General features: G+C 38.9%; 3 protein-coding genes and 1 long non-coding RNA gene across 5 annotated transcripts; 1 reads left to right on the top strand and 3 right to left on the bottom strand.

Moving 5' to 3' along the window:
- Positions 1 to 37,077: 37,077 nt before the first annotated feature.
- Slamf6 (SLAM family member 6) lies at positions 37,078 to 77,947 on the bottom strand. Its single transcript, XM_087190842.1, has 9 exons — positions 77,827 to 77,947; positions 48,821 to 49,135; positions 42,586 to 42,849; positions 41,870 to 42,116; positions 41,649 to 41,664; positions 40,958 to 41,242; positions 40,682 to 40,756; positions 38,784 to 38,858; positions 37,078 to 38,449 (listed from the first exon to the last, which is right to left on the bottom strand). Exons 1-9 carry the CDS (start codon positions 77,921 to 77,923, stop codon positions 38,390 to 38,392), a joined length of 1,434 nt encoding a protein of 477 aa, XP_087046968.1. The 5' UTR covers positions 77,924 to 77,947; the 3' UTR covers positions 37,078 to 38,389.
- Positions 47,395 to 48,443, bottom strand: LOC101714576 (phosphoglycerate mutase 1-like). Its single transcript, XM_013077573.3, has one exon. It carries the CDS (start codon positions 48,180 to 48,182, stop codon positions 47,418 to 47,420), a length of 765 nt encoding a protein of 254 aa, XP_012933027.2. The 5' UTR covers positions 48,183 to 48,443; the 3' UTR covers positions 47,395 to 47,417.
- A 10,767-nt stretch (positions 77,948 to 88,714) lies between the features above and the next one.
- Positions 88,715 to 123,333, bottom strand: Cd84 (CD84 molecule). 2 transcript variants are annotated; one of them, XM_004858706.4, is made up of 7 exons: positions 123,204 to 123,333; positions 105,886 to 106,221; positions 96,155 to 96,406; positions 95,661 to 95,780; positions 93,456 to 93,553; positions 92,395 to 92,457; positions 88,715 to 91,660 (listed from the first exon to the last, which is right to left on the bottom strand). In XM_004858706.4, the coding sequence occupies exons 1-7, from the start codon at positions 123,265 to 123,267 to the stop codon at positions 91,595 to 91,597; spliced, it is 999 nt and encodes a 332-aa protein (XP_004858763.1). In that variant the 5' UTR covers positions 123,268 to 123,333; the 3' UTR covers positions 88,715 to 91,594. The 2 variants fall into 2 exon arrangements, with proteins under 2 accessions (XP_004858763.1, XP_004858764.1); XM_004858707.4 differs by lacking the exon at positions 95,661 to 95,780.
- LOC147823970 (uncharacterized) lies at positions 94,615 to 95,482 on the top strand. The gene is made up of 3 exons (XR_015443019.1): positions 94,615 to 94,767; positions 94,883 to 94,988; positions 95,445 to 95,482. It is a non-coding gene; the product is annotated as an uncharacterized LOC147823970 (long non-coding RNA).
- Positions 123,334 to 137,887: the final 14,554 nt, after the last annotated feature.

Raw genomic sequence — 137,887 nt, 5'->3', positions numbered from 1 at the left:
TACCACCTTTAACTTAAAAAATGCATCATAACACTTTTTTTCATTTAGAAATACAATATGGTCAAGTATAAAAAATAGCATAGGGGCCGGGGATTTAGCTCAGTGTTTCCGCCACTTTCCTCGAAAGCGCAAGGTCCTGAGTTTGATCTCCGGTACCAAAAAAAAAAAGTGGAGAATTATAAACACTGAATTCAGGGTGGTGATTACAGCTGGCTGAAGGGAAAGCACTTGAAGAGTGGTCACATGGCCATCACCTGTATTTTGTTGAACTTGAAGAGTACATTCTAACATTTTTAAGGAAAGGTAATTTAATTGGTAGTATATCTTGTTTATTAACAAAGGTACTGACCACATAGGTCTCTGTTGTTATCCTTTAAACTTTTCATTCATCTGAAATATTTAAAAATAAACTACATGGTTTCTGGGTAGTGGTGTTACCCCTTGTAGGAGATTCTGACTATGTTATTCAAATTCTCAAGTGAATTGAATATTAAATTTAGACCTGGGGTAGGTTTTTGTGAGTAACAATGGAACTAGACCAAGGTGGGTTTGGGCCAGTGCAACTGAGCAGCAACTGCCTTTTTTGTACAAGGTCTAGGATGGAAAAGAATCCACTCACCATTCCTTATCAGTCACCTTTGCAGGTGATTCCCACAAGGTAGCACTACAGTGACAAAATTTTTTCACTGCTAGACCAATTTTCTGGGGTTTACCAGCATTACTGCCTGAAGTAAATCATTCATGATTTCTCTAGCCACTATAAATACAGTCACATATACTCATGCAAATACCCTCTTGAAAAAGACATCCTGAGGAAAGATAATGTAAGTTAATTGGAGGAAGAGCAATAAATATGCTCAGGCTTAGCATTTGTTTTCATTTTTATTTTTAAATTAGTATTTAGGTTTTTTTTCCTTTTTTTGGTACCAGGGATTGAACTCAGACCTTGTGCTTGCGAGGCAGGCAGTGGAACCACTGAGCTAAATCCCTGGCTCTGCCAAGGATAATTTTTACACCGACAAGGGTTTAACCCAACCAAATAGTGAGCCAGAGATTAGATCCAAATATCTATGGGATTTGGGCTAAGGGAATCTTAGGATTTTCTTTGAATTTTAGGAATGATGTATTTTCTTTGAGTTTTAGGAAGCCTGTTACAGTCTTTTTGTTTACCCAACAGTACCAGACAAACTGTGATGTAAACTTGAGGTTCTCATTTGAACATTACATTTTTTTATATAACTTGCCTTCTTTCCACATGCCTGGGTTTTTTTGCTTTGCTCTTAAACTAAGCTTATTGAGACTGAATATTAGGTCAGCTGGGGATTTTGAGCTTTTGTCTTGTCCTAGATTTAAACTGAGCTTCCAGTCTTTGGTGCATCTTGCTAATGGTTGTTGGAGTGGAAAGACATAGGGGTGGGTGAGGACTACTGACACTGTTCATCCTGTTTCCACTTTGTATTTATTTCTTAATGTTCTGTCTATATGTAAATAGACTGCACAACCTTGAGTTATTTTATTTTATTTTTGAGACAGGGTCCCGCTATGCATTCAGGCTGGGCTTGAACTCACTATGTACCCCAGACTGGCCTCAAACTCATAGTAATCCTCCTGCCTCAGCCTCCCAAGTGCTGGGATTACAGGTGTCCACCACGATGCCCAGTAAGTTTTTCTTTTAAAGAGTTTCAAGGTAGAAAAACCAAGCGATCTGCAAGCCCCAGGGAGGCAGAAATCTACTCTAGTCTGAGCAGCCTTCCAGCTGTCAGAAAAGGGCTCTCTCCTACTCCTGGGGCAGTTAGGGACCACCATGGTGGGACAGAAAGCTGAGATGGCAAAATAAACCCCTGGGAGTAGTAAACCATCACTCTTTCTTGCATGATGTATTTTTCTGCCCTTGTGCTCTTTTTTAACATACTCATCATGAAGCCCTGACCAAACCGCAGAAGCAGAATGTTTGCATGAAATGAGAAATTGTTACCAAGGAAAAATCTAAGTAAGCCCTTTAGCTCATTATAGCCTTAAAATTCACTAATTTTGAAGGTCATGCAGCTGGCTTACACATTACTAGCTTCCCACCAGTCTTGCTGTAGATAACACCTCCTATGCGTGGGTTATGATAACGGTTGGTTGGTTTCTTCCTAAGGACCTGAAAACTACTTTTGTTAAAATACCGACTCCTGACTTTTGCCTGTGGATGTCTGATGGGTGACTAAAATAAGACAAATGGCTTGGGATTTCTGTCTTCATATTGTGTCTGTCCTACCTGCTGTCTTAAACCTTGGGTCGGATTCTATCACTTCTGTACATAGATGTGTTGATCATTTAGAAATGTTTTGTCTAAGACTATAATGCAAGGCTAATTAATTAATTTTTTTTTGTTGTTTCATTTTTTTTTTGGTACCGGTGATCAAACTCGGGACCTTATGCTTGCAAAAGCAGGCAGTGGAACCACTGAGCTAGATCCCTGGCCCAATACAAGATTGATTTAACCAATTGCCCATTGGAGTTATTACATGTTTTCCTTCCTTTCTCCCCTCTTTCCTACCCTGGTTTGTGTGCTCCTTCAGCAGAGGGAGCAACTCAAGCCTCTGAGGTCCTTTGGCCCTGTCAAAGTGCCCAAACCCACAAAGCTGGGATGTTTTATGAAGCATAATGGTGGCAGCAACATAAAAATTCCAAAATGCCAGAGCCTCTAGGACAAGTTGACTATGACCACCTGGTAGGCCAAGTCTATCACAAGAGGAAACATCTTTTGGAACCATGGACCTGGCTGATGGGAATTCCTGGACTTTAACTCACACTAGAAAATTAATAAAGACCTGCTGCTCACTTTGTTCTGAGAACAACTTAGTCCCTCTCTTGACCATTCATTGCTGACTCCCTTCAGCTGAAGCCCCAAATTAGCTGAACCCCCCAAAAGCTTTTCCCATATGCAAGTGTGTGTGAGTGTGTGTGTGTGTGTGTGTGTGTGTGTGTGTGTTTGCCTGGTGTTGTTTCTACCACCTCTGGGGCAAAAGATCCTGTAGTCTGGTATCACTTTGAACTCCTGCTTCTGGTACCCTGAAAATCTCATCTGACCATGGCTTATCCTTTATCTGTGATCAAGGGAGTTAGGTCGATTCCGTTAGGAGGTTGGAGTTAGGAAGAGCGAGGTGTTTAATTCTCTTTAAGAAACTCAGGCATTCCATTCACAACTGAGATTCTATGCAAAGTGGAAGTGGTTTTGTCTTAACTTCTAAGAGTTATCTTAACTTCTAAGATTGTTTAGTCACCAGTGTCATCAAGGTGATAGCGTTGCTTTTGTGATGAATGAATGATTCTATATGGGCTGAGGTAGATGTGTAAAAGGATAGGGATTATGATAATTATAGGTCTTACATGGGATCTTGTGCTTTTTGAAAACATTTGCATAATTCTTCATTTGTACCCTCTGAAGAAATGTGACAGAAGAGAATGAGACCTAGTAACATGATTATCATTGGTCAGTTATTTACAAAGTGTCAGGCATTATACTACACTATCAGTACACATGGTTATATTTTATTTGCATTTATATGTGCATTTGCATACATTTTATAACAACTCTACAAGATTGGTGTTGTTATTACCCTGCTTTACAAATGAGGAAATGAATGCTGCAATAAATTAAGTAATTGAGTTAAGGATGCAATTTATAAGTGGCAAGGCTGGGATTCAAACCTAAGCTTGCCATCTGCAGAGCCCAGTATTTAAGCACCAGTCTACGTTATTTCTCTATGGAAATAAGAGTAGCCAAGTTTGGTGGCACAGATTGGTAATCCCAGCACTCTGGGAGGCTCTGAGGCAGGAAAATTGTAAATTCAAGCCTAGTCCCTGGTAGACTTAGCAAGACCTTGGCTAAAAAAAGGGGGGGGTTAAAGGGCTACCCAGATCAGAGCCAGTGAGTTCTGATCTCTTGCAAATGCTTGTTTCTTTTTACATTTTTGTTGTGAAATATATCATCACATATACAGATAATGCATCGACTCACATGTAGTTTTTGTTGAGTCATCTGAAATGGTCAGTATTTGCTCCGATTTTGACATATACCAATGGTAACTTCATGTTTTAACACAAGATGTCTTATTTTGATGAAATGTATTCATTCGTACTTAATGAACCTATTTAATAAATCATTATATCCTACTTTAATGAGCTACTTTAAAGTTAAAGCAAACCCTGATATAACCACCACTCAGCTTAAAGGATAGAACATTTCTATGTGTGTCTTCCCATCTCATGTTCCTTCTTCCCCTCTCCTGATAACCCTATGCTGACTTTCGTGTTAATTATTTCTTTTCTTTGTAGTTTAACAACCGTGTGGGCAACTCTAAAGAATATAGCTAATTTTTCTTGTTTATGTCTTTATATAAGTGGACCATGTGGGATATGTTCTTTATGACTTGTTTTCTTCATTTGAGATTGTGAGATTGATCCAGATTGATGTATATGGCCATAGTTTGTGTTGTGTAAGATTCCACTATATGGATAAAGCACATTGTACTGTTGAAGAGCATTCCAGTTGTTTTCAGTTTTAGCTAATTAGCACAACACAACACTTCTGTGGACATCCTTGCATATGTCTCTTGAAGCACACAGCAGGAATCCTTCCAAATTTAGTGTATATACTTATGGATAGAGTTACTATTGAGTGAAAAAAAGGCTACACTATACCAAATTACTTGTACCATGAAGGTAGAACTTATATTTAGTTTTCTTTGCTCCATGTCCTCCCTTGTACTTCGTATTATCAGAATTTAATGCTTTTGTCATGTGGGGTGTATAATGGTATTTGTGTTTTAATTTGTATTTCTCAGATTATTAAAGAGATTGAGCATTTTTTTCGTGTCTTGATTAATCAGTTGGATTTCTCTTTTGCCCTTTGGGAAATGCTTGCTCATGTGTTTGCCTGTTTTACCCACATATTCCCCCTCCAGGAATTCATTATATGTTTCTGGACATTAGTACTTTGTCAGTTATATGTGTTGTAAACATCTGCTCCCAGTTTGTGGACTGGCTTTTCACTTTTTTTATAGCTCATTAGGTGAACAGATTTTGAAAAACTTTTTAAAGCTTTTTTTCTCTTTTTAAATTTATTTATTTTAAAGCAAAACATTTATTGGTACATTTTAGATATACATAATAACATTCATCATAGGGAATTTGTACCTGTCCATGATATCTCTTGCTTCCTCTTTATTTTCTATCCCTTCTCTTCGACCCTGAAAAACTTGATATGTGAGAATGGCTAGTGTTTTTTATGTCTTATTTAAGAATACTTTTGCTAAGTCAAGATCATGAATATTTTCTTCTATATTGTCTTGTAAAATCATTGTATTTTTGCCTTTCATATTTATATCTTTAATAGTTCTGGAACTGAGTTTTGTGTATGGTGTCAGGTAGCAGGAAAAGAAGTGTCCAGTTCTAATGTGATTTATCATTATTTTTTAAAATCCATCTTTTCCCTGCTGATATGCACTGCCACCCTGTTATATGTTAGTTTTCCATTGATTTTTCCAGGATGAGTCCCTTGTTCAAATGTGAGAACAGTGGAATTAGCAACTTTGTTTACCTATTCTCTCTTCTTCTCCATTTATTGTTTCCATATGGTTATTTACAGGTGTAATGTTATAAAAACACTCCAGTATAATCAGCACCAAGCATTTCTTAACTTCCTTGAGTTGGTTTGCGGCAGACTGCCTCATTCATAATTACTTGTAAGTTCCCCTGGATACCATGTCCTATCTACTTACCACCTTGCCCCAAATCGTGCAAGTCCGAGCTGAGTGCTTGGTAACGGTTATAAATAGCAGACTCTTAAGCTTTGATACTTTGGGGATAAAAAGGGGGTAATTCAAATCACCAAGCAAAGAATTTGAGCAGCAAAGCAGAGGAGAAGTGCCTGGACACTGTATACTGGATCTGGGAACAAGAAAATCCAGGTCTTTTCTTTGTTACTTGCTGTATGACTCTGGATGGACCTTAGTTTTCTTATATTTTGGACTACGTGAACGCCAATGTCTCTTTCACTTCCAAAATCCAAATGAGACTGTTGCCTTTGTTCTGTGTCACTATAGGTATTTAAAGATCTTCTTTCTGTCTCCCCCCTATCCCCCATAGCTCGAGTTTCTCTTACAGCATCTGTTCCAGGTGATTGTTTAGTAAACATCTGAACTCTTCCTGTTTTGGGTAGCACAACACTGATGTACCTAGGGAGGAGTTGGAAAGGAGCCCGCTGCCCTGGTGAGAGTGGGTGGGAAGTTTGTGAGAAAGCGTGAAGGCCCATGCCTCTGCCTTCTGAGTCACTGTGGAGCCCTGACTAAACATGCACCTCTTTGACTGTGTTCCTCTCATTTGCAAATGAAGGTACCAATTGCCACCTCACTTACTTTATTAACTTGTGGGGAAGATCAAATGAAATATTGTATGTAGAAATACTAAAGTATTTTAAAAATAGAGCAATTATACAGGCATGCACTGGGTATCTACGCTGATCCTGCCAAAGAGTGATACAAGCTGCCAGCCTCAGGGACCTCAGGTGCAGAACTTCAACAGAGACATTGCAGGACTGTCCACAAGAGCCTGGAGCAGAGCGAAGGAGACTCGTTCCCAGTATCATCCTTGGACAAATCTTTTAACTTTCATGAACAGGAGCTTTTTTATTTGTAAAATGAGGCATGGCTAATGTAAACCAGACAATTGATACTTCTAAAAATCCTCTGATTCTGTACCATTGGGCAAACCACAACTATTCCTCTTTTTCCCTCCTGAGTAGACTGACTGTAAGGGTCTACTGAGACATGCATAACAGGACCTTGAAAACTTCAGGAGTTGTACAGATGTGGTGTGTGGTCATTACCATTGCCTCTGCCTCCCACCTCCACATTTGAATGAGTTTCACAACAGGCTACATAATTTGTGGCGTTTATTACAAGATGAAAACGGGGCTCCTTGTTATAAAGAATTTCAAAGCAGGTATGGTTATACCTGTATCCCAGCTATGGAAGAATCTTGGGCAGGAGGGCAGCTTGAGTCCAGGAGTTATGAGACCTGCCTGGGCAACACAGCCAGAGTCTGGTCCCTCATTTAAAAAGTGCCCCCCCCCCCCGCCAGTAGGCTAACAGAAGAGCATTAAATCAAATGAGAGACCTTGGGTGATCACAGGAGTTATATAAGCCTGTGATTCTAGCCCTGGTGATTTTGCTCCCAGACTGTAATTTCTCAGGCATCCAGTGCTCTCTGGTGGTTTACAGGATTATGAACTCTCCAGTTTTTTTGCTCATCCAGTGCAATACATAAGAACCAACCATGCATTTGTTGGGTTGATATTCAAGATGTAAGTAATCTTAATTTTCATTTCCATTTTAATTACCCAGTAGTTGCTTTGGTGTACGTAACTGATATGTCCCCTTTTCTTGATTGATGTCAAAATTTTGCTCAGATGGTTTTAAGCAGTCTCTGGACACAAGTGGGAATCGGCATCACCTAACTTTTTACTCTGTTGGCCCTCATCTTCTACCTAGAAGTGTTCCTAGCCAACCTCCACTCCAGCCCATCTTTGAAGGCTATGCTCCATCCATTTGACTTCTCTTCCACTTTAAACTCACAGACTTATTTTATTTACTCAGCTTTCTGTTTGAACCTCTAGGGCTTAAGAATAATTTCTTTTAAACCTTTGTAGCTGCTTTCCTTGGATACGAATGTAATTCTCAGTTCCAGAGATTGGCACTTTTTCCTCCCTAGAGCAGAATTACTCTTAATTGTTTTACAAAGTTTTAAGAATGATGGAGTTGGGCTTTTTGAAGTATTGAGCTGAGAGTTAGGGCATGTGTGGAGTCACCCATGTAAAGCTTCAGCACTTCAGAGTGAGAAGTAACTGTGATAAATATACTTGACTGAGGAAGAAATGAGTTGTTAAATAAGACGGTCATGTCCTCATCACTGAATGTTGTATAACTAGGCTGTTTAATTATCCATCAGATCTGTTGTAGAAGCATGTGAACACTGGGTGGAAGTTTGACCTACATGGTCTTAAGAACTTTCCAACACTGAAAATTGGTGATTCTGTATTAGCAAATCAATCATCAGGTTAAACTTTTGTCTCTTACTTTTCTGAAAGTCTCTCAAAATGAAAATGAGCATAAGGGATATTTTTGAGGAGATGGAGTGATTGAAAATTAGATTGTGGTGATGGTTATATGACTATAAATTTGCTAAAAATCATTGAAATGTATACTTAAAATGGATGCATTTTATGGTATTACATTATATCTCAGTGGATCTGTTTTTTGAATGTCTCTTAAGACCAACCATAACTGTCATATTTTAAAAATAATGTATTTAATGTTTATGTTTAAAGTAATTGAGTCTTTCAAGAGATTAAATATTCAAGTAAGAAATTAAATTAATACCTGAAAAATTATTTAGAACATATTCAAATGATGCAAACCTGAAAAAGGGATGTGAATCACCACTGATGCTGCTGCCTTATTCTTTTAAAACATTTATTTATTTATTTATTTTGAAGCTTACACACGGTATAATTCATGCTTTATGGTATATAGTTTTATGGGTTTTCACAAATGCATATAGTCGTATGACTTCCCTCAAAATCAAGATTCAGAACAGTCTCACCACCCTGAACAGTTCCCTTGTGCTGTTGATTTGTAGTCAACCCTTTTTCCTACCCACAATCTCCAGCAATCACTGGTCAATTCTTTGTCCCCATAATTTTGCCTTTTCAAGGATATTATATGATACATACATTTTGAAAAGATTTTCAAACTTAACATATAGCTTTTTAATTTTTGAATTATAAAAGTAATGGCTATTTGGGGTTGTGGGGATTTCTCTGCTGGCAGCTAGTCAGATTGAGATGAGTAATGTGGTCAGAGAAAGGATGAATTTGGTTTGATTTCAGTCACACACATAGAGTCACAGGCAATTAGTACTGGAAGGGTATTCAGAGTCATTTAGCAAACATCCCAACTATAAATATGAAGAGATCAAGATTCAGAAGAGAAGAGTGAGTTCCAAAGGTGCATAACTAGTGGTTGAGCTATTCCAGCACTGAATTTCCCAAGTGTCAAATTCAGTATGCTCATGACTACTATAGATCATGAGTTTTTACTATCCATTCTGAGTTCTAGCACAAATTCTGCCTCTGTGTGTTTCCTCTGCCATGTCCCTGATTGCTGATGATTCTAATAACACTTGGTATGTATCAGTGGCACTGGCAAAGAATGAACTTGGATTATCATCTCATTAAGTTATTATTCTTGACTCTTTGCACCATGAAACCACAACTCTTTCATTTTCATTCATTTGATGAGAGTTCATTCTACTTAGAATAAAGTGCCCAAAGAAAATATACAATCCAGAACTGCTCATTGAGTTGAGGATTCTTTTGCCTAATTCAGATAGAAATCATGAATTGGCAAAGTGCAACTTTTCTAGCAGCCCTGAGGTCACTGGTCAACATCAGTTAATGCTGGTTGCTGCTGGTTGACTCTGCTGGGTGCTGGTTTCTGCCACTGCCGGCTGCCACCATTCAACGCCAGTTTGTGTTGGATGCCCTCAGCTGACTGCTGGTCACTGCTCTCTCTCCCTGATCTTCATTGGCTGCTGGTCTCTGGAGTTCTTCAGGGCTAACAGTCCCTAGTGTTTATTTCTCTCTTTCATTTAAAGCAACTCCTCTGTCCACACTACTCAGGATAGGCTGAGTAGATTTACAGGACATTCTGAGCCCGCACTACCTGAGAAATGAATTCTGAGCAGATTTACAGGACCAGTGGAGCAAGGCTTTATTTTAACAGGATCTGTGTGGCAGAAGGGGGTGTGGGGGGGGTCACTACACCAGAGAGAGCCTTCCTAAACTAACCCAAGAAGTGTGAGGGGAGGGCTGCATATAGTGGCAGTTGTAGGCCTGTGATTGATACAAATTTGGGCCTGCTGATTGGTCCAAGTACAGGCCTATGGTTGGTTCAAATTGGTCCAAGTGCAGGCCTGTATTTAGTCCAAACTGGTGCAGGGCTTCCAGCACAGCCCCAATTGTCATGGTAGCATTCAAGAAAACCTCTGGGAAACTGAAGCTGTTTGATTGACAGTTATTGCATCTCTATGAAAAATGGCAGCCGAAAACTGGGGAATCTTCAGGAGGGCTAGCTGTATTTATCACAGTATACTGGGGTGAGAGGGGAGGTTGGAAATATTAATAATGGTCCCAGATCCCTTCCTGATCTCTCCCATGTTAGAGGTGGTTTTCCCCACCCCTTCTTCTGGGGTGGACATGGGGGAGGGGTGTCATGGCTGATGGCTGAGCTGCACTTGCTGTAAAAGCAGCCCAGAGAGTGGTCAGTAAGTAACCCAGAAGATATGGAGGCAAGATGTCCCACTCCATCTTTGGAGTGGACCAAGTGAGAGTGAAGGAAAGTGAAGTGAAACCCTTAGCCAAATTATATGCCCCTTTTCCTCCCTACTCTCCCGCTGCTGCTCTCCATTGCTCCATCCCTTCTCAAAAGAGCTATCTCACTATTTCCTATTATCTATGTTTTATTTTGCTCTTTATTTATATTTTGGGTTTCTCATATAAGAATAACCATGCAATATTTAAGCTTGGATGTCTGATTTATTTTACTTAACATTATGTTCTAAAGGTGCATCTAATTTTCTCTGAATGATTCAAGATTATCCTTCTTTATGGCAGAATGGTCCAATACTGTGTATAAATTCCATCTTTATTAAAGTCCATTCATCTATTGATGGACATATAGGATGCTTCCAAGATTTAGCTATTGTGATTTGTGCTGCTATAAGCATGAGTATGCATGTGTCACTGTAATATGATGTCTTTAACTCTTTCAGGAAGATACCTAAGGGAGGAATAGCAGGATCAAATGGAAATTTTTGTTCAAATTTTTTGAGGAATCTCCATACTTATTTCCATAATAATTGTACTAGTTTACATTCCTACCAACAGTGAAGAAGGGTTCCCTTCTCCCCTGAAGGCTTGCCAGCATTTGTTGATATCTGATTTCTTGATGATAGCCATTCTTTCTGGAGTAAGATAGAATCTCAGTGTTGTTTCAATTTGCGTTTCTCTAATGGCCAGAGGTGTTGAACATTTTTTGTTGTACAGTATTTGTTTGCCATTTGTATTTTTCTGAGAAATGTCTGTTCATTTCAGTTACCCATTTTTTTGATTGAGTCTTTTATTTTGGGTGGTCTAATTTTTTGAGTTCTTCATATATTGTAGATATTAGTCTTTTGTCGAGGAATAGCTGGCAAAAAATTTTCCCATTCTGTAGGTTGTTTTTTAATTCCATTGGTTGTTTCCTTTGCTGTGGAGAAGCTTTTTAATTTGATATGATCTCATTTGTTGATTCTTGGTGTTATCTCATACAATAGGGGATTCTGTTCAGAAAGTCTTTGCCTACACCTATGTCTTCAAGAGTTTTACCTTCCAGGAGATTAAATGTTTCCATTTTAATATTTAATATTTTGATTTTAGTTTAGCACATGGTAAGAGATATGGATCTAGGCTCAATCTGCTGCATGTGGATAGCCAGTTTTCCCAGCACCATTTGTTAAAGCAGCTATCTTTCCTTCAGTATAAGTTTTTGGCTCTTTTTCACAGATCAGGCAGCTGAATGTGCTTGGAATTGTTTCTGCTTCCTCTATTCTCTTCTGTTGATCCACATATCTGTTTTTGTGCCAGTATCGAGCTGTATTTTTTTAAAGTTGCTGTAGCTTTGTAGTGTAACTAGAAGTCTGGAATTGTGATTTCTCTTGACTTCTTCTTGTTGCCCAGGATTGCTTTTGCTATTCTAGGTCTCTTCTGGTTCCATATGAATTTTAGGATTGTTTCTCTAGTTCTGTGAGGAATGTTTTTGGTATTTTCAAGTATTTTAAAAAGGTGCAAACTTGACAGACCCTCAGAGACTATTTGAGGTACTTCTGAGGCATCCTTAGCCATCTCCAGAGTCTCCCCCTAGAGTACTTCAGTAGTGGGTAAGGGAAAGAGCTGAGAGGTATCTGTGGCATCTACTCCAATTAAGCCTTGTGTTACCATTTCCATTCTTCCTGAAGAGCTTCCTGTATTATTTTCGGTAGTGTTAAGAATGCTCTTAATGAGTCATCTCAGCTTTTTGTATGTATGAAAAATTCTGTATGCACTTTTGTTTTTAAAGGTAGTTTTACTGAATCTAGGTTTCTAGTTTCTCTGGCTACTTTAAAATTTTCCTTTTTATCACTGGTTTTAAGCAATTTGATGATGATGTACCTTGACATAATTTTCTTAAATTTCTTTTAGTTGGGATTTATTGAGCTTCTTGCATCTGTGGGTTTATAGTTTCATCAAATTTGGAAAATTTGACCATTATTATTATGATTTTTTTGTTTTTACACCTTCTTCTTCTTTGGATACCAATAACATGTATATTATTCAGTTTTAAGTTGTTGTACAGGTCAATGATTTTTGATTATTTTGTCTTTTCTCTAACTTTTGATGCTTTCTATTGCTATGTCTTTAAGTTCATTAATCTTTTCCTTACACAGTGTTTAATTAGCTCTTAACTTAGTCTAGTACTTTTTAGGGTTAGATATCAGATTACTTTTTATCGCTACAAGTTCAGTTTGGGCCCATTTTATAGCTTCCATTTTTCTCCTTAATATGATCTTATTTTCTTCTACCTTCTCATACATACAGAACATAGTTGTAGTAGCTATTTTAATGTCTTTTTCAACTAATTTTGTCATCTGTGCAATTTTTTGTTCTGTTTCTCTTGATTTTCTTTTGTCCTCACTGTGGTTCATGTTTTCCTACTTTGTATGTCTGATATGTTTTATTGGTTACTAGATGTTATACATTTTAGATTATTGGAATTTTTTGTATCTCTTTAAATAATTTTCAGTTTTGCATAGAGCTAATTTCTTTGGAGGTTGCTTAATGTTTTGAGATTGTATTTAAGCTTTGGTGGGTAAGATTGGAGCCAGAATTCTTAATTTATATATATCTGAATGTGTGTCTGTAATATTTTAATTTCAGCCTTGAGAACTTTTAAAAATATTTCATGTAGTGTAGGTCTATTAGTCATGAGCTCTTTTATTTTTTTGAAAAAGTCTTTGTTTTGCCTTCTTTTCTGAAAGATATTTTCTCTGGACAGAATTCCAGATTCAATACTTTTTTCTTTCAACATTTTAAAGACATTTGTCTTCTGGTTTGCAATTTTATTTAACTAAAATTCTGTAATCATTTTTCTCTTTCTTCCTAACATGTTCTTTTTATCACTGATTTTGGCAGTTTGGTTACATTACTTTTTATGCTTTACTTCATGTTTATCTTGTTTGGGATGCACTGAGTATCATGGGTCTCCCTGTGTTTAAAGTTTTATCAAATTTGGAATATTTTGGCTATTATTTCTTCAAATATTTTTCTGTTCCCCTCTCTTTGGGTCTATAATTACATTTATATTGCTTAACAGTGTCACGCTTTGCTGAGGTACTTAGTTTTATTCATAATTTAGATGGTTTGTACTGAATAGCATCACGTTTGCTGATCACCTTTGGTGCACCTGTTAAGCCCAGCCAGTAAATCATCTTATCATAGTGTACTTTTCAACTCTCCAACTTTCATGTGGCTTTATTCTTTATCTTCCATTTCTTTCCACATGAGCATAATGAAGACAGAAGTGGGAGATATAAAAAAGAATGAAATGCAACTTCTGCCTTAAAAAGGCCTAGTTTTTAAAAAAAAAGGCCTAGTTTATTTTTTAAATTGAGACAGCCATGAAACTATACTACTCAAATCTTTTGTTTCAGGAAGCCTAATTGATTGATGATTCCAGAAGCTGTTCTCTGAATCCACCATTGTGTTTTCACTGAAGCCATACTTTTAATGGCCTGCTTCTCACCAGTGACTACATGTGATATGAATACTAATCCAGGCCTTTTCTTGCAAGATTCCTCTGATGGGTGACTTTGGCTTGAAGACTCCCCATGAGCCTGACTGAAACTTTCTTAAGATGGCACAGCAGTCTGAGACTCTACTATCTGATCCTTCTTCTTTTCTCTTTTTCCTGGGGATCAGATCCTAGTCATTCTCTGAAGAGTCTCTCTGCCTTCTTCAGCTCTGTCTCCTTTTTCCCACATTGGCCTCTTCCCCAGTACATCTTTGGCACCTGCCCCTGCAGAACCTAAACTAAAACACTTTTTTTTTTTTTTTGGTACCGGGGATTGAACTTGGGACCTTGCGCTTGCGAGGCAGGTGCCAGAACCACTGAGCTAAATCCCCGGCCCCTAAAACACTTATTAAACATTTACTTTTTATTTCTATTCAGTACAAGATTTCATTTAAATAAAAGATCTCAAATCTAAAAGTATTTTTGAGGACTAATGGCCTGTTTTTCATTATTTTAGGGGCTGAAGCTCAGAGGTCCCTTTTGAATACTGAGTTTACAAATCTAAACCAATTTCTATTTGATGATAGTTAAGTCATAAAGGCTTGCACTTTTTAAAACTAAAACTGAGGAGCCCCATGTCCCAGTTTTTTTTTTGGTACCGGGGACCCAGTTGTGACATTACAATTAGTTTCTTTTTAGTCCTAGATAATCCAGTTAACTTTTGCAACCTTAATAATGGGTTTGGGCTGGCTCATCTACATAGGTTTTCTAACTCTAAATGGTTAAGAAAACTTAAGTAATTTACCTGACCAATTATCTAAAAATTTTTAAAGGAATGAATGTCTAGATTCAATTCCTTCTCTCATAGGCAACAAATGACTCAAGACTTTCAGTAATTGAACTGTTTTTAGGAAAATACCCTGATAAAATTTTTACAGAAGATGTGATTTGAGAACATAGACCTTAGAAACTCATTTGTATTAGTGTTCCAAGTGACCAAATGCCCAAGAAAAACAACTCAAAGGAGGAAAGATTTATTTTGGTCCATTGTTTCAGAGGATTTGGTCCATGGTTGGCTGGTTCCATTGTCGTGGGCCTGAAGTGAGGCAGAATCATGGTGGCAGGGCATGGTGGAGGAAAGTTGCTTATCTCATGGCAGCCAGGAAGCAGAGAGTGGGGAAAAAGCCAGACAGGAAAAGGGTTAGGGACAAGATATATCATTCAAAACCACACTCCCAGTCCTTTATTTCTTTCAAATGGGCCCTACCTCCAGTTTTCCATCACCTCCTATAATTTCATCAATTTATGATCTCCTCAATGGATCAATCCACTGATAGTTAGAACCCTTATAATCCAACTGCCTTCTGAAAGCCCCACCTGTGAACATGTGAGATGTTTGGGGGAACACTTTAAATTTTAAGCCCTAACACCAATATAGGTGGCTGGCTTTTTTGAACCTAAGAGGAAATGCGAGAGGGAAGTGAAAAGGTAAAGCGGTGACTCTATTAAGAGGGTATAAAATTAGAGAGCTGTACTGAATGAAAATTCCTAGAGACAGAAAGGGGAAAGGGCTTATAAGATTAGAAATAACCAACAGTTAAATGGAAGCTTTTTGCTGTTTTAATTAGTTTCCATATGTTTGAAAATGACATGAACCCAGTTTAAAGAATCTTAAATAAAAAATGGATCTTAGCAGCTCACAAAGTTTGGAAAGATTCCAGGAGAGTTTGCAGTATTTAAGGAAGAATATAGAAACCAGAGCTGGAGAAGCTAGAAATAGAAACTTGAATTAACACTGCCAAATCTCTTTCTCTCTCTCTCGCTTCCTTTCTCCCTCCTTTTTTTCCCTCCATATTTCTTATATCTGCTTGGCTCTGTTTTTCTTTCAGTGTTGACTTTGTTCTTTCCTACTACAGATAGGACTTTTCCATGGGTAGGAGATATGGTTGCTGCCAGGGTCAGCTCAATAATCATAGAAAGAGCTTTCTTTTTCTTTTTTTGGGGGGGGCCCAGTATCTATATATAATAGTTCTAAGACCCTGTTCTAATTGGTCCTGCTTGGACTACAGGTCCATTCCTTGGACCAATCATTAAATCCAGGAAATAGAGCACTATGTCCTACACAAGTCATGGATTTCAATTTTTTTCCCTATGGGGGATGGACTCATTACAACAAGTAGGGGGGTGAAGATACTTGCTGAGAAGATAAAATAGTAATTGCAACTTTGTGTTGCTTCAGTGTAAACCAATTCCTCTTCAAAAACCTTTGAATAATCAGAATATTCTATCTTTGTGTAAATGGAGCTTTTAATGAAAATTATGGAAAGGATCTTGGGTTTTGTGTAGGTTGAAGGTACGTAGGAAAGAGTAGGGAAACACACGGGAGCCAAATGGTCCATAAACCGAACTAATTGATCAGAAGTAAGACTATGGAGTCAGGGATGTCCATGATAACCATGCCATGAAAGAGGGTGTTGAATTGCCAGAGGGTGTCAAATGGAGTCAGGGCATGGAATGGAGCACTTGTATAACTGTAGTCTTCTTCTCCTGTGGGCCACATTTTAGGTCTGTCAAAGATACCTCTGATGGGAACTTTTCACTATAATCCCTGTGATGTGGGTGATGCTCCAAATCTGACTAGCTGGCCATAACTCCAACTCTCTGGACCAAGCTTCCCATGGCTGGTCATAGGAGACCTCTGTGGAGTGGCAAGATTTCCAACTGGCTGTGGGCCAACTCTATCTGGGAAAGCTCATGCCTGTTCTGGGGAAACACTCCTGTATTCCTGTCCCGAAATTGTGAATGGCCATTCTCTTTTTTCTCTGCCCTTTGTCCTCAGGCACATCTGTCCACAGCTTCTCTTCACATTCCATCATACTCCAAACTTTGGAGGACATATATCACTATAATGACCTTTTACATATTGTCCTTTAAAGCCTGCCCGACTGTCTAGGGGTGAGGGGAAAGTCCCCTTCACCCACAGGGGAAGAGGAGTAGAGCAATATGAGAATGCTTAGCATCTAATGTTTTATTTGTGTTTCTGGGGCTTCAGCTCAAAGTAAAAGCATCCCATTTGAAATGTTTTTCACAAATGTATTATCTCACTTAATCATTTAGATATGTTGGTTCCATTTTACACCTGGGAAATTAGGGCTTAAAGTGGCTTGTTCAAGATCACATAAATAGTAAGTGACAGGAACAAAATCTGAAACCAGATCTTTCTGATTTCAAAATGTGTGGTCTTTCCCACATTAAAACTGTGAATGGATTGTCAGGGAGGTCTGGAATATTTGATCTATGTTCTGAGTTGGCATGAGGAGTCTTGTTCAAGAGGTGGTGCTTCTCACTCACTATTGTGTTCCTAGTTCATTCACTTCTGTGCCTAAGTTTCCCTTTATGGAACATAATAATAATAATACTACACTTTTTTTAGTTGCTTCCAAGGAGAACTGAGTTGGTGATGATGTTTGGGGTGGGTAGGGAAAAAATTGATAGTACTAACATTTATTGACCAACTACTATTATGTGTCAGACAGGCTCTGTGATAGGTTTTTTTTTTTACCTACACTAATTTATTCTGGGTTAGGAGAAAAATATTCAGCAACTGGTACGGCACAGTTGCTGACTAGCAGGATGGTGGTGGCCATCAACAGTTGACCTGGGCCAATGTGGACTGTGGAGGTGGGGGGCAGGTGAGGCTGAGCAGCTCACCCAGGGTGAAACAGCCTGTGAGGAAGAGTGGGGTTGCTCTCTGAGCTGTTCCAAAACTAAGTTCGTTCTTTTCCCAGCTACTTGAACTCTTCAGAAGAAAGTAGGCACGCAAAGCCTAGCTATTAGTATTCTCAGAGGAAGGTTCTCTGATGTTATTTGGACAAAGGTAAACAAGGCTAAGCGGTTTCATTTTTATGGGTCCCCTTTCAAAGGAACTCTATTTTGTTCCTTTCTCTTATCTGTCCTCATACCACTGAAGTTCAGTTATGAGCTTCAAAACCTGATGCTCAGAGCTTTACTGCCTTACTCTTTCTTGTGATAGGTATTCCAATCAAGAGGCCTTCAAAGTACTGAAAGTAACTCTGGAAAAGGAAGCAAGGGAGGTGGAGAGGAGGAGGGATGATCATGAGGAAAAGAAAAGAGCAGGGTGTTGGGGGAAAGAATTCAGATCAGGGTTGAGTTTGGAGCTTGTATCTATACATTTAATCAGACAGGCTATAGAGGTTGGAAAGTTTGCAAATTTAGCAGTCATTTCTGGCTTCCAACATCAAAGGCTTTGGAGCCTTTAGCACACTCACCCAATACTAGCCTGGGCTGTGACAGTCACAGCCTGAGAGGAGGAGGTAGGGGTGAAAGGTAGACTCAACAATTACTTGTGGAAAAACTGAGAACAAACAGGAAGAATTACAAAGGAAGTGACTCATAAATGATGGAAGGGGCCGCTCCCTTCATTTTCATTATCCCCCTCACAGAGAAGAGTTTCCATTAGCTTTGGTTTTTGGGAGTTTTCCTTAAACAATAATGCAAACCTCCTAAATCCCTTCTCTGGGAGAGACTCACTTTTTCTGAAGTCACAACACACTTTCCTGCTCTTTTCTTTTACTGGGACTTCTTATGAAGTGTCTTAATACTGAAAGCTGCGAAGATTTGTCAGTAGATTACTTAGAAAACCACAGCAGCCGTTGCATTTACAACATGTAGATTTTTTTGGGGGGGGGTACCGGGGAGCAAACTCAGGACCTTGAGCTTGTGAAGCAGGCATGGTGCCACTGAGCTAAATCCCTGGCCCTACAACATGTAGATTTTACCATTACATGTTAGTAAAATTTATCTGAAAAGTAGAAGGCTCTTAGGGGTTAGACAAGCTCCTCAATAAACTTCTTCTGTTCAGGTCTATTTCCTAGAGCCTGTTTTGTGAGGGAGCTACAGTTATCCTAGGAAGAGTTTAATTGAATATCATGTGTGTTCTAGATTTTCCTTGGGGTTGGGGGAGTTGGTGTGCTGGTAAACATTTAATACTACTTTTCCAAAAAAAAACCAACAACAATAAAAGTAACATGAAGCTCTGATTTTTAGCATTTGCTTATTTCTCTGGTAACATTTGCACAAGTCACCGATTATATAGCATTTCCACCCATATATAGTGTTTTCATCATCCGGGTACAGTGGATGTAAAAACCATAAGAGTGAGAATGAGTGCCAAGCGTGGTGATGCATGTAGGAGGCTGAAGCAAGATTTCGAGTTTGAGGCCAGGCTGAGCTACATAGTGAGTTCAAGGACAGCCTGGACCACATAGCAAGATCCTGACTAAACAAAAAAGTGTCATAATGAGAATGGGCTCCTAAGAAGTGTGCACGTCCCAGGCTAGGGAAAATGATATCCAATAAGGATATGTGCAGGGATGACCAAGGGACTTGGAGGAGAGTAACTTAAATCAATTTTAATGTGTTTCTTGTTCTGAATGGTGCTTTAGACTCCTGCCCATATCATTTATCTCTAAGTGAAAGTGGGACAGACACATGCTCATGTTGGTGGTCCTTTGAGGAGCAGGGTTCATGCTTGTGATGAGGTAGCACTGGGAGAACTCACCTGTAAGATGAGATGACAACGGGAATAGGAAGTTCTGTAAGAGCAGCGATGTGAGAGAAAGGTCACAGCAGGTGTATATAAGCACAACTCCCTTCCCTCGCATCAAGCAAGCTTCAGAATTGAAGATTTCCAACTGAATGTGGGAAGGGACTGGAGGTGTTTTATCTAAATGTTGAAGGAAAGGGTGACCTCAGAAGGCTAAAAGACTTAGATATGTTTCCTTTAGATATTTAAGACAGATTACATATTACAAATGGCTTAAATAAATAAATACTATGCAGAGATAAACTTTATTTCCATTGAATACTGGATAAATAAAATGATGGGTTGTTCTAAGTTAAGAAGGTCAATTTTCCATTCCCATTCCTCTTTTGGTAGTAGGGATGGCATGGTGATATGCACATGAAGCAAGTCCCCAACGTTATGGCAATAAAACTATTATAGAAATTGCCCCCAGACTTTGAAAAACTTTAAGGAAAGAGGAATTAAGTTGCTGAAATGGCTCCCATATTGCTTTTGTCCTGAAGTAACTGTTGGTCTTTGGATCATCTTTCAGAGTCCACCAACTCTTAATTCATATAGAGTCCATGGTAATTATATTCTTGGAATTCAGCAGATATGAAACAGATTAGAAGGTAATGGGGCTATCACTAGCAGGTTCTATGACAAAAGAAGTAATTATTGCTCTTCTAATAGAGTAGGAAACTACCGTATAGGGAAAACCTAATAAAGTATAGTAATTAACAGCTATAATGACAAACATGGTTCATCAAGAATGATGATATAATAGTCTATTTAAGAAGGAAGGTATTAATATTGTAGACAGATTTTTCATGAAAATATTTTCAACAAAAAGAAGTTACTTGAAGAGGTAAACTTCAGTTACCTGAGACCCCCCCCCCCACACATTCACACTAATACAAGTCATTTTTGTTCCTTAAGAGTGCTGCTGGGCAAATGGACATTTACTATCTAATTTTTACATTTGAGTTCTAAAAAACTAACTGTAACCACTTTCCTTTTTTGTCAGATTTATTTGAGTATTAATAAGAAGTCTATGGATGCATACTGAGGCCATACTCTTAAGTGAAATAAATAGGACACACATGTGTAAATACTGAATAGTTTCTCTAGTGTGAGAAACTGAAAGTGTAAATAAGGATTAAAATGATTAAAACGAATAATTGATAATTTGAAATAGGAAGAAAAGGTCCAAAGGGGGAGGGGAAGTGGGAGGGGAAGGGGAAAGGAAAAAAGGGAAAGGAAAAATTATGAGAAAAGGAAAAAATGGAACAAAGTCTTTGTACATAGGGAAGGGAGGAGTGGGTGAAGGGAGCACAGGGAATGAGGAAAAAATAAGAAACAAGATGCATCATGTACAGGTACAAGAACCCTATGATAAATGTAAACGTACTGTATACCTAAAATGTACCGATAAAAGAATTTAAGTTAAAAAAAAAAGAGGCCTAAATTTTACTTCTGGCTACACTTTTCCACTTAATGCTCTCCTTTCATCTCATTCTCAATTTATTTACAGCAAAACTAAATTTTTCCAAAGTAACATTTTGTTCATACTGTTGCGTCTCCAGATTTGTATCACAATCATTGAGCAGGAGGCCTTGAATTCATCTTTGAATAACTTTCCCATTCCCCTGTGTAGTCAGTTCCGAAGTTCTGTCAGTGTTTCCTTTGTTGCTCTGTCCTTCCATTTTTTCCTGATTTCCTGGTTTTTCCTCCATGGTTTCCTGTTTCTCCTCCCTCTGAACCCGGCAATTAGCATTTTACCTTCAGTGACCATTCTAGATTTCTGACATAAATAGAATCATATAGTATTTGTCTTTTTATGTCATTTGTTTTTTTTGTGACAAATGAGTGAATTATTCCACTCAGTATAATGTTCCAAATTTATCCATGCTCTAGTGTGTGTCAGGAGTTTCGTTATTTAGGCTGAATATCTACCGAGTTTCTAATTTCAAGAATTACATGCTTAATCTCTGAAAATTAAATTTTATAAAATCTTGCTTTTTGTTTTACTTTGTTTTTAGTAATTTTAAGCAGAAATATTTTATATTCTATTTCATATTGCCTATGTACTATTTTAAATGGTTGAAGGCTTTAAGTTTTTAAAAATAATCTTTCATTTTTTTTTTTTTTTTGGTGCCGGGGATCGAACTCAGATCCTTCCTCTTGGGCAGCAGGCAGCAAAACCACTGAGCTAAATCCCCGGCCTAATCTTTCATTTGTAATGACTTGTTATCTTGTGTGCATTACATTTTAAAATATGTAGAAGGACAAACAGGTTTTTAAATTTTATTTATTTATTTAATTTTTCTTGTGGGATTCCCTGGTGGCCTGGATCGTGGGACTCTCCTTTCTGAGTATGTGTGAGTGAGTGCCAAAGGAATATGATGAACCATCACCAACTTTGGTGCCAGTTTCTCGATTTGAGGACTCTAAGGCCACATAGGTGGTATGAATTTTAACCCTAAACCTAAGAGGAGATGGAGAACTACAGATTTGAATTCTGAGGTTCTCAGGGGAGGCTTGGTTTCCTCCACTCAGAGCTTAGACAGACAGAGAAGCTTCTTAGTCGTCTCTCAATTTTCCCTCAATCCACCAGATATCAGATGGTGCTAAATGTTGTGATTTTCTGTTTCCCCTCTATGTACTCTAAAGGTTGCCAGACCTCGTTTCTTCTTCTTCTTATTTTTGTATGTGTGTGGTCCTCGGGATTGAACTGAGCTACATCCCTAGTCTATTTATTTACTTACTTTTGAGACAGAGTTTTGTTAAGTCACTAATTTGCCCAGCCCTGGCTCAAACTTGCTATTCTCTTGCCTCAACCACCCAGAGTGCTGGGATTGTAGATGTGAGCCACCACCCCTGGCCTCTTTTCTTTTAAGTGAACATTAAGACCCAACACCATGGATGTGGGCTTCTGCACAGAGCTGACCATGCTATCCTTATTGGGCATTGATGTTTACAGTATGAGAGAAAGTTTCAGAGTCAGCCTATGGGATCATAAGACCTGAGGAACTGTAACAATAGAACTTCTGGAAGTTGCCTTGCCGTAATTGGAGAGATTTTTGGGGAGAATAAAGTCAAGCAGAGGCAAGCAGAGTTGAGAGATGAAGAGAGACAACATTCTTATGATATTTTTTGAGCTGTAGATCCTACTGGGACTAAAGCCAGTTCTGTCGTAGATTTTTCAGCCATATGAGCCAATAAATCCTCTCCAACTTTTTTTTCATTACACTACTTTGTAAACTTTTGATTTTTTTATGACCAAAAGCCTCATGACTACCATGCCTAGCTGGATCTCTGTTTCAGTAATAAATGTGTTGGTTGTATGACTAGAAAACATGAAAAACCAAGTCTTACATAAATAAGGGTTTATTTACCCCACATAATAATAAGTCTGAAGTAGCACAATCCTGAGCTGACATAGCAGCTCCACAATACATCAGGAAGCCAGTTCTTCTTATATTCCTGTTCTTCCATTCCTACTGTGTTGACTTTGCCCTCCCACTTTTTGATTTACAGTTGTTGAGCAGCTGCTGTTTGCCCAGGCCTTAGGACTGTGTTCTTGGCAGAAGGAAGGAGGACATGAAAGAGACAGCATCATCAGATCTATGTTTTTGTCTCATTGGTCAGAAGTATATCCTTTGGCTTCCCCTAGCTGGGAACTAAATATTTAGCGTTTGCTGTCTCCATGTTAGTGGTAGGTAAGTAAAAGAAAATACAGTTAGGGAAGGTGAAACCCAAGTCAACAACTTGGACCCGTGTTTGGATTCTAGCTCTGTATCTAACCCTTTTATCTGCCCTACAAACCATCAACCATCTGCAAGTTGTGCAAAATAGTCTGTTTCCATGTTGAATTTTACTGGATAAAAACAACAGAATTGCAGGTAATGGAGCTTCTATAAGTTAGTGGCATTTAATATCATGTAGGCACTCAAAACTATTTCTTAGTTCCTTTTATTTTGGTTTTACTAGCTTCTTCTAGTCACTTCAATTATCACTGCAAAACTTATACAAATTTTATTTTTTATTAGTACATGTTTGATTACATAATGATTATGATAGATTTTGATTCTTTCTTCATCCTATTTTCCTCTCCTCTCCCATCCATATCTTAATCTCCTTCCCATCTGAGAAAGATTTATCTCCCTACTTTTTGTTATCTATTTTTTATTTTGCTCTTTATTTATATTTTGGGTTTCTTATAGAAGAGAAACCATGAAATATTTAAGTTTATGTGTCTAATTTATTTTACTTAACATTATGTGCTCAAGGTGCATCTCTTTTCCTAAAAATGACTCAAGTTTATCCTTCCTTATGACCTAAATACCACATCTTTAACCCGTACTATTTTCTTGGACCCTGCTTCTTACAGTCCTTTCACTTGACAAGATTGCAGTCCCTGGCTTTCCTGTGAAAATTTAGGCCATCATGTATGAAGTTCTTCAAATTCCTCAAACCCATATTTTCCTCCTTTCTTTGTTTTCCTTCAGTTTTTTGCGGGGGGCACAATTTCATTTGGGTTTATTCAAATCACCTTAAAAAATTCTTACTGCCAGAAACAGCAGTGACATGTCTTCATTTCACCTTCGGATACTTCCACTGGTAGGACTTCTCCCGAGTGAACAGACCGAGCAGTGTGTCAGCCCTGAAGTTTACAGATCCAATATTTGATTCTAAAACAATTACTAACAATCCTTAGTGCAGAAAGAAACAATGAGGGAAAACACTATGGAGGTACTGGAGAGCAATCCTACTCAGGCGACTGGTCTTATAGTGGTGATTATCATAATACTGTTTGGCTGAGTAGCACCAATATTAAGGAAAAATATATGCATTGAAAATTCAACTATTGTAAGACACTTTACCTAAAAATATCATATTGATTAGCTTTTTTTGTTTTTGGTACCAGGGATCGAACTTGGGACCTTGCGCTTGCGAGGCAGGCAGTGGAACCACTGAGCTAAATTCCCTGCCCACCATATTGATATTTCCAGTTTTTTTCACCCCAAAAGAATATACCAGGTTTCCCAGCTTCAGTGTCCTGACATTCTCGGACTCATTCTGTAAGGCTGCAATCGATCCAGTTTCATGACTAGACACAAACTTGACTTGGACGTTCAAATATAGTTTCTTCCTTTCAGAATAAGGAGATGAGAGGGAACCCACCCCCCTGTTATTTTTTGCTGTCAATGCCCCACCCACGGCTGCCAGTACTTCTCACAAGATGCTCTGTATGGGCTTACTATTTTTACTACTTCATCAGTCAGCGTCGAGCTGACGAGTCCTCATTGATAACTTCACCTAAACTGTACAATAAATTCTGCAGAGATGGATCCAATATTTCTACCTGTATGCACAAATATCACATAAATGGATTCTAGTTGAATCTACATGTTTCAATCCATCAGCTAAGAACATATTACATATTGTAAAATGTCAATATTTAATAATAATTATTCTAAATTATTTTCATGTCATGATCACATTTGTTTACCTGAAATTGAATTTTTACACATTAAAGAATTACTAGCAATGGTTGCTTACAGAGGAAAGGGGGCTAGGGCTACATTTTATTATCTCAGAAACATCTTCAAAGTAGTTAAAGCTTGTCTTTGATTGGCTTGGTGTATCCTTTTTTTGTGTCCATATTTTAAATGAAGATTGACACAGAAAATAGTGAGGGCCCCTTCTAATTTACAGTATTTAAAAAAATCAGTTTAAGATTCTTAGGGAAAGTGTCTGTTGTGAAAAATTGAAACCAAAACTGTTGTGAAATAAACTTAATGGAGAAAGGGATTTTAGACTGTCAGGAAGTTTGTCAAGTGGTCTCCTGCTTGGGCTGCAGCTGCCATTTCCAGGCCTTGTTCAAGTAAACTAGTCGTTTGCAGTTGATGATGAGAAGAATGAAGTTCAGCACGTATGTGGTGACCCAGATGATGCAAAACTCCTTCAGCACAAAGTACAGAATGTAGGCCAGGTACAAAGACCCTATGACAGACACGATGGAGGATGTCATGAGGATTAAAGCTGCAACTGCACTTGCTGCCATGCCAGGTAATAATTATAGTATACAAAATATAAGTCCAAAGACACTGTTTGGCTGGTTTAATACACCATCCTTTCCAAGAATGGAGCCCAAAGAACCAAATCCTTGACCCCATCTGGAGACAAGGGCGGCCGAGCACCTCACCCATGGCCTCTGGTTGCAGAGGGCCTGGTGCTCCCCGTCTTGCTACTTCTCCCACTCCACGTGGTAGGCCTGTTTCCCTTCAGTTTTCAGGCCAGAATAGACAGTTGTGATCTTAACCACAGCCACACCCATTATGTGATGAGTTACTTGGTGTTCATTTCACTCCTGATTGCATCCCAACACTCGGCATCACGTAGTAGTAGTAGGTATGCCATAAGTATTTTTTTTCATATGGATTACAAAGATTTATTGAAATCTCTGCAAATGTCCACATGAACACTTCTAAGCTTATTTTTTTTCCCATTAAGTTTATTGGTACATTTTCGATATAAAATACAGTTACAGTCATCAATGGGATGTTGTACCATTACATGAGTTTCTTGGTTCATTTTTTTTCCCCTTCCCCTTGCCCTCCCTTCACCCCCTCCACCCTTCCCTATTTGCAAAGACTTTGTTTCCATTTTTTTCCTTTTCTCATATTTTTTTCTTTTCCCTTTTTTCCTTTTCCCTACCCCTCCCACTTCCCCTGCTCCTTTAGACCTTTACTTCCTGTTACACAATATCAATTATACATTTTTTAAATTACAATATCAAGATCTAGGAGACATTGCCACAGATTTTACAGAATTTAAAAGGATATAGAAAGCATATTGCAAAAATCTGTTTTGAAATAAATTTGACAACTTCTAAGAAGTACCTTGGAAGACAAATTAATGAAACTAACTCTGGAGGAAATATAAAATTTGAATAGCACCTATTAAAGAAAGTATATTCCTAGCTTGAAAACCTACCTATATGACAACAGCAGGCTCATATACATTTTAACTGATAAATTATATCAAACAATTAAAGCAGAAAAAAGAAGGAACACTTCTCCCCTCATTTTAGGAACTCAACATTGTGCTAATCCTAAAACTGGATAAAGATAATAGGAGAAAAAAGTATGAACATAGATAGAAATTTGTTTAACAAAACAAACTACTAGAAGTCAGATCTGGCAGTATGTAGAAAGTGGTTTTGTTATAGGGATGGCAGTGTTGGTTCAGCGTTGGAAGATCCACCCCCGAAAGTCATCATTTTAACAGAGGAAAGGAAAAAGCCATATGAGCCTGTCACTAGTTGGAGAAAAAGTATTGGACTACATTCTACAGCTGTTCATGGTAAAAGCTATCAGGAGACCAGAAGTAGAACAGAGCCTTCTCAACAGATTAAAGACATGTACTCCATACTTCCAGAGAGAATGCCTTATATGAATGGAGAAGATACAATGCTTTCTCCTTAAGGTGGGGAACAAGGGCAGATATGCTTACTCTTTATGTGTCCATTAAACTTTGAAACCTAGGCCCAACCAAAATAGTCTGGCAATAAAATGACACAATTAGCATAGGATTGGCAAGGCAGAAGCAAAATCTTTATATGTAGATGAAATGATCATCTACAGAGAAAATACTAAGAAATCTCTAGGAGCCCCTAGAACTTGTACTTGAATTTAGCAGGATTAGAAAACACAAGGTATATATAAAAATTCAGGTCTGTGTATACTTGTTATAAATGAAGAATTGGATATTGAAATTTAAAAGTTATGTAGGAGTACAAAGGACCTAGAAAAGTTAAAAGAAAAACAAAAACAAAAACAGTGTTGAAAGATGTTTAGTACCTAATTTTAAGACTTCTTCTAAAACTACAGTAATCAAGGCAGTGTTGGTGTAAGGAAAGACATATAGATCATTGGAATAAAACAGAGAATCTAGAAATAGAACCACACATATATGGTCCACTGAGTTTTGAAAGATTATTTAACATTAGCATTTTATAGAATATAAACTCAATTCAAGAGCCAAGGAAGAGATAGTGTCTTCAGCAAATGGCACTAGAACACCTGGTATCCATATATAAAAAATTAACCTCAACCCTTTATTTCCATACATGAAAATAACTTGAAGGGATCTATGAACCTAAATATGAAAGCCTAAAAGTATAAAACTTTAAGAAGAAATTATAAGGGAAATGTTTATGAATTTAGGGTAGGCAAGAACTACCTAGTATACAAAAGACATGATGTTTAAAAGAAAAAAATTGATAAATGAGATTCCATCAAAATTTAGAACTTTAAATGACATCACTAAAATGAAAAGTAGTCCTTAAACAAACCATATTTATAATGCATATAACCTATGACCAGAATATATAAAGAATTCTTAGAGCTCATTAATAGACAACCCAATTAAAAAGTAGACATAAGAAGATGATAAATAGCCAGTAGAGCACAAGGAAATATGTGCAACTCTAGAATCAGAAAAATACTAATCAGTACAATAATAAGATTGAATTATACACTCCTTAGGGAGATGAAGTTAAAAGTTTTAAAAGCCTTGTCATGACTTCTTCTTTTTGTTGGATTCTCCCCTTTGCGTTTAATTTGTCACGCCTGATGGATTCATTCTGTTGGGTTTCCTGGGGTTGTGATCCTCATTGTCTTTTCCTAGGGTATTGTCTAAAATTTTTTGGAGTGCTGGTTTGATATTCATGAAATTCCTGAGGTGCTCTTTATCATGAAAGTATCTTATTTCTCCATCAATTTTGAAAGATAGTTTTGCAGGGTATATCAATCTGGGTTGGAGGCTGTTTTCTTTTAGGGCTTGAAATACATCACTCCAATCTCTTCTTTCCTTGAGAGTTTGCAATGAGAAGTCTGCTGTGATTCTGATGGGCTTTCCTTTGTATGTGATTTGTTTCTTTTCTCTCACTGCTTGTAGAATTTTGTTCTGCTGGATTTCTGGAATCCTAACTATTATATGCCTATGTGTAGATTTTTTTTGATCAAGTCTATTTGGAGTCCTATATGCCTCACTTATCTGTATGTCAAGTTCTTTTCCCCTCCTTGGGAAGTTTTCTGCCATCACTTCTGTGAACAGTTTTTTTATGTCATCTGCACACTCTCCTCTTTCTTCATTCTTATGTTATTCTTCTTCCATCATCTAGCAGCTGCTGGATTGATTTCTCATGTTCCTTTACAATTTTAAAGCAATTTTTCTTTTCCTCCTCACTAATTGCAATCTTTTCTTCTATATCTGAAATTCTATCCTCACATTGGTTCATTCTGCTGCATAGACTTTCGATGGAGTTTTTGATCTCCTGGAAATCTGTTTGCATCTGTTTTATGGATTCCATTTGTTTCCTGTGTTGGGATTCCATCATGTTCCTCAGATCCTCTATTTTTTTAAATCTGTGTCCTCTCTAGATTTATTAATCATGTCTTGCACCATGAGTACAATCTTTGCTGTTATCTGAGTAATTATTTCTGATTTCATTTTTCCCAGATCCTCTTTTGTTGCCAGTTCAGAGAGTCCAGGTGGTTGAGTATCAGATTGTTCCATTTGGTTTCCCTTTGGGCTTGCTCTAGGTGATCCAGAAGTCTGTTTTTGAGACTTGTTTATGTGTCTTCTCATTTCCATGGCGGGGGGGGGGGTTCTGGCACTCATGCAGCTCACCTTCTCTGCCCTAGGAGCTTGGGATGGTGGCGGGGGAGCTTCCTTCTGGGTGCTGGGATCGGCTCAGCTTCTCTGCCCTAGGAGCTTGGGATGGCAGCCCCATAAGTATTTGTTGAGTATTTATTGTCTTTTTTTAGAACTCATTTACTTTCCAGAACCTTTACTTTCTCTCTTGCAACTCCTATCTCTTATTTTATAAACACACTCAAACTTTTTTTTAACCCTAAAGAACAAAAAGAAATTACAAAAAGCAAAAATTTTTCTTCTTGTGTACCTGCACTCACCTTTTTCCTAACAAATGATTTTTCTCTTTCTGTGTTGAACTAAGATTCTGAAAAACACTCTCCAATTTCAGTCTCTACTTCAATTTCTTCCAGTCATTTCTTAAGTCATTGCTTTTCAGCTTCAACCCCATTGTGTCAATGGAAGGTCCCTGATGACTTCCTCCTCAGCAAATTCATGTATTACTTAAGTTTTCTGCAGAATTTTCTTCACACTTCCTATTTCTTGGAACTCTCCCTTTTGAGTTTTGTGATACTAAGATTTTCTGTTTCCTCTAACTTGCTGTTGACTTTGTTTTTCTTCTCTTGGGATTCCTTTCCCCAGTAGTGTTACCCAGGGTCCTGATGTGATTGTTTTCTCTTTTCACTAAGCAAATACTCCTTGTGTGATCTCACTAACACCATGGCTTCAGCTGCCACCCAAATGAAAAGTCTCTATCTCCAGCTCCAACCATCTTCTTTTGTTCAGATCTAAAGAAAATGAGGAAGAAAATCATGCAACTATCTGGAAGAATAGCATTGCATAGAGTGGAAATAGTGAGTAAAGCCATAAGACAGGAATGTGTTCACTATGTTCAAAGAATGGCAAGAGCCGGTGAGACTGGAGCTGAAAGAGTGTGTGGAAAATTACTAGGGTAGGAGATGGGGTGAGAGAAGTAAGATGAAGTAAGTACAGCCTCACTGACCACCTCAATGACCTTAACTTCTACTGGAAGTGAAGTGAAAAATCCACTGGACGATTTGAGCAGAGGAATGCTATGTTCTTACTGAAGCTTCAAAGGGTTCACTCTGTGTTGAAAATACATCAAAAAGAGCAAGGTGAAGAAGTAGGGCAACCCAGTAAGAGGCCTATTGTGGTAATTTCAATGACAGATGATGAGATCTGGACAAGGGTAGCAGCTGTGAAGCAGCTGACTGTGGTTCTATTTTAAAGGGAGAACTAAAAGCATATAATGCCAGTTTGGGTGTAGGGGTCTGAGAAAATGGACACTCAAAGATTTTTGGCCTGAGTAACTGGAAAGATGAAGTTCAGTTTACTGAGCTGGAAAACACTGTGGGAAAAACAGGTTAGAGGAAGATTAAGAGGTCAAATTTGGATCCATTAAAACATAAGAGAGGTCTTCAAATGAAGAAGTGTTAGTATAAAGCTGGATAGAGAATAGAGTTTAGGAGAATAGTAATATCATGAAGGGCATGAGGGATAGTAGAAAGGGGTTGCACAAAACAGACTATAGGTTAGGGATAGGAGTTAGAGGATGGTTGGAATAGGAATATGAGGGAGTGAAATGGGAAGATGATTAGAAGAAGGCTATGATTAGAGACAGTGAGATACTTGAAATTAAGATTATAGATGGGTTGTAGCCTTTGATACAAGGTTATGACTACAGAAATGAAAAGCTGAAAGTTGGAGGGGAGGTCAAGGATCTGAAAGGCTGGGCTAACAGAAAGATCAACTAAATGACTAGAATAATAAAAGAGTGGTGCTTAAGAGTTTAAGAGTTCCTCGGTGGCTAAACTCTTCAAGAAATGGAGGGCAGATGAGTGCAACAGGGAGACTAGTTGTGGTACCATCTCCTCACATGAGAGCCAAAGATAAAATCACTCATCTTCTGGTCACACATGGTACCAAAATGGTATCTCAGGCTTTCTGTAGAATTTGTCATCACTTACACCTTCATGAACCTATTTTTTCTTGAAATGTTATGACTCTGGGATCTGCTGGTTTTCTTACTTTTTTGTCATTTTTATTTATTTATTTTTTCCATCTCTTGGATTTTCCCGCTCAGTGGTATTACTCAGAGCTCCCTATACATCCTCTCCTCTGACTCTACACACACTTTCTGGTTGATTTCACCAATTTCATGGCTTCAGATGCCACCCAAATCTGCATATGGCTCCCAAATCTGCATCTCCAGCCCCATCTGAGCTCCTTTGTTCTAGTCTTGTATTTCCAGCTGTTCACTGAATAGCCTTCAGATGGCCTTTAGCCAGCTTATATTGATTCAAGACTGAATCAAACATCATTCTTTTGCAAACTTTCTTCACTTCATTTTTGGGTTTCAGTTAATCACAAAGACACATTCGACTTATCATAGTCCCCGTTCCCCATCTCCCATGTGCACTTAAGTCATCAATTCCTGTGAATTCTATTTCTGAAATATGAATTCTTTTTCTGAAATGCCAACACTCATTAAATCCAACTCTTTGCCTTCTTCAAACTTTTATCTGCATGAAAGAAGTTGAAGGAAGGCAAAGACACATTTTTCTAGCTTTATGGATATCTAGGAAATATAAGTTATTGGATACCACTTCTACCGCACAGAAAGGGACATAGAAAGAATATAAGAGGAATGTTTAATATGAACCTCACTATACTGACATACTATGCTGAGGTTCAGTTATGTGATTTTCTAAAAGAAGGCATGCTCTAGGTTGAGAATCACTGGGTTTGTGCCTTCATACCAGATAAGAAGTTTTTGTAGTAGTTTATTATTTGTAAAATTAAAAAAATGGAAGCAAAACAAAAAGTAATCACCTCAGAGAAGTCTTCCTTGATCACCCTATGTACACAGACTTCTCTCTGTTATTCTGTAATTGTCCTTCTATTCATTTACTAGATATTTAGGGTATATCTGGATTGTATTAGACATTATTCTGACTTATAGGAATGCCACAGAAGAAAATGGAGAAAAATCTATACTTTCAATGAACATAGAGTGCAGTGGAGGAGCCAGGCAAATACCTCAAGATGAATAAATATGTATTTTCCAATAGACATCAGTGCTGTGAGAAAACAAAGGGCTACAAGCCAGAATGAATGGGGTGGGGAGGTGGAGAGTAATTTTAGGTAGAAATATCAGAGAAAGCCTCTTTGATGAGATGAGATTTTTAGTTTAGCTGTGACTGATGAAAGGAAGCTAGGCATGCCAGGACCTGCATAATAGAGCTCCACAGACAGGACAGCAGGGGTAAAAGACCTTGAGGTAGTATGGTTTTGGAATGTTTGAAGTCATGGTCACAATCTTCAAAATCCTTCTTTGCAGCACTGATCGGAGGGGGCTATCATTTATTTGTTTGTGTTTACTCGTTTAAGGGTATTACATGTTTGTTTATTATCTGTTATCCCTACAATCCCTGAGGATGGAGGCCATGCCTATCTTGTCATATACCCAATGTTTTCTTCAGTATCTAGCACATGGGACAGTTAAATGCTTACTAAATTATTAACTAATACCAACTATTGATCAAAGAAAATTATTTGTAGGATTTATTGTTTAAGGTGTATTTTGTTTTCTAAATTTTAAAATGATAATCTGGACTATGCCTTATCCATCTATGCATGTTAGCCTGCACTGTAAGCTGGCTCCTTTCTCGTGCCCTTCCTCCCTTGAAAGAAATCTCTGTCCTAAAATGTTAGGTGTTCAAGCTACCTTCCATTTTGTGTTAAGTTGCCATCAATTCTGCCTATGATTTGGAAGACTTCTCAGACCCTGAGAAGGGTTTTTAAATGGATGTTCTCCTCCCATTTGTTCATTAAGAATTTATGATAAGACAAACACTTCTCTTGTTTCATTACGCATTTAATCATATTTAGTCTATGGAAATGAACACAGGAATAGAGAAAAGCAGAATTTAAGGTGATTATGGGACATCCAGGACATCTATTTATAGGACATGAAGTATAAAAGAAGCCAAGGTAGGGGGGGAGGAAGGAGGGGCCAGAAGAACAGAAGGAAACTGGGATATGACTTAATTAGAAGTTAAAGGAGGGAAACTTGAAGAGTGTGAAGGATTCTGTAATGTCAAATGCGCAGAGAGCAAGCACGAGAGGGCCAAGGGGAGCATGGTATCTTTGAAGAGTGCAGCTCCAGAGCAGTGGTGAAGTTGTGGGTAGGGGAGAGCTTTGGGCACAGTCACACCATTTAGAGATCTGCTAGTTTGCAATCAGTGGTGAGGTCCTCTTCTTTTTCATTGTGTCCTTAGCTAACCTCCAGGAAGGGGAAAGTCAGAGGGTCAGATTTGATCCCTCTCTGTTTGGGAAGTCACTTCTCAGACCATTCTCATCACCTTGAAATCCAAGGTCAAATATCTGTCCAGTGCCCCTGGAGCAGGACCATCTTCTCTCTGTTCTTCATCCACCTGTGGTTATCTTCCTCATATCAAAGTATACATGGAACCCCAAGGGAGGGTAAATAGTCCTTTATGAAAAGCTTCTAGTAAGTGTCCTAAAGCCACAAAGAATCCAGGGGTTAAAAACCACCGCATAAGTGACAGTATAGTATGATAGAGAATATGTAAAGCACGGAGAGTTTGGAATAGCTGAGGTAGTAAAAGTATCATTGGATGTATTGAAAGACTGAAGAGAAGTGGAATGTATTTGGGGTGTGCTATATGGTTCTGTGATTTTTCTCTTACGGGCTTTACAGGTTATGGGCTTTTCCAGGTAGTCACTGGGAAACTAGGATGGCAATAGGGAATCCTTTGGATATTGGCCACCAGAATGGAAAGCTAGAGAAGAGGGTGCTTAAAGTGTTAATAATGACTTTATCTAGGGAGAGGAAATTAAAGGTGGTCAGATAGGGGTTGAGGAAGAAAAGATCAGTGGGTATAGGGAGTAGAAGGGAGAAGGAAAGGATTAATTTCAAATTTGAGTTTTCAACAGAAGATCAGGCCATTGTGACCAGAGTTTAAGGTTTGTTGTCCTGGTGTGAATCCTTTGAGGACTTGGCCCTTTTTGTATAGCAGGAACCTCTTCAGATATTCCCAGTATTCTCCAGTGTTTGTTATAGTCTAACAATGCTAATTCATCCATTCTGGACCCAGGTCTTTTAGTCTTTAAATTCTCTCCTCTCCCCCATCCACTAAACTTACTTCCTATGTCTTGTTTTTTCATTCATTCAACAATAATTACTGCCCCTTTACTTTGATGGACTGAGTACCATCTGAGATTCTGGGGTCATGGTCCCTATTCTCTTGGAACTTAGGTTCCAGTAGAGATACATATTGATATTTACACACAGAGAAATTATGCAAGTGCTTATTAAATTACAATTTTAATAAATGACTAGAGTAATACAGGGCTGTATGAGACCACATAACTGGGAGGGCCAACCTTGCAGGTGGGGAGGATGAGTATGTCAGAGAAGGCTTCTCTACAGAAGTCATGTTGAAGTTGGGGCCTAAAGAAGAACAGGCAGGGATTAATCTCTCTCTCTCTCTCTCTCTCTCTCTGTGTGTGTGTGTGTGTGTGCAGAGGTTCCAGAAAGAATTGAATGTGTAAGGTACAGAATAAGAAAGGGAAGTTTGGATTATTCTAGGAGCTGAGTGAGGACCTGCTGTGGAAGAAGCAGCAGCCATGTGAACAGGGGTCTTTCAGGCCTGGCCAAAAGTTTTTGATTGCACAGTGGGTATGACTGGGGCCTGCTTAAATGGGGAAAGGACCTTTCTTCCCTTTTCTTAACTTCCCAGGACAGCCTATTGCAGTCTTCTTACCTCAGTCAAATAGGAGTGTAGTTTCTTCCATTTGACAAGAAGAATAGTAAAGAACAAGCTTACTTTCTGGACAAAAATTTTTTTTGGTAGGGATTTTATAAGCAATGAATGTTTGTTCCTTGCTTGCAAAATGCACAATTTATGTTTGGGGATTGAAGTCTTAATGTATTTACCTTCAGAACAACATCACAGTTGGTTAAATCTACTTGGTTCCCATAAGAAAGAAAATGATTAATGTATGCCAAGTACTGGATGGTCTCTCAGCTTAGAAAGGAGGGCTGATCAAGAGTACCCCAAAACAAAGTTGTCACTGACTGACAGGGAGAAGAATGGTGGAAGAAAAAGCTTGGAGAGAGAAATCAAAAGTTTTGATGAAAATGTTTTTGGATATCTCTGCTGGGCAAGTGCAAGTGCTAAATAAACAATTAGTGATATAAGCCAGGAGGCCAGGGCTAAAAAGATAGAAGCTGGGAGCCAGGTGTGGTGGTGCATACCTGCAATCCTAGGTCTTGGGAGGCTGAGGCAGGAGGATCTCTGTGAGTTCGAGGCCAGTCTGGGCTACATAGTGAGACCCTGTCTCAAAAAACAAACAAAAACCGAAACAAACAAATAAACAAACAAAAAAGAAGCTCATTAGCATATGCACAGTATTAAGGCTGTAGGAATAGTTACTTCAGATGAGAAGGACATGGCAAGGAACCACCCAAATCGGAGCCTTACTTAGCTCCAGTCTTCACTGATCTTGCAGATTAGTCAGCAAGGAGACTGAGAAGCTTCTAGAAAAGAAGGAGGAAAGTACAATAGGAGGTCACATGTTTCATAGGGATGTCTCCAGAAGAGATAAAAGCTGATAAAGTATAACAGACTTAATTAGTCTTATAAAGTTATATTGAGAATCACTTTTGTAGAGCTAATGGAGGATGTAAGAAAATAGATGTTCAGTGAAAACAAAGCAAAGGGAAAATGAGGCAATTATCAACTACAAGAAAAACTTAAAAGTTGTATGAAAAGGAAATCTAAACAGTCCCTTCTTGGCTCACTAATTACTATGGAACTATTACTGGTAGTTATCTTGGTGATTGTAGTGGATTTTTGTTTGTGGATTGCTTGAATTACTTAAAGTGAACATATATTTTATTTTTGTGACAAAACATACTAAAATAGATATATAATATAAAAATATAAATATATATTATATTGCATATTATATAATATATATAATATATTAATATATTATATATAATATTCTATATATAATACTATGTCTCTCTCTCACAAAAACCAAGGAAAACTTTCTAGGGGAAGAGGAACATTATTTTTTCATATGAGGTAGAAGAATAGAATTTGTTTTGTTTTGTTTTGTTTTTTTGGTACTGGGGATTGAAATCAGGTCCTTGCACTTGAGAGGCAGGCGGCAGAACAACTGAGCTAAATCTCTGGCCCAAGAAGAATAGAATTTTTTTTTTCTTAAATTCTTTTAATGGTACATTTTAGGTATACAACACAATTACATTTCTCACTGGGAACTTGTACCAAGAAGAATAGAATTTGACCTAAACTATATAGTGAGTTCAAGGCCAGCCTGAACTACATAGAGAGACCCTGTCTTTAGAAGAAAGAAAGAAAGAAAAAAAAGAATTTGAAAACTTGGGCTGAGGGAATGGCATGAAGGCAGGCAGGGAAAGAAGTATCCTTTCTCCTTTCTTGTTGTAAGAAGATTCTGTGAGTTTAGGAGAATGAATTCTAGTAAAAACAATAATAATGCCACAACAGTGATTGGCATTTTTGAGCTCTGATGTGCCAGGGACTATCCTGCAGGCTTCAGGTATACAGTTATCCCTTGGTATCGCTAGGGGATTGGTTCTAGACCCCACAGATACCAGTCCCTTATATGAAACAGGGCAGCATTTCTGTGTAATCTACACACATCTTCCTGTGCCCTTGAAATAATCTCTAGATTTTATAGCACCCAGTACAATGTAAATAGTTGTTATATTGTATTGTTTAGGGAATAATGAGAGGAAAAAAGTACATGTTTGGTGCAAATGCAGTTTTAAAAAATATTTTCAATCCACAGTTGATTGAATACACAGAGACAAACCAATCACAAATGGCCAATTGTATTATTTAATTCTCATAAAATCCATTACATATTCATTTGTTTATTAACATTTCTTGCAATGTGCTAGATGCTGGGGTTACAGTAATAAAAACAGTCATCATCTCTGCTTCTGAAGAGCTTATAGTATAGTGGGAGAACTTGACATTACACAAATGAAAATAAATATTTAATGATGTGATAAATGACACGGGTGATGTAACAGAATGAGATTCACTTTAGGTTGAGTGGCCTGTAAAGGTCTCTCATAGAAGCTGACATATTTCAGCTGAGACCTAGAGAACAGGAGGAACCCAGCAGCCAGAGGAAGGGCCTTGAGGCAGATGTAAATCACTGTAACAGAGAATTTTTCTCTCCTAGAGAAGCTGAAAGGTCCGGGAAAATACATAGAGGGAAGGGGTGTGTGTGGGTTTGGGGGGCAAGTACAGGAGGAGTTAGTCTGCGATGGCCCAGGCCATGGAGACTGGATTTCATTCTGAATGCAATGGGAACCTGCAGGATTGTAAGCAGGCAAATGAAGGATCTGATTTATATTAAAAACATTACTCTGGCTGTCTTGTGGAGAATGGGTTGGAGGGAGATGAGAGCAAAATAAGGAGAGTTGTTCAGAAGTTAATGTGGTCTTCCGTGTTAGAGTTGGTGACAATTTGGTAGATGATAGTGGTTGAAAAGTTGCAGAGAAGTGGATGTGGTCCAGGATATATTTTATGGTTAAAAGTCCAAAGGGCCTGGTGATGGAGAAGCTGTAGTCAGGGATGACTTAGATTTCTGGCCTGAGCAATGGAGCTGATGTATTGCCATTTTTTTTTAGTCTATGAGACTAATGCTCCAAGATTTTAGGTAATGTATTTCAGGAGAAAAGTCTAGAAAATGATGTATCAGGAAATTAGTGTGGGCTCACCCACCTCCAGACACCACACACATAAACAATACAGTGTACCTTCTCATGAGTGAGTCACATCCTGCTGCTTTCTAAAATCTGAGACATGGTTACCTGCTGAATTATAATCTGTCAGCCATAACCCTGTTCAGTTATCAAATGAAAGTCACTATGCAGGTGTGTTATTCAAAGCACACTTTGTCCTGGAGTCAACTGGAAATCATTACTTGGTTCATATCCTGGAAGTGATGTTATTCCTGAAGTGTTTGGCCTAGGAAAACAGGTTCAAGTCTGAAGACTGGACGTGATGGTCCTGTCTGGGATTCAGATTCTGTTACCGGGAAGAAAACCAAGTTTCTTCTCTTTGTTGTCTCCCATGATATCAGGAGATCTGTCATTCCTGAATTTCTTTGAAGCTTATCTGCAATTTACTTGATGGTGTTGAGGGGCAGTTCCCCTGGGAGAAGTGGGCTTATTCTATAGGAACAAGAGGAAAACAAAATAGGTTAATAGAGAGCAGAACCTCAGCCAACCCTTCATGGCTACGGAGAGATGATGGGAGAGCCCCAACAAGCAGATATTAAGGATACTGATAGCATGAGGCAAGATGAAACTAAAAACAAAAAAGTTAAAAACTCAGTTATGTTTGATGAGCCTACTTCTCGGGTATGGTTTGAGGATGTTCTGAGACTTTCTGCATCCCCTTGGAATCTGAGCAACCGTAAAAGAGACTCTTTACTTATATTTATTTAGAAAAATAAATCTGAGAGAGAGGTAAGAATATAAGAACATGGAGAAATTATGGTTTTACCTGTTTGGAATGATTAATTGTGGAATAGATTGTAACGGAATCATTGCTTTTTGTATGTGTTAGGATTTCCATTTTCTGTAAAAATAATAGCAAACATTTGATTCACACAGAGACAAGAGATTCATAAATATATATAATATATACATATGCACACACACACGTATTTCTTGGGAAAGCAATTTGACAAAAGAGGAAATACATCAAAGTTCTCTTTTTTTTTTTTTTGGTACCAAGGATCGATTTTGGGTCCTTGCGCTTGCGAGGCAGGCAGCGAAACCACTGAGCTAAATCCTTGGCCCTACATCAAAGTTCTTTGAGGGGAAAGGCAGGAGTGTTTAGTAAGAGGAGGAATAGACCAAGTGACACCAGCTCAGACTGCAAAACTTTTGTGGTGTTTGCTGAGCCCCAAACAAAAGAGCAATAGCCCAGTAAAACAGAGGGCTCGAGAACCAGAGAGAGACCAAAAGGCTGTCTTGTTTTATGAAGGGAGGGAAGCACTCTTGTCCTGCCTCCAACTACTCTGTTCCTTTTATTTTTTTTTTATTTTTAAATTTTTTTTGGTACCGGGGATTGAACTCTGGACCATGTGCTTGCAAGGCAGGCAGCGGAACCACTGAGCTAAATCCCCAGCCCACATTTCCTTTATTTTTAAGAACTATCTTGTATACCAGATGATTGTTGAATTTTATCTTTTGTCCCAGGTTTTCATTAGCTACAGCGGGAGCTGCCCACTTTTCCTCCTCCACTTATCCCTATCCTTGTCTCTGGTCACTATGTCACTGAGATCTTCTCAAGCATCCTGGCAGATTAGGGATATCTGGCCTTCAGAATTGCTCTGTCTGAATATGCAGTATAATTATATCAACAGAAGTCCTCATGCACTTTGAAGATCCTGTTCATAAATTTTGACCCTTCAAACTAATGAAAGAAGAATCGAAGAATTATCAAGACCTCAGAAACTCTCCGAAGTGTATATATATACATTTTTTTTTCTGAAGAAAAAAATAGCAAATTGGCCAGAGATTAGTTTTTTGATTTGTTGAAAGTGACTCAATTTGCCTTCAACAGGAATTGGCAAGTGAGAGCATCTTTTGTTCCTGCTTCAAAGCACCTACTTCACAAATGCTTGCAAGGGGCTAAGCTAAGGGGATTTGGTGACGGAAGTCGAGATTTCTACCTGGGTTATGGTTTTCATCACTTTCACAATGCTATGTTTTCTTGACCTATTTTTCAGAAGACATTGGAACTGGCCTCACAGAATGTACTCTACAGTGTTATTTAGGACATGCCAGCACAGGTACTCTATTTAGGAGCGGTGGGGATGGAGGAGTGACAGGGGTGCTTGATCAGTAACATCACAGGGCAGCCTGTTGTGTTGCTAGAAGACAGGGGAGGAGTGAAGGCTGCTTATGGCTTTAGTGTCCCTTATTGTGGAGAAGCTGTGAGTTTTCAGCCTTTTTCCACTCTTGAAAGACTGCTTCTAAGCTACCCCAAAGCCCTTCACTTCAGCATGAGAAGCCCCCTGCTTTGGCACCCTTTCTTGTGGAAACTCTCAAACTTAGGGGAACGCTGATCCATTCAGCAAATATTTATTGAGTGTCATACTAGGCTGTAGGGAAAGAGCGAGGAAGATCTAATTTGCACAACTGCACTGCAAGGAAAAGACCGATGGATGCCCAAGCAGACAGAGAACAGCAGAAAGCTAGCAGAAACACTCATTCCCTGAGGGGTGACCACGGGGACACTAGAATGGTCTGCACACAGCTCCACAGCCTCTGTTGCTTCCTTCCTCTCCCCTCACTGGTGAATATCATTGGGATCAGTCAGATGACTGTGATGTCAAGTTTGTGGATAATCATGGTAAGAATGGAAACAACAATGGAGTGTAAAGGACCCACCTGGTGTGGATGAGTGACCTGCACATACACAGTGCTCCCGGGAGAGATGGAAGCGAGCTCTATGTTCTCTGATGTCTCAGCTGTTAACACAAAAGGCATCATTAGTGACAGGATTCTGGGACTCCTCCCCCAGCTCTGTGTCTTGCCCAGAGCACTTTCCCTCCCCAAAGAAGCAGTTGTTCCAAGCCTGGCTCTTCCTTAGGGTTCACTCATTTTTTGACCGTCTTTGTGCTCTGGGTTGAACCAGTGTCCTCAGTCATGCAGTCTACTTCTGACCTCATCTCTTGGGTGGGGGGTGATCTTGAGGTGCCCTGAAGCTTCAGAGTCTCCCTCAAGCTCTGTATGTGGAGTACAAAGTACCACTGGTGACAGAAGAGCTGGAGACCCAAGAATAAAGCAGCCAATCAATCTCCACATGAACATCATCAAACTTTCAGAAGCTCTTAGGGTGGATTTGATTAAGTTAGAGATGAAGAACTTCTGGCTCAGAAAGCTCAAGTGACTTGTTAAAACCACACAGGAAATGATGGCACAGGAATTCAAATACATATCTTTTTCACACTTTGTTTTTCACCTCTGTAATTACAGTGTGTCTTCCACTGCTCAAATCTTGGCCAAACAACAGTGATGAAGTCAGGTGGTTTTGGCTTTTGTCCTTTGATACTCAGATCTCATCCCTTGCCTCGGATTTGCTGGGTGGCAATGGACTGACCACAAGCCTTTTCACTGTATTTATTTTCTCCATCAGAAGGAAGGGGAACAACCCTGATTTCGTTATGAGAAACTGTGTGAAGGACCCTGCAGGTCTCATGGTTACAAGTCATCTCCTCTTGCACCATAGGGTCCCTCTGAATAGTGACGTTCTGACTCCCTTCTTTCATCCAGTCCTCTGTTTAGCCACTTCCCTCTTTCATTTGGCTTTTTTCTGTCTGATTTATGATTGGCATTTAAGAGTCTGGATGCTCACCAGGATGCTGGGTTTGCTGAGTAAGCAAATGAAGGGAACCTGAAAAATAAAATCAGGTCATCAAAATGTGTGACTGCAGTGAGAGACCTTTTACCTCCCTCCCTAGGGGGTTCTGTAGAGAATATGGGTGAGGGTGGCCCATGGACCTGAGCTGGGCCCCTCTTTTCTCAGGATGCCTCCTTAGGATATTAGCAGAAGCACAGTCACACCCTGGAGGTCACCCCAGTGGATGGGCTGAGCCAAGGTTTGGATCCTCCCTCCCTTCACCTGTCTTCCACGACAGATCTTTGGCAATCAGAGGCCACAGACTGCAAATCTGAAACCCAGGAGGAGAGACAAGAAGGAAGGAAGAAAACCTGCCTGTTCTTTTCCTGCAAGTAAGTATCAACACAATGATGACTATAGGCATCCCCAAAATTACAATCCAGGATAGGTTTTTCCAGTATAGATTTTCTTTAGTTAAAATATCTGAAAAGAGAAAACAGAAGTGGAATTTCTTGACACATCAGAAATTTACATCTGGGTAAAGCCCAGGTGTTTTCTTCCAGGGCCTCCACTGAGCCCCTGCTAGGTTGACTGCAGGGGCTGGGTGGGTGGTTCTTACTCAGAGCTTTGGGGCTCTGGCAAGCTCTCTGGGGAGTGGCAGTCTGTGTAGCAGCCTGGCAGGGTGGGGCTTGGTAGAGACAGGGGTGGGGGTGGGGAAAGCCATCCTGCCTTCCCCAAGCCTTTGTTCTTGGAAGGGGGAATGAGGAGGAGGAAGAAAGGAGAAACCTCTGGGGGAAGAGTGAGAGGCACAGAACTCCAGAGGAAGTCTGTCCCCTCCTAACCCTATGTGGCTGCCTCCCACTGCCACTGTCTGGGAATCAGGCAGCATGTGAGGTCATGCCACACCCCAAGCTGCTCAAGGCTCTCGGAGAGACCTGAGGACAACTGTTACCTTTGCAGAGACTCTTGGCAGAGACAAGGCAAGATAAATTGCTGACAGGGTTCTCCGCTATGCACATGTAGCTCTCGTCACTGGAATTCTTGGAATCCCAGAAGACAGTGAGGTTTGGTTCACTTAGAGAGGTAGTTCCTGAGACCTGCCACCCAAATGAGACAGCATCATTTGGGTTCTCCACAGAGCAAGTCAGGTTGATCTCACAGATTCCATTCCCAGACAATCGAACATCATGGGAAACTTCTAAGTTATGCAGTTGTTCTGTATACAGAAGAAAAACGGGCTTAGGACAAATGGTCTGGATCCTTCACATCTGTGTTTTGTATTCCACCACTGCTTATGCCATGGTCTGTATACTCTGTAAAAACTCTGCCTATGCTGCCTAATTGTTGGTAGCAAGGTCTGGAGTGACCAAATGAAGGGACATCAGTATGAGACAAAGTAACCAGTGGGAGAAATGGGAAGGGAGAGCCTGGGTTGCCACCAACTCTCTGGGTAATTTGGGGCTGGCACTTTAACTTTCTGAGCTCTGATTTTTTGGGGGTACTTTTTAGTGCTTGGGCATTGCCTCTTATGTAGGGATTAAGCTGGGGGCCCTGAGGCAAGAGCAAGCAGGCAATGTTGGGCAGCACAGAGATGCGATTATATTCAGCCATTTAAGATGACATCATATGCAGAAATTTCTGAGACCAAAGACTAGAAAATATTGTCAAGAAGAATGTCAGTAGCTGTGAAGCAATGGGGACGTGAGAGCAAGACAATCAAATGCCCCTGACCTTGTCTGGGTCTGAGGGTCGAAGTAAGATGACCCAACAAAGAACTCTCTGAATTGAAGAGACTGAGTAATGCTCTAAACTTAATCAACCAAGTAACAGTTGAGGAATTATATATAACCTACTTATGCCTTGCCATAATGGAGTTTTTGTGTATGGGAAGAGTGTTGGGATTGGAGTCAGGGAAATCTGGGGTAGGATCTTGGCTTTTTCATTAACTGGCTACATGACCATGAACAAATTATTACTATCTCCAAGACTGGATTTCCTTATCTGGAAAAATCAAGCAATAGTACCTATTTTTCAGATAATTATGAGGATTAAATGAAACAGTGCCTAACAGAGATGGCAAATATTTGGTACAAATGTCATATCTCATTCCATGTCCCTGGCTGACCTCAAAGATCTATATTGTTACCTTCTCCCACTTAATAAATACATAACTATCTGCTTGAAATTTCTACTTGGATATATCTCAAACTCACAAACTCAACTTCTTTTTTCAGTCCTGGGGATTGAACCCAGGGCCTTCACACTGAATTATATATCCTAGCCTATTTTTAAATTTTGGGACAGGGTCTCACTAAGTCTCACAATTAGCCCGGCTGGGTTCTAATTTGCAATCCTCCTGCCTCAGTCTTCAGAGTGGTGAGACTATAGGAATGTGCCACCACATCTAGCTTTAAATTCAACATTTTTTTTTTTTTTGGTACCGGGGATTGAACTTGGGACCTTGCGCTTGCGAGCCAGGCGCCGGAACCACTGAGCTAAATCCCCAGGCCCTAAATTCAACATTTAAAAAAGGACTTCTGCTTTTCTGTTCAAAACCTGCTCAATCTATAGCCTTTCCCACTTTAGTGGATAACAACTATATCCTTCCAGGTATTCAAGCCAAAAGCTCAGTCATCTGTGATCCATCTTGTCATCCCATACTCCTACAAGAAGAAGTCCTGGTTACTTTACCTTCAAAATATATCCAGATTCCAGTCTCTTCTGAGTTCTTCTACTGGTCCAAGCCAGCATCAACTCTTGCCTAGATTATTGCAATGACCTCCTAATTGATCTGGTTCACTAGTTTCTCAACAAAATAGCCTATGGCATCCTTTAAACAAGTAACTTGAATCATATTATTCCTCATAAAACTCTCCAATGGCTGTCAATCTCACTGAGACTAGAAGTAAAGTTTTGCTTTGGCTTTCAGAGCCTTACATGATGCAGCTTTCTATTTCCTTTCTGATCTAATTTCCTGCTGCTCCCTCTTTTACTCTGCTCCTTGATGTTTGACCTCCTTGATATTCCTTAAGCATGCCAGGCAACTGTGCAGATGGCTCTTTCTCTAGGTGTCTGCACAGTTCACTTTCTTATTGCTGACAGATCTTGGCTCACATATCATCTTTTCCATGAGGCTTAATCTGACCACTCTCTTTAGAAATGATCCCTGCTCCCTGGGACTCTTGATGTTCCTTATGTTGTTCTAATCTCTCTTGCCATATAATTCATGGCTTCTTTTAACATACTATGTTATTTATAAATTATGCTCATTATTTATTATCTGTCTCCATTCTCCAACCAGAGTATCAGCTCCATGAAGGCAGGGATCTTTGTATGCCTGATATATGCTAAGTGCCTCATACTGTACATTATCCATGGCCAGTGAATATTGTTGACTTAATGTATAAACTCAATACATGTTCAACATCTTTCTTAACACCAAACTCTAGTCAATCACTCATAATTAATTGGCATTAGTCTATAAAAGTGAATCTTTGCCATCCCTCTGCTGGTACATACAGAGTGATTAGTCAATGTTTTAAAAACAGAAACCTACATATTTCATCCTTTGAAATTTCTTTGCATCATTGCAAAACAATTTGATGTAGCTTATCTGTCCCTTTGTATGTATGTCTCTGAAGGACAGATATTCTAATAAGCTCTCTGAAGGGATTGACATTGATCCTAGGAGCGCAGTTGTTGCAGGAGAAGTCATGCCCCATCTTCTAAGTAGTGTCAGAAAGACACTTTCTCTGCAAATGGAATGCAGCCTGGAATGGAGTCTGTTCCCAGTCTTTCCATTGTATGTGTCTCATTTCTTTTCAGTATCCCAGCACTGTCTTGATGATCACTGATCAGCCAGGGTGATCCTCCCGTACTTCCTTTAAGGATGATCTCCTCAAAGATATGTCTATGTCTTAAATTTCAGAATCTGTGAATATTACCTTGTTTGGATAAAGGATCTTTGCAAAAGGAATTCAATTAGATGAAATCATCCTGGATTATCTGCATTGCCCCTAAATCCAATGACAAGTTTTCCTATAAGAGAAAAGCAGAAGGATATTTGAGACAGACAGAAGAGCAGAAAGCACAGAGAAGACAAGAGGCAGTGTGACAGAGACAGAGACTGGAGTGATACAGCCACAAGTTAAGGAACATGTAGGGATACTGACAGCAACCAGAAGCTGGGAGAGGCAAAGAACAGATAGCCTTCTAGGGTCTCCAAAGGGAGTGCAGGCCTATCCATACCTTGATTTTGGATTTTTTGTTCCCAGAACTTTAAAATAATAAATTTTTGTTGTTTTAGGCCATGAAGCCTGTGGTATTTTGTTTCGGCAGCTACAGGAAATGAATACATGCCTTGAAGCCATATTTTTCTCAAGGATATGACACTGACTAATCTAACAATGGCAAACGCATCAAATATTCCAGTGATACTAAAGGTTAACAAGTAACCCAAGTGTGGAGATGTTTAACAGTGCTTTTTTATTTTTATTTTTTTGAATATGATCTCTTAATCCAAATGCATTTTAGCTCTTCCAGGATCTTTGGTAGGAATGATAGAATTTCAGTGGTCTTCAACGTTGTCTTGTCTGATGGTCAGCTTAAACTTGAATAATGCAAATATAATAATAATGCAAATAAACTTGAATTTCCTGCAAAGTGATTATCTAAAGCCATTCTTCATTGTTAGTTTTTTTTGTTTCTGAGATAGATTTTAAACTATCTCATTATAGTTTCCATAATTTTATGTTGAGAAAATTTTCATTCTTTAATTTGTGGGGAAGCAGATTTTTTGACTAGTGATCCACAACATGAGCCATGTGAGAAAAATATTGTTAGAAATTTAATAACCTTTCTCTTTATTGGCTCACTCTTTTTTTTATTGCACATCACTCCTTTATTATACTGATTTGGAAAAAAGTTAAGTTATGCTCAAAATGAGTATTGGGCCCAAGTGGCAGGGCCAAGCCAACTGGAACATGATTCAGGAATCAAACATAGTGAAAGACACACTTGGACATGGTCAAGAGGCATTTTCACTGCCACCAAAACAAGGGAGAGGGATCCTAAGATACACGGCAGGATGCACTCCTGTCCCACAGAGGCCAGAGTTTATCCTGTACTAGTGTGAGGAATGGCTTATTTTCTGGTGACCACATGTTGAACTATTCAACCACCACTAGAAACCCCAGAAGGGTTTTTGTTTACCTTTTTTTTTTTTTTGTAGAAAAATTTAACACATAAACTTAATTTAGGATTAATCCCAACCTTCTAGAGTCAGCTCCTCTAGGGTGAGGGAGGAAATCATTGTTTTTTTAATCACCATGCAGGTTACATTCATCTCCCACTGGAATGATGAGAGCTCCCTGACAGTGACCAGACTAGAGAGTACAGGGCTGGCTCCTAGGAGCACAATATGCTCTCTGGCCTCTCCTCACTGGTCATGCCTTGGCATGGTTCCTCCCTGTCCTCTACTCAAGCACATCCTTAGTAAACAAAGCAGAAGCTCTAGGAAAAAACAGTTACTACCTCTCAACTCTCCAAGATAAGAAGAGCCTTTCCTGGGCTTGGACTGAGAACTTGTGTCCTAGAGGTACTATTCTGACTAGATTCTATCAAGGGAGTGGGTATAGGAGCTAAAATGCTAAAATGAAAATGGGAGCCACAGGTCCCCATCTGCAACTACAATATAAGATGCCTACAGATGTGATCAGTGTGATGAGTGTGGGGGAGAGGTACAGAGGAATGGATGGATGGGGGTAGCAGGCTGCTTGTTGGCCTTCACTTCTTGGCCCTGCCCTGGGCAGCCACAGTTTCCATGGCTTTACAGATGGTCTCTTCATCCCCTAGGAACTGCATGGGCTTGATGGGCTTTAAGTTCTTATCCAACTCATAGACAATAGGAATACCAGTTGGCAAGTTCAACTCCATGACAGCTTCTTCAGAGAGACCTTCCAGATGCTTGACTATACCCCGAAGGCTGTTGCCGTGGGCTGCAATCAAGACCCATTTCCCTTCCTTGATCTGGGGAACAATTTCTTCATTCCAGAACGGCAGAGCTCTGGCAATAGTGTCTTTCAGACTCTCACAGGAAGGCAGCTGATCTTCAGTGAGGTCTGCATACCTACGATCCTTACTGATGTTACTGTAGAAGGGATGATCAGGCTCCATCGGAGGTGGTGGAACATCATAGGAGCGCCTCCAGATCTTTACCTGAGCCTCGCTGTGCTTGGCAGCAGTTTCTGCTTTATTAAGGCCAGTCAGACCCCCATAGTACCACTCATTGAGATGCCAAGTTCTCACCACTGGCAGCCACATCTGGTCAATGGCATCCAGTACTATCCAGAGGGTCCAGATTGCTCTTTTCTGGACTGAGGTGAAGCAGATGTCAAATTCATAGCCAGCATCTCGTAGCGCCTGCCCGCCGCGCTTCGCCTCCTCGTGGCCGGCCGGGCTCAGATCAGAGTCGTACCAGCCACTAAAGCGGTTCTCCAGGTTCCAGGCGCTCTCTCCGTGCCAGATCAGCACTAGCTTATAGGCGGCCATGGCGACGGGTTAGAGATGCAGTGCTGACTACAGCTCGCTGAGATTCTGGTCTATTGGCTCACTCTTACAGAGAACTCTCTAGGGAGATTACTGTTCTATACACAGACCACTCTATTAGGTCAGGCTAGTCTTTGTGGAAAGTGAAGAATCACGGCAGGCTGGTTATGTGGGAAGTGGAACCACTTACCATCTTTGTGACCATGGGTAATTTACTGTGACCGAGGCTCTGCCTCAGGGATAAGGACTGTACTTACCTCATGGAGTCTTTGTGAGGATTACATGACAGATACATGTAGGTCCATGTTAATGGTACCATAAATATTAATTCTACTACTTTTCTAGTTGAAAGGGACCATGCTGTTGGATGGAGGGGGCTGTGGTGATTCTGAATGGAAAACCACAAGACTTAGGTTCTATTCTATTCAGCTCTGGTACTGTCTGGCTGTACAATGCCATTGAGTTTGCCTAACTGCTGGATCTCATTCTGACTCCAAATGCCATCTTTTTTACCACTAGGCACACCTGTAGTCACATAGGGTTGAAATATGTATTTTTTAGTTCATATGTAAGAATATATATGTATATATATATGTGCTCATATATAAGAATATCCATGTACTTCATATATAAGTACTCACCAAAGACCCTTAGAACATAATAGAAAAAGATGCCTGAGTTTATCTGGGCCTGGTAAGGTCCTGAGTCTGCCCTCGTCAGGTTGCAGAAATGTAAAGAATAGGATTGGGTGAAGTTCAGCTGCTCTTTGCATTTGAGATTAGGAGTCAGGACCTTTGTGCTTCTAGGTGGCATGTGGATAGTGATAACTGTGGTATTGCGAAACCAGAGGACCACATTGATGTCTTCTGCTGGAAACTCTAGGGGAAGAGTTACTGAGTCTCCTACAACCCCATTCACCACCAATGGGGTTGACTTGCTTTGTGAAACTGCACTCCCTGTAGACACAGAAGGAAAAGGTTATTAAACTGTTCTTGACAACTGTCCTCCACCCCCCAAATCTCCCATCAGTCATAGATCTCTCATGTTAGGGCCCAAGAATGTTGGACATAGAGCCAGGCGTGGTGGCACATGCCTATAATCCTAGCACTCTGGGAGGCTGAAGCAGGAGGATCATAAGTTCCAGCCCAGACTGGGCAACTCGTCTGAAAATAAAACATTTTTAAAAGAGCAGAGGATGTAACTTGGTATGAAGGCCCTGGGCTCAATCCCCAGTAGTATAACAACAACAACAACAACCACCACCAAACAACAACAACAACAAACAAGAAAACCAAAACCAAACCAAAACAAAATATTAGGTAAAAAATATCTATGCTGGTAGAAGTCAAGAGAGTGGTTACCTTTGAGAAGGAGAGAAGAGTAGAGGTAGAGAAGGTAACATAGAAGGGAGAATTTGGGTTTCTTGTAATCGTCTGTCTTGATCTGTGTCTACTACACAGCTGTTCAGTTTATAATCATTCATTGAGCTAACACTTAGGATTGGTACAGTTTTTTCTTTCTTTTTTTTTTTTTTTTTGCTGTCAGGGATTGAACTCAGGTCCTTGTGCTTGCGCAGCAGGCGGTGAAACCACTGAGCTAAATCCCCGGCCTGGTACAGCTTTTTCTTTGTATTTAGTAAAAAAAATATTAAAACAACAAACAAACCAAACCAAAATCATTGTACTAACCTGTAAGGACAAAATGATCCGGCTCCTTCCTTCTCTTCAGTCTAATTTCTGTAACTCTCCACTTGTTCACTTCTCTCCAACCCATGTGGCTATCCTTCAAACAATTGTACTTCCCAGTGCTTCAAGGGGATTTCCTCTACCTATTCACAGGGCTCACTCTTTGCAAATACTTCCTCTCAGAGAGGTCTTTTGTAATCACTCTTTCCTTAATGTTGGCCTTCACCTACCCCTGATCATCCAGTTGCCTTTGGATTTGTTTTTCTCTATCGTGCTTGTCACCTAGCATACTTTGCAGTTGACAAGTTTGTTTTGTTCTTTCTCCTCTCCACTAGAATGTAAGCTCTGCAAAGGTGAGGATCTTTGTCTGTATTTGCCACTGTTGTAAACACTCTTCAACACTGCCTGGCACCTACTAGGCATCCATGAGTATCCCCCCCTAGAGGTTCTCTGTCTGGGCTGTTGAGTATTAATACTTCTTAGTAAAGAGCCTGGACTTATCGGGTGACCTGAGGACTCTCCAGGAACTGTTCCTCCCTTGCCTAGTACACTCCTTTAAGTTCCTTTGCTTTTATAGTTTGCAATTATTAGTTTATTTAAGAAATCATTTATTTTACTATTTATTCAGTTCTATAATTCAGTGGGTAAAAATTTATTAGTTCCCGTTTATGTAACAATACTGTTGATCCTCTGGGTTCACCATCTGGTAGAAGAGCATGACAGGCAAGAGAGCAGTTATGATGTGGTGGGTTAGGCATTGATCTGGGATAGTACTGGTGTCCGAATTGCTCTTGTACCTCTATTGCACCTTTGACATCAAGTACTCCTTTCTGTTATACTTATGAGGTTATTTTCCTCCCTTTCCGCAAATTTGAGAGGAAGAATTCTGTTTATTTTACCTGTATTCTTAGCTCTTAGTATAATTTCTAGCTCAATAGATACTGAATTGAGGGCAATATGGGCTCTTTGAGAATAGAAATAGTGAGAATGATGGACCAGGGTTATATGGAGGTTGTGGGAGCACTTCAAAGAAATAACATTATGGAAGGGTTTTGAATAAAAATTGAGACTTCTCAATTGCTCAACTATTTGTACTTCTTCCAAGAATGCATTGCTGTTTCCTCTGCCTAGAATGCCTTTCCCCAACATTTCCATAGGATAAGTTCCTATTTATCCTCCAAGGATGAGCTGTAATATCTCTTTTTCTCTGCTTATATTTGTGGGGTGAAATGTCTCAATTTCTCCCCTCCCAACCTCTAAATCTCTTGATATCTTTACCCTTATTCTTTTTTACCCTAAAGGCACAATAGACCCACCTTTCCAGGGATGGCACAGGCTCCGCCTCAGAAATGACACTTTTAAATACTCCTTTCCACAATACTTTAGCATCTCTGTTCACCAATGTGGGATTTTTGCATGGTATAGGGGGAGAAGAAAGGAGTTTGTGGTGGAGGAGAGGGAGAAGGAACATGGATGGGAGGGACAGTAGGAGTAGTCCCCTCTAGGGCAAAAACAACAATGAAACTAGTTTTGAGCCCATATGCTTAGAGAAGGTGAAGATCAGGAGCTGCCGAAAATGTTCACAATACCCCTGAGTGATAATGTCTGGCTCAGAGGGCACAAGATCTTTTGCTTTGCTCAGTCTGGAATCAGCACTGATTCTAGGGGAGCATCCTGGGCCAACACACTTGGCATGAATATTGATGTTCTGGCAATCGACAGGGTGTCCAAGTGGCTCTGCTGGCAGTATAATGTGGAAGACTAGAAGCAGAAGAGAAGATTAGGAATTGGAAGGATGCCTCATAGCTGGCAGGTTGGCTGCTTTGGGGGCCCAAAGGAAGCATTCCTTTAAGGGCTCTCATAAATCACTGGAGGAGCACTTGGAGCGCGGAAGAGAGGGGCTGGTCAGAATGTCAAACCAGTGGACATTTAATGTACATGTTTCATTCACTGACTGATGTATTTCTAGGAACACAAATGATGTCTTACTCAGCATTTTATTTCTCTTGAACCTGGCACAGAGGACTTGGTGAAAGATACATTGGGATTAGAATGCAGAAAGTTTTGATGGGTTACCTGAAGAGTGGAAGTTTATCCTGAAAGTTAAGAAACAAGGAGTATTTGTGAGATGTGGGAAGGTATATAGAAAACAGTGCTTTAGCGGGGAGAGGAGAGAACTAAGACAAGGCTGATTCTGAAAAAGAGTGAAGGATCAGAAGAAACTTTGGGGTTCCTCACCTAGGGGACTGGGTTAGACCTGTCTATAGAGAATGAAGAAAAATAGGGCCATTTTATTTAGCATGTAATGAGTTTGGTGTTAAGGAGAGTGGAAGCTGATTTCTCCAGATTCAGAAGAGCAGGTGGGGGAGACATGGGAAAGAACCTTGAGATGGAGGTAGAAGAAAAGAAAGTTGCTCATTAATGATAGCATCCTGAGTAAATGTGGAGCAGACAAAAGCAGTGGCAGAGAGAGACACTAAAGTATTGTGGAAAACAGTGTCATTTCTGAGAAGGAGCCTGTGTCTCCCTGGAAAGGTGGGTCTATTGTGCCTTTAAGATAAAAAAGAATAAGGCTAAAGATATCAAGAGATTTAGAAGTTGGGAGGGAAGAAATTGAGACATTTCACATAAATTGTCCTCAAAATTATGAGAAGTGCATCTGATAGATCCAGGAAGAAGATGGATGCAGATGGATCATTGGCCAGGCTAGACCATACGTTAGCCAGAGAACAAGTTTTAAAAGACTCAAATCATATGAAGAGTCTCCTCTGATAACAATGGAATAAAACTAAAACTCAAGAATAGAAGGAATATTGGAAAATTCACAAATATGTGCAAGTTAAACAATATTTTCTAAAACAACCAATGAGTCAGAGAAAAAAAATCACAAGGGCAATTAGAATATACAGTATCTTGAAGTAAGTGAAAATGAAAACACAGACTAGCAATCCTTATTAGATACAGCAAAGCAGTTCTCCAAGGGAAATTTGTAGCTGCAAATGCTTGCATTAAAAAAAGACAGGAACTAGGTGTGGTGGCGCATGCCTGTAATCTCAGCACTTGGGAGGCTGAGGCAGGATGATTATAATGAGTTTGATGCCAGTCTGGGCTCCATAGTGAGTTTAAAACTGGAACTACATAGTGAGCCCTTATCTCAAAAAATAAACACACACACACACATATGTTCAATCTCAAATCAATATCCTAACTTTACACCTTAAAGAACTAGAAAAAAGAAGAGTATACTAAACCAAGAGCTATTAGAAGGAAGAAAACAATAAATTTGTGATCAGAAATAAAGAAAATACAGAATAGAAAAACAATAGAAAAATAATGAAACTATAATGGTTCTTTGAAAAGATCACAAAATTAGTTAATTAATTAAAAAAAACCAGTGAAGACTCAAATTACTAAAATTAAAAATGAAAGTAAGGTCATTACTATAGAACTTAAAGAAATAAAGATTATAAAAGAACATTATAACTGTATGCCAACACACTGGATAACCTAAATGAAAGAGACAAATCCCCAGAAACACACAATGAAGGAATAGAAAAATCTAGGAGAACGTTATAACAAGAAAAGAGATTTTATCAGTAATCAGAAAGTTCTTGAAAAAGAAAAACCGTATGACTTCACCAACTAGTGAATTCTAAGTATTCAAGGAATAATTAACACTAGAAGAAAAATACTTCCTAATGCATTCTGTTAGGTCAAAATTACCCTAATACCAAGGCTAAAGACATCAGAAAAAAGGAAGAAAGAAAGAAAGAAAAGAAAACTACAGACCAATATATCTTATGAATATTGATGCAAAAATTCTCAACGAAACAAACTGAATCCAACAGTATGTTATGGGGATTATATACTATGACAAAGTGGAATTTATCTCAGAAATGCCAGAGTAGTTCAACATATAAAAACCTACCAATAAAATACATGAAGGATAAAAGATACATGATTATCTCAAGGACAAAAAGCCAACATCATTTAATATAAAAACATTTGAGTATCTAGGAGGAATTTCCTCAACTGGACAAAAGGTGTTTATACATACATTTTACTCAAAGATGAAAGACCAAATGCCTTCCAACTGAGGTCAGGAAAAGATGATACCCACTTTCACCACTTGTATTCAACATTGTACTCAAAGTTCTAGCCAGACATACTGAGCAAGAAAAAAAGACAAAGGGCATCTTAGCTGCAAAAGAAATAAAACTATTTCTACTCATAGATGACATGAGCTTACAAATAGAAAATTATAAATAACCCACAGAAAATAAGCAGAGCTAACAAATGAATTCAGCAAAATTGCAGGATATAAGATCAACATAAAAATGAGTGTATTTCAGTATACTAATGATGAACAATGGGAAGACATCCCATTGTTCATGGACTAAAAGATAATGTTATAATAGCAATAATACCTGAAGCAATTTACAGATTCAAAGCAATCTGAATTAACATTTGAATGACTTTTTATATGAGCAATTGAATTGAGAATTCAAAACTAAGTGTTCAAGATTTCTCAATAGGGAACAAAAAGTGTCTTCAACAAATAGTGCCAGGGCAAGTTGATATCCACATGCAAAAGAATGAAATTGAAACCATTGATTCTTGACAGTTAAGCCACAAACATACAAGTGGTGACTGAAAATAGGGTGAATGTTTAAAATTTAAAAGTTTATTAGCATAAAAGACACATTACCATTAATGCTCCTCAAAATACTCCTCCTTACTTTGAACACAAGTTTCCCATAATTCTTGCCACTTGCTGAAGCAGTTCTGGAAGTTTTCTTACTTTTTTTCTTAAATTCTTTTATTGGTACATTTTAGGTATACAATGCATTTACATTTCTCACTGGGAACTTGTACCTTTACAGGATGCATCTTGGTTCTTAATTTTTCCTCATTCCTAGCCCTCTCTTCCCTATTTACAAAGACTTTATTTCCATTTTTTCCATTTCTCAGCATTTTTCCTTTCCCTTCTTTCCTTTCCCCTGCCCCTCCCACTTCCCCTACCCCTTTGGACCTTTTCTTCCTATTTTGCATTATCGATTATTCATTCTAATCATTGGTACATTTTAGGTATACAATATAATGACATTCATCATTGGAAATTTGCATCTTTACATAATCTCTCTTGGTTCTTATTTTTTACCCTTGTGCAGCCCTCCCTTCAACCCCTCCATTCCTCCCTATTTACAAAGATTTTGTTCCTATTTCTCCATTTTCTCATATTAATGCCATTCCCTTCTTTCCTTTCTCCTACCCCTCCCACTTCCTTCTCCTTTGTTCCTTTTCTTCCTATTTCACATTACCTGTTATACATTTTAGTCTTTATTTACACTTTCAGTTTCTCACACCAGAGAAACTATTTGGTATTTATACATGTGTGTCCTATTTATTTCACTTAAGAGTATTGCCTCAATGAGCATCCATTTAGCTATAAATGCCTCTAATTTCTCATTTTTTATGGCAAAGTAGTACTCCATTTTATTAAAAAAACCACATTTTCTTTGTACAGTCTCCAGTTGATGGGCATTTGGGGTGTTTCCAAGTTTTAGCTATCACAAACTGTGCTGCTATGAGCATGGGTGCACATTTATCACTGTGGTATGATTCTTTTAATTCTTTGGGGAAGATACTTAGCAGGGGAATAGCGGGGTCAAATGGGACTTCCAGTCCTAGTTCTTTGAGGTATCTCCATACTGATTTCCACAGTGGTTGCACCAGTCTACACTCCTACCAGTAGTGGAGCAGGGTTCCTCTTTCCCTACAGCCCCGCCAGCATTTGTTATTGGTTGATTTCATGATAGCAGCCATTCTTTCTGGAGTGAGGTGGAATCTCAGCATTGTTTTCATTTGCATCTCTCGAATGACCAGTGATATTGAACATTTTTTCATGTATTTATTTGCTATTTCTACTTCTTTGTCTGAGAAATGTCTGTTCATTTCAGATGCCCATTTTCGGATTGGGTCTTTAAATTTGGGAGGTCTGATCTTTTTAAGTTCTTTATAGATTCGATACAGTAGACCTTTGTCTGAGGAAAAGCAGGTGAATATTTTTTCCCACATTGTGGGTTGTCTCTTCACAATGCTGGTGGTTTCTCTTGCTGTGCAGAAGCTTTTTAATAAGAAGAGATCCCATTTGTTGATTGTGCTATTTCATGGGCAACTGAGGTTTTGTTCATAAAATCTTTCCCTACACTGATGTCTTGAAGAGTTCTACCTAACCTCTGTTGCAACTGGTTCAGTGTTTCTACTTTAATACTTAGATCTTTAATCCATTTAGATTTTAGTTTAGTGCATAGTGAGAGATATAGGTCTAGTTTTAATCTTTGGCAAGTTGAAACCTAATTTTTCCAGCACCATTTATTAAAGAGGCTACCTTTCCTCCAGTGAGGGTGTTTGGCTCCTTTATTGAGGATGAGATGGCTGAGTGTGTCTGGAGTTGTTTCTGCATCTTCTAATCTGTTCCAATGGTCCTCAGGTCTGTTTCTTTGCCAGTATCATGCTGTTTTTATCACAGAAGCTTTGTAGTATAGCTGCAAGTTGGGGATTGTGATACCCTCTGCCATGTCTCTGTTACCTAGAATTGCTTTTGCTATTCTGGGTCTCTTTTTGTTCCAAATGAATTTTTGGATTGTTTTCTCAAGGTCCGTGAAGTATGCTGCTGGGATCTCAGTTGGAATTGCATTGAATCTATATAGCAGTTTTGGAAGTATGGCCATTTTCACTATATTAATCCTATCTACCCAGGAGCAGGGGATGTCTGTCCATTTTCTGATATCATCTTCAATCTCTCTTTTCAGAGTGCCATAGCTTTCAGAGAAGAGGTCTTTGATTTCTTTGGCTAGGATCATTCCTAGGTATTTCAGTTTTTTGGATGCTATTGTGAAAGGAATTATTTTCCCTATTTCTCTCTCAGTGAGTCTGTCATTGGTGTAGAGGAAAGCTATTGATTTCTGTGTGTTGACCTTGTAACCAGCTACTTGACTGAATTTGGTTATTAAGTCTAGAAGACTTTTGGTGGAGTTCTTGGGGTCTTCTATATAGAGTATCATGTCATCTGCAAATAATGACAATTTGACTTCTTCATTTCCTATCTTTATTCCTTTTATTTCTTTCTCTTGTCTAATTGCTGTGGCTAATGTTTCCAAAACTATATTGAACAAGAGTGGGGATAGTGAACATCCTTGCTTGTTCCTGATTTTAGTGTGAAGGATTTCAGTTTGTGACCATTTAGTATGATATTGGCTGTTGGTTTTTCATAGATGGCTTCTACCAGTTTGAGGTAGAGACCATCTATTCCAATTTTTTGTAGGGTTTTTATCATAAATGCAAGTTGGATTTTGTCAAATGCTTTTTCTGTGTCTATGGAGAAAATCATATGGTTTTTGTCCTTGGCTCTATTGATATAGTGTATTACCTTGATTGATTTTCGTATTTTGAACCATCCCTGCATCCGTGGGATGAATCCCACTTGCTCAGGGTGTATGATCTTCTTGATGATCTTCTGCATTCTATTTGCCAGTATCTTATTAAGGATTTTTGCATCTATGTTCATTAGTGAGATTGGCCTATAGTTCTATTTTCGGTTGGGTCTTTCTCTGCTTTGGGGATCAAGGTGATGCTTGCTTCCAGGAATGAATTTGGGAGTATTGCTTCCCTTTCAATTTCATTGAAGAGTTGAAACAGTAGTGGCAGCAGTTCCTCTCTAAATGTCTTGTAGAATTCAGCAGTGAAGCCATCAGGGCCTGGGCTTTTCTTGGTTGGTAAGTTTTTAATTACATTTTCAATTTCATTGATTGATATTGGGTTGTTTAGAATTTTTAGGTCTTCTTCGTTCAACTTTGGTAATTCATATGTATCTAGGAACCTGTCCATTTCTTCTGTGTTTTCCATCTTATTGGCTTATAGGTTCTGGAAGTAGGTATTGATGATGCTCTGATTTTCTGCTGGGTCTGTTGTAATTTCACCCTTTTCATTCCCAATTGCATGGATTTGGGTCTTTTCTTTCCTTTTTCTGAAAAGGATGGCTAAGGGTTTGTCAATTTTGTTTATTCTTTTGAAGAACCAACTCTTGGCTTCATTGATTTTTTTGTATCTTTCTTTTAGTCTCCATTGCATTGAATTCTCTTCTGATCTTTATAATTTTCTCCCTTGTATGAGCTTTGGGTTTGTCATGCTCTTGTTTTTCTAGAAGCTTGAGGTTCAGCATCAGGTTGTTTAATTGGGCTTGTTCTGTTTCCCTAATATGCGTATTCACTGCTAGGAATTTCCCTTGTAAGACTGCTTTCATTGTGTCCCATAGATTCCGACATGTTGTATTGTCATTGTCATTTAATTGAAGGAACTGCCTGATTTCTTCTTTAATTTCCTCTGTGACCCATTGGTTATTCAGAAGTGTGTTGTTCAATTTCCACCTGTTTATGAAATTTTTCCAGTTTCTTTTGCTATGGATCTCCAATTTCTTTGCACTATGGTCTGATAATATACAGGGGATAACTTCAATTCCTTTGCACTTACTTAAACATATTCTATGTGTGAGTATGTGGTCTATTTTTGAGAATGACCCATGTGCAGCTGAGAAGAATGTGTATTCTGATTTTGTGGGGTGGAAGAGTCTGTAAACATCTGTTAAGTTCATTTGTTCAAGAGTTCGATTGAGTTTAGTATTTCATTACTTATTTTTTGTCTAGTTGATCTATCTATTATTATTATTATTTTTTTGGTACCGGGGATCGAACTTGGGTCCTTGTGCTTGCGAGGCAGGTGGGAGAACCACTGAGCTAAATCCCTGGGCCTGATCTATCTATTTTTGATAGTGGGGTGTTGAGGTCTCCCACTACAATTGTGTTAGTGCATATGTGACTTTTCAAGTCTGTTAGTATTTGTTTTATATAGTTGGGTGCACTAGTGCTTGGTGCATAGATATTTATGATTGTCATCTCTTCCTGTTGGATTGTTCCTTTTACAAGGATGTAGTGTCCTTCTTTGTCTCTCTTAATCAGTGTTGGTTTGAAGTCTACTTGATCTGCAAAGAGGATGGCTACTCCTGTTTTTTTTGGGGGGGGTTCCCATCACATGGAGTATTGTTTTCCACCCTTTAAGTTTCAGTCTGGGTTTCATTTTGAATTGTGTTTCTTGTATGCAGCATATTGTTGGGTTTTGCTTCTTGACCCATTCTGCCAGTCTATTTCTTTTCTTTTTTTTTGTGTTTGTGTTTTTAATTTATTTTTATTTTTTCCCCATTACCTTTATTGGTACATTTTAAGTATAAAATAGTTACATTCATCATCGGGATCTTGTACCATTACATGAGTCTCTTGGTTCTTATTTTTTTCCCCTTCCCTTGTCCTCCCTTCACCCTCTCCACCCTTCCCTATTTGCAAAGACCTTGTTTCCATTTTTTTCCTCTTCTCATATTTTTTCCTTTCCCTTTTTTCCCTTCCCCTACCCCTCCCAATTCCCCTGCTCTTTTAGACCTTTTCTTCCTGTTAAACAATGTCAATTATACATTTTTAAAATTACAATATTAAGAGCTAGGAGATATTACCACAGATTTTACAGACTTTAAAAGGATATAGAAAGCATATTACAAAAATCTTTTTTGAAATAAATTTGACAACTTCTAAGAAGTAACTTGGAAGACAAATTAATGAAACTAACTCTGGAGGAAATATAACATTTGAATAGCACCTATTAAAGAAAGTATATTCCTAGCATGAAAACCTACCTATATGACAACAGCAAGCTCATAAACATTTTAACTGATAAATTATATCAAATAATTAAAGCAGAAAAAAGAAGGAACACTTCTCCCCTCATTTTAGGAACTCAACATTGTGCTAATCCTAAAACTGGATAAAGATAATAGAAGAAAAAAGTGTGAACATAGATAGAAATTTGTTTAACAAAACAAACCATTAGAAGTCAGATCTGGCAGTATGTAGAAAGTGGTTTTGTTATAGGGATGTCAGTGTTGGTTCAGCATTGGAAGATCCATCCCCAAAAGTCATCATTTTAACAGAGGAAAGGAAAAAGCCATATGATCCTGTCACTAGTTAGAGAAAAAGTATTGGACTAAATTCTACAGCTGTTCATGGTAAAAGCTATCAGGAGACTAGAAGTAGAACAGAACCTTCTCAACAGATTAAAGACATGTACTTCATACTTCCAGAGAGAATGCCTTATATGAATGGAGAAGATATAATGCTTTCTCCTTAAGGTGGGGAACAAGGACAGATATGCTTACTCTTTATGTGTCCATTAAACTTTGAAACCTAGGCCCCACCAAAATAGTCTGGCAATAAAATGACACAACTAGGATAGGATTGGCATGGCAGAAGCAAAATCTTTATATGTAGATGAAATGATCATCTACAGAGAAAATACTAAGAAATCTCTAGGAGCCTCAGAACTTGAACTTGAATTTAGCAGGATTAGAAAACACAAGGTATATATGAAAATTCAGGTCTGTGTGTACTTGCTATAAATGAAGAATTGGATATTAAAATTTAAAAGTTATGTAGGAGTACAAAGGACCTAGAAAAGTTAAAACCAAAACAGTGTTGCAAAACGTTTAGTACGTAATTTTAACACTTCTTCTAAAGCTACAGTAATCAAGGCAGTGTTGGTGTAAGGAAAGACATATAGATCATTTGAATAAAACAGAGAATCTAGAAATAGAACCACACATATATGGTCCACTGAGTTTTGAAAGATTATTTAACCTTAGCATTTTATAGAATATAAACTCAGTTCAAGAGCCAAGGAAGAGATAGTGTTTTCAGCAAACGGCGCTAGAACACCTGGTATCTATATATAAAAATTTAACCTCAACCCTTTATTTCCATACATGAAAATAACTTGAAGGAATCTATGAACCTAAATATGAAAGCCTAAAAGTATAAAACTTTAAGAAGAAATTATAAGGGAAAATGTTTATGAATTCAGGGTAGGCAAGAACTACCTAGGATACAAAAAACATGATGTATAAAAGAAAAAATTGATAAATGAGATTCCATCAAAATCTAGAACTTTAAATGACATCATTAAAATGAAAAGTAGTCCTTAAACAGACCACATTTACCATGCATATAACCTATGACCAGAATATATAAAGAATTCTTAGAGCTCATTAATAGACAACCCAAATAAATGTAGACATAAGAAGATGATAGCCAGTATAGCACAAGGAATGGTGTGCAACTCTAGAATCAGAAAAATACTAATCAGTACAATAATAAGATTGAATTATACACTCATTAGGGAGATGAAGTTAAAAGTTTTAAAAGCCTTGTCATAACTTTTTCTTTTTTTTGGATTCTCCCCCTTTGCGTTTAATTTGTCCCACCCAATGGATTCATTCTGCTGGGTTTCCTGGGGTTGTGATCCTCATTGTCTTTTCCTAGGGTATTGTCTAAAATTTTTTGGAGTGCTGGTTTGGTAGTAATGAAGTTCTTGAGGTGCTCTTTATCATGAAAGTATCTTATTTCTCCATCCATTTTGAAAGATAGTTTTGCAGGGTACATCAATCTGGGTTGGAGGCTGTTTTCCTTTAGGGCTTGAAATACATCACTCCAAGCTCTTCTTGCCTTGAGGGTTTGCACTGAGAAGTCTGCTGTGATTCTGATGGGCTTTCCTTTGTATGTGATTTGGTTTTTCTCTCTCACTGCTTGTAGAATTTTGTTCTTCTGCTGGATTTCTGGAATCCTAACTATTATATGCCTATGTGTAGATTTTTTTTGATCAAGTCTATTTGGAGTCCTATATGCTTCACTTATCTGTATGTCAAGTTCTTTTCCCCTCCTTGGGAAGTTTTCTGCCATCACTTCTGTGAACATTTTTTTTATGTCATCTGCACTCTCTCCTTTTTCTTCATTGACTCCAATCAGTCTTATGTTATTCTTCTTGGCATTGTCTAGCAGCTGCTGGGTTGATTTCTCGTGTTCCATTACAATTTTAAAGCAATTTTTCTTTTCCTGGTCACTAATTGGATTCTTTTCTTCTATGTCTGAAATTTTATCCTCACATTGGTTCATTCTGCTGTGCAGACTTTTGATGGAGTTTTTAATCTCTTGGAAATCTGTTTGCATCTGTTTTATGGATTTCATTTGTTTCCTATGTTGGGTTTCCATCATGTTCCTCAGAGCCCCTATTTTTTTATCTGTATCCTCTCTAGGTTTAGTAATCATGTCTTGCACCATGAGCCCAATCTTTGCTGTTATCTGAGTAATTATTTCTGATTTCATTTTTCCCAGATCCTCTTTTGTTGCCAGTTCAGAGAGTCCAGGTGGTTGAGTATCAGATTGTTCCATCTGGTTTCCCTTTGGGGTTGCTGTAGGTGATCTGGAAGTCTGTTTTTGAGGCTTGTTTATGTGTCTTCTCATTTCCACGGGGGGGGTGTGCTTCTGGTGCCCATGCGGCTCACCTTCTCTGCCCTAGGAGCTTGGGATGGCAGCAGGGAGCTTCCTTCTGGGTGCTGGGACCAGCTCACCTTCTCTGCCCTAGGAGCCTGGGATGGCAGCAGGGGAGCTTCCTTCTGGGAGTTGGGACTGGCTGAGCTTCACTGCCCTGGGAGCCTGGGATGGAGGCGGGGAGCTTCCTTCCAGGTGCTGGGACTGGCTGAGCTTCTCTGCCCTAGGAGCCTGGGATGGCGGTGGGGGAGCTTCCTTCTGGGTTCTGGGACTGGCTCACCTTCTCTGCCTTAGGAGCCTGGGATGGAGGCAGGGAGCTTCCTTCTGGGTGCTGGGACTGGCTGAGCTTCTCTCTCTGCAGATGTCGTTCCTCCATAAATCTGCTAAGCTGCCCCTAGCAGTTGGGGTTTGCTCAGTGAACATCTGGAGTCTCTCCTAGGCTCCTTCAGTCATCTGTCTCCTAGGTGTAGAATCTGCAATCCTCCAAAGAACACACAATGCTGTGAGACGACTTTGGCATCAACCTCCCCGCAACTTTGAGTCTCTACTTTGCAGGGCAACCTTGGCCTCCTAGCCCAGCAGCTTTAAACTTCATGGCCACGCACCTCCAGTCTATTTCTTTTGACTGGTGAATTGAGACCATTAACATTGATAGTTATAACTGAAACATATTGACTTATCATTGCCATGACCTTTTCTTTTTGTTGGGTTCTCTCCCTTTACATTTAATTTCTTGTCATGCCAGATGGGTTCATTCTGCTTTGCTTCCTGGGGTTGTGATCCTCAATATCTGTTCCTAGGATATTGTGTAAAATTCTTTGGAGTGCTGGTTTGGTATTCATGAAGTTCCTAAGGTGCTCTTTGTCATGAAAGAATCTTATTTCTCCATCCATTTGAAAGATAGTTTTGCCGGGTACATCAATCTGGGTTGGAGGCTGTTTTCTTTTAGGGCTTGGAATATGTTACTCCAAACTCTTTTTGCCTTGATGGTTTGTGTTGAGAAGTCTGCTGTGATTCTGAGGGCTTTCCTTTGTATGTGATTTGTTTCTTTTCTCTAACTGCTTTTAGAACTTTGTTCTTCTGTTGAGTTTCTGGAATCTTAACAATTATATGCCTATGTGTAAATGTTTTTGATCAAGGCTATTTGGAGTCCTATATGCCTCACTTATCTGTATGTCAAGTTCTTTTCCCCTCCTTGGGAAGCTTTCTGCCATTATTTCTGTGAAGAGTTTTTTTATGTTGTCTGCACTCTCTCCTGTTTCTTCTTTGACTCCAATCAGTCTTATGTTTTTCTTGTTTGCATGATCTAGCAGCTGCTGGATTGATTTCTCCTGTTCCCTTATAATTTTGAAGCGATTTTTCTTTTCCTGGTCATTAATTGCAATCTTATCTTCTATATCTGAAATTCTGTCCTCACATTGGCTCATTCTGCTGTGTAGACTTTCAATGGAGTTTTTCATGTCCTGGAAATCTATTTGCATCTGTATTATGGATTCCATTTGTTTCCTATGTTGGGATTCCATCATGTTCCTGAGCTCCTCTCTAGATTTATTAATCATGTCTTGCACTATGAGCACAATCTCTGCTGTTATCTGAGAAATTATTTCTGATTTCATTTTTTCCAGATCCCCTTTTGTTGCCAGTTCAGTGGGTCCAGGTGGTTGAGTATCAGAGTCTTCCCTCTCATTTCCCTTTGGAGTTGCTGTAGGTGATCTGGAAGTCTGGTTTTGAGACTTATTTACATGTCTTCTCATTTTGCCTTGGGGGGTGGGGGGTACTCTTGGTGCCCACGCTGCTCACCTCCTCTGAGCTGGCAGAGGTGGGACGGGGCCAGGAGTGGTGGGAGGGATGGTGGCCTGGAAGCCCCTTCCTCTGGGCCAGGAGGGGCAGTGCAGATGGGGGCCCAAAAGCGCTTTCCTCTGGGTTGAGAGCTCTGGGACGGTGGCCCCAAAGCCCTTTCCTTTATGCCTGGAGTGGCGGGAGGGATGGTGGCCCAGAATCCCATTCCTCTGGACAAGGAGCAGTGGACGGCAGCTCAGAAGCCCCTTCCTCTGGGCCAGGAGTGGCAGGCTGGATCTGGAAATCTTCTTTCTTGAGTGTCTTTAGGTGGTGAAAAGATATGGTGACTACTGATACAAAGTGTCATCAAACAGAAAGGCAGGCTTATAAAGACATTATGGCATGGACTAGGGTTCAGAGACCAAGATATTTGCAGGAGAGAGACCCCTCAGATTATAGAACTTAAGGGGGCCAGAAAATCAATCAGAAGGTAGCAATTGAGTTGGGATGGACAGGTCTTTGGAACAGAAAGGAGTGTGCAGTGTCTATAATTGGAGTGATCCAGGGGTGAAGAAGAGATACTGGAGGAGTGCCAGAGTTGTGAGCACATTCCCATTGATATTCTAGCTGCTGCTGCAAGGCTCTCTGCTCTCCTGTGGGTTATCTAGCTTTCCAGATGCCATAGTGCTCAGTGTTCATGTGGGTTCCAATCCACTGGACACTAAAGACTGATAAGCCAGGAGCCAGGGTGAGCATCCTCTTACTGACTCCTAGACTCTGCTGATTCCCTGCCCCCCTCTCTGCCCCCATCACTGAGTTCCACACATCACTAAACTTCCAGGCTGAATAGAGATTCTATGAGACACATGACAAACATGAGAAAGCAAGGCAACAAGAATGCTCCCTAATCCCCTATCTTCCCAAAATTTGATTTCACAAGCACTGAAGTAGAGGACATTACAGGCAAAGAACTGAAAAACAAAATGTTTGAAGTGATAAAAGAAAAAAAATAAGTAGAGTCAAGATGTTTAGCAAGCTTAAAGAGGATTTAATTAAGCCTATAAAGGACTTTTAGAAAAGGCACATAGATGATAGAGAGGAACAATGGGGCCAGAGGGAGTTGCACATGGCACCCAACCACATGGAGTGGAGGGTATAGACTTAATTGCAGAGATTGCCACTGAGGAAAGGAGGGTGGGAATAAGGATCCCCACCCCGCAAATCTGTGGAGGACTAAGTGCTTGGCAGTCCTGCTCTGCCATTTCCCCACACCCTGAATCAGTTGAAAGTTTCTGATCATAGGACAGAGTCAAAACATTTGGCTAAATAACCTAATGCAGAACCTCAAACTCCTAGAAAAAGAAGAGAATAACAAACCCAAAGCTTGCACAAGAGAGGAAATTATAAAGATCAGAGCAGAAATCAATGCAATGGAGACTAAGAGAATGATACAAAAATTAATGAATCAAAGAGTTGGTTTTTTGAAAAAAATAAATAAAATTGATAAACCTTTACCCAACCTTATCAAAATAAGGAAAGAAAAGGCTCAAATCTATGCAATTAAGAACAAAAAAGGGGATGTCACAACAGACCCAGCAGAAATCCAGAGGATCATCAATACCTACTTCAAGAACCTGTACTCTAATAAAATGGAAAACACAGAAGAAATGGACAGATTCCTAGATACATATGACTTGCCAAAGTTAAATGAAGAAGATATAGAAATTCTAAACACTCCAATTACAGTGAGTGAAATTGAAAATGTAATAAACTATTTACCAACAAAGAAAAGCCCAGGTCCTGATGGCTTCACTGCTGAATTCTACAAGACATTTAAAGAAGAACTAATGCCATTACTCTTTAAAGTCATCAAGGAAATTGAAAGGGAAGCAAGGCTTCCAAATTCATTCCTGGAAGCAAGTGTTACTTTGATTCCAAAACCAGGGAAAGACCCAACCCAAAAAGAGAACTACAGGCCAATCTCACTAATGAACATAGATGCAAAAATCCTCAACAAGATACTGGCAAACAGAATACAGAGTGTCATCAAGAAGATCATACACCCTGACCAAGTTGGATTTATCCCAGGGATGCAAGGATGGTTCAATATTCATAAATCAATAAATGTAATACACTATATTAACAGAGTCAAGGACAAAAACCATAGGATCATCTCAATAGATGTAGAAAAGGCATTTGACAAAATCCAACACCCATTCATGATAAAAACACTATAGAAAATTGGAATAGAAGGTCTTTATCTCAACCTGATTACAGCTATCTATGAAAAACCAACAGCCAATGTCATATTAAATGGTCAAAACTGAAAACTTTCAAGCTAAAATCAGGAACAAGACAAGAATGCCCACTATCACCACTCCTGTTCAATATAATTCTGGAAACATTAGCCACAGCAATTAGAAAAGAGAAAGAAACAAAAGGAATAAAGATAGGAAAGGAAGAAGTTAAACTGTCATTATTTGCTGATGATATGATACTTACATAGAAAACCCAAAAAACTCTACCAAAAGACTTCTAGACTTAATTGACAGATTCAGTAGAGTAGCTGGATATAATATCAACACTCAAAAAACAATAGCCTTCTTATACACAAATTGCCGACTCACTGAGAGAGAAATTAGGGAAACAATTCCTTTTACAATAGCATCCAAAAAAATGAAATATCTAGAAATCAATCTAACAAAGGAAGCAAAAGACCTCTACACTGAAAACTACAGCACCCTGAAAAAGGAGATCAAGGAGGATGTAAGAAAATGGAAAGACATCCCTTGTTTCTGGGTAGGAAGAACCAATATAGTGAAAATGGCCATACTTCCAAAACCACTATATAGATTTAATGCAAAGTCAATTGAAATTCCAACAATATACTTCACAGAACTAGAGAAAACAATTCAAAAATTCATTTGGAACCAGAAGAGACCTAGAATAGCAAAAGCAATTCTGGGCAACAGAGACATGGCTGGGGGTATCACAATACCCAACTTGAAGCTATACTACAAAGCTACTGTGATAAAAACATCATGTTACTGGCAAAGAAACAGACCCGAGGATCAGTGGAATAGATTAGAAGATGCAGAAACAACTTCAGACATACTCAGCCACCTCATCTTTGACAAAGGAGCCAACCACCCTCATTGGAGGAAAGATAGCCTATTTAATAAATGGTGTTGGAAAAACTGGATTTCGACCTGCCAGAGATTAAAACTAGACCCATATCTATCGCCGTGCACTAAACTAAGATTGAAGTGGATTAAAGATCTAAATATTAAAACAGAAACACTATACTTGCTGGAAGATAAGTTAGGTAGAACTCTTGAAGATATTGGCATAGGAAAAGACTTTATGAACAAAACCTCAATAGCACGGGAACTAGCAGAAAGAATCAACAACTGGGATTTCATCTTATTAAAAATCTTCTGCACTGCAAGAGAAACCACCAACAGAGCTAACAGACAACTTACAATGTGGGAAAAATTTTTTAGCAGCTATAACTCAGACAAAGGGCTACTATCTAGAATATATACAGAACTGAAAAAAATCAGACCCCCCAAATTCAAAGACACAATTCATAAATGGGGATCTGAAATGAACAGACATTTCTCAGACAAAGAAGTAAAAGCAGCAAGTAAACATGAAAAAATGTTCAACATCACTGGTCATTTGAGAGATGCAAATGAAAAAAACAGTGAGAGTCCACCTCACCCCAGAAAGAGTGGCTGCTATCAAGAAATCAACCAAAAACAAATGCTGGCAGGGATGTGGAGAGAAAGGAACCCTTCTCCATTGTTGGTGGGAGTGCAGACTGGTGCAACCACTATGGAAATCAGTGTGGAGATACCTCAAAGAACTAGGGCTGCAGGCCCAATTTGACCCAGCTATTCCCCTGCTGGGTATCTTCCCAAAAGAATTAAAAGAATCATACCACAGAGATATATGTGCACCCATGTTTATTGCGGCACAGTTTGTAATAGCTAAAGCTTGGAAACAGCCCAAGTGTCCATCAACTGGAAACTGGGTAAAGAAGATGTGGTTTATTTTTATAAAATGGAGTACTACTCAGCCATAAAGAACAAGAAACTAGAGTCATTTATAGCTAAATGGATGCATGTTGAGGTCATACTCTTAAGTGAAATAAATAGGACACACATGTGTAAATACCGAATAGTTTCTCTAGTGTGAGAAACTGAAAGTATAAATAAGGATTAAAAGGATTATTAACTAATAATTGATACTTTGAAATAGGAAAAGGTCCAAAGGGGTATGGTAGTGGGAGGAGATGGGGAAAGGAAAGAATAGAAAGGAAAAATTATGAGAAGAGAAAAACAAATGGAAATGAAACCTATGTAGATAGGGAAGGGTGGAGGGGATGAAGGGTGCACAGGTAATTGGGCAAAAGTAAGAAACAAGATACATCATGTCCAGGTACAAGCACCCAATGATAAATGTAAACATATTGTATACCTAAAATGTACCAATAAAAGAATTTAAGCAAACAAAACAAAACAAAACAAAACAAAAAACCCCAAAACATTTGGCTAGTTGCATCCACAGGACCACAGCTGAAATCTAATGGAACCCTGCCTGCCTAGAGAGGAATCTCTGTGTTTTTAATTTTAAAAAATTATTTTTCTCTTTTTAAAGTTATCTCTTCTTTATTTTTATTTCATGTTACTTTTCTTTTTCTCTTTTTTCTTAGTCTCATTTGATCTAATATATAAAATATATATCACATATTTACATATAATATATACAATGTTGTGTGTGTATAGGTAAAACAGAATATGAATTAATAAATGCATTAGTTTAAAAAACATCTTTAATGGTTATATGAGGGTAACCACCACCAAAAAATGTGTATGGAGGGTCTTACAGCTTCCCCTAGTCTCCAATTCATACTTCCCTACCTTTTCTTTTTATCCTTTACCCCTGCAGATAGCCTCTCAAACCTCTCGCCCCATTCGAGACATAAAAACATCACCAGAAAGCCTATATCTTTCCTTACTCTCAGTTCTTTGATTCCCTTTTTTGTGAACTATTTTATCTCTTTTCTTTGTTCTCATGCCTTCCCTTATCCTCTACATCTCAGCCTAATTCAGTGACTGGGACTGACTTTATTACATTGAGTAGGTTGAAGAGGTGAATAAACACTAAAATATAAGCAAACCCAAGGTCACATCACAGGGAGATAGAATCTAACTAAAAAGATCTCTGTAGTAGTGACAGAGTTCACTACCTTAACTGATCTTCAACCTGCAGCACAGAAATAATAGAAACATAAGAAAGCAAAGCAATAAGATTGCTCCAAAACCCCGTCTTCCCAAAAGTTGATTTCACAGGTGCTGAAGTGGAGGAAGTTACAGGCAAAGAACTGAAAAACAAAATGTTTGAAGAGATAAAAGAAAAAATATATAAGCAAATTCAAAAGATGTTTAGTAAGCATAAAGAGGATTCAATTAAGCAGATAAAGGATTTAACTAATAAAATTGTTAAGACAATGCAAGATATATTTGGGTAAAGAATTAGAAATTATGAAAATAAAGCAACTGGCAATACAAGATATGAAAAATTCAGTGGAAAGCATGGGTAGTAGATATGACCAACATGAGGACAGAGTATCAGAAATTGAAGGTAAAACTGGTGTAATAGATCATGTACTCAATGACATCATAAAGTGACAAGACACCATGGAAACTATATCCAGGAGCTGCTAGATGATAAAAAAAGAAAAAAAAAGGAAAGAAAAAGAAAAATCCCACCTCAACTTCAGAATTACAGGAATAAAGGAAAAATTAGAATATGGCTCAAAAGGTATAAAAATTTATTCATTGAAATATTACATAAAAGTTTCCAGATCTAGAGGGAGAATTCAATATTCAAGTACAAGAGACATATGGAACCCTGATAGGCACTACCAGAAAATAACTTCTCCATGATATATAATAATCAAAATTCCAGAAAGACAACAAAAAGAGAGAATACTAGGAGCTGTTAGAAAAAAGCAAGTAATCTATAAAGGCAAGTCTACCAGAATAATTGAATTTCTCAGCACAAACCTTAAAGGGTAGGAGAGCTTACAGCAAAGTTTTTCAAGCCCTAAAAGAAAACAATTGTCAGGCCAGACTTCTCTACCCTGCAAAATTAGCCTTTACAACTGACAGAGAGATTAAGACTTTCCATGACAAAGAAATTCTAAAGAAATACATGACTGCTAAACCAACATTGAAGAAAAAACTTAAGGGACTCTTAGAGACAGGGAGGTTACCAGGATCAAAACATCCAAAGGAAAGTATACATCTAACTAGGAAAGAAGTTAAACAAAAGGAAAAAAAAAAGGACCCAGTACTGGAAAAATAATTTAATGATGGGTTTCAGTAAGTACCTTACAATAGTAACGCTCAATATCTTTTTATTTATTATTTATTTAATTTTATTTTTTGGTACTGGGGATTGAACTCAGGACCTTGTGCTTGCAAGGCAAGCAGCAGAACCACTGAGCTAAATCCCTGGTCCCAATAACTCTCATTATCAATAGTCTTAACACCCCAGTAAAAAGAAATAGACTGACAGATTGGCACACAAAACAAATCCAACAATATATTTCCTACAAGAGACCTACATCATCTCCAAAAATGCACATAGATTGAAAATGAAAGGATGGAAAAGGATACATGCATCTGGAGCCCATTAGCAAGTAGGTGTAGCTATCTTATTTTCAGACACAGCAGATTTCAAGTCAAAACTGATCAGAAGAGGAAAGATAACCACTACATACTGGTAAATGGAACAGTTCAACAGTAGGAGCTAACAATTTAAAATATATATGCACCAAATATTGGCACACTCTGTTGTGTAAAACAAAAATTACAGAATATAACCAAAGAGACAACCAACAATACAATCCTGGCAGGAACTTTAATATACCACTCTCAAGATTAGACAGGTCAAGCAGACAAAAATATCAACAAAGAATTATCAGAGTTAAATCATGTTATTGAACAAATAGACTTAACAGATACCTCAGAGTATTTCATCCAACAACTACAGAATAGAGTATACATTTTTCTTAGCAGCACATAGAACTTTCCCCAAAACATACAGTAACTTAAGCCATAAAGCATGCTTAAATAAATACAAGAAAATTGAAATAATTTCTTGGTACTATTGGATCTTTGTGGAATGACGCTAGAAATCAACAGCAAAAAAAAAAAAAAAAAGAAAAAAAACACAAACCCCAAACAAAATAATAACAAAAACCCAACCAAAAACCAAAAACACAGAAACTACACAAATACATAGAAATTAATTATTATTAAATAATCAGTGGATCACAGAAGACACAGAAAAGAAATAAGAAATGTTCTATAATCAAATGACAATGGAAGCACAACATACCAAAATCTATGGGATACAAAGAAAGCAGTTCTAAGAGGGAAGTTTATAGCTATAAATATATGTTTAAAAAAAGCGTGATCCCAAATAAATAATCTAATTATGCTAGGACCTTGGTCCTAGAAAAACAAGAACAATCCAAATCCAAAACTAGTAGAAGAAATTACAAAGATCAGAGAAGAAGTTAATAAAATTGAGACAAAAAACCCAGAAAGGATCAATGAATCAGAGTTTCTTTGAAAGGATAAATAAGATTGACAAATCCTTAGCCAATCTTATCAAAAAGAAAAAAAAAAAGGAAAGAAAAAGCCCAAATCAATGCAATTAGAAATGAAGAAATTGAAATCACAACAGATGCCACCAAAATTTCAGAGGATTATAAGAAACTACTTTGAAAACTTATATTTCAGTAAATTGGAGACTCGTAGAACAAATTACGCCAAGTGACAAGATGCAAAATCAATGCACAAAAATCAGTAGTGGTCGTGTACGATAATAAGGAAACAACTGAGAATGAAATCAGGGAAAGTCATTCATAGTAGCTTAAAAAAATTAAACACCTATTAATTAACCTAAACAAAGAAGTGAAAGACTACTGTAGTGAAAACTATAGTACTCTGAATAAAGAGATTGAAGAAGACAGCAGCAAATGGAAAGACATCCCCTTTTTCTGATAGGCAGAATCAATATTGTGAAAATGCTGTATTACCAAAAAGAATATGTATATATATATTTAAAGGAATTTCAATTCTTCACGGAACTAGAAAAAACAATCCTAAAATTTATATGGAGCCAGAGAGACCCAGAATAGCCAAAGAAATCCTGAGCAACATGAGCAAAGCAGAGGCATCACTATCTTGGATTTCAAGTTACAAACAAACAAACATGGTACTGGCACAAATAATAACGAACATGGTACTGGTATTGACACATGGGTCAATGGAACAGAATTGAGGATGCAGAAACAATCCGAGGCACATTCAGCCATCTGATCTTTGACAAAGGCACTAAAAACCTAAACTAGAGAAAAGATACTCTAACAAATGGTGTGGGAAAATTGGATATCCACATGCAGAAGAATATATCTAGATGACATCTCTCCCCCTCTCATGCTGAAATCAAATAAAAATGGATCAAAGACCTAGATATAAAAGCAGAAACATCTGCTGGAAGATAATATAGGTAAAACTCTTGAAGACACTGGCATAGGCAAAGACTTTCTGAACGGAACACTAATTGTACAAGAAATAACATCAAGAATCAACAAATGGGATTATATCAAATTAAAAAGCTTTTATACAGCAAAGGAAAGAACCAGTGAAGTGAAGAGAAAACCTACATAATGGTTGAATGAGCAGTTGAAATGAATAGAAACTTCTCCAAAAAAGAAGTACAAATGGCCAATAAGTACATGAAAAAATGTTCAGTATCTTTGGCCTTAGAGATATAAATCAAAACAACATTAAGATTCCATCTTACTCCAGAAAGAATGGCTATCATCAAGATCTCAAACAACAACAAATGCTGGAGGGTTGTGGGGAAAAGAGAATATTTCTACATTGTTGGTTGGAATGTAAATTAGTACACCCATTATGGAAATCAGTATGGTGCTTCCTCAAAAAACTAAAAATAGAGCTACCCTATGATACAGCTGTACCACAACTTGTTATACAGCCAAGAAAATATACTCTAGATTTTATAGGAATGCTGCATATTCAAGTTTATTGTGGCACAATTACAATAGGCAAGATATGGAACCAGCCTAGGTGCCTATCAACAGATGAATGGGTAAAGAAAATATGGTATATATACACAATAAAGCATTATTATTTTTTTTGCTTAAATTCTTTTATTGGTACATTTGAGGTATACAATAGTTTACATTTATCATTGGGTGCTTGTACCTGTACATGATGTATCTTGGTTCTTATTTTTTCCCCATTCCCTGCCCTCCCTTCACCCCCTCCACCCTTCCCTATTTACAAAGACTTTGTTTCGATTTTTTTCCTTTTCTCATAATTTTTCCTTTCCCTTCTTTCCTTTCTCCTTCCCCTCCCACTTCCCCTACCCCTTTGGACCTTTTTTTCCTATTTCAAATTACCAATTATTCATTTTAATCATTTTAATCGTTATTTACACTTTCAGTTTCTCACACTAGAGAAACTATTCGGTATTTACACGTGTGTCCTATTTATTTCACTTAAGAGTATGGCCTCAATATGCATCCATTTAGAATAAAGCATTATTTAGCCACAGTGAAAGACAAAATTATGTCATTTGGCTAGGCATATTGGTGCGTACCTGTCATCCCAGCACTCGGGAGGCTAAGGCAGGAGGTTAGCAGCAAGTTCGACACCAGTCTGGGCTACATAGTGAGTTCAAGTCCGGCCTGAACTACATAGCAAGACCCCATCTCAACAAAACAAAACAAAAAAAACTTACGTAATTTGCAGGAAATGAATGGAACTGGAGACCAACATGTTAAGCAAAATAAGCCAAACTCAGAAAGCCAAGTACTGCACATCTTCCCTAATATTTAGAATCTAAAACAGATGACATGAAAGTAGAATGGAGACTTACTAGACAAAAGGAAAGGAATAGGGGGAGGGTGAAGGGGTTGTGAGGTTAACAGGGGAGATGAATAAAAGTTATTAATGATAACCTTAAGAGATCATGATGTTGACCTAAATTTGTTGAGTTGAAAATGTGCCCACTACATTCTGTTAAATGAAGAGCAGTTTATATAACAGGATATATAAGACTACCAATTTTTACTTTAAAAATGCATTAATGGATAGAGATATCAAGAGATCACTTAAAATAGTGTTCATTTAACTGTTTTAATACATCTCAGGGAGTAAGATGCTGAGCATATTTTTCTTTTTGTTTAAGAGTAATTTTTAATTTGTGCTATTATGTGAGGTGATGGATATGTTATTTAACTTGATTGTAGTAATTATTTCATAATACGTATGTATCTTTTTTTTTTTTTGGAACTGGGGATTGAACTTGGGTCCTTGCGCTTATGCAGCAGGAGGTGAAACCACTGAGCTAAATCCCTGGCCCTTGATACCTATGTATCTTAATACTTGATATGTTATACCTTAAATACATATGATCTTACTTGTCAATTTTGCTCAAAAAAAATAAGTTTGTGTGTGTGTGTATGTGTGTTTGTGTGGTACTGGGGATTGAACTCAGGGCCTTCATGCTGAGCTACATCCCCTGTACTTTTTATTATTTTGAGACATGTTTTCTCTAAATTGCCCAGGCTGGGCTCAAACTTGTGATCCTCTTGCCTCAGCTTCTTCTCAGAGAGCTGGGATTATAGGTATGCACTACCATGCTGGGCTAAAACTATAATGATAAAAAAAGAATGAACTTTGGCCCGTATCTCTGACCATATGCAAAAATTAACTCAAAATTCATCAATCACTTACATATAAGAGTTAAAACTGTAAAATTCTTAGAAGAAAATATAAGGGTAAATAATCATGATCTTGGCAGTGAATTCATAGAGATGGAACCAAATGTACAGGAAACAAAAGAAAAAAAATAAGTAAATTATTCTTCATCAAAATAGGAAACTCTGCTACATCAAAGAATGCAATTAAGAAAATGAAAGAAAAACTTAGAGAATGGGAGAAAATATTTGCAAATTATTCATCTGACAAAGGTCTAGTGTCAAGAATATATAAAGAACTCTTACAACTCAACATCAAAAGGACACATAATAATCTGATTTAAAATGGGCAAAAGGAGAGTCAAGATGCAGGTAGCAGTTCACAGCCCTGGGCTAGTGAGTTCAAGGCCAGCCTAGTGAGAACCTGTCTCAAAAAAAAAAAAAAATCGTGGTGAACAGAAAGGGAATGTAGAGGAAAGAATGAAGCAATGACAACCCTGGTCCTAGGGAGGGAGGCACAAGGGACTCTGCAGGCACAGAGAGGGTTGGCAACCCTAGTGATTAACAGGAGACCAGTAGTGACAGCCACTGGAAAAACCCAAGGTCATTGCAATGTGGGTACTTACTTTGAAAGTGACTCTTTCACATGGCAGGCTAGCTTTGGAGAAGAAATTCTCAGTAGCTCTTGCCATAGCTAGAGGTGGTATAACAGTAACTGGTTATACAGAATAGAACTTTAAAAGTTAGAGTTTTTTCTTGTAGAGATAATTTCTCTATGCTTTCTCCTGCTGAGCACATAACCAATACCCCCTTCCTCTACTCAGTCCAAAAGAATTGACAAAATATGCAGGTGCCAGCTCTAGGAGGAAGGCACCTAGTTTCCTTTCATGAGCAAGGGATCAATGAACTGAAAATGATAAAGCAAACACAGAGAACTGCTTTGTTTTTCTGAGCTCCTCTCCCCTCTGTTCCTTACTATAAAAGACTGTTCTTTGCTCATCTGTACAAAGGGAGATGGTGATGAGGCAAATGGGGGCCTCTATCTCCTTGGAGCTAGCTTTGAATGAATCGTTTTTCCTTTTTTACCAAAACATATGGCCTCCTTTGATTTGGTTAGCGGTAGGCAAGTGAACCTGAGCATGAACCTCAGTGGCCACTCTGAACCAAGAGCTGTATCGAGAGGAGGCTTATTGTGTGAGGCTGAGGTCCTCCAGGGACCAAAGTTCAACGAACAACCACCCCTCAGGGTCCATGGTGACACCCCACCTCAGTGGCTGGACAAGAAACAGTGTCTCCACAAGAGACAGTCCTGGAGAGGGAAAGGGCTACTTACAGACTTCCTGGGAAAGACTTGGAACTACAGGCATAGGCAAGAAAGAACGCTTCCTCTTTCTGAGTCTTATGTATATTTCCCAAAGTTGTATCCTCATTCCACTTTTCTCCTTAGCTTCACTTATTATCTTTGTGCTGCTGATTCTCAAGTCTCCATCCTTAGTCCTACTCCTAGTCCTAAATTTCCAGCTGCTTTCAGAATATCTCCTTGTGGATATCACCCTAATGCCTTAAATTAATAGGTCCAAAAGTGAACTCACCTTCCCCCCCATGGCTGCTCTCCATCCCAACTCTGTAGCCTTCCTTGGCTGTCCTATCTGAAACACGACTGCCTCCCTGCCATATTTTATATGTCCCCCTCTCCTGCTTGAGTGATGTCCTCCTTGTCATTTATCACTATCCAATGTTCTGTTTTATTTGTTCATAGTTTGTCTCCCTTGCCAAAATGTTAATTTCACAAGAGCAGGAATTTTTGTCTGCTTTGCTTATGATGTAACTCCAGGAACTAGAACAGTGCAGGCATTCAGTTGGTGATTGACTGAATGACCTAATGAATCCTCTTTTCCTTTGATTCCCATTATCAATTAACCTAGTTAGTTCTACATCTATAGCATCTCTTGCTTCCTCTTGTGCTGTTGACAGGTTTGTTCAACTTCACTGAGTCTCAGAATTATTCAAGAGCTTACCACATGATGGCTTGTTATTTAAATTATCTTAGCTTCCGTTCCTCATGCTAAAATGAGGCTATTCATAATACAAATGCATAAAATTGTCACGAGACTTCTAAACATGATACACGTACAGCACCTGGCCCAGTAGCTGAAGTAAAATAAGCACTCAAAAAAATGCTACCTGTTTTTAATCAACCCTCCAGCACTAGCTCTGGGCTAGCTTTCTTGTCTGGTTTCTTTTTGCTGAACGCCATACTTCAGCCCAAAAGGACCACTTATGGTTTCCCAAACATGATACGAACCTCCATGTTCTCTATGTAACAGACAGGGAACAAGGCTACATTAGCTAATTCATTTCTCACTGCTATATAAAGCATTGTTGGACTAAACAACCTCTAATTTTCATCAAAGGAAGGGCAAACTGGACACCTAATTTTTTCTTTTTTAACACTTGGCAAAAGGTAAGAGAACTATTTCTGGTTTTCTTGTTTGCACCCAGAGGTTCCAGCTAACCTGAATCATAAGCCTTCAATAGTTTAGGATAGTGAGGCCCAAAATGGATAAGTAACCTACCTGCAATTACACAGGAGCATAGTACCTAAGTTGCAGAGGATTCATTTTTTCAATCTTAGTTCTCTTTGTAACATAACATGTTGGTCAAAAATCTCAAACAATCATGATTTAGAAAAGTTCATTTCTCATGTCCCTGAGAATACTTCCATAATGGGAAGACCTAGTTAAAGTTGTTATTCCTAAACCATCTCCGACTCTTAGCATTCAAAGTGGAGGGAAAGTGGTAGTACATAGGCACCACAGTGAACTCCTCTCCAGCCCTTAGCAGACAGGCTGCTCATCTGCTGCACCTAGGTGATTTAGATTAAGCAAGCCACACAGAAGCAAGAGAGTCACTCAGTAACTACACAGGGCTACATGGACATTTACCTGAGCCAAGGCAGAAGACAAGTGGGAGAGATTGGATCAGCCAGAACATGCTCTGGGTGGTGGAGACCGGAGCTGGAGAACTTGAGGTAATCAACATTGCTATCTGCTGTCAGCTGAAAGTACTTCTTACTTCCCTTTCCTCTCAGAGAAGTGGTGTAAGACCTTCCCCTCCCACACTAAAAATCTGGTTACAGACTTCTAGTTTAATTACTAAATTAATTATAAACAAACTTTGTATAATTTTACTTTTTCAAAAATTTATTAAGACTTATAATGTAACTTAACATGTGTACTTGAGAAAATGTGTATTCTGTTGTTGGGTGAAATATTCTGTGTATGCCTGTTAGATGCACTTTGTTGGTAGTATTGTTTGAGTATTCTACTTCTGAATTTCTTTAGTTTTTTTGTTTTTGTTTCATCATATTTAACATGGTTTCAACATCTTTGATAAGTTAAATGCCTGTGCCTTCTTAGGGACTGTTTCTGTCAACTTATTTTGTGTATGTTTTATGTGTGTGTGTTTGGTACCAGGGATCGAACTTGGGTCCTTGCGCTTGCAAGGCAGGCGGTGGAATCACTGAGCTAAATCCCCAGCAATGTGTGTGTTTGGAATTAGAAAAATTTTAAAATAAATTATTTTTTGGAAAAAATAGCTGTCACTTCCTGTCTTTGTGAACAGGCTCTGTAATGGGGCTGTCCTTCACCAGTTAGCTTAGCTATTTCTGATGCTAGGAATCAAGGTGCTTTAGTTTTCATATGGTTTGAGGGTATCTCCCAAAGGTCCATATGCTGGAAGCTTGGTCCCCATTGTTGGGTGCCCGTGTCAGTCCCAGTGTTGGTTGCAATGTTGGGAGGTGGCAGAACCTTTAAGAATTGGGGCCAGGTGGGAGATAATTATGTCATTGACAGTGCTACCCTTGGAAGGGGTTAGTGTAGTTCTCTAAGGAGTCTGGTTGGTTTGCAGAAAAATGGATTGTTATAAAAAGAGTAAACTTGGCCTCTGAATGCTTCTAATTTCCTGTCTCACCATGTGATTTGCTTGTACACACACACTGAAGCCATGATGTTGCCAACTGGCATGAGACCTTCACCAGAGGTCAAACAGATGAGGAATTTTCAACCTCTAAAACTCAGATCTAAGCATACCTTTTTTCTTTCTAAAGCACCCAGTCACAGGTATCTTGTTATAGCAACATAAAGTGGGCTAATACCCAGTCTAAAGTGAAACTCAGATCTTCTCAGCTCTTTTCTGAACATGTACCTTGCCTGTGCTCCTGGGTGGCTTTCTCAATTTCCCCATGTACAGAGCTGCTTTTGAAAGTCCTTACTTTCTCCTCCCATGCCCATTTCTCCACGGGGCTTAGGTGGTCTGTTGTTTGCAAACACAGATAATCCCTTGCCTCAAGTTTTTGTGAGTCTGTAGCCTCCTTGAATCTTTCACAGCAATGTCTACTACTTTCCCACTTGAGATCTGTGTTAGGCAAAATAGAGACCAATAGACAGGTTAGAACTTTACTAATATCAAAAGAAAGACGTTAGCAAATTAAATTTAACAAAGTTTAATGGAGCAAAGTTTCTTTCATGAATTGAGCAATGTCCAGAACTAGTGAAGATTCAGAGAGTGTGGTGTCACAGTATGTGCAGGGGATATTTATGGATGGAAAAAGGAAATGATGCACAGAAACAGCTTGGTTGGTTAGCTCAGCATTTGCCTTATTTAGACAGGACCTGATCAGCTGTCAGCCTGTGATTGGCTGAAGCTCAGCTCCTGTGATTGGCTATGACTCAGCTATTTGTTACAAAACTATTCTACTAATTTAGGCTTTTAGTTTGTATAGTATTAAATTGCATTTCCTTATATAGGGACACCAAGGTATGGCGGTTGACCTGAGCCAGGTTTCAGTTAGTTTAACAAAAATAAATCTTCCTTGTACCCTTTGGCTCAAGGGAAGGAACTAGGAACTAAACTCCTGCTTCTCCTGAAATAAGTTTGTTGTAGCACTAAGGAGTGGGTGGGACAAAGGTGAATAAAAATGCTTCCTACCATTTTGCTGGTGGCTTTCTCTTGATTGATCATCTGATTAGTTTTCACAAGTCCCAGAGTTCTATAAGGTTAAGTAATTTTGAATTGATTTTTTTATACAGGGTGAGAGATAGGGATCTATTTTCAATCTTCTACAAGTGTACCTCCCAGCATTATTTGTTAGAGAGGCTGTCTTTTTTCAAAGTATATTTTTGGCTCCTTTGACAAGAATCAAATGGCTGTAGTTGCATGAATTTGTTTCTGTGTCCTCTATTCTGTTTCATTGGTCTAAGTGTCTTTTTCTTTTTTGTGTGTGTGCCAGAACCATGCTGTTTTTGTTACTATGGCTTTGTAGTATAATTTGAAATCAGGTGTGGTGATATCTTCAGCATTGATCATTTTACTTTGGATTGCTTTGGCTATTCTGGGTCTTTTGTGTTTCCATATGAATTTTAGGATTGTTTTTTCTAGTTCGGTGAAGAATCTCATTGGTATTTTGATGGGGATTTCACTGAATCTGTAGATCTCTTTTGGTAATATGGCCATTTTGACAATATTAATTCTGCTGATGCATGAACATGGGAGATCTTTTCATCTCCTGGTATCTTCAATATCTTTCTTCTGTGTCCTGTAATTTTCTTTTCTTTTCTTTGTGTGTGTGTGTGTTCTGTAATTTTCATCATAAAGGTCTTTATCTTCCTTGATTAGATTGATCCCTAGGCATTTTACTTTATTTGTGGCATAGGCTGTCTTTGAACTTGGGGTCCTCCTGCCTTAGCCTACTGAGTGTTGAGATTACAGTTGTGTGTCAGGCCATTCCTGGGGGCCTTCTAGTTGTTTGTTATTTATTTATGTATTTTGGTACTGGGGATCGAACTTGGGACCTTGTTCTTGTGAGGCAGGTGGTGGAACAACTGAGCTAAATCCCCAGCCCTGGCCTTCGAGTTATGATGAATATGTGACCTCTTGGAATCCTAAAAGGTGACAGCACTGGCTCCAAAGGAAAATTTTACATAGAAGTGTTAGCAACTTCCTGGAATTACTTATTGCTTGGTAACCTCAGCTTATTTGTTTTATTTCTTAAACTTCCATCACTTTTTTTTTTTACTTCTATCACTTTAAAAAAATTTTCTCTTCCATCACTTTTTATATTCAATTTCCTACATTCAATTTATTGGGTTTGCAATGCTTAATATGGTTCCAGTTTTTCTGATTAGACATTGATTGAAACACCTTCTGGTTTTAGCTTGCTAAGAAATTTATGTTTTTAGATTAGTCATGGTGTTAAACTTATCAAATATATCTTGCAGAATCTGTCAAGATGATTATGTTTTTATCGCTCCTTTAAGCTGGTTAGATCAATAAAAGACAATAGAAGATTTCTTAAATTTAAATCTTCCTTGCATTCTCATGATAATTCCTACTTCATTGCATTTAAAAATGTATCCGTGGGTTCTGTTTGCTAGAATTTAAATTAAGACTATTAATTTTTATGATCGAGATTGGTCGCATCAGGATGTGGCAAACTTTTCTGTGAAGGTTCAGAGAGCAAAGGTTTTAGTCTTCATGGACCATACCATCTCCTTTGCAATAACACAAACGTGCTGTTGTAGAGTGAAAGCAACCACAATCAACACATACAAATGTTAGCTGTGTTGCAATAAAACTTTATTTAAGAACACACAAATTTGAATTTCATTTAATTTTCAAATGTCACAAAATACTATTTTTCTTTCGAATTTTCCTAATCATTTAAAAATCTAGGGCCGGGGATTTAGCTCAGTGGTTTTGCCCCCTGCTGCACAAGTGCAAGGACCCAAGTTCGATCCCCAGTACCAAGAAAAACAAACAAACAAAAAGTCTAAAAACTATTCTTATCCCATGGGTCACATGAAAATAGATATCAGATTGGATTTAGTCATGGACCATAGTTTGTTAATCCCTTGTCTCTTTGGAGGGGAGGGAACTGTTGTTTGGTGTCTTGATGTCCTGGCTTTTTCAGAGATGGTTGAATCAAGCATGTGTGATGCTGGGATTAAGGTGTATGATTACTAAATTAATCCACTGATTGGTTTGGCATTTCTGTAATCCTGGTAGCATAGATAGAACATAAAAGGGACAGAAAGAAACTGCTAAATTCCCTTGCCTTGTTTGCTCTCTCCTGCCTGCTTGCCATGGACTGTTTCTCCTCCGTGATGCCCTCTGGCATGCCACCCTGCCTTGGAGCCAGCCGACTATGGACTGAAACCTCCACAAACTGTGAGCCAAATAAACCTTTCCTCCTTTAATGTTAGGTGTTGAGTGTTTTGTCTCAGCAATGAGAATAGTAACTAAGATAGACTTTATCTTACTTTGGCTTTGGAATCAGTGTTCAATGAACTTGGAAGCTTCCTACTGTTTCTCTGCTTAGAGACAGTTAAAATAACATGGGAATTCTTGTGAAAGTGGTAGATGTAGACTGATAAAGACTATATAAGCTTAGTGGACTTCAGGGAATAATATCACCAAGTATCTTTTCCATTTTTTCTAATTAAAGAAGTTCTCCTAATTTTGAACTTTTATGAATTATTGTAGTCATAATCTGAGCAATTCATTGATTCTTTCTGCCGTGGGTTGACATCTAATGGGCAACATGATTCTATTTGTGTTTTGGAAACAAACAGTGTTTGTGACTGTGGTATAGAGAATGGATCAGACTGCAGGCAATAAAGCTCTATTGTCTGGGTGATAGGACTGATAGTAATATAGCTAGTAGTGACACAAGAGAAGTAGATGGATCATGGAAATATTCTGGAAGTGTATTAGTGGATTTCAAGGCCACCTTCAGTTTCAGTGATTCAATAAGAAGAATAATGGCTCTGTATATTAGCATATTTGTGACTATGACTAATTAGAGCAAATGGACACAAAGCAAAATCAGCAAAGGGAAAAAGGTACATGGGGCAAAGTCCAGAGGAAAGTAGGTATGAGCTTCCAAGAGTTCTCTCTTAGTGGACTCACATGGAAGTTCTTAATTCCTTCATTACACATCGGGCAACACATTTGAATTATAGTCTATCAGGAAAGCTCATCTGAGCCTAGGAGTTCAGTGCATATATTCACAATCATGTAGGTATCCTCTGCCTACCATGTACCAAAACCCTAGCATTAGAGAGAGAGAACGCAGATATTCAGCACAAACCAAATTGTTGCGCAGTTTATGCACAGTGTGAGTTACTCTTATCAGGGAATGGTGGGGGTCCACCAAGGTTCAAGTTCTGAGGCATTAGCCAAGTAAGGACCAACCTTATAAGCATGTCTTTCAAAAGCTAGCAGTCTTAAGCCTGCTATGTTAACTCTTCAGTGTTTTCTAACAATCAATATACTTTTTGCATAGAAGATAAAATTGATATTTTTCTTTCACATTTCCAACTAATGATTTTATAGAATCAATTAAGGGAATAGTCTAAGGAGTAAATGTGGCCAAAGGATTGCCACATTCTAGGAAATGCAGTGAAAAGCTTCACATACTGTTGCATCTTCAATAATTAATCAAAATATTATCTATGAAGCACTTCCTTTGTTAGTTGCACAGGGCCAGGCGCTGTGGGTGCAAATGGCAAGAAAAACCAGACACATCTGTCTTCTGATACAGTTCACAGTCCAGTGGAGCAAAAGAGAGATATGAATGAAATAATATCAGGACTATTTAAAGACAAAATTTGAAAACTGGCATGAAAAAAAGACATATAGTACAAAGAGAGCAAAATATGGGCATTGGCTATGGTCTGAAGGAACAGGGAAGATTTTTAGGAAGAGACATTGAGGAGGAGCCCAGAATGAACATGAACTTGTTGAAATTATGTATTGGAAGTGAGAAAAGTAAGGGGGGGGAGATAAAGTGTTTCAGGCAGAGGGACAGTCCTAGAGCAAATATGTAGATTAAATGAAGTGAAATGTGGGACCTGCATTAGAAGAATAGCACCAAAATTTAAAAATCTATTCAAATGGTTGCTATATTGGCTTACAGAATGTTTATAGAGGAGCTCTGAAATTCTTTGAGGATAGCAGTGAATTTCATCCACGCAAAAAGAGGATACCGAGATGTAGCTGCAGAGCTGGGACATAAAGCAAATCTACAAAGAGTAGCTAAGTAAGCCCAGAGGACTTGGGGCTTCTCTAACAAGTAGGCAGTAAATAAGGTGATTTTCCTCCCACAGACATAGAAGCTTCCATTTACTATCTCATATGCATTTTTTAAGCAAGTCACTTCCTGTTCAGGGGTTCTACAAAACATCCTGAGGCCCAGAACCTATGGTTCTATGGGAACCACGGTCTCACAACCTCATTTAAAAGCTCAGTTCTTTTATCCTTTTCCTCTAAGTGGCACAGTGACAACTCTCCAGTTCCCAGCCCCTTTCCTCTCCTAATGTCTGGGTTCCAATCCAAATTCAGTCCAACAAATATTGATGAAGCCCTATTACACATTGGCTCCTGGGGCACTGTGGGTGAAAGATGAATAAGACAAAGCTCCTACCCTGGAGGGATATGGCTCAGGATTTAAATGCTCAATTCTCTTCTCTCTAATCAGGGAAAAATCCCTTAACTTCTAACCATGTACCTCTGCTGCCCTCTGATTTCTTGCCATTGTCTTTTCTAGACTCTCAATCCCTTGGTCTTTATATCTGCTTAGGGCCTGGGTTTTAAGTTCTCTTTTGATGTTCCAGCTATTCTCTGTTTTTTAAAAAAACTAAACAAAGTAAGACAGAAAGAATAGATACATTATAAAATAATATTGTCTTCACCTGCTGAAATGGAGTTTATAATCCCATTTGTTAAGCACTTACAAAGTAAAATGGATGAACAATACTTCATTAATGGAAATTTACAAATGGATGACATAAAAGGTAATGTGTATAGGGGATAAGATAACCTGTTACAAACATGACACCTAACTTCTGAAATAAGGTTAGTGGAATTTGTTACTACTGACATAATCTTCATGTTTACATTAATGGACTAGTCCAACAAACTTTTTTGGGGAGGACTTGAAGTTCATTAAGTACATAAAACTAAAAAAAAAGGGGAAGATCCTTGACCCTAAATATCTCATTGATCGGTTGGAGAGACAGTTAAGATAATATTACAACAGTGGACAGACAGGAAAAAAAAATAATATCACAACAACTGGTCATGATGATACATGTCTGTAATGGAGCAGGAGGATCTCAAGTTCAAGGCCAGCCTGGGCAACTTCGTGAGTTCAAGGCCACCTGGACTACAGAGTAAGATCCTGTTTCAAACAACAACAACAACAAACCAATAACAACCCAAACCCCGACAAGTTATATACAGTAAGTCCCTGATTTATGAACAGTACAGTTGTGAACTTTCACAGGTGTACTAAGACTCACTTTGGCTTACAAACAAATCCAACTTATGAACAATTTTCTCTGAATAGAACTTGTTCCAAGTCAGGGACTTACTAATTGTCATTGGATGTGCTAAGTGCTACCAAAAGGTACTTATGTACTGCATGTTGGGGGAGTGGAAATACTAATTACCATTGGATATGCTAAATGCTACCACAAGGTACTTCTGTACTGCATGCTGTAGGAGTGGAAATAGAGAGCTATATATTAAGCTTTGGGTGGGAAGTTTTAAAAGGCTACACAAAGAAATGATGCTTGGTCTGACCCTTGAAGTAAGAAAGGGCCAGGGATGGAAAAGAGAGAAAGGCATTTCTGGCAGAGCACATGACATAGGCAAAAGTGCAGAAGGTGGAAATGATTTGGTAGATCCATGGGCCCATGAGAATTCTGTGTGGCTGTAGCCTAGGAAGCAGAAAGAGAGGGGCCTGGAAGACCTGATGGGTCAGATAGCTAAGGAATCTCATCCCATAGGAAAAGCTCTCCAGTAGGGAAATGAAGTGATAAAATCTGTGCCTTAAAAAAATTGTTATTTATGTGATAGCAGCCCAGGAATACATGATAAAGAGTGTGGGTTTGCAGAAAGGTGTGCTCGAAAAGCAGGTAGATTGAGGGGATGTGGATGAAAGAAGCTGTATAGAGGAGTTGAAAGTGCTAGGACCTAATAAGTGATTAGATGTAGAGGGCAATTGGGGTAAGAGGAAGAAAGAAGGAGGAATCAACATTGTGGCTATTACTTAGATGAGCGACTTGGTTTTGCTGCACCTCAGGTTAATTTGTGAAATGGAGGGTAATTGTATCTACTTCAGAAAGGAGATTTAGTTTTAAATGATTTAGTACATGCAAAACAGCACAGGGAATGGCACATAGTGTACACTCAATAGATTTAATAATTATGGTTTATGGTGGATCACTAATGAGCACAGGAAAAACAGAAGGAGCAGAAGTTGGAGAGATCAGGGACAGATTCATGAGTTTCATTTTGGGCACCTTGAATTTGAGGTGACTTCTGACATCTGTGAAGAGATGACTCATTAAACAGTTGGAAATACTGGTTACAAATGAAAGGATTGAGATTTATATGCATTTAAAAATTCTCTGGCAGATAATGTAAATAATTATTAACCTTCAATATGATCTCCTAAGAAAGAAACCTCAATTTCTCATGGCCATATTCACGACACAGAGTTGATCCAGCCTGAACCTAGAGATTTGTGGAGGGCTCTGCCAGCTAGCAAGAATAAACCCATTTCTCTATGAACTGTCAAAGTGTGAGGGTCGGGCCAGGGATTTAGCTCAGTGGTTCCGCTGAGTGCCTCACAAGTGCAAGGTCCCGAGTTCAATCCCCAGTACCAAAAAAAAAAAAATTAATAATCCTTTATCAAAGTGAATTAACATTTTAATGTTTTGAAAAACAAGGACTCCTTACACTTGGATGGGAACTCACTAAAATCGAAATGTATACAGCTATTTATTATTTTAGAAACCAGTAAATAATGCTGTGCAATCCCCCGAATTCTTACTTTTTCTGTTCCTGTTACCATTATGATATTGGAGTGGAAATGTACAATGTTCCTCTCCTTTTCTAACAACTCACAAGAAGTGTGTATGACTTGGATCCCTTATAGGCTAAGAATCCAGCTCCAGCCAGACGCAGAGAGATTTATCCAAGCTTCTCTATTTTATTTTATGGGGTTTTTTTGTATTAAATTCTTTTATTGGTACATTGTAGGTATACAACACAATTACATTTCTCATTGGGAATTGTACCTTTATATAATGCATCTTGGTTCTTATTTTTCCCCATTCCTAGCCCTCCCTTCACACCCTCCACCCTTCCCTATTTACAAAGACTTTATGTGGGAAGGGCAGGGGAAAGGAAAGAAGGGAAAGGAAAAAATGATGAGAAATGGAAAAAATGGAAATACTTTATGTTTTTAACAGTGCCAAGAAGTTTATTTGAAAAGTATACAGTGAAAGGATATGGAGGTAACCATTTATGCACAGCAAACTTGGGCCGAACAAAGTGAAAAAGAGGGTAAAAGCAAAAATAAAAGTACGCTCCTCCTCTGAGAAATGTGCACAGGCTATCTTGGGAACCCAAGCTAGCAGCTTTCCATGATAGCCAGTCTTCTTTTACGCTGTTCACATCTTGAGGGAGCTCCTGAGAAATTCTACATACGGGGTCCTTGTGTTGTCCTGGGATCTTGGAATTGACGGGTCCCACTCATTTTCCCCAGCTGGCTTTGCCATGCCCTATCTCCTAAATCATTTCCCCCTGAGAGACATAAAAGTTTCTTTAATTTAATGCACAACTCCGACAGGAAAGTTAAGTGGCTATCCAGATGACAACGGAATTAATGTGTAGATGTACTTTGAGCTGCATTGAGTAGTTTAAAAATACTAGTATATTCAATTATTCATTCAAGAGATACTTGTGATGCACCTATTATGTGTCAAGCAGAGTGCCAGTTATGGGCTATACCTGAGGCCAAGTGCCAGGTGCTGTGAATCCACAGGAGGGAAAAGGAGGCAGTGTGGCAGAACGCAAGTGCACCAAGTATTATGTTCAAATCCTATCTTCCCAGCTTTCTGAATGTGCTAAGGGAGTTAGCCCCTAAGCCTAATGCAAACTAAAATTAATTTTCATTTTACAGGGCTGCTGTGTAGACAGTAATGTACAAAGCATCGAGTGCAGCAGTTGGTACAAAATAAGCCCTCAATGAATTGTTATAGGTTCCCCGCCCTCAAGGCTCTCCCTGTCCGTGCTCATCAATGACACCACCCCCTGTCCTCTCCAGCAGGAGATGGGTGTAATTAGTATGGTGTGGTGATAACAGAAGGAACAGACAGTGTATATAACAGAACACGAGAGGCTGCATGACTGGGAACAGTGTGATATATAATATTGATTTAACATAATATCAGCTGGATTTCTGTTGGAAGAAGCTTATTCTGTAAGTTTGGATTAGCATTTTATGAAGGTTTCAGGCTTGTAAGAACAGCTTATAAAAGGGTCCAACACTTTATCATGAGCAGGTATATTCTTGTAGTCACATTTTATTTAACCCCTACACCAACCCTACAACACAGAAACTATTACCTATTCCCATTTTATAGATGTGCCCAAGGTCACATAATTCAGAAACCCACATTTTTAATCACTTGTTAAAATTCTTACTCTTGTCTTTGTTTTGCAAACTTCATTTTACAACCAGTAGAGGCTGTTACTAATTATTCTTGAGAAAAAATATACATGTAAAAGGGAATCCAGGGAAAAGTGAAACAGAAGGAAAAGAACAGATCTAGAAGAAAATATAGCCCAGCCATTTCTTTTCTCCAAGCAGAACCTAAGACCTACTTTGTGATGACATAGCCCAGCCTAGTCAGGATCTTCCTGTTCATGCCAATGTCTAAGGTTATCTGGACAAACCCTTCTCTTGTGTAGTTTAGACTGTTCTATAGATTTAAAAAAATAACATTTTTAACTCACTTCATATTCTTCTTCTAGGGAGTATGAGATGCACCATTTCTCAAGGCCAATGTCTGCAGGCAGGTCTGTCCTGGCTTGCCAGCACTTTCCACTAGAGGGCCCTGTCTGCCCCCAAGACTTCAACTTTGATACATGTTTTACAAAACTGGAACATCTCAGTCTGTTGCAAGATCCCGTTCCATTGAAAAATACTTTGATTTAAAAAGAAATATTGGTCACAATCTAGTTCACCTGCAAAATTGTGAGGAGAAAAATAAGATCACACTCATTTTACAGAAGGAGAAACTGAAAATTGAACCCTAAGGAGAGGAGTGAGTAGTTTATGTCTTCATTAAGTCAGAAGACATTCATGGAAGAGACAAGGGCAGGGTGGTCCTGAGCCCAAAGGCTACCATACGAATTCCAGGGTACTGACTCTATCTTAAGTTTGCTCCTCTGAATGTCTAAAGAGCTCTAGTTTCTGGGGTTTTTTTGGTTTTGTTTTTCTGTTTTTGTTTACAGGGCATTAGGACATTAGCAATTTGACTGAGTGAGCACATTAGGGGGAGGCTGCAGAACAAGGGTATTCAGTTCACCTACAGGGTGAGGAAAGATTTTATTTCATCCTGTTCTGTGTCACTTTGAAACTTCTCTCTCCATCTTTCATGACCAGGTCTGTACCCTCCTTCATGTCTCTCTCCAGGACATGGCCTCCTTATACTGGCTCAGTGCTTCACCTGACTCCTTGGGTGGTCTGTCTAATTCTGCAAAATGCTCTTCCGCTCGGGGCACTTCTGAGGCCTACATCCTTGTCTTTAATGTTTGCCGTTCTTTGGTTCCATGATGCTTATTGGCTTCTATTTCTGCTTCTAACACGGTCCTTCTATTTGAGCTGAATGGTCATTTTCAATTCTATTCATCAGCATTTATTTACAACATACAGGATACAAGGCAGTATGTTGGATGGCAGTGTATACAAAGGAAAATAAAGCAATGAATAAAAGCCATGGATCTTGTCCTTAGGTAGTGTATGATGTCCTTAGGTAGTGTATGATTTCTGCTGTTTAAGTCAGAATAGAATGAGTTAGAATGATAGAGAGAACAAAAGGGAAGAAAAAGAGTGCAAAAATAGCTGCGTTTAATTTTAACTGGTGATACACAGGAAAGCTTCATAAGAGGAGCTGTTTGAGGTGGATAGTGAGAGACAGATAAATGGACTAGGGCACAGATTCTGGCAGAGGCACTCAGTTACACATAGGCAAGGGACCCTGGGCCTGTGAGTGGATTTGGGATGCACACCACAGATCTAGGCTTCTATTTTTCATGTGTTCCTCGCTTGGAGACCGTCTGTCTTCCTCCTTCTTCATCCTGATCCTTTCCACCCTTGGAGGGCCAGATTTAGCTCTGCCGACTGTTAGGTCTTTTCTCATCTGCTCCAGTTTATGCCAACTTGCAGTTGTGGTTCAGGACTTAACCACAGTGTTTGTGTTGGAACTGCCTGTCAGCTAGATCAGAAAGGGATTTGTGCTCAACTTATACCTTGGGGCAGTGATAGTGAGTCTTTTAGAGCTTTCAGTGACACAAACAGCCCCATGCACCATGCACGCCACAGGTTTGCCTCCACTGCCCTGGGGCCTTGCAGCTCTACCAATAGTAATTAGTGCTAGAAGAGTCTGTGGATTCATTTATGGGACTTCTACCACATGCAAAAGCTGTCCAGACTGGAATTTAGCTGGGTAGGTTTGCTAACATAAAAGGCAAACATTTCCTCAAATGATCACAAGACTGTCTTGCTCAGTTTTGGGTGATTTCGCCTCATGACTAGGCAGTTTGTCCGTGTGTGTGTGTGTGTGTGTGTGTGTGTGTGTGTGTGTTTAGGGGTTGGTGGGGGGAGCACACTCAGCCTCAGCTCGAACCTCATGCCTCTCTGATCTGAGCCTTAGGAACTGGTGTGGACCCACTTTCATCTTCTGCATCGTCATTTCTCAAGTTCCCTCTTGCAAATGACTCTGCTTCCTCCAAGGTCTCTTGTTTTGATGGCTGGGTTACACCCAGTTCCCTAAAGTGGCAGAAATATAGTTGCTCAATTCCTTTTGGAGACTGGGAATCCTGAAGATGGCATGTTCTTGTTGAAGCTGCTTGGAATGACACAGAAGGGAAGCTTGGCCAGAAAGAGTATTTTCTAATGTTTCATTTGGAGAGCACCTCTGCAAGCCAAGAGCCCAAACTCTGACAGCATCCCACGCAACATGGTCATCTATGTTTTAGCTGGTTGAGTCAGTTGTGTCATGCACGAAGGTTCCTGGGCAAAGGAATGGGGATGGGCTGATACACAGCTCACATTCTGCTCACCACGCCGTGCATGCGAGTGAGTGACAGCATCTGCAAGTTGCTGTAAGGATAGTGGAGGCCATATACCAGGGGTTTTCGAATACGGTGAGTGTGAGCAGAACATCCCAGCTGATGTGCCACAGCATGTTACAGATGTGCAAAATATCGATCCTTTCTTCAACAGCTGCTGCACAAGGTTATCATCTCTAGCCACAAGAATCCTCAGCCATGTGCAGCCTCTGGACATGAGCAACCTTGATGTGCAACCTCCCAGTAAAAGCTGGACAGAGAAGGTCTAGGTTCAGGGTTCCTGATGCTATTTGTGTTTGTAACTCAGTTGAACCCAGTATGCCATAAAACTATTATTTTCTACATATGCTGTGATGTGAAGAAGTTTGGGAAGCACTGTACATGGGAAATTTCCTTGTCATTCATCTAGAAGGGAGCCCATCACAAAGGGCAAGATCCATGTGTCCATCAGGCCACACACCATGCCCAGCAACAGCTTCCGGAAAGAGAATGCTGTCCACCAGCCTAGATCACCATCTCATAGCCTGAAGCCTTGGGAGGTTTGCTGCCCAGTGTATTGGTTTTCTTCATCTGTGCACAAAAGAGAAATGTGACAACTCATTAGCTGAAAGATGTGGTTGAGGAAATCCAGTTCCATAGGAACCCAAGGCAATGTCTTAGACTTCCTTGGTCCTGGGGAAATCTGGGGTAGCAGGGCCTTATCTTTGCTGAATCCTGTACCTCGCTCCAGTCACCCCATTTGGGAGCACCTGGGAATGTCTTAGCCCCAAAAAGAGCAGTAGGAAGGAATGGGGATGTGTGGAGCTAATTTTGATTACAGGCCTGGATAATATCCAGGCTCAACTTACTGCATTCTTGGATCCTATTTGAGTCCTAGTTCTTTCTGTACCCCAATAATTCCACTTTCACCTACACATGGTGACAAATTGCCACTGGCATCTAGTCACTGATAAAGTCTTATAAGCTCTGGTCATTTAGAGTGCTGCATACAACCTTCTCATTGGCTTGAGTAGTCTTGGGTTTAATTACAGACTGATGGATGGGGTATACCAGAATGGTTGGAGCAGATAGGAAAACAAAGATAAAAAGCCGGGCACGGTGGCATAGCCTGTAATCCTAGCACTCTGGGAGGCTGAGGCAGTAGGATTGAAAACTTGAGCCCAGCTTTGGCAACTTAGTGATATTCTGTCTCAAAATTAAAAATAAAAAAGGGTTGGGATGTAGCTCAGTGCAAAGCTCTGATTCAGTCCTCAGTCACACACACACACACGCACACACAGAGTTACACGCCAGAAAAAACTCACCCCATCAGAGTACTGCACTGTTGAATAAATTGTTTTCAATGACTCGTTCTTGGAGGGTGACACCTGGAAAACACCCATCATATCTTCAATGAGGGAGCTGAGGCCAAATCTTATGAGTTTTCCTTCCTAATTCTGCCCCGCCCATTACCCCTTTCCAGTCCCACTTTTCTAGGTGGCCTGTTCTCCTGCCTCAGATCTGGTTCCATCTAACTTTGCAGAGGATCTGGAGTGGGTGGAGGTGATGAGGAGGGGGTGGCACTTGGGCAGGGCCTTGGGACAAAAGTAACTTCAGGAATGAAGAGCAAAGGTCTGTATGGTTCAGACTAAGTCTTAGGATTTTAGCTTTTTGTGGCTGTATGAATCCAGTATCGCTCTCAGTCTAAGCACAGAGTCTCAGCAGGAAGTTTCCCCCTTCACTCCTTGCTGACTGCAGGGAAGCAAGCTGGTAGAAGCACATGTGATGGTGACCCAGGTGGAGGTGAGGTAAGGAGGGCAAGGAGGTGTGGGAGTGATGCAGAGTTTGTGGAAAGCAAGCTGTTCCTGCTACTGCATCAGGCAGTGTAGTTCAGGGAGCCTCTCCGCCAGGGTTGTCCCTTCTCTGCCAGGGTTGTGACCTGTTCAGCAGGTCAGTGGCTCCATGGCAGCTCTCCTCTTGTACTATGGGCTCTCTTGTTGCTTGATATCTTAAAGAGGGTGCTTCTTAGTCATATGCAAGCTTGAGCCCAGCTTGGGCAATTTAGTGACTAACTGTAGCACTGAGCTACATCCTCATCCCTTTTTTATTTTTTATTTTGAGATAGGGTTTCATCTAACCCATAGCCAGGCCTACATGTAGAAGCTCAGGGCTTCAAACCATGGAGGCTGCCATGGAATGACATTGGTCACATTCCTGTCCTCTTAGAGACTCAACATTATTTCCCTGATATGCTGTTTCCAGGTTAGACACCTTCCCCAGATTTTTGCTGCGGCTGCTTTGTAGGTACCAGAAAGCAGGAGGCAATGGTTACCATGGCTCCCATCCTGGTGGTGGGGTGGGTATCCATGAAGTAGCATCTACTTACCTTGGATTGGGAGATTTCATCATAGATTTTGGCCTCTGCTGGCTGGGTGTCTTTTGAAACCCTGGCATATGTGTATATTATGTTCTCTGAGGCAGCATCTGTCACAGATAAATACAGAATGACAGTGTGTGAAAGGTGGGCAGGTTTTTAGGGACCTAATCTTTTTTATGGTTTGTTTGTTTTATTCTCTGTTTAATTATAACGAGAAATGCTAAACAATTAGTTTTTAAAAACTCTTTTCTGTTTCCAGAATTGCATGTACATATCAGATAGTCCACTTGACATTAGTCAGTTAGTTGCTTGCTTATCTGCTTGCACTTTTGACTGAAAAGATAACATTCATATAAGAAAGTCCGTAGAAGACATGTACAGATCAACATGTACAGAAGACATGTACAGATTAACAAATAGTTAGTTGTAAGATGAATAAAGAAGTGGAATATTGCCCACCATACCAAACAGGCCCTTGCTTCTTGTTAGGAAGGCTAAATTATGCAGCATGTATTCTGCTCAATGCTGTGTTTAGAAGGCAACCTGTGTCGAAGTGTCTTCCCTGTGTCTCCTATCTAGCTATGGCTGGTTCATTTCTTGGCTGTGAACTGTCTGTCCCATAGATACCTTTTTTTGTTTGTTTGTTTTGGTACTGGGGATTGAACTCAGGACCTTGCGCTTGCAAGGCAGGCAAAGTGCCACTGAGCCAAATCCCCGACCCTCCTATAGATACCTTAATTAATTCATTCTGCTGTTTATGGCAATTTGACTCGTGTCCAGTCTTGAGTCATTCAAGAACACTGCCATTTGAAAACTTTGTGTGAGTCTTCTGGCCAGGGTGGCATCACAGTCATGAGGTATGCATAAACTAATCTGTATCCCATCCGTGTCCACTCGAGTCTCCAGCTCCACATATTGGCCAAGTTTTCCGTACTGTCAGTCGTATAAATTTTTGTCTGCCAGTCGTGAATTCCAGTATGTTCTTAAGGGAGACACACACACACACACACACACACACACACACACACACACACACACACGCACATACACAAATCCTTTATACTCTGCCATCTTTCTTGAAATAGGCAGCACCAGGCATGCAACAGATCAGGACTCTGAGTGAACCTCCAGGAGCAATGATGAGTGCCAGCTAGAGGGGCAACTGAAAGAAGCCGGAAGTCGTGTGGCTTCCGGTCGTGGCCACCATCTTGCTGTGAAACAGCGGGAAAAGATCCTCCCACTCGGGGCCTGCAGAGATGGAGCCTTCCTGTGCTATGGATCCTTTTCAAGAGCGCTTTTCGCCTTATGCTTTTACTGGAAGGTAAAAGCCCGGGGGTCTTCAAGCCCACCTTGGCCCTTCTTCCGGGGGCGAGCCTCTGGGGTCACAGGGGGTAGGCTGTCGGGTTTCTGGATGGCTGGCGTTTCACTGACTGCAGGAGTCACCTGGTCCGTACGAGCGCTGTCACCGGATGCACGACCTGCGCTTTCCGGCAGTGGGACATTCGAGAGACCAAAGCAGCCTCTGCTCCTTGGACCTTTGAGGTGACCTAATCTTATGTTCTTTTTATGATGAAGAAATGAAGTCCGATAGGTTATATGGCTCCCACCCTATTGAGATGGTTGCTTAGATACTTGCACGGTCACTCTCCTTTCCTGAGATCGCTCATGATATAGGAGGTACTGGCTCAGGCTTCATGCACAGCTCACTGGGAATTCTCCTCTACTCTAGAGTCCAAGATAGCTTTCATTTCTTCAGTCTTCCTTAGTGTCTCTTGCCCTTGGTATTGATGGCTTTGTGTGGCAAGTTGACTTTTCGTTTTAGCATTTTAGTTGTTGAACTTGATACTCTCTAATTACGCATTGTGTTGCATTATTCTCCCTCATACTTTATTGGAACTAGCTCAATGTTAAGTGGATAGTAGAGGCTTCACAAATATTCTTGCCTTTTTGATTGATTCACAGAGTGAATAAACATTTATTAAGCTTCTTCTCTGTCAGGCTCCATGTGAGGTCCCAGAGAAGCAAAGACAGGAGAGGTAAGTCTGTATCTTTATAGTTCTTGATGTCATCAGCCCAGGAGGTGGTAAGGTGGTGGGGTAAGCATTGTCATAAGGCTGGAACAAGGGACTTCTCCTCTCTACCTTGGATAAATGACTTCAGTCTCTGGAAGAAAGAAGATGCCTCCCCATATTTTACCTTCTGGGACAATCTTACCTTGCTTTCTTTTCCACAAATGGAATAGTAACACTGAAGGTAGAATGAGAACAACCAAAAATATTACAGCCAGCCCACTCAGCAACCCGGTGTGGCGAGTATGGAAGTCTGTTGCAATGTCTGAAAATAGAAGCTGCAGTGAGTCTTGACTTTCAGAAAACAAGCCCAAGATGCTTGGTAGGTTTGTCCACAGTCAGGACCACTATCAAAATAGGAGAGCCAAAGCTCTTGGGCAAACTGTACTTTCTGGTATTAAATGTCAGAAATGGTACCAGAATCTAGTGTTCTGAGGGCTGCCTCAGAATATCCTGAAAGGCTTAGCATCTTGTAGAAGGCTTTGGCATCTTCCCCAGTGAGATATCTAGGAGGAAATGTTCCCTGGAACCAGGATCAGCAAAAGGGAGGCACATTCCCCTGGAGATAAAGCCAAATTCAGGCCCTGAAGCTCATGAGAGTGATTTCTGAGACTCATCAGGGGAGAGGAGCTTTTATACCTGCACAGAGCTGCTGGGAAGAGATAGAGCTGGAATTGTTGCTGACAGGGTTCCAGGCTGTACATGTGTAATTCAGCCCTTGGTTCCCAGGGGTCTGGATGATTTGAAGGACATTGCCCTCTGTTTCCAGGGAACCCCAGCTGTATGACACATTCTTTTCTTCTTTCTCCACAGAGCATGTCAGTGTGACATTACAGGTACCATTCATAGATGTCATTAAACTCTGAGTAATTTTTGGCCTCCCAAGCCGACCTGCAAAGGAAAAACACATGAACCCATTGTGAGCGTACATCATTTCAGAAATTTTGCAAGATGGTTGTTAAATACAGGTGTCATTAAAAATCAAATTATAAAAACATTAAATAAATTATATTAAAAATGAGGATTAAGCTAGTCATGGTGGCACATGCCTATAATCCCAGCACTCAGGAGGCTGAGGCAGGAGGATCATCATGAGTTCATAGCCAGCCTCACTAGGCTACATAGTGAGTTTAAGGATAGCCTGAACTACATAGTAAGACCCTGTCTCAAAACAAAACAAAGCAAAACAAAACAAACAATGAGGATTAAAAACTCATCACCTTTAAACAATTTTTGACATTGTACTATTGCCTGTGCTCTTGAGGAGATTTATGTCTATTGTATTTGTCCGTTGTAATGACACACAAGTGGGAATGTCCTTCCAACTTTGCATGTCTTAAACTCAGCCATAGAGGAGTGTTTATATTACAGAAATTGGCAAATGTTATAAATTTTGGCTTGATTTATTTGTTGATTTTTGTTGTGACTCAAGAAAGCAATGGAAACTACTAATGAGTATTAAACTTAAAAGGATATCATATCTGTGGCCATTACATTGTGAGCAGCAAACAAAAAATTAAGAAATACTTTACCAGTATTTGAAAACCATTACATACATATACTTTGTAAAGAATTTATTTACATCATTAACAAATGAAGTTTGAATATATATGCCTTTGGGTTTTTTTTTTTGTTTTGTTTTTGGTACCGGGGATCAAACTCGGGTCCTTGCACTTGCAAGGCAGGCAGCAGAACCACTGAGCTAAATCCCTGGCCCAACATGCCTTTGTTAAATCACTTTTTTCTATTAGTTAATCAGTATTGATGTTGAATCTACAATAATTGCAACTGCAAACATAGGTTGGTTAGGAATATACATACATATAGATTATATATATATATATATACACACACATTTATGAGCACACACACAAAGACAGTATCAGTGAGTTGAATATTTATCAGCACACTATTGCATATAAAAATCTGAAATTATTTTTGGTTTTGTTTTCTGGTGTATATATGTATTTTAAAGTAAATATGATTAAAAAGCTATAATCTCATTAATAGTCCATTTAAAATTTTTTTCCAAACAAATCAAAAGGTAAAATATAGAAGTTGTAGAAAAATTATATTGCTATATAGTTAAAATGCCAATAGTACAATAAAAAAAGACTATTGAAAACTTCAGGAGGGAAAAGCCAAGTCACCTAATAAAGGCAAACTTATCAGAAAAACTGCAGATTTCTAAAGAAACCCTAAAGGCTAGGAATACATGGAACAATGTATTTTGATCCCTGAAGGAAAATAAATACCAACTTACAGTACTATATCCAGCAAAGCTATTCTTCAAATCAAAGGAGAAATAAAGTCCTCCCAAGATAAAAGTAAACTAAAGAAACTCATGACCACTAAGTCAGCATTGAAGAAGATATTTAAAAGAATCTTACACAAAAGAAAGACTAGATAAGCTATTATTGAGAATTAGGAATGAATCAACATTAGAAAACAAAATGACAAGAATATGTACCTCTTTATAATAACTCTGAATATAAATGGTTTAAACTCCAATTAAAATATGAAAACTGGCTGGGCATGGTGGTGCACATCTGTAACCCCAGCTCTATGGAGGCTGAGGCAGGACAATTGCTGCAAGTTTGAGGTCAGTCTGGGCTACACAGTGGGTTCAGGGCCAGTCTGAACTACAAAGGGAGACCCTGCCTCAAAAAAACCAACCAAATCCCCCCTGCCCTGCCCTGCAAAAAAAAAAAAGAATGGCAGAAAGAATGGCGGATTGGACTAAAAAACAAGATCCACTTCTGTGTTGTGGGCAGGAAACACATCTCACCAGCCAAGAAATATGCAACTGAAAATGAAAGAATGGGAAACAAAATCCCGCGCAAAGGGAATCCGAAAACAAGGAGTAGCTGTGCTCATATCCAGAAAAGCAGGCTTTGACAGAGTTAGAATGACAAAGAAGGCTACTAAATATTAGTAAATGGAAAAATCTACCAAGAAGAGAACAATTGTAAATATATATGCACTGAGCATCAGTGCACCCAATTTCATAAAACAAACACTACTTGACAAAAAGGGATGCATAGTGGGTGACTTCAGTACTCTACTCTCACTAATTGATAGGTCGTTCAGCTACAGAATCAACAAAGAAATATCAATGTTAAATGACACTATAGATCAAATGACTTAAACAGACATCAACAAAGCATTCCACCCAACAACTACAGAATACACGTACTTTTAAGTGGCTCATAGAATGTTCTCCAAAAAGGTCATATTTTAGACTATAATGAAAGCCTTATTGAATACATAAAAACTGAAATTATTTTTTTCATCTTATCAGATCTCAGGGAATAAAACTAGAAATCAATATCAATAGAAACTATAAACACACAAAGATTAAGCAATTCATTTTTGACTGGTCAGTGGATCATTGAAAAAATGGGAAGTTTTCAAACATTATTTGAATCAAATGACAGTGGGAATACAACATTCGAGATACAGTATAGACAGTTCTAAGAGGGATATTGTAGTGATGAGTGCCTACATTAAAAAAAAAAACAAAGCCTTCTCAAATAACCTAATAATGTATCTCAAGCTCTTAGAACAAATCAAAATCAAGCCTAACAGAAGGAAATAATAAAAAAGACTAGATCTGAAATTAATGAAATAGAGACTAAAGACCAATGTACAAGATTTATGAAAGAAAAGGTTGGTTTTTTATTTTTTATTAAAATTTTAAAAGAAGTCTTTGGTACCAGGGATTGAACTCAGGACCTCATGCTTGCCAGGCAGGCTCTGTGCCGCTGAGCTACATCCCTGACAAAGGTTAGTTTTTACAGGATAAATAAGATTGAAAAACTTTAGCCAAACAAACCAAAGGAGAGAAAAAGAAGACTCAGATCAGTATAATTAGACATGAAAAAGGAAATATCATAACAGCCACCACTAAAATCTAGAAGATCATTAGAGAACATTTTGGAAACCTATACTTAAATAAATTGGAGAATCTAGAAGAAATAGATTTCTTCTAAATCTAGACAAAATTTCTAGACACATATGAACTACCAAAGTTGAACCAAGAAGATATAAATTTAAAAAATATGAGAGGTCAATATATTAGAGTAACAAGCAATGAGATTGAAGCAATAGTAAAAAATCTCCTAACAAAAGCCCAGGACCAAATGAGTTGACTATTGAATTTTTGCAGAACATTAAAGAAGGACTAACAGGGAAGAAATGCTTCCAGACTCATTCTATGAGTCCAGTATCACCCTGATATCAAAACCAGAGAAGGATGCAACAAAAAAGAAAACTATAGACCAGTATTCTTGACGAAAATAGATGCAAAAATCCTTAATAAAATACTCAAAAACCTAATCAAGAACACACTAAAAAGATTACATACCACAATCAAATTGGTTTCATTCCAGCGATGCAGTGATGGTTCAACATACAAAAATAAATAAATGTAATACACCACATACACAGAATCAAGAATAAAAATCACAGAAAAAGCCTTTGATAAAATTTAGCACCCTTTCATGATACAAGCCCTGAAGAAACTATGTATTGAAGGATAAGTCCCCAATATAATGAAGGCTTTATGTGATAAACCCATAGGCAGCATCATACCTCATGGGGAAAAACAAAACTTTTCCTCTAAAATCAGGAACAAGGCAAGGTTCTCACTCACCACTCCTATTCACTATGGTGCTTGAGATATTAACTACAGCAATTAGGCAAGAGAAAGAAATAAAAGGGATACAAATAGGAAAGGAATAGGTCATTATCTTTATTTATCAATGATATGATCCTATACTTTGAAGACCCTAAACATGAAACCAAAAGAATTTCAGAACTAATAAAGTCAGCAAAGTACAAGGATATAAAATCAACATTAAAGCTTTTTTATATACACTAATAATTAAGTAGCTGAAAAAGAAATCAGGAAAACAATTTCAGTCCCAATAGCTTAAAAAGTTACTTAGGAATTCACCTAATTAAAGAGTTAAAGACTTGTACAATTAAAATTACAGAATAGTGGAGAAATTAAAGAGGATGCTAGAAGAAGGAAAGTCCTCCCTAACAATGCCATATTACTCTAAGTGAAGTACAAATTCAGTGCAATCCTTATCAACATTTCACTGACATTCTTCACAGAACTGGAAAAAACATTCCTAAAATTCATGCAGAAACACAGAACACCCAGAGTAGCCAAAACAATTCTAAGCAGAAAGAACAAGGCTGGAGGCATCATAATACCTGATGTCAAATTTACAGCAAAGCCATAGGACTAGAACAGTAAGGTAGTGGCACAAAAATAGACACATAAGCCAATGAAACAGAGCAGTGGATACAGAATCAAACCTATGCAACTACAGCCATCTGATTGTGGACAAAGATCAAAATCATTGGAGTAAAGATACCCTTATTAGCAAATGGTTTTGGAAAAACTGTAAATCCACATGTAGAAAATTGGAACTAGCTCCTTATCTCTCACTCTGCGCAAAAATCAATTCAAAATGAGCCAAAGACCTAGGTATAAGACCCCAAATTTTGAAACTAAAAGAAGAAAATATAGGGGAAACATTTAAAGTCAGAGGCACAAGCAAAGATTTCCTAAATAAGACTTGAACAGCAAAACAAACAATAGCAAGTGTCAACAAGTGGAATTACGTCAAAGTAAAAAGTTTCTACGCAGCAATAGAGTTGAAAGCAATAGAGTGAAAAGACAGCCTACAGAATGCGAGAAATATTTGCCAGCTAGCTACTCTTCTGACAGAGGATCAAAATCTAGAAAAGAACTAAAAAACTCAACTCAAAACAAAACAAAACTTGACACCAAAAAATCAAATAACACAGTAAATCAATAAACGGACAAATGAATTGAACAGACACTTCTTAAAAGAAGATTTACAAATGGCCAGAAAGTATATTAAAAAAATTCGCATTTTTATCCATTGGGAAAATGCAAATTAGAACTACAATGAGATTCCATCTTAAGCCAGTCAGAATGTCTATCATCAAGAATACAGAAAACGTTCGATCCCCGGAACCAAAAGAAAAAAAAAAATACAGAAAACAAATGCTGGTGAGGATGTAGGGGGAAAAACAAACTCCTTACACATTGCTGGTGGGAATGTAAATTAGTACAGCTGCTGTGGAAATTAGTGTGGAGGTTTCTTTAAAAATAGAACTGCCATGTATCTACCTACAACATTCTTTGGCACATAGTCAAAGGAATTAAAGTCAGCATACTATATAAGGATATCTGCATACCCATATTTTGGGGACATAATTCAAAATAATCAAGATATAGAAATAGCCTAGGGGCCCAACAACAGATGAGTGGACGAAGAAAATGTGATACACACACACACACACACACACACACACACACACAATGAAGTATTATTCAGACATAAAGAACAAAACTATGTCATTAACTGGAAAATGGTTGGAACTGGAGATGATCATGTTAAACAAAATAAGCTACTCTGAGAAACAATTAGTGCATGCTTCCTCTTATATGTAAAAAAAAAGATTGCGTGTAAGTAGAAGAAAGACTATTGTTAGACAAGAGGGAGGCATTAAAGGAGAGGAGAGAGCTGTAAGAGAGGGTAATGGGGAGATGGATGTGATCAAAATGTGTTATATGCATGTTTGAAAATTCCACGTTGAAACCTATTATTGTGTAAAATTAATAGGTACTAATAGAAATATATTAAAAATGAAAATTGTATTTAAGTTCTAGTAATGGCTAGATCTGACGCTGCCAAAACGTGGTGTGAGGTGTGTGTGTGTTCCGTCATAGGAGATGAGGACATGATCACAATTCTGAATTCCTGACTTGTGCACAGGCCAAGCTGCTGTGATGTGGTTAGGGGCTTCCACTTGCAGCCCTGTGAGGACAAACATAGAGGAGCCTAAAGGAACTGGCATGAGCTTTCTGATTAATACAGAGTCTAGAAAGGCAGGAAAATCAGGGTAAATCAGGGAAACATTTATTTGATTCTGTATGGGAATAAAACGTGGACAGTAGGGAGCTGTAGAGATTTTTTTTCCAAACCACTGGTCCTGGAAGCCTCTTAGCGAGGTTTGCTTTGGCTTGGAATTAGTGGTAACTTGATAACAAACCTTCTAAATAAGCCTGTAGCAGGCATTTGACATATAACAGATAAGTAGCAGGGCCTATACATAGGAATCAGTGAAAAGGGAACCACATTTTGAGTGTGTGTGTGTGTGTGTGTACGTGTGTACCTATGAGTGTATGTGTCTTTAGAAAGCTGATTTACAAAACTGTCATTGCTTGGTATTTACCTTTTTTAAAGAAAGACATTTTTTATTTTTGTGGGTGTCTAGGTGGGGTATAGTGGTGCAGAATAGAATCATTTTATTTTTCTCAGCAAGACTAGAGATGATACTTGCATAAAGCTGCTGGGCAGAGAAGGTCAGAGTCCCAGCTGACAGATCTTGATCCTCCCAAGCCACGAGTGGGGAACCACAGGAGGCCTGGTTCAGAATCCAGGCTCCCCTCTCCTGGGGTTTCATAGTGGTGGAGACGGGACACAGGTTCTCTGGGCTTTGGCTCCTCATTTATAACACCAGGATAACAATTTCCTCCTCACAGGGATGTTGCAAGTTAAAATGAGGCCATCTATATATAAAGATTATGCTCATACCCATTTGTTCATCTATTTATCTGTGCTCATCTGCACATTAATTATCTACGGAAACCACAAACTGGCCTCAGCCACTGACTCTGAGAAGGGAGAGTTACATTTCATTACATTATCTTTTGTTCTGTTTGTGCTGGTATAGCTTAATATGTATAATCTATATTTTAAAAATTAGGCAGAAGAAATCCAGACATGTAGATGCTGTTCAATAAATGTCAGTTCCTTTCAGTACAGATTTTATTGTGTTGACTATTTGACTTTCTCTAAGACTTCCCAGTGTCTGTCTTAATTGTAGGCTGTGTGTTCCTCCTGGAGATTGAGTAGAAAAGATTAAATATATAAAGGAATGAAAATGAACCTCAATATTTTCTAAGGGTTTATACTTGGGTGTGCTTCGCTGTGGCCAATTTGGAACCTTCTTCATTTGGGAAGTCCTTCCTAACCAGAATTTTTTAAAGGAGCTAATGATTAAAAAGTTAACAATGATTACTAGTTATTAGGCATTTACTTTGAGGCATGCAGTGTACTAGGGATTCAACTACTATTATCTCATTCAATCCCAGCATTATAACCAGAGAGGTTAAATAACTTGCTAAAGATCACACAGCTAGCGAAGTCTAATTCCAACACTAATGCTCTTTCCCCTATGCCTTCCATTGAGATATAACCTAATATAATTATCCAGTATTAACTGAACACTTACAATCACCAGACACTATGGAACCTGGGGATATTATGATTCATTCTTTTTTTTTTTATTCAGCAAATACTTCCTGGGCATCCATTATGTGCCTGACATACAGGTGCTGGGAATACAATGACGAACTTAATATACAATGTCCTTGCCTTTAAGAAACTTTCATTTTAGTACCTGAATTGCATCTATAACAACATGAATTATCCACATTTCTTTGTTTTTGTCTTACATGGGCAGATGGACATTAAAATCCTTGAGAAATAGCCCAGAGGTTCTCTATGTTAGAAAATAACGCTGCCTAAAATAAATATAATGTGAGTCACTTAAGTAATTTAAAATTTTCTAATAACCACATTAAAATAGTGAAAATAAGCAGATAATATGAATTTTAATATAATACATTTTATCTAATCTGTTATATCCAAAATGCCATTTCAACCTGTAACCAATGCAAAGATAATTAATAGGATATTTTACATTCTTTTTAATTTTTCTTTTCTTTCTTTTTTGGTGTTAAGACTTCAAAATTTGGCGTGTATTTTGCACTTACACCATATCTTAATTTGGACTGACCACATTGTGTTTGCTGAGGAGCCACAAATGGCTGGTAGTGATCATATGGGACAGGTTCTAGATTACTGCTTTGCAAACTTTAGCACATGTAAAAATAATCCAGGGACAATGTGGAACACAGATTCCTGGGGTGGATTGGGAGTGGGACCTGAGATTTGCTTTTCCAAACAGCTCACATATCATGCTAATATGGCTAGTCCTTAGGTTGTACTTTTAAAAGTATTTCATAACACGTTCTGGTGAATATAATGATGATAATAAATAGCTACATTTTACCCTTAAAAAGAACTTTGCAATAACTACTAGAGAAACTCAGATTAAAGCTTAAATGAAATATTGCTACACATTCATCAAAATGGTCAAAATTAAAAATACTGAATGCTAGTGAGGGCCTGGAGAAACTAAAGCACACATGCATTTCTTGTGGGTATGTCAAATAGTTTGGCAGTTTCTTTTAAAACTAAAACTGAAAAAAAACCCAACTAAAACTGGATTTACTATCTGATTTCATTCATGGGCATTTATCCCAAGAAATTAAAATTTATCTCATGCAGAAACTTGTACATAAATATTCATAGCAGTTTTATTTATAATAGCTTCAAACAGGAAGTGACAAGTATGTCCTTAAATAGGTGAATGGATAAATGAACTATATCTGCACCATAGGATACTATCCAGCAGTTACAAGTATAAACTATTGACACATGCAATACTTTGGCTGAATCTCAAATTATGAGGAGTAAAAAATCTTAAAAGAATATATTATGTACTACATGATTCCATCTACATAACATTTGTGAAATAACATAATTATAGATATGAATAGATTAGTATTTCTGGGTGAATGAGGGGGAAAAAGGAAATAATGCATGTGGCCATAAAAGAATAGCAAAAAGGAGTCTTGGGATTGTACAGTTAATGATCTTGATTGTAGTAGTATTTATACAGAACTACAGATATGATTAAGCTCTATAAGACTACACACACATGCTCACACATAAATGAGTTCATGAATAACTGGTGAATTTTAATTAAAATCTATAAATTTTCTGTTTTTAATACTGTGTTATAGTTACACAAGATGTTAACACTGGGTAAAGGATACACAGAACCTGGCTTTACATTTCTTTGAACCATATTACACAGCTGTAATTATTTCAAAATGGAAATTGTTTTCTGAAGAAAACCTACTGAATATACACTATCTCATTAGATCTTCACAGTAACTCTGAGAACTGAGAGTATGATTATTGACATTTTATAAAAAAGGAAAACAAGGCTCAGAGGACAGACTGCTGATGGAAGATCACACAATGAACATGTGGCAAGGCCAGGATGATAACAAGACCACATACTCTTGATAGATATCGATGTCCAGGTATTAAAAATACAGGTGTTCTTTAGATAGCAAATTTAGAAGCAAAAGTAGCAAACAGACCCTCTGTCTTCCCACAACTTACGGTAGACATGAAGGTCGTAGTTCTTTGTGGTGGTGGTGGCGGCGGCGGCGGTGGTGATAGTGATGTCCGCCTTGTATTTTCCTGCATCTTCCATCCTCAGGTCACTAATGATCAGGTTGTAGTTCTCTTGTATGACTGTTATTCGTCCATTATAATTATTGTGGGTTACAATAATGTTGGGTGTTTTTCCTGGTGTAATGACAGCAACAGATGATTCAGAAGTCCAAGCAATGGACTTAACTTGCTGTGATTTTTGGATATTTAAGGGAAAAGTAACTGACTCCCCAAGAATCCCATTCAGGAATGAGTCTGCATCCCTTCCAGCTGCTACCAGCCCTGTGGACACAAATAGAAAATTGTGACCATCTGATTGTCACCATTCACAGTTCCTTGTCTTCCCAGCCTGGAGTCTCCCTGAGGAGACTCTCTTCTACAGAGACAGTTCGTCCAATTTCTTGGGGATATTACCCTGCCCCCCTTTTTACAGTCTGCTCTGTATATATTTCATATGTTATGATGACTAAATTTTCTAATGTATTCGCAATAAAAAAAACCCAAGTTTCTCAGTGATTTTCTTTTTTCTTTTTCTTACTTATTTATTTTTGTTAAATTATTTTATTGGTACATTTTAGGTATACAACACAATTACATTTCGCATTGGGAACTTGTACCTTTACATGATGCATCTTGGTTCTTATTTTTTCCCCATTCCTAGCCCTCCCTTCACGCCCTCCACCCTTCCCTATTTACAAAGACTTTATTTCCATTTTTTCCATTTCTCATCATTTTTCCTTTCCCTTCTTTCCTTTCCCCTGCCCCTCCCACTACCCCACCCCTTTGGACCTTTTCTTCCTATTTTGCATTATCGATTATTCATTCTAATCGTTGGTACATTTTAGGTATACAATATAATGACATTCAACATTGGAAATTTGCACCTTTACATAATCTCTCTTGGTTCTTATTTTTCACCCTTGCCCAGCTCTCCCTTCAACCCCTCCATTCCACCTTATTTACAAAGATTTTGTTCCTATTTCTCCATTTTCTCATATTAATCCCATTCCCTTCTTTCCTTTCCCCTACCCCTCCCACTTCCTTCCCCTTTGCCCCTTTTCTTCCTATTTCACATTACCTATTTTACATTTTAGTCTTTATTTACACTTTCAGTTTCTCACACCAGAGAAACTATTCGGTATTTATACATGTGTGTCCTATTTATTTCACTTAAGAGTATCGCCTCAATGTGCATCCACTTAGCTATAAATGACTGTAATTTCTCATTTTTTATGGCTGAGTAGTACTCCATTTTATAAAAAACCCACATTTTCTTTATCCAGTCTCCAGTTGACGGGCATTTGGGGTGTTTCCAAGTTTTAGCTATCACAAACTGTGCTGCTATGAACATGGGTGCACATTTGTCACTGTAGTATGATTCTTTTAATTCTTTGGGGAAGATACTCAGCAGGGGAATAGCGGGGTCAAATGGGACTCCCAGTCCTAGCTCTTTGAGGTATCTCCATACTGATTACCACAGTGGTTGCACGAGTCTACACTCCCACCAGCAGTGGAGCAGTCTTCCTCTTTCCCCACAGCCCTGCCAGCATTTGTTATTGGTTGATTTCATGATAGCAGCCGTTCTTTCTGGAGTGAGGTGGAATCTCAGCATTGTTTTCATTTGCATCTCTCGAATGACCAGTGATATTGAACATTTTTTCATGTATTTATTTGCTATTTCTAGTTCTTTGTCTGAGAAATGTCTGTTCATTTCAGATGCCCATTTTTGGAGTGGGTCTTTAAATTTGGGAGGTCTGATCTTTTTAAGTTCTTTATAGATTCGAGATAGTAGACCTTTGTCTGAGGAAAAGCAGATGAAGATTTTTTCCCACATTGTGGATTGTCTCTTCACACTATTGGTGGTTTCTCTTGCTGTGCAGAAGCTTTTTAATAAGAAGAGATCCCACTTGTTGATTGTGCTATTTCACGGGCAACTGAGGTTTTGTTCATAAAATCTTTTCCTATACCAATGTCTTCAAGAGTTCTACCTAAGCTCTGTTCCAACTGGTTCAGAGTTTCTATTTTAATATTTAGATCTTTAATCCATTTCAATTTTAGTTTAGTGCATGGTGAAAGATATAGGTCTAGTTTTAATCTTTGGCAAGTTGAAATCCAATTTTTCCAGCACCATTTATTAAAGAGGCTATCTTTCCTCCAGTGAGGGTGTTTGGCTCCTTTATTGAAGAAGAGATGGCTGAGTGTGTCTGGCGTTGTTTCTGCATCTTCTAATCTGTTCCACTGGTCCTCAGGTCTGTTTCTTTGGCAATACCACACTGTTTTTATCACAGTAGCTTTGTAGTATAGTTGCAGGTTGGGGGTTGTGATACCCCGTGCCATGTCTCTGTTACCTAGAATTGCTTTGGCTATTCTAGGTCTCTTCTTGTTCCAAATGAATTTTTGGATTGTTTTCTCAAGGTCCGTGAAGTATGCTGCTGGGATCTCAGTTGGAATTGCATTGAATCTAGATAGCAGTTTTGGAAGTATGGCCATTTTCACTATATTAATCCTTCCTACTCAGGAGCAGGGGATGTCTGTCCATTTTCTGATATCATCTTCAATCTCTCTTTTCAGAGTGCCATAGTTTTCAGAGAAGAGGGCTCTGATTTCTTTTGTTAGGTTGATTCCTAGGTATTTCAGTTTTTTGGATGCTATTGTGCAAGGAATTATTTTCCCTATTTCTCTCTCAGTGAGTCTGTCATTGGTGTAGAGGAAAGCTATTGATTTTTATGTGTTGACCTTGTAACCAGCTACTTGACTGAATTTGATTATTAAGTCTAGAAGACTTTTGGTGGAGTTCTTGGGGTTTTCTATATAGAGTATTATGTCATCTGCAAATAATGACAATTTGACTTCTTCATTTCCTATCTTTATTCCTTTTATTTCTTTCTCTTGTCTAATTGCTGTGGCTAATGTTTCCAAAACTATATTGAACAAGAGTGGTGACAGTGGACATCCTTGTCTTGTTCTTGATTTTAGTGTGAAGGAGTTCAGTTTTTGACCATTTAGTATGATATTGGCTGTTGGTTTTTCCTAGATGGCTTTTATCAGTTTGAGGTAGAGGCCATCTATTCCAATTTTTTCTAGGGTTTTTATCATAAATGCAAGTTGGATTTTGTCAAATGCTTTTTCTGCGTCTATGGAGATAATCATATGGTTTTTGTCCTTGGCTTATTGATATAGTGTATTACATTGATTGATTTGCACATGTTGAACCATACATGCATCCCTGGGATGAATCTCACTTGATCAGGGTGTATGATCTTCTTGATGATCTTCTGCATTCTATGTGCCAGTATCTTATTAAGGATTTTTGCACCTGTGTTCATTAGTGAGATTGGCCTATAGTTCTCTTTTTCGATTGGGTCTTTCTCTGCTTTGGGGATCAGAGTGGTGCTTGGTTCCAGGAATGAATTTGGGAGTATTGCTTTCCTTTCAATTTCATTGAAGAGTTGAAACAGTAGTGGCAGCAGTTCCTCTCTAAATGTCTTGTAGAATTCAGCAGTGAAGCCATCAGGGCCTGGGCTTTTCTTAGTTGATAAGTTTTTAATTATGTTTTCAATTTCATTCATTGATATTGGGTTGTTCAGAATTTTTAGGTCTTCTTCGTTCAACTTTGGTAATTCATATGTATCTAGGAATCTGTCCATTTCTTCTGTGTTGTCCCTCTTATTGGCATATAGGTTCTGGAAGTAGGTATTGATGATGCTCTGGTTTTCTGTTGGGTCTGTTGTAATTTCACCCTTTTCATTCCTAACTGCATGGATTTGGGTCTTTTCTTTCCTTTTTATGATAAGGTTGGCTAAGGGTTTGTCAATTTTGTTTATTCTTTTGAAGAAACAACTGTTGACTTCATTGATTTTTTTTATCATTTTCTTAGTCTGTATTGCATTGATTTCTCCTCTGATCTTTATAATTTCCTCCCTTGTATGAGCTTTGGGCTTGTCGTGCTCTTCTTTTTCTAGAAGCTTGAAGTTCAGCATCAAGTTGTTTAATTGGGCTCGTTCTGTTTTCCTAATATGTGTATTCACTGCTATGAATTTCCCTCATAAGACTGCTTTCATTGTGTTCCATAGATTCTGATATGTTGTATTGTCATTGTCATTTAATAGAAGGAACTGTCTGATTTCTTCTTTAATTTCCTCTGTGACCCATTGGTTATTCAGAAGTGTGTTGTTCAATTTCCACCTGTTTATGAAATTCTTCCAGTTTCTTTTGCTATGGATCTCCAATTTCTTTGCACTATGGTCTGATAATATACAGGGGATAACTTCACTTCCTTTGCACTTACTTAAACATGTTCTATGTGTGAGTATGTGGTCTACTTTGGAGAATGACCCATGTGCAGCTGAGAAGAATGTGTATTCTGATTTTGTGGGGTGGAAGAGTCTGTAAACATCTGTTAAGTTCATTTGTTCAAGAGTTCGATTGAGTTCTAGTATTTCATTACTAATTTTTTGTCTAGTTGACCCATCTATTTGTAATAGTGGGGTGTTGAGGTCCCCCACTACAATTGTATTAGTGCATATGTGACTTTTCATGTCTGTTAGTATTTGTTTTATATAATTGGGTGCACTAGTGTTTGGTGCATAGATATTTATGATTGTCATCTCTTCCTGTTGGATTGTTCCCTTTACAAGGATGTAGTGTCCTTCTTCATCTGTCTTAATCAGTGTTGGTTTGAAATCTACTTGATCTGCAAAGAGGATAGCTACTCCTGCTTTTGTTCACGTTCCCGTCGCATGGAGTATTGTTTTCCACCCTTTCACTTTCAGTCTATGAGTTTCCTTTTGAATTAAGTGTGTTTCTTGTATGCAGCATATTGTTGGATTTTGCTTCTTGACCCATTCTGCCTGTCTATTTCTTTTGACTGGTGAATTGAAACCATTAACATTGATGGTTATAACTGAAACGTATTGACTTATCATTGCCATGACTTTTTTTTTTGTTGGGTTTTCCCCCTTTACATTTAACTTCTTGTCATGCCAGATGGGTTCATTCTGCTTTGCTTCCTGGGGTTGTGATCCTCAATGTCTGTTCCTAGGATATTGTGTAAAATTCTTTGGAGTGCTGGTTTGGTATTCACGAAGTTCCTAAGGTGCTCTTTGTCATGAAAGAATCTTATTTCTCCATCCATTTTGAAAGATAGTTTTGCAGGGTACATCAATCTGGGTTGGAGGCTGTTTTCTTTTAGGGATTGGAATATGTCTCTCCAAGCTCTTCTTGCTCTGATGGTTTGTGTTGAGAAGTCTGCTGTGATTCTGATGGGCTTTCCTTTGTATGTGATTTGTTTCTTTTCTCTCACTGTTTGGAGAACTTTGTTCTTCTGTTGTGTTTCTGGAATCTAAACAATTATATGCCTATGTGTAGATTTTTTTTGATCAAGGCTATTTGGAGTCCTATATGCCTCACTTATCTGTATGTCAAGCTCTTTTCCCCTGCTTGGGAAGTTTTCTGTCATTACTTCTGTGAAGAGTTTTTTTTATGTCATCTGCACTCTCTCCTGTTTCTTCATTGAGCCCAATCAGTCTTATGTTATTCTTCTTTGCATCATCTAGCAGCTGCTGGATTGATTTCTCATGTTCCCTTATAATTTTGAAGCAATTTTTCTTTTCCTGGTCACTCATTGCAATCTTATCTTCTATATCTGAAATTCTGTCCTCACATTGGCTCATTCTGCTGTGTAGACTTTCAGTGGAGTTTTTCATCCCCTGGAAATCTATTTGCATCTGTTTTATGGATTCCATTTGTTTCTTATGTTGGGATTCCATCATGTTCCTGAGCTCCTCTCTAGATTTATTAATCATGTCTTGCACTAGGAGCACAAATTTCTCCTGTTATCTGAGAAATTATTTCTGATTTCAGTTTTTCCAGATCGCATTTTGCTGCCAGTTCAGTGGGTCCAGGTGGTTGAGTATCAGAGTGTTCCATCTCATTTCCTTTTGGAGTTGCTTTAGGTGATCTGGAAGTCTGGCTTTGAGACTTATTTACATGTTTTCTCATTTCGACTGGGGGAGGGGGCAGGGGGGTGCTGTTGGCGCCCGTGTGGCTCACCTCCTCTCAGCTGGGAGAGGTGGGACAGGGGCCGGGAGCAGCGGTAGGGATGGTGGCCCAGAAGCTCCTTCCTCTGGGCGAGGAGTGGCGGGACAGAAGGTGGCCCAAAAGCCCTTTCCTCTGGGCTGGGAGCAGCGGGAGGGATGGTGGCTGGGAAGCCCTTTCCTCTGGACCAGGAGCAGTGGGACAGCAGCTCAGAAGTGCCTACCTCTGGGCAGAGATCGGTGGGAAAGATGGCGGCCCAAAAGCCCCTTCCTGTGAGCTGGGAGCGGCGGCTCTCATTTATTTTCTAAGGATCCATTTTATTAAAATGCTCACCTAGATATACCACTTCTGAAAGCTTGAAGATATTTGAAAGAAAGGCCATAAACCTCCCCAAGGTCCAAGGTATCAAGTGTATTCCTCTTTCAAGGTCATATAACAGACTGGAGGAAGAGCTTTGGATGACAGCCTGGAATATCTAGGCTGATGGACTCCGTGTTTGTTGAGCATCTACTCTTAACTGTGATACAAGAAGCTGAAGATATAACGGTGAGTAAAAACAGATACAGTTCCTGCCGAACATCCAGTTAAAATAAGGTACCAATGTTGATGGGATAACTACACAGACAAAGAGATGGATACAAAATATGCAAGTACCATGTGCTTTGAAAAAGAAAAGAAGAAAATTTGTTGTCTTGGGAATTCAGGGATCATTTCCTTGTGAAAGTTGAAAGACAAGTACTCAAAATGTAACAGAATAAAAGGGAAGGCTTTTTTTTCTTCTCTGTCACCTTGCAAAGATAAATTAACTGAATATGTACTTGTAAAATGAGATGGAATATAATTATAGGGTATTGTGTCCTCTTATTCCTCCTTCTTCATTATGATGTTATTCTCACTGAGTTTTCCTTAGTGAGAAGCAGTGTTTGCAGTCAGAAAGGGTGATGTTCAAAGAACTCACTAACTGATGTCACACGGACACTGAGGTCAGAAAGGACATCAACCACAAATAGCTAGTTGGGCTATTCTGATGCGCACCAGCTCTATGTATGGCCTGCTCATGTTTTCCCCATAAGTGGGTTCAGGCTGACTCTGAAGTTTATGCAGGGCTTGGCATTCAGAGGGCAAGAGTGAGGACCACTGAGAGGACAAGTCACTTTGAAGTGTCACCAAAAGAAAGGCTTTTTTGATGGTGCTGTCTCACCCATGACAAGGTGCGACTATCTTGCCTTCAGCTCAGTAGCTACTGCACCAGCCCAAGACTGCTGATATAAACCTCTCTCCTCTCAGATTGCTGGAGATTTTTCTTTAGGAGGAGAATCCTAAGCAAGATCTGATGATTTAGTTTGCAGCCTGCAGGCTAAGTATAAGACAAAACATGACAGGGCTCTGAGGGGTGTGTGTGGGGTAGAAGGAAGGGATGGGGGAAAGTAAGGACACTAATATACAAGCATTTATTAAATGCTAACTATGTGTCAGATGCTGTGTTTGGGACACAAGATAAATAGGACATCATTGCAGTCCTAAGGAATTAATAGCCCAAGGAATAATATAGCTGTATATATAATAAATAATACAATGAAGAGTGCCAAATGGAAAGAACAACAGGAACAAACTACTGGGGGTACAGAAAGCTAGGCTAATGCTGCCTTTGGTAATAGCAGTCATACTTTGCCAAAGTCTTTCCATATCAATTCTCCTCCAAATAAACTGTTCTACTGGGTTGATAATGCCTGGTGGAGAAGCACATAGAGGCTCCAGCCTGAGGTCCTTGGGGTCTCAGATAAGGGAGTATGAGCTGGGCAGTGGCAGAGCGCTGAGCTTAGCAGAACCTGAGCTTGGTCTATTGCTCCTCTGCCACCTCAATATTCTTCATACTATTTGAACAAAGGGTCCCACATTTTTATTTTGCACTGGGTCCTGCAAATTTTATTCCCAATCCTGGTTCTGGATCTCCCATGTCTCAAGGCTTTTTTTGAATCAGGCCCTAATGTCCAATTTGGATTGAGTAGGAGGAGGAGACTAAGATGCGGAACTTGTGGTTCTGATGGGTTCTTTCACCAAAGCCCAGGAGTATGGAGCTGTTTGCTAAGGCCGAGAGCTTCTTGGTATCAGAGCAGCCTTACAGCAACAAGCTGTTGGTGTGTGGTGCACTGTCTCATCTCCCATAGCAAGTCACTCAGGAAGTGACACTGGGTTATCAAAGCACAATCAAGCAGTGGGGGTTGTATGTAGGTGATGCAGGAGGAAGTCTTGATTTTGCAGAGAAAAAGCAGAAGGTTTGCACGGGCATAAAATATAGAAAGGTCCTGCTACCTTTAAACACTTCCAGTTGTGCTACAAGAGGAAGCTGCAAAACCATAGCATGCTGTAGAAACCCAGGGCAACTGAAGGTGTGGGTGCCAGGACTTCTACACGTGAACAAGGCAACTTTAATAAAGTAACCTTTATGAGTCTATTTCTTCATCCATAGAATGGAAATAATCACTATATTATGAGCTCTATCTACCTAATATGCAGCACATGAGGTAGTCAGAATAGAAGTGCTTTGTTAATCATCAGAGCAAAATAAATGCTAGTTATTTTGGGGGTTGATGATGATTAATAGGGACATGCCCTTTAAGGCCTTCATAGGCTACCCCTGTGACATGTTGGATGGGCATAAGATTTACAGAACAGAGTGGAGAGAGGTGAAATTGGATATATAAGCTAGGTTTAGACTTGGAATAGGCTTGAGTTTGAGGTATACCCCATGGGCAGAGGGGACCTATTACATTTTTTAAGGATAAGGATCACAATAATGTTTTAGATTTGTGATGATGTAGTAATGATATAGAGAAATAAGAGGAAAGAAAGGCTGGGCAGTAGAGATCATTTATAAAGCTACTGCAGCCATCTGGGCATGGACCAGGGGTTGATAGTGGAATAGAAAGGAAGGGCTGAGCTGAGAGGTGATGAAGAGAAAGGCATGAGGAGGCACTGAATAAAATTCAGATGTTCAACAATGTATCTCGAGATTCTATTTCGTGTCAGTAAAAACCTGGCTGGAATACTGATAAAGTTTATGTTGGAAAGAAGCCAAGGGAAAAGTTTAGTGTTAGAAATACTGACTTTGAGATGACAGTGGACCATGTAAGTAAGCTGTCGGAAGGATGGGAGATAAGGAGCTGTTTGTCGTCAGGGTTGGGGAGAGCTGTGGCAGAATTTGCTAACTCTTTTCCAATATTCTGCCTTTTATCTGTGATAGGATTCCTAATTTTTAGAAGGAAATGTCACAACCCACAATGAAGACTACATTGTCATGCTGTCTCTAAGTGTGGTCACGTCACTCAGCTCAGGCCAACAGGACGAAAGTAACAGTGTTGTATACATCTGCTATGCCTTTAAGAAGAGCAGAATTTGCTTTCTTCATCCTTTCCTTGCTTCTTGCAGGCTGGAAGGCCAAGACAGCTGTATCTCAGATAGATGGAGTGGATCACAGAGAGAAAGCCACGTACTGAGGATGGTGCGTCAGAAAAAAAGATGTCTGGGTCCCTGATGACCTTGTGACCTGGTCTACCAGCTGTGAATTGCCAACTCTGGATTTTTCACACAAGCAAGAAATAAACTTCCCTCTTGCTTACTCTATTCTTACTTCATTGCTTTTGTTACTTACTGTCAAACTGAAATTCAAGCAGTTTGGAAACATCCACAAACAGGAAGCAAATCAAGGGAAAGGAGGGCCGTTTAGGAAGAGTAAGGCAGAAGTCCAAAGCTGAGCCTTGTGAGCAGTGCTCACATCTGCAGAAAAGGCTATATCAAGAGAAACCAGACTGCGACCACAAGAGCAGCACCACAGTGCTCTCAATATTGTGGAACCAAAAAGGAGAGTCTCAGGAAGAGGACTGTAATAAAGGCCTAATGATTCAGAGAGTTCAAGAGGGATGAAAACTAAAAATGGCCCCTATATTTGTCTATTAGGAAGTTGTTAATAGCCTTTGAAAATGTAGAGCCAGCCAGGCCCAGGCACAGTGGCACATGCCTGTAATCCCAGCACTTTGGAAGGCTGAGGCAGAAGGTTTACAAACTCAAGCCCAGCCTGTGTATCTTAGACAGCAAGACCCTGTCTCAGAAAAGAGGGCTGGGAATGTAGTTCGTGTGAAGGTCCTGGGTTCAATCCCCAGTAGTGCAAAACAAACAAAACAAATCAGTCAATCAATCAAACAAAATCTGAAGAATATAGAGCAAATAAGACAATTCAATTGATGGCCAGCATATAGGAAATCAGGGACAGGCTAGGTGGTAAGGAACTGGAGAAGTTTGACAGTAAAAGAAAGATGATGAAATGGAACAGTATTTTGCTTTAAAATAGAGACTGGTGGAGGCAAGCAGAGAGAGATTTCCTTGATGGGCCTGCTTGAGTCTAGGTGCTCCTACTCATGGGTTCTCTGGAGGGCTGTGTTTCCCCCTGGATACAGCAAAGGACTTGAGTCCAATGGCCTGGCCAGTAGCACCATGCATAGTGCAAGAGATGTAAGCCATAAATACTTTTCATGGAACAAAAGGTGGCAGTGAAAGCTAAAGGGTTTCAACCAAAGTAGGGTCCCACCTTCATCTGAAGTAGAGGAGGAAAAGGAAAGGATGAACAGAAGGACAGAGACATTTAGAGGTGTCACTGGGGATGGAGACAGGAGAGAGGTGAGCTGGGAAGGTGGGGGTGCACAGGTTTGAGTCTGGTGAGCCTGTGTTCAATCCTTGACATTTAAGTTGACTACAAGGTGGAATTTAATAATATGTGCCATATGGAATTGTTATGAGGGCACATAAAAGATGCTAAATACGTGATGAACATTTAGAGTAGAAAAGAGAAGATGGAAGACAGTTGTTTTTGATGGCCTTCATCTCTTCAGTAATACAGGAGGTAAAACTATCTACCAAGAGTGAGGAGACCAAGGTTAGACTTGCTAGGAAGTGTAAAGATTAATGGCACATGTTTAGAATCCAGGTATATTTGAACCTGGTAAAATTATCTTGAGAAAAATCATTGAATTCAGTGATTCTCAGTTCCTTATCTCTAAAATATAGATAATTATTCAATGATTTATAAAGATAAAACAAGCTAATTGTTTGGTGGATGTTAATGGTAATTACTACTGTAGGGAACAGGGAAAGAACATTACTAGAACCTCTGCAGTAAGTCCTAGTCTCCTGTGAGCCACGACAGCACAAGGCGAATTACAGGAAAGGTAGAAAAATGAGACTGAGAAGAAGCTGAGCTTTGGGTTTGATCAGTGCTGCTCTGGGCGGCAAAGATGAAAGCCCCCAGCTTACCGCACCTTTTATTCAGTACTCAGTACATGGGGAGAAACAGATGTAGCAAATGACTTGCAGAGCGTTCAGTACATCCGCGTAAACAAGATGGTAACAGTCCAAGAACAATGAGGAACTGAGTAGATGTTTGTTCCTCCCAGGATGTTTTCAGCTCCCAGGATGTTTCTTGTCCTGGAGAATCACAGCATCACTGGATCATTGAGGTCTCAGTTGTGACCGGAGGCCAAAATGGAATTATGTCTTGGAACTCCATAGCTGGGCTGTAGGCAGGAGAACTAGGCTAACCAAATGATTTTTCCCTAAAATTATGTAGCATTGCTCCCACCATACTTCTATTACTTTGATGAATGCAAAACATTTTGAAGTCAGGTATGGTGGTGCACACCTGTAATCCCAGCACTCTGGGTGGGGGGCTGAGAGGCAGGACAATTGCCAGTTCAAGACTAGCCTGGCAATTTAGAAACTTAGAATTTGTCCCCCAAAATTTTAAACATAAACAAAGGCAGTGTACTCCTGGGGTTTGGGGAGCTCCCTCACCTCCTTTCATCACTTTATTATCCTCTAGAAGGAGCTTTTGAACTTGCTGTCCTCCTCTGTTCCTACCATATTTGTCTCTACTGTAATGTTACCTCATCAGAAGATTTTTCTGATCACCATGTCTAAAATAGCACCCCCTACTTCATTGCTGTGCCTTGCTTTACTTTTCTTCATGGCAGTTATCACAACTAAAGGATTGCCCGGGCACATTGATCTATCTTTCAAACTCCCCAAAGCACAACTCTACTATAATATTATCACCAAGAATATAGAGGCTTCTTCTTTTGTCACCACCATTACTCCAACAATTAGGGGATGGTTATTAAATGTTTGTTGAAAAAAATGAATAAACAATGAATAATTTTTTTTTCTGCTACTGATCCAAATCCTTTATGTAGCAATAAAAAAAACCCCCTAAAAACAAGACAGGAACTTGCAGAGCAAAAGAGAAACAGACAGCTAGAGAAAACTCTTCACTGGTCTCTGGGTCTTGTTTTGAAAGGTCAAAGGTTTAAAGTGATTTATAAGAAGGAGCAGTTGGCTCACTGTAACTTCTTTTTATGCCAATATTCTATACTGCCAATATACTATATACAATATACTATATACTATACTGACAATATTCTATACAGTAATCTATATAGATCTATAGAACAAAGACTTATAACATAGTAAAATTATCTTGAACTTGGGGTCAAGAAACACGTTCTAGTCCAGATCTGTTACCAGCTAGCTACATGTCCATAAATATCACTCACCTGCTAAGTCTCAGGCTCCTAGTTGGTAAATGAGATAAAACAGAGATGCTCTACCACTGTGAAGAATCCTGAGGATTCTACCACATTTGAATGCTCTTGATTGTGTATCCTAGTGAAGAAGAATGTGGAGAAGCCAAGGACAGCCTTGCCTGAAGAGCACCTCTGCCTGCCTGGAGGTGAGGCATATGGCTTAGTGATTAAGAACTCAACAGGGCTGGGGATTTAGCTCAGTGGTTTCACCACCTGCTGTGCAAGCACAAGGACCCAAGTTCTATCCCTGGTATCAAAACAACAACAACAACAAAAAAGAACTCAATACCTTGGCATGAATTCGGGCTGTGTTGGGTATTGGACAACAGCTCTGGGGAAAGTTCATACTCTCTTTGTGCCTCAGTTTCCTCAGTTTTAAAATGAAGATCATAGCAACACCAAACTCAGAGAAGTGTTATGAAGGAGGGTTAAATGAGTTAATATTTGCAAACCTCTTAGAAGAGTGTCTGGCATATGCTGAGCACTGAGTGTGTTTGTTATATAAAACAAGCATGCTTTGTTGCAGATATTAAGAGACAATCTGAAGGAAAGAAAAGGTTGGGGTACTAGGGAGAAGTTAGAGGAAGTCTACTCATAAGAAGGCAACTGGGGAAGGCTGTGCTGTTGCTTAGCAGACGCCACCACTCCCAAGCTTCTTCAGCATCTTTCTAACAAGTATTTCTTGTTCTTTTTTTTTGACAGTAGCTAAACTTCTTCCCATTTTCTCCATCCACTGCCTCCAGAGTGAAGTGTGTGTGTGTGTGTGTATGTGATGCTTCCTCCACACTGAAGGCTCAGGAAGGTGATTAGAGGCAGCTTGACCATGTGATGTCCACCCCTAAGTTCGCTATTACTGGTTAAGAGTAAAGGGTTGTTGATAACTGGTCAATTCCAGTGAAGAGATGTAGAAGGCAAAGAGGAAGCAAAGATTGGGCAGCAGAAATACTTGGCCATTCTCTATTGTGATGAAAAGTTCTTGATTACAAGATTCTAAGAAAAAGGAAACTACCAACCCCATAAAATAGAATTCTAATTTCCTATGAAATTTTTACGTTATATCATTATGAGTCCTGTGTTGTGGTTGTTGTTGTTCACTTTTTTTGGCTGTGCTGGGGATTGAACCTAAGGCCTCACATATGTTAAGCAGAAACTCTACCACTGTGGCACATTCTCTGCTCCAGATAGACTCTAGTTTATATCTACTTTATATCTTTATTGAGATTTAGGTGAGTTTGAATCAGTTTCTTTAAAAATACAGAAACAAATACATGCAAAATATCAAGACAGAGATGGGGTATGGCCAGTTATCACTGCTCTCTATTAGCATACACTTGAACACTGAGATAAAAAAGGCAATATGGTACCTAGACATTGCCACCAGCATCAACCTTCCCAACTAAATGCTCATCTTTTCCTGGTTCCACACTGATGAGTCTAGTTGGTTCTAAGCTTTCAGATTCATCCTTCTCCAAGGCCTAAGATAAGTTTGATTCAGGAGTCCTTGAGTAGCCTTTGTGGTGTGGCACTGCCCACGTATCCCATTGGAAGACTCCATTTGCCTTGGTGGTGACCATCTAGATCTCCAGGGCTCTATTCTCTCCTACCAGGGTCATGTGTCATCATCAAGACACAGATGCCAGCTTCTACTTGGAAGCTGGGTTTTTCAGATGATGCCTGTTATCCAAATTTCCCCATACATAATTTATTTCCATTTATATAGCCGGGCTTCTGCCTTTGCGCCCTTTTTGAGTGTCAGTGGTGGTCATCTGCTCAAGTCTCTCCCTAGAACTGAGGTCTTATATTCACCTTGAAGAAGACTCTGCCAGGATATCAGAGCAGCGGAAGCTCTCTCTCTCTCCTCTCTCTCATCAGTACCCTTCTGCAGGCCTGCATGCTTCTTCAGACCTCTAGGATGATAGTGAGGTCCAGTTATGCCTACACAGATGTCCAGATGAGTCCCCTCCCTTCTTGGGATTTTAAGCCTCTTCTATAAGGCCCCATGATGTTCTCTATACCCTACAGGACATCAAGACCATCTTGACACTGGACTTTTGCTTATTTTAAAGTAGCTAATTTAAGTCAACCGAAATCATACAGAAGTGAATGGCCCCTGAATCATGTCCAGAGAGATGGCTTTTTCTTGGATATCCTGCCTTACTGGCCTGCCTATACTTCTATTATTGGTGAGGGTCTACTCACCAGCTCCATACCCCTCTACCATGGCAGTAGAAACAAATGCAGCTTCTACCTGAATAATCCTGTCTTCCTAGGAATAAAGCATCACTGTTTCCTGACAAAAATATAAACATATTAACCGTTCATAGTGGAGCTAATATTTTATTCCACTTCAGCATCAAGGTGAGTGGAAGCAACATGACTCGGCAGTTAAATCTAAGGACAGTGGAGTTTAAATCCTACTTCCTCTACTTCTTCCTAAATGACCTCTGATTTTCTGTGTATCAATGTTCACATCTGCAAATGGGTGTATTAGTATTGTCCATCTCATAGGTGTTATTTAAACAAAATAATAACTGTAGACTCCTTAGGATCATATTAGATATGCAGTGATTGCTCCACACATGGTTATTACTATTATTGATGTGAGGAGAAAAAGAAGCTATTAAAGAAGTAGATACTAGAAATGGTAGGAGAAAAAGAGAATTAAAAGAGCATGAGACAGAACATGTAGAAGGAATGGGTAAGGAGCAAAAGTGGTCAGCTGTGCCACCTTCCATTGCTGAAGTGTGAGTGGCTGGTAGGATACAGTCAGAGTCACAGTGTCTCCAAAGACATGATGAGAAAGTCAAGACAAAGCATATGATGATGAGTCTTGATTCTTCAAAAAAAATTTTCCAACATGGAGCAGTCATGCATTCACACACTCAGACTTCCCCTATGTCCATGATTTTGGGAGGAAAATGGGGATTTCTGCCTCCATCTTTTCACAGCTTCTTAGCTCTTTCAACTCTGAATTCTAGGGAAGTGCAGAAGATCAGTGCTGACTCCTAACCCAATAGCAAATACAAGGAATCATCTCTCTCAAAATTAACAGCAGGAGGAATTTAGGGTATGTTTTTGTACTCAAGAAATGTTTGGGGAATAATGTTCAAGAGGCAAATATATCCATTCTGTGAAGGGAAATGGAATGTGGAAACACTTTACTTCTGTAAATACAAACCTCCAGTCTCCATTTCAGGGATCCCTGACAAAATGAGCATTTAATTCTTGCTTTTCTTCTTAGAACCCTAGAAGCCCACCCTGACTCCTCAAACTTCTACTACCTTCTTGCCTGCTCATGTTCCTTGAACCATCCCAAACAGGATTCCTGCCAAGAAGCTCTGTGCAATAAAGCCAAGGCCCTGCTTAATAAGGCATGAAAAACAAGTGTGAAAAGCAATAATAGATTTAGCTAATACTTGACCACTTGTATATTCAGGTAGTGTGCTAACTGTTGTATGCAAATTATCATTTTGATTCTCAAACTAATCCTATTTTGTTGATAGTTCCTCATTTTGAAGTGAAAGAAACAAAGGGATTAAATAATTTCCCTAGGATCCCAAAGTTAATGAGTGACTGATTGACTTCTAGCTGATTTGACAACCTCGATTTCAGTTTCAGCAGATGGGAAGAGTATATCCTGGAGCTGCCTGCTGTGTTGGCAGATTTAGCCCTTTGAAGGCCATCAAGGAGTTGCAAACAGTTAATGAGAAGGTCAGATGGAGCATAAAGAGCTATAGCTTTGGAATTAGAGAATTAATGTCCATTTCCAGCTCTATCAGTTTTCAGTAATGGAGCTTCAGGTGAAACTAGATTTTGAAATTGCAAACAAATTTTACATAAATAGGAGAACTTTGAATTTATGATGATAATGTGTGGAATGACAAAGTACTCTGAGGTTCACGTTAGTGTTATCTAGTTTTCATTGTATTAATACAAACCAATATTAATTTTCTTTTATAATTTACTATTAAGCCTTAAGTAAGAAAAATAGGGTTTCTAATTCAAGTTATCCACCTCTTTTTTGAGATTTATTTGTAAAAAAAGGTAATCATCTTTTCCCTATTTATTTTAATTTTGGGGGGGCTAAGAAACAGAGTTATAACCCTGAATGTGCTTTGAAAATAAAAAGAGCTTGTAGAGTGGAGGTTTTCACGGTGATCATAAGGAGTTATGCATTATTCTAATCTGAGAAAGCAGTGAAATATTATTAGGAAGATCTGTCTCAAAAATCACATATTCTAGCATCAGAAAGAAACTGCTTTTAGTTCATTCAAGGTTGTGCGTGATCTAGCTTGTTGCTGGGCTTTGTGGATGATCTACCAGGTGCTGGCTCTTTTGAGAGGAGAGCTTTTCCTCAGATCTTTGGAGACAGCACAGACAAAATTCAGAAATATTAACTTCAAAACTTAGAAATGCTTAGATTTGGATAATAAGTCCCTCCCCCAACAGTTGGACCCCTTTTGAGTAGATAGTACTGAGACCCAAGGGTGCTCTGTTGAAAACAGATCAAAGGGATATTTCAAGGTCTTCATTAAGTGTCATTTGTAAAATTTTATGAGAAACTAAGAGAGGGGTTCAGCAGGGGTCAGAACTCACAGGTTTGCAGGCACAGAAGCAAGATCCACAGGTGGGGCTGAGCCATTTTCGTCCAGGGTCTCATCTTCTGTAGATGAAACAGTACTCTTCTAGCACAGCCAGTTTCACTTGAGTTTTCTTGTTTCTTTTTATAGCCATACTCAAGAAAGGAAGTGTGAGCCAACCGATTTAGGAAGCGTTGGTCTTTGTACTCGTGCTAGTATTTTCCGATAATATATTAATATAAAGTGTGGGGAGGTGGGAGGACAGGAGGGGGAGAGTGGCAGGGAAAGTAAAAAGTATCATGATTCTATATGTTTATGTACCAATTTCCCACCATGAATGTATTTAATATGCATTTGAAATAATTAAAAAATTTAAAAATAATATAAAATGCCTAGCATTGTTTGTTAGATAAATACATTTATAGAGCACCTACTATATGCTTGGCATTATTCTAGGTGCTGGCAATATCAGGAGTAATAGAATAATTGATACCCTCTTTGCATGGAGTTTACTCTTTTTGGAGGGACCAACAATTACACAGGAAATTCCAAGAAAGTGGGATAAGTGTTACTGTAGGGAGAAATGTAGGCAACTCTCAGGCGTAGCTAATCCTGGCTACAGTCAGATGGAGAAAGCTTCCTGAAGAAACTGATACCCAAACCCAAACAGGCCTGCAGAGTGAGTTAGCATTACTAGGCAGTAGATGGTGGGTATAGGGGAGAAGAAAAATGTCTTGACTCATGGCAGGATTTTATAAATGGTAGCAATTAATGTTATATATTTATAGTGATATAAAAATAAAAGAATTACATGATTATATAATAGAAGGTGTGATTAAAATACAGAATAAGTAACTGGCCATTCAGGTTCATATGCTCATTTGCTTGCCACTGATCAAGCCAAAGGAGGCCATATATTTTGGTAAAAAGGAAAAAAGGATTTATCCAAAGCTACCTCCAAGGAGATAGAGGATTTATTCAAAGCTACATCCCAGTAGATGGGGGCCTATTTGCCTCAGATCGCCATCACATGGCATACAAGAGGGGAAGGGGATTTCACAGTAAAGAACAAAGGGGAGGGAATATAATTGAACAGTAGACATGCTCAGGCTAATTCTGTCTCTTCTTGGATTGGATCTCTTTCTCCTTGCCAAAGAAATGACCTCCTCGGAACAGCATCTGCATATTCTGTCCATTCCTCTGGGCTGAAGAGAGGTGGGGTGGCTGTTTCTGCCCTAAACTCTAGCAGGTTTGGAGAAGTCAGTTTTCTCTAAAGAAAAAAACCTCACTGAGAAGTTCCATTTTGCAGTGTCAGTCACAATTCCTCTCTTGCTTGTTTCAGCCCTCAGTCTTGAGGGGCTTGAGGTGCCACATCGTCTGGCTGGCTGACTCCTGTTGGATTGGCAGGAGCAAAGGAAAGTCAGATGCTGGTAACATAGATAGTACAACTGGGGCTCTGGGGCTTCTCCCCTCCCACTTGCTGCTGGACCACTCTCCTCAATTCACCTGAACCTGGGCAACGCCTTAGGGCCAACCCCCCTTTTGTCCTAAGGCTTACTATGAGAGTCAGAGATAAGAAAAACAAAGACCTCCAAGCCTGGCCTGGGAAATTCCACCATCTCAAACCAGGACCCATGTGTGCCAAATCCTCCTGCAGGACCTACAATAACCTCTCTTCTCCTGGAGCTCACTTAAGGTTCATGAATATGGACCACATCTCACTCATCCAATTATAACAGTGAATTGTGGGAAAGAACACATCTAATACACGAAGCTGACATGACTCAGTACCCTGTCAATCACACTCTGGAAGACCAGGCACAACATTTTAAATCCCTAAACCCAACACCTTCAGCCTTTGGCCATAAGCCCACTCACTCTGGGCATACTGTTGCCTAATTAAACTCTGCTGCTGCTTCCTTAACTCTCATGTGCTACATACAATTCTTGTCATGCACAAGAACCTAGGAATCTGTCTGCAACTCCATCGCCCACAGTAACACTTGAGCTTGAGAAAGTTTCACTAAAAATTGTGAAATAGAATAAAAAAGGACAAAATCAGGAGATGTCTAACCATTACACCTGCTAGAAGGGCCTTTTTTGCTTTTAGGCAGTCATGCATAGGATCTCTCTTTCATAACCTCTGTAGCTCTATTTATTTTTGTAGGGTTGACACACAGGTGACTCTTTGACACTCAGAAATTTCCCAATTTGTCTCCAAATACATTTTCTTCTTTTCTGAAGGCATTGCCAATTAACTATCTGCAGCCTTGTCCCTTGAAGCCAAGATAGCTTTTCCTGGTGATGGTCAGTCAGAACATTCCACATATTGGAGGGGATGTGACAGAGGATTTGAGTCAGGGTCATAAGCCCTTCTTGCCAAATATGAGCAATGTCTGAGATTTAGAAAGAGTGGTTCTTAGGCTGAGTTTATCTAGAGTTCGTTGTTAGGTTTAATCCAGTCTTATTTTGCAGTCAGCACCTCAAAACATTATAACTTTGCAAATAGGTACAAAGCTTATAAGCAAACATAAGTTGAGTCTGTACAGTAGACTTGAATTAAGAAACACAGTGCCAAGTTGAGTAAAGAAAGCCACTATTTTTGTGAAACAAGCTTATTTCTGCCAGAAAGGTATATCAAGCAAATACTTGAGCCCCTTCCTCTTTTTTTTTTGTCCCTTCTTCTTATAAACCAGAGTTAATTACTATTTGGGAGAAAGCACACAATTTACTAATGTTAACATCAAGAATTATAGATTAGTAATACTTTAGGATTTCTTAGGTATGCATACAGAACTTTAAACATTTTTGAATACAGCATATAAGTATTAATATCCATTTTACTAAGAATGTACATTTTTGAACAAGACTATCTCTTATCAACCAAGAGGAACATGGCCTTTACTAGTTACATGACTATAAGTAATATGCAAGGTAACAATTTAGCGAAACAATTTTGTTACTTTTACAGTGCATTAAAACAATAATCATGACTAACTGCATTATAGCAGGACAATCACATTTTTAAAAATTATGTTACCAGAATTTTAAGACAAAATTTTAAACAGACACCTAAGTAAATGAACTTTCTAAGACTTAATTTTTCCTGGGTCGGGGATTTAGCTCAGTGGTGCCGCTGCCTGCCTTGAAAGTGCAAGGTCCCAAGTTCGATCCCTGGTACCAAAAAAAAAAAAAAAAGAAAGAAAAAAAAGACCACTAAGACTTAATTTTCCTAAACATACAAAACTAACAAGACAGTAAATAACACAAGTATTGGAGGCCGATCAGTCCTCCCATCTGCCTGGAGAGGGGTGCAGTGATGGGTAAAGAAAGAAAGACAAAGAGACACACTTCCAAAGTATGTGGGAGACTGGGAGGCCAGTGCCAGACTGGGCAGAGATAAAGACACTCCAAGCTAGTCACTATTTATTGGGTGCACACAATAATCAGCGGGAGTATCCAGCGACTCAGAGCGTGGCAGTGATCTTATGCTGATGAGGATCTTACGTGGATGAAGATGTTGATGAGGACAGTGAGATGGGCAAAGCATTCTTATAGCAGGTGGGAAGGGATAGCAGGTTAGTAAGAAGTGTGTCCTTCTCCCAGGTGAAACTCTCTTTTTAAAAAATTTCTACTCAGTTCTCAGAGAACCAGGATGTCTCCAGCTGATGTAATCTTGCTCTGGAGCATCACAGCATCACAGGACCATTGTGGCCTCAACTGTGACTGTCAGCACACAGAGTTATGTTTCCACATGCCATAGCCGGCTTGCATGGCAAAGACACTAGGTTTCAGATGAGCCCTAATCACAATTTAATTTGAAATGATTTTCCTTCAAAAATTATATAGAGTGGCTCTCAACACATAAGAAATTATTTTGACATATTTAAAATCTCTTTTTAAAAAAGTTTTATTGTAAGATTTTACAAAGAACAGGTGAATATCTTAAGCTTTGTTATTTTAAATGATACTAACATTATCTTTGTGTATTACATTTTTAATTATTTTTTTAAGTTTGAGACAGAGTCTATTTATGTAGTTCAGGTTGGGGTTGAACTCACTATGTAGCCTAAGCTGGTCTACTAGAACTGTAATCTTCCTGCCTCAGCCTCCTGAGTGCTGGGATTGCAGACATCTGTCACCATGTCCATCGTCCATTTTTAACTCTTTTAAAAATATTTTTCTTAGAACAAACTATAACTAGAAACATTTTACTCAGAAGTTATATTGTTAGCATTTAGGATGAATTTACAGCAAAAACATAACTTTTATATTATAAAATTATGTCACCCCCTACACATAGGTTTATTAGTAGTTTTAAAACTTATGTTATTAGCTCATATTTATGTTCCAAACTGTGTCATATGTAGATGTAAGTTTGTACAGAGAAGAGCATAAACATACTTGAGGTGGGAAAAACCTAAAATCTTGTTTTCTGAAACTTGCAAGGCTTTTCTCTAAAAACAAAGTGAGTAAAAAAAACCCTTTAAGTACTTAATTTAGTTTATCTATTACAGAGAAGCAAGCAAGCCTTTTAGCATATTTTAAAGTTATTAGTATCATAAACCCATTAACAGAGCATGTAAGTCATAGCTATTAACCTTTTACAGTAAGATTTTGTTTAAAATTAACAACTGTTACTAGAATATTAAATGAGTTGTGCTTATCCAAATTATTAACTTTAGGATATCTTAAAATGATGAACAGATACAACCTTCAATCACTTTGAGACTTATTATTTAAAGTTCATTTTTAACTTGATCTATAGTTTGACAGAACTCTTCACTTTTGGATATTTATTTTCTCTCTAGAATAGTTACCCTGAAACTTGTTAAGGAATCAGATAACTTTTAATCTTGTATCAGTGTCACAGATATAATTAATTTATGAATTAATACATATATACACATGTATATATGAAGTAATACAGATATATTAATCTATGAAATACATTTAAGAGACCCACATACATCATTTATAAATTTTAAGGAAAGAATGCCTGAATTTATATTTAGCAAATGTCTTTAGTATTTTCACTTAATTATAAATAGCTCATTTAATTATAATAGCTTACTTATTTGTCTAATTTTTAACAATTATCTCTACCTTGTCCATAAAGTGTAAAACATCTGACAAGCACAAATTAGTGTCCTCAAACAGTTTTTTTTGTTGTTATTGAGGAAAAATATTTCCAAAGTTGAAATCAATACTGGAAATTGTATCTACATGCACTATAACAGCATGCTATTCAAAATCCTTGAAGGATTTTCTGGGGTTTTGGAATTTATCTGTTTTTTAACCTTGTGTGAAATTGAAAGTAGTTTTCTAAAAGTCAAATGCCTAAAACATAATAGTGATTGATTAACACAAGCAAAATGCATGTTAATAGTTGAGGCCACCTTTATTCCATCTTTCAAAACACTTTTTTAAAGTTATGTGAACAAAAAGGCATTTGGATTTATGGTTTCTTAATTATTGAATGCTCTCATTTTTTAAGTTAGTCTAGCATCATCTAAACAATATACACACACAAGTACACACATAGACATTACATATAATACACGCAACACTCCTAAAACAAAGACTTAAATTTATCATTTACCAACTTTTAAAAAGTTACACCATTGGCATGATTTACCTTTTTACAGTCCTGTGCAATACTTAATCCTAAATTTGTATGTGTGAAGGTAGGATTCCTGGTTTTAGCAAGGTGGGAAATATATATCTCAAAGGAGATTGTTTGCCCATTTAATCTGAGTTTGAATTTCCCCAAATTAAAAAAAATTTATTAGTACATTTGCAGCACATAATGTTTACATTCCTTGTGGGGAATTGGTTCGTGTGCATAATACATCTTAATTTCTTTTCTTCACCCCTTTCCCTTCTCTCCCTCTTCCCTCCATCCATCTTGATTCCCTTCCTTTTTTATTGTACATGTTTGCAATACATAATGTTTGCATTCCTTATGTGGACCTGGCACATGTGCATAGCACATCTTTATTCCTTTTGTATCCCCTTTTCCTCCCCTTCTTCCCCTTCTCTCCATTTCTTGATCCCTTTTGAGAAAGATCTCTCTACTTCCTATTGTCTCTCTCTTATTTTGCTCTTTATTTATACTTTTGGTCTCTTATTTAAGAGAAATCATGCAATATTTAAGCTTGTGTGCCTGATTTATTTTACTTAACATTATGGTCTCAATGTTAAGTAGAATAAATCAGACATAGAAGTTTAAATATCTCATTGTTTCTCTTATGTGAGAAACCCAAAGGGTAAATAAGGAACAAAACAAAGTACAGACATTGGGAAGTAGGAAGAACATGTTAAAATGGGAAGGGGAACAAGAAATGGGTAGGGGAAAGGAAGAAGGGAAAAGGGATTTTTAAAAGAAGAAAATGGAAACAAAGCTTTTGTAAATAGGGAGGGGAAGAAGGGTTGAAAGGAGTAGAGGGGAATGGGAAAAAAAGAAGAGTTAAGACATATTACTGATATGCTTACTATACCTACTTCCTAGCAAGATGAAATGGTTAACATTTACTTCTCTCAATTTTCTTATTTTGTTGAAATAAGCCGAACCTTTATTTTCTTATTACTTAAAGAAGTAAATTTCTGTAAATTTTTGTTTTAAGAATCTCTCCTTTGGAATACACTATATTAACTTCACTGTCAGCTGGTACTAGAATTTAATATTGTTTATTTTTTCCTTTGCTCATCAGTATATCTTGAGTCCCATAACTTCCCTTTTTTGGGAAATCCTTACTGAATTATTTTTAAAGAATATACCCTTGAATAAACTTGTTTTGGATAATTTTTCATAACTATTTTCCTAACATATCTGAAGTATGTAAAGCAAAGCTTCATCGTACAGTTGGGTGGTATAATTAAATTTGCTTTATGCTTATTGTATTGTAAGTTTGCACCAATTTGGTACTGAATCAATCTATTAAATTTCTTTTATAGATATGTTCATTCAATGTGTAATTTTTTTTTTTGGTACCAGGGATCGCACTCCAGTCTTCTCAAGGCAGGTGGCAGAACCACTGAGCTAAATCCCCCGCCCTCAATGTGTAATTTTAAAACATTTATAATCACATCATTATGACTAGAAACAATAAATTATATATTCAAGTATGATCATGCACTGTGTATATTCAGAAAAGAGCAAAATCATTTCTGGTGAAGAAAGAATAATAAGATTACAGAACGTTTCAGAGGCCCTGAGTAAATACTCTTTTTTTTTCGTTACTGGGGGTTGAACTTGGGACCTTGCACTTGCGAGGCAGGCGGCGGGACCACTGAGCAAGTATACTTGAATGGTGTGCATCCTGAGTCCAAAAATATCTGCAACTGTCTTTATTTTGCTCTTTTACACGGACAGTAACTTAGCTAGCTGTGAGATACATCTTTTTTCCTAGCTTTTAGATTTGCAAACAAGAAAATGCGTGGTAGTGTGAGTCTTGTACTTTAATTTTTCTGTCTGCAAGCATTTAGGCTTTTCTCTTCATCTATGAGTTCTGGACTTTAATAGGTTGTGTTTTGTTGTGTTTTCTTTACCTATTTCTGCCTGGTATCAGATTGTGTTTTCAGTCTGAAGGTTCAAGTGTTTTATTAGCAAAAGGAAATTTTCTTCTATTTCCTTGATTACTGTTTTCTTTCTTCTTTACTTGCTCTTCCTGAAATTTCTTCTAAACTATCTGAAGCTATCCTCTAAATTACTGAATTAACATCTCTTAATATTCTTTTTCTCTTTTACATTCATAGAAAGTTCCTTATGGACAACATATGGAATGTCTTCTGAATATGGGCTTTCAGTCAGGTGCAAAATGTTTTTCAGCTATTTGCCTAAGTTTTATATTTTGGTGATATGCTTTTCATTTATTAGATTCTTGACTCATCAGTATCTTTGATTGCATGTTTGGAGGATTCTGTATGTTACAGAAAGTGTAGATTAAAAACAAAAAATAAGGATAAAACCCTGTGGGAAACAACTATGACTAGAACAAAAGGAAAGAAAGGCAGAAGCATTTAAGTAGCAGGAAGAAAACAGGAGAGGTGGTGTCACGAACTCAAAACAAGGATGAGTTTAAGTAAAAGATGAGTGTCATTCTTTAAGTTCTGAAAATAATTAAAAGGAAAATGAAAGAGTCATGAATTTTTAAACAATGTGAAGCAAAATTAGGTTCTGAACAGGCAATGAAACAAAACTCAAGACATAAAAAAATTCTTAAAACATTTAAGCATTTACCCTGTGGCATTTCTTTGACTTTTACAATACCACTGCCAGGAAGAAGGTGAAGTGAGGAATCCACCATTTAGATGAGAACCAAGAAAAAGATGGTGATGTGATGTAAGCAGGTGAAGGAGAACATGTGTAGGGTATTTTGTCCCTAACTTTCAGCTGTGCCATTCCTGATGAGGTTTTTTAACCTCTAAATGTTGGTTTCCTCATCCATAAAATATAGAAAACCAAAATAGTGCCTTAGATTTGTTTTGTGGATTAAATGTGAATGTCTGAAAACACTTAGAAAAGTTCTTTGGTACATTGTAAGCCTTCAGTAAATATGAGTTTTTTCAGCAAATATGAGACAGTGAGGCAGGAGATTAGGGTATAGCCAGACAGCTGGGCAAGTGGACATGATTTGTCAGAGGTTCAAGACACATGCACCAACACCCTGCATCTGGGACCAATCAGAAAGTGTTATTTTGAGTTCTTCTGGGTGTCAAATCAATCAGGGTTTTGATAGGACGGCCTAGATCTGACATCAGAATGGGGGATATTAAAGACATTGTCCATTAACCTCATGGCCACTGTGCACTCCTTTTCACAGTGGCCTGCTCTCACTCTGCAGAGCATATTTTTTCCCCTACCTTTAATAAACATAAAACTTCTCTATCTTTTGTGCTTGTCTTGTCCAAGTCTTTGTTCAGGATAACAAGAACCTGGAAAGAATCTCTAGAGGGAGCTTACAATGCCCCAGACCTCAGTAACATAGTCTTGGCAAGTCCATCTGTTACTGGGTAGTCTTCTTCTAAAACTGGCTCACCAAATAAACGTTACCAGGTTTACAGTGCTCAAGTCTCCTTCTGGAGTTGGATTCAAGGTTCTTCTTGTCTCAAAGAATTGAACAAAATGAGCAAAAAGTGGTGACAAAATTTATTTGAAAAAGTAAAATTGAAGAATGAGGAAGAAACTGACTCTGGAGAGCAAGTTTGGGCCATATAAAAGAGGAAAAAGCAAGATAAGAGTACACCCTGAAGGATACAGATAGGCTACCATGAGGGGAAAGCAAAGATAGCAAGCTCTTCATGGCATGTGTGCCCTTTTATGCTATCCAAATCTTGAGGAAACCCACTGGAACTTCTACATATGGGTCCTGAGAGGTGGGACTGAGATCCCGTGCCTCAGGCTGATGCAGATCTAGGCTGTCCCACTGAAAACCTGCTCAAATTTTTGTGAGAAGTCCACATGCATGGCTCTGGGAACCATTCTGTGCATGTGTTCTGGGATCTTGTAGTTAACAAGTCATGCCTACTTTCCTAGTCACCTTTGCCATGCTGTAATCTCCTATCTTACATCCTGGAGGCAAGAGCAGTTCTGTTTTCATGGGTGAAAAAATTAATGGCTTGGTGTCTGCTTACTTGCACCCTCATTCTGCATTGCACCACTTTGCATCAAGCCTCTCTCGCATAGACCTCCTCCTACCCTATGCTACCAGGGCAGGCGTGTGCCATTTTGAGACAGGGTGGGCTCATGCTGAGGCCTATGGCATATGTGGGGCTGTGTCCCAGGGATGCAGGTCCCAGTAGTGACCTGTGGGATACTGCAGCATCCTCTGTGGTTATGGGGATTGAGGACTGCCAGAGAGACCGTAGTTAACCCAGTCACAGAATGGAACTATTAGGGTTTCACATGTATGACCTACATTTAGTATGCGTTTTTGTTATCCCTGATACTTAGTTAGGATTTTGCACTCTCTGACAAAAATAGTTATCAGTAACTTGGTCTCCTGCTTGAGTAGCCACCTACCCCAGCCCCCTTCTTTTTGTGCTCAAAGTCTCATCTATGCTTTCCCCCTAGATAGCCTTTTACCTCTAGGTATCCTTAGTAAGTTACTTTCTCTTGCAGACATCCTGGTCCAAGTTGTTCAGCCATATTTGTTTATCATTTTCTTTTTCAAGTGGTCTCAAGCTGACAGGAAAGCAGTGTGGGAATGAACTGATTATAATATATTAGAAAGAACAAAGAAAAGCTCTTGATACCCGACAGGGGCCCCCAAGAGAGGTTGCTGAGGAGGCACCTAAGTTTAGGGGATTATGTGCACTTTTGTGGGGCTACTTTGGTGGGCACATGAAAAGGAGACAATGAAACAATGTAATTGCCACTTTAAGCTTAGACTTTTAATATCAGGAGGAGCAGATATAGCGTCCCATGGCATATCTCAGTTTACCCAGGACCTTGGCCTTTGAAACAATGGACTATCATTTTTAGCTGGGCCTCTGACATCAAGGGGAGCACCTGCTTTCCTGCCTCCCTGCCCTCTGGTTTCCCAGGGCACAAGGAACTCTTTCCCTTTGTGTCCTAATTTTCCTAGGTTTATTTTGGTTTACCCAGGTCTCTATCTTATCTGCCTCCTGTTTGTCTATCCTCTTGGTCTCAGGTGGACTAGAAATGATATCTAAAATGACAACTGCTCTTATTATTGGAATAAAAAGATGCATTAAGAAAGCGGTTAATTATGAAAGGGTGAGAGAGGCTACACAGGGCAAAGAGGAAAATTAGCTTTCTTTCACAGCCAATTAGTACAAGATTTTCATAAATATAGAAAGCTATCTTCCAAGGAGGGTCAGACCTTGACTGGACAGCATTTCATTAGCCAATCAGACTCAGATATTTGGCACAAATTATGGGCCCCCAGACCCCCATAACCAGATTGATGCATATGGCCAGTTTTGTATTCAACAATCAGGGTCTAGATGGGCATGAAAGGAGGAGGTCCAAGAAAAAAAAAGACAGGCCAAACTTATAGTTATCAAAATTGGCAATTCTTTAAACACACCCAAGTCATCTAAGGGAAATCCGAAGGCCAATCAGGGAAAGAGTTCCTGCTTTAAATGCGAAATGACTGGACATTGGACAAACTGCTGTACCATGCCACTGCCAGTCTCTGCTCTGTGTGTCAGATTGCTGATGTGCCTGATGTGTACTGGAGGACTGTTTGACTTGCCATACTTCCCAAGAGGGGCTACACCAGCCAAAACCCTAACCTCCCATTATGATGAAGAAGACTGAAGGGGCCCAGGGGAACCTGTAATGTCCCTGTCCACAGTCATTTCCATCTCCTGTGAGAAACTCCAAGTAACCCTGGACATCATGGGTAAGTAAATTCCATTCCTTATAGATACAAAAGTGCCTTACTATGTTTTAACTTCCTTCTCTGGAAAACCTTCCTCTAGGTTTATAGCTATAATTGCGGTAGAAAAGACCTCTAGTTAGAGCTTATTTACATCTGTTCTGACATGTCAATTTGAAGGTCAAATGTTCAGCCATGAGTTTTTAATTGTCCCATAGAGCCCTACTCCCTTACTAGGAAGAAATTTATTAGTAAAATTGGGGGCAATTCTCTAATTTCAACAAAGGCCAAAAAAGGATTTTACCTGCTGGGACTGGCATCCCTGACCTAATTAGCACTGGGTATACCCTGCTGCATGGTATAATGGAATACCTGGGAAGACAAATCAGCAATGTCAAGAGTTATAAAATTAAAAGACCTCAGCCAATTTCCCAACTGACAACAATATCCAATCAAAGAAGAGGCCTGTAAAGGCCTCCGGCGTCTCATAGAAATATTTCTCAAACATGGCCTTGCCATATCTCTTGCAATAATTCCATTTTCCTGATAGTAAAGCCTTTAGGAAAATACAGGATGTACAAGACCTTTGCCTCATTAATAAGGCTGTAAACCCAATCTACTCTCTGGTGGCAGATCCCAGATCCATATACAATTATCTCCTGAATTCCAGGAGACACAAAATTATTCTACATCTTAGACCTCAAAGATGCTTTCTTTTCTACTCCCCTCCATCCAGATTCCCAGTTCCTGTTTGCCTTTGAGTGAAAAAATATCATTTCAAAGGAAAAACAACAATATATTTGGAAAGTTCTCCAACAGGGCTTTAGAGTTAGCCCTCACCTTTTTGCTTGGGCACTGGAAATAGATTTAAGGAACCTAGAGCTTAAACAGGGAACCATCTTAGAATATGTAGATGATATTCTAATGTGCAGCCCATGTTGGGAACTATCCAACCATAATATTATCAAAACCCTCAATTTTCTAGATAAGCAGAGATTGAAAGTCTTAAAGGAAAAGCCTCAACTATCCCTGAAGAAGGTCCAATCTTGGGATACATTCTTACACTTAGGGAACAACAGCTGTCTAGGGACTGGATCCAGGCTATCTATGATCTTGGGGCCCCTGCTCTCTACCAATAGCTTAATTCCTTCCTGAAAATGGCCAGCTTCTGCCAGATATGGATACCTAAATTTGGACTAATGGCAAAACCTTTATGAGGTTGTCAAAGGTCTTGAATTTGTGCCCTTACAATGAACAAAAGTGACCAACACTTCCTTTAAAGAAATAAAACATGCCCTTGCTGAGGCTCCAGCACTAGGAATACCTGACTTAAGAAAATACTTCTTCCTCTACATACTGAAAAGAGAGAAACTGCTTTGGATGGAAAGGCTGGGACAAGAACTCTGCCTAGTCACTTACTTTTATAAAACATAGACCAAGTAGCTGCTGGATGGCTACCTGGCCTTAGGGCAATAGCAGCTATAGCTATGCTAATGGAAGAAGCAACAAAACTAACTTTGGGGCAAAAACCTGACTCTCCATTATGTCAGGACTATCCTTGACACAAAGGGTTACCTGTTGACAGGGGAGTGGCTTCCCAAACACCAGGCCATGTTTCTAGACACTGCTGAGGTTACCATGAAGACTTATATTATTCTTTTTTTTTCTTTTTGGTACCAGGGATTGAACTCAGGACCTTGCACTTGCTAGGCAGGTGGTTGCACCACTGAGCTAAATCCCCAGCCCACTTATACTATTCTTAATCCTGCCTTACTGATGCCTACAGTCTCAGGTGAACCACTCTTCTGAACAAGTGATTTTTCAGACTTATGCACGTAGGCAGAATATCAGTGACTTGCCCCTCCAAAACCCTGAGGAGGTGTGATTCATTGATCTGCTTGGGCATTGATATTAGGAAAAGGCAAAAAGCTAAATATTTACACGGACTTCAGATATGCTTTTTTGGTGCTACATGCCCATGTAGCAATGTGGAAAGAAAGGAACTTGCTAACTAATGAGCAATTATGTATAAAGTGGGACATTCTACAACTCCTAGAGGCAGTCTGTCTTCCCAGGCAGGTCACTGTCATTCATTGGAAGGGACACCACAGAGATATGTCTAAAGTCTCTTTTGGGAAATCAAAGGGCTGATAGGCAAGAAGGGCAGCCTCACAGCCCCTCAAGGCTCTATCCTTATTTCCAGCTCATGAGGAACAATTAAAACCAGTCTATGCCCCCCAAAATAAACGGGCCTAATAAAAACCAAGATACATCATGTAAAGGTACAAGATCCCAATGATGAATGTAACTGTATTTTATGTACCAATAAAGTTAATGGGGGGTAAAAAAAAGAAATCTCTTGGCAAAGCTCTTTGTCAGAGCTTACCTTAGGGCCTGGTTGGCTCTTTCAAGCTTTCTGGAGAACTGAGATCTCCATGAAAAATGGAGATGGTCACTCTGAAGGGACTAGGGTAGTCTAAACTGAGGGACAATCTCTTTGAAGAGCACCTTGACTACCCCAGAGGCCTTGTCTGAATGGGTAGGGAAAGCCTTAATCTAGTCTGTACAGGTGTCAATTAGAACCAGTATTTGTTTAAATCCTCTCACATGGTAGCATGTGGGCACAGGCTAATTGCCAGTTCTCTCGAGGGTATGTCCCTCTCCTCTGTACAGCAAAGGAGGTGATCTGAGCTTTGCAGGGTTGTTTTAGGCAGAAAGTGGGCAAGATTTGCAGATCTATGAGATGTACCATTACATGAGTCTCTTGGTTCTTATTTTTTTCCCCTTCCCTTGTCCTCCATTCACCCCTCCACCCTTCCCTATTTGCAAAGACTTTGTTTCCATTTTTTTCCTCTTCTAATATTTTTTCCTTTCCCTTTTTTCCCTTCCCCTACCCCTCCCAATTACCCTGCTCTTTTAGACCTTTACTTCCTGTTACACAATATCAGTTATACATCTTTAAAATTACAATATTAAGATCTAGGAGACATTACCACAGATTTTACAGAATTTAAAAGGATATGGTAAGCATATTACAAAAATCTTTTTTGAAATAAATTTGACAACTTCTAAGAAGTAACTGAGAAGACAAATTAATGAAATTAACTCTGGAGGAAATATAAAATTTGAATAGCCCCTATTAAAGAAAGTATATTCCTAACTTGAAAACCTACCTATATGACAACAGCAGGCTCATAAACATTTTAACTGACAAATTGTATCAAACAATTAAAGCAGAAAAAAGAAGGAACACTTCTCCCCTCATTTTAGGAACTCAACATTGTGCTAATCCTAAAACTGGATAAAGATAATAGAAGAAAACTGTACGAACATAGATAAAATTTGTTTAACA

The sequence above is a fragment of the Heterocephalus glaber genome, unplaced genomic scaffold (genome assembly GCF_053883595.1).
Source record: "Heterocephalus glaber isolate CG9 unplaced genomic scaffold, H.glaber_assembly_v1.0 deba00001561, whole genome shotgun sequence".
Lineage (NCBI taxonomy): Eukaryota > Metazoa > Chordata > Mammalia > Rodentia > Bathyergidae > Heterocephalus > Heterocephalus glaber.
This window is presented reverse-complemented; position numbering and strand designations above follow the sequence as displayed.

Bases quoted from the DNA above. Each gene is read 5' to 3' on its own strand.
- LOC101714576 (XM_013077573.3), bottom strand. From the start codon at position 48,182: ATGGCCGCCTATAAGCTAGTGCTGATCTGGCACGGAGAGAGCGCCTGG.
- Slamf6 (XM_087190842.1), bottom strand. From the start codon at position 77,923: ATGTTGATTACCTCAAGTTCTCCAGCTCCGGTCTCCACCACCCAGAGC. The intron at 42,850-48,820 runs GTGAGTACTTAT...TTCTGTATACAG, and splicing joins TTATGTTCTAAGGGTCTTTG to AACAACTGCATAACTTAGAA. The intron at 38,450-38,783 runs GTAAAACCATAA...TTGTTCCTATAG, and splicing joins CAATTAATCATTCCAAACAG to AATAAGCCCACTTCTCCCAG.
- Cd84 (XM_004858706.4), bottom strand. From the start codon at position 123,267: ATGAGACCCTGGACGAAAATGGCTCAGCCCCACCTGTGGATCTTGCTT. The intron at 106,222-123,203 runs GTGAGTTCTGAC...TTGTGTCCACAG, and splicing joins GCTTCTGTGCCTGCAAACCT to GGCTGGTAGCAGCTGGAAGG. The intron at 95,781-96,154 runs GTATAAAAGCTC...TTCTATTTTCAG, and splicing joins TTCCCAGCAGCTCTGTGCAG to ACATTGCAACAGACTTCCAT.